General features: G+C 43.7%; 2 protein-coding genes across 2 annotated transcripts; both read left to right on the top strand.

Moving 5' to 3' along the window:
• Nucleotides 1–64,161: 64,161 nt before the first annotated feature.
• Nucleotides 64,162–82,120, top strand: BOD1 (biorientation of chromosomes in cell division 1). Its single transcript, XM_088472725.1, has 4 exons — nt 64,162–64,249; nt 77,446–77,541; nt 80,854–80,904; nt 81,070–82,120. The coding sequence occupies exon 4, from the start codon at nt 81,108–81,110 to the stop codon at nt 81,618–81,620; it is 513 nt and encodes a 170-aa protein (XP_088328851.1). The 5' UTR covers nt 64,162–64,249; nt 77,446–77,541; nt 80,854–80,904; nt 81,070–81,107; the 3' UTR covers nt 81,621–82,120.
• Nucleotides 64,162–132,699, top strand: PTPDC1 (protein tyrosine phosphatase domain containing 1). Its single transcript, XM_088472770.1, has 10 exons — nt 64,162–64,249; nt 94,123–94,212; nt 106,257–106,428; nt 107,727–107,807; nt 115,483–115,601; nt 117,544–117,681; nt 118,658–119,892; nt 126,157–126,342; nt 127,722–127,832; nt 131,716–132,699. The coding sequence occupies exons 2-10, from the start codon at nt 94,131–94,133 to the stop codon at nt 131,800–131,802; spliced, it is 2,211 nt and encodes a 736-aa protein (XP_088328896.1). The 5' UTR covers nt 64,162–64,249; nt 94,123–94,130; the 3' UTR covers nt 131,803–132,699.
• The last annotated feature ends 11,480 nt before the right edge of the window (nt 132,700–144,179 follow it).

Below are 144,179 nucleotides of genomic sequence, written 5' to 3'. Positions count from 1 at the left end.
CTTCCCTCACACTCCAGACTCTCCTCTTCTCCATTACCGTGCTCCTTCCCTCACACTCCAGACTCTCCTCTTCTCCATCACCCTGCTCCTTCCCTAACACTCCAGACTCTCCTCTTCTCTATTACCCTGCTCCTTTCCTCACACTCCAGCCTCTCCTCCTCTCTATTACCCTGCTCCTTCCCTCACACTCCAGCGCTTCTCTTCTCCATTACCCTGCTCCTTCCCTCACACTCCAGACTCTCCTCTTCTCCATCACCCTGCTCCTTTCCTCACACTCCAGCCTCTCTTCTTCTCTATTACCCTGCTCCTTCCCTCACACTCCAGCGCTTCTCTTCTCTATTACCCTGCTCCTTCCCTCACACTCCAGCCTCTCCTCTTCTCCATTACCATGCTCCTTCCCTCACACTCCAGCCTCTCCTCTTCTCCATTACCCTGCTCCTTCCCTCACACTCCAGCCTCTCCTCTTCTCTATTACCCTGCTCCCTCCCTCACACTCCAGACTCTCCTCTTCTCCATTACCCTGCTCCTTCCCTCACAATCCAGGCTCTCCTCTTCTCCATTACCCTGCTGCTTCCCTCACACTCCAGCCTTTCCTCTTCTCCATCACCCTGCTCCTTCCCTCACACTACAGCCTCTCCTCTTCTCTATTACCTTGCTCCTTCCCTCACACTCCAGCCTCTCCTCTTCTCTATTACCCTGCTCCTTCCCTCACACTCCAGCGCTTCTCTTCTCCATTACCCTGCTCCTTCCCTCACACTCCAGACTCTCCTCTTCTCCATCACCCTGCTCCTTTCCTCACACTCCAGCCTCTCTCCTTCTCTATTACCCTGCTCCTTCCCACACACTCCAGTGCTTCTCTTCTCCATTACCCTGCTCCTTCCCTCACACTCCAGCCTCTCCTCTTCTCCATTACCATGCTCCTTCCCTCACACTCCAGACTCTCCTCTTCTCCATTACCCTGCTCCTTCCCTCACACTCCAGCCTCTCCTCTTCTCTATTACCCTGCTCCTTCCCTCACACTCCAGACTCTCCTCTTCTCCATTACCCTGCTCCTTCCCTCACACTCCAGCCTCTCCTCTTCTCCATTACCCTGCTCCTTCCCTCACACTCCAGCCTCTCCTCTTCTCCATCACCCTGCTCCTTCCCTCACACTCCAGCCTCTCCTCTTCTCTATTGCCTTGCTCCTTCCCTCACACTCCAGCCTCCCCTCTTCTCTATTACCCTGCTCCTTCCCTCACACTCCAGACTCTCCTCTTCTCCATCACCCTGCTCCTTCCCTCACACTCCAGACTCTCCTCTTCTCCATTACCCTGCTCCTTCCCTCACACTCCAGACTCTCCTCTTCTCCATTACCCTGCTCCTTCCCTCACACTCCAGACTCTCCTCTTCTCTATTACCCTGCTCCTTTCCTCACACTCCAGCCTCTCCTCCTCTCTATTACCCTGCTCCTTCCCTCACACTCCAGCGCTTCTCTTCTCCATTACCCTGCTCCTTCCCTCACACTCCAGACTCTCCTCTTCTCCATCACCCTGCTCCTTTCCTCACACTCCAGCCTCTCTTCTTCTCTATTACCCTGCTCCTTCCCTCACACTCCAGCGCTTCTCTTCTCCATTACCCTGCTCCTTCCCTCACACTCCAGCCTCTCCTCTTCTCCATTACCCTGCTCCTTCCCGCACACTCCAGCCTCTCCTCTTCTCTATTACCCTGCTCCTTCCCGCACAATGCAGACTCTCCTCTTCTCTATTACCCTGCTCCTTCGCTCACACTGCAGACTCTCCTCTTCTCCATTACCCTGCTCCTTCCCTCACACTCAAGCCTCTCCTCTTCTCCATTACCCTGCTCCTTCCCTCACACTCCAGACTCTCCTCTTCTCCATCACCCTGCACCTTCCCTCACACTCCAGCCTTTCCTCTTCTCTATTACCTTGCTCCTTCCCTCACACTCCAGCCTCTCCTCTTCTCTATTACCCTGCTTCTTCCCTCACACTCCAGACTCTCCTCTTCTCTATCACCCTGCTCCTTTCCTCACACTCCAGCCTCTCCTCTTCTCTATTACCCTGCTCTTTCCCTCACACTCCAGACTCTCCTCTTCTCCATTACCCTGCTCCTTCCCTCACACTCCAGACTCTCCTCTTCTCTATTACCCTGCTTCTTCCCTCACACTCCAGCCTCTTCTTTTCTCTATTACCCTGCTTCTTCCCTCACACTCCAGCCTCTTCTCTTATCTATTACCCTGCTCCTTCCCTCACACTCCAGACTCTCCTCTTCTCCATCACCCTGCTCCTTCCCTCACACTCCATTACCCTGCTCCTTCCCTCACACTCCAGACTCTCCTCTTCTCCATTACCCTGCTCCTTCCCTCACACTCCAGACTCTCCTCTTCTCCATCACCCTGCTCCTTCCCTCACACTCCAGACTCTCCTCTTCTCTATTACCCTGCTCCTTTCCTCACACTCCATCCTCTCCTCCTCTCTATTACCCTGCTCCTTCCCTCACACTCCAGCGCTTCTCTTCTCCATTACCCTGCTCCTTCCCTCACACTCCAGACTCTCCTCTTCTCCATCACCCTGCTCCTTTCCTCACACTCCAGCCTCTCTTCTTCTCTATTACCCTGCTCCTTCCCTCACACTCCAGCGCTTCTCTTCTCCATTACCCTGCTCCTTCCCTCACCCTCCAGCCTCTCCTCTTCTCCATTACCATGCTCCTTCCCTCACACTCCAGCCTCTCCTCTTCTCCATTACCCTGCTCCTTCCCTCACACTCCAGCCTCTCCTCTTCTCTATTACCCTGCTCCTTCCCTCACACTCCAGACTCTCCTCTTCTCCATTACCCTGCTCCTTCCCTCACACTCCAGCCTCTCCTCTTCTCCATTACCCTGCTCCTTCCCTCACACTCCAGCCTCTCCTCTTCTCCATCACCCTGCTCCTTCCCTCACACTCCAGTCTCTCCTCTTCTCTATTACCTTGCTCCTTCCCTCACACTCCAGCCTCCCCTCTTCTCTATTACCCTGCTCCTTCCCTCACACTCCAGACTCTCCTCTTCTCCATCACTCTGCTCCTTTCCTCACACTCCAGCCTCTCCTCTTCTCTATTACACTGCTCCTTCCCTCACACTCCAGACTCTCCTCTTCTCCATTACCCTGCTCCTTCCCTCACACTCCAGACTCTCATCTTCTCCATCACCCTGCTCCTTTCCTCACACTCCAGCCTCTCCTCTTCTCTATTTCCCTGCTTCTTCCCTCACACTCCAGCCTCTCCTCTTCTCTATTACCCTGCTCCTTCCCTCACACTCCAGACTCTCCTCTTCTCCATCACCCTGCTCCTTTCCTCACACTCCTGCCTCTCCTCTTCTCTATTACCCTGCTCCTTCCCTCACACTCCAGCCTCTCCTCTTCTCTATTACCCTGCTCCTTCCCTCACACTCCAGACTCTCCTCTTCTCCATCACCCTGCTCCTTTCCTCACACTCCAGCCTCTCCTCTTCCCCATTACCCTGCTCCTTCCCTCACACTCCAGCCTCTCCTCTTCTCTGTTACCCTGCTCCTTCCCTCACACTCCAGACTCTCCTCTTCTCCATCACCCTGCTCCTTTCCTCACACTCCAGCCTCTCCTCTTCTCCATCACCCTGCTCCTTCCCTCACTCTCCAGACTCTCCTTTTCTCCATTACCCTGCTCCTTCCCTCACATTCCAGCCTCTCCTCTTCTCCATCACCCTGCTCCTTCCCTCACACTCCAGCCTCTCCTCTTCTCCATCACTCTGCTCCTTTCCTCACACTCCAGCCTCTCCTCTTCTCTATTACCCTGCTCCTTCCCTCACACTCCAGCCTCTCCTCTTCTCTATTACCCTGCTCCTTCCCTCACACTCCAGACTCTCCTCTTCTCCATCACCCTGCTCCTTTCCTCACACTCCAGCCTCTCCTCTTCTCTATTACCCTGCTCCTTCCCTCACACTCCAGACTCTCCTCTTCTCCATTACCCTGCTCCTTCCCTCACACTCCAGCCTCTCCTCTTCTCCATCACCCTGCTCCTTCCCTCACACTCCAGCCTCTCCTCTTCCCCATAACGCTGCTCCTTCCCTCACACTCCAGCCTCTCCTCTTCTCTATTACCCTGCTCCTTCCCTCACACTCCAGACTCTCCTCTTCTCCATCACCCTGCTCCTTTCCTCACACTCCAGCCTCTCCTCTTCTCCATCACCCTGCTCCTTCCCTCACACTCCAGACTCTCCTCTTCTCCATTACCCTGCTCCTTCCCTCACACTCCAGCCTCTCCTCTTCTCCATCACCCTGCTCCTTCCCTCACACTCCTGCCTCTCCTCTTCTCCATCACCCTGCTCCTTTCCTCACACTCCAGCCTCTCCTCTTCTCTATTACCCTGCTCCTTCCCTCACACTCCAGCCTCTCCTCTTCTCTATTACCCTGCTCCTTCCCTCACACTCCAGCCTCTCCTCTCCTCCATCACCCTGCTCCTTCCCTCACACTCCAGCCTCTCCTCTTCTCCATTACCCTGCTCCTTCCCTCACACTCCAGTGCTTCTCTTCTCCATTACCCTGCTCCTTCCCTCACACTCCAGCGTTTCTCTTCTCTATTACCCTGCTCCTTCCCTCACACTTCAGCCTCTCCTCATCTCCATCACCCTGCTCCTTCCCTCACACTCCAGACTCTCCTCTTCTCCATTACCCTGCTCCTTCCCTCACACTCCAGCCTCTCCTCTTCTCCATCACCCTGCTCCTTCCCTCACACTCCAGCCTCTCCTCTTCCCCATTACGCTGCTCCTTCCCTCACACTCCAGCCTCTCCTCTTCTCTATTACCCTGCTCCTTCCCTCACACTCCAGACTCTCCTCTTCTCCATCACCCTGCTCCTTTCCTCACACTCCAGCCTCTCCTCTTCTCCATCACCCTGCTCCTTCCCTCACACTCCAGACTCTCCTCTTCTCCATTACCCTGCTCCTTCCCTCACACTCCAGCCTCTCCTCTTCTCCATCACCCTGCTCCTTCCCTCACACTCCAGCCTCTCCTCTTCTCCATCACCCTGCTCCTTTCCTCACACTCCAGCCTCTCCTCTTCTCTATTACCCTGCTCCTTCCCTCACACTCCAGCCTCTCCTCTTCTCTATTACCCTGCTCCTTCCCTCACACTCCAGCCTCTCCTCTCCTCCATCACCCTGCTCCTTCCCTCACACTCCAGCCTCTCCTCTTCTCCATTACCCTGCTCCTTCCCTCACACTCCAGTGCTTCTCTTCTCCATTACACTGCTCCTTCCCTCACACTCCAGCGTTTCTCTTCTCTATTACCCTGCTCCTTCCCTCACACTTCAGCCTCTCCTCGTCTCCATCACCCTGCTCCTTCCCTCACACTCCAGACTCTCCTCTTCTCCATTACCCTGCTCCTTCCCTCACACTCCAGCGCTTCTCTTCTCCATTACCCTGCTCCTTCCCTCACACTCCAGTGCCTCCTCTCCTCTATCACCCTCCTTACTTTACAGTCACAGCGATAAGTAAATATCAGAGAGAGCAGGTCATCAGTGTTGCAGCCACTCCTCCTGACATGCCACCATGCCCGTCCCCTCTACCCCAGCACCATAAGTCGTCAGTGTGTGTAGTACACTGAGCCAATGCAGACTGCCTGTCACTGCTAAAACGAGGATGCAGGCACAGCTCAGTGATTGGCAGTAACCTGAGCATGGCTGCAGTGCGTTCACTGTGTGGGGGCGGGGCACTGGTAAGAGAGGGGTACAACTCAGCGGCAAGTGCCCCATTCTCCCGGTGGCCCAATCAGCTCCTGGTAACAATCCCACAGGAGACAAAACGTGTCTACAGGTAATTTTGGACAGGATATTGATGATATGAAAGACAAAATGCCATATTATGTCCCTATTTAGTTTAATACTATATTAATCTCAGGATAAACCTGCTTATCCAAATTATTTTTAATCACATTTAAATTCATCTGCATTCAAATCACAGTGATCATTGCTGCTGTCAGACCAGCAGCTTACCCACTGACCCCCTTGCCATAGTATCTTGCAGCATACTAAATGTTAGAACATTTAAGATGTCTGATGTTCCAATTTATTTAATAATCACATTGCTTACATGATACATAATACACACATCTTTAATCACACACATGTCACAGCACAGTACATACACTGGATCACAGAAGCAGCAGCAGCTTTCCTCTTTGTTTGTCTGTGTTTATGTATTGCCAAACTTTTCCCCATCAGAACTGCAGCTTCAGCCGGGATGCTGCAAACAGTCACTGGTGGGGGCCACTCGAGGGGGTTGCTCAACAATAATATTTTTGCTTGTAAGTTGCATGAAGCTTTAAGTGTACAGGGAGGAGGAATACCTTCAACACCCCCCTCCACTGGTTTCAGGCTGCCCGATCAGAGGACCTCATTCAGAGTCGGTCGTAAGCGGCCGCTCGGTCGTACCCAGCGATGTTCGCAAAATAGCGCATGCGTAAGTTTCGCAATGCGCGTGCGCAAATAAGCTGTTGCGATCGGAAATTTTTCTCTCCTTCAACTTGGCCAGGTCGTTAGTTCGAGTGACAGGATGAGGCGTTTGTGGGTGGTAACAGGGGAAGGTGCTTGTGAACGGGGGAATGGAGATCCAAATGCAGGCGTGCCTGACTATGCTAACTGCCTTTTATGGGAGTGCATAATTAACTAAGTAGTGTTTTTAGTCTTACGGCTGCATCTTCCCCTTGCTCGTCCAGCTAACGATCCCATCTTAACGACGCAAATTGCGAGCGCTTCATTTGCATATCTGGCCCCTTTTCCCTTACGACAGAGCGGCCGCAATGACCGACTCTGAATGAGGTCCAGAGAGCTAAGCTGTAATCGTAGCAGCAGGCAGTCTGTTTATGAATCAGCCTGCGGGGGGAGGACACAGGAGACACTGACAGGTATTGTGAAAAGCCGCCGAGTGAAGCACAGGGCTCGGCCCAGCGAGAATTATCCCGGTTTCCCAGCGCCCCCATCCATTCTGCCACTCCAGCCCACAGGACAGTACTGGCAGGAGTGGCAGCAGAGATGGCCACTGGCGCCAATATAACTCTAGCAAGTGTGGGCCGCGGCTCCCGTCCAACTCTCCCCCACCGCACTCCTGCCCCAGCCCTGTTAGCGCGAGGTGCATGCGACCTTGTGATGTGATGTCATGACGTCATGTCACCCCCACAGCCACACGAGCAATCGGACGGCCGTCCTTTACAACCGCAGTGCAGCTGTGTCACAGTGACACAGTCTGCCCGTAGTCTGCTTGCTGCTGGCTGTATTGTTTAATTAAGTAAAATATCAGCATAGTCGCATCCACGGCGCCCTTCACTATGAGGCGCCCTATGCGGCTGCGTACCATGCGTAATTATAGAACCGGCCCTGGGTATACCATAGGGCTGGTGCACGTTTTGATGGTGCAACCAATGGCAGCATCTAAAGACGCAACAGGCAGTATTATAGCATCTACAGGTACTCGAAGTGGGCATCTCAGTCCTTGCACATTCATACGCACAGATGTAAGGAACTTTTAGTGGCATTTGTAGAAGATGTGATCAAGAAAAGCCGCAGACACGGATGCAGCTACGCCAGACTCAGGCCTATTATGTTTACTGCAAGAATAAGAATAAACTGGTATAATATTTGGTATGTAAATGTTACTGAGACGCTCATGGACACTGCTTTATATATCCACTTCGCAGATGAAACTCAATTATCTGGAGCGTGTGGTGATGGGAATGAAGAGAGTATAGGTAAGAAAATAGGAATGTTCACAATAGCACAATTCAATATTAGATAGAAAGAAACTGGTTATAACTGGTACACAGGGGCTGGCTGGCAACTTTTAGCCTGGGGGCAAATGCATGCAGGCGGGCCTGGCAGAGGAGTAGCGTGTAGCCAGGGTTCCCGAAGAATGTGCGTGCTACGGCGCCCCACCCTCAAGTGTTCCAGGGAGGAGGCGGGTCCATATGGGATTAATGTAAAGTAAAAATAAAGATTAGGAGCAGCCCCGTCGTGGTGCCCATATGCAGTGCCCCCCTGTGCCCCAGGAGAGGACCCCCTTATGCAGGCCTCCAGTAGTGCCCCCAGTAGTGATCCCCACCTATGCAGTGCTCCTTATACAGTGCCTCCAGTAGTGGTCCCCCCTGTGTAGTGCCCCTTGTGCCCCCAGTAGTAAGCCCCTTATATAGTGCCCCCAGTAGTGGTACCCCCTATGCAGTGCCCCTTATATAGTGCCCCCAGTAGCAGTCCACCCCCAATGCAGAGCCCCCAATAGTGGCAACCCTTATGCAGTGCCCCTTAAATAGTAGCCCTAGTTGTAGTCTCCCCCTATGCAGTACCCCCAGTATTGCCCTTTTTATAGAGTCCCCAGTAGTGGTCTCTCGATGCAGTGCCCCCAGTGGTAGTCCCCTCCCCCCCATGTAGTGCCCATAGTAGTAGTCCCCTCCCCCCTATGCAGTGCCCCTAGTAGCTGTCCCCTCCCCTTGTAGTGCCCCTAGTAGCAGTAGTCTCCCCTTGTAGTGCCCCTAGTAGCAGTAGTTCCCCCTTGTAGTGCCCATAATAGCAGTAGCCTCCCTCTTGTAGTGCCCCAGGTAGTAGTCCCCCCTTGTAGTAGTAGTACCCCCCATGTATTGCCCCCAGTAGTAGTAGTCCCTCCCTTGTATTGCCCCCAGTAGTAGTAGTCCCCCCTTGCAGTGCCTCCAGTAGTAGTCGTCCGCCCCTTGTAGTGCCCCCAGTAGTAGTAGTCCCCCACTTGTATTGCCCCCAGTAGTAGTAGTCCCCCCCTTGTATTGCCCCCAGTAGTAGTAGTCACCACCTTGCAGTGCCTCCAGTAGTGGTTTCCCCCTTGTAGCGCCCCCAGTAGTAGTAGTCCCCCCCCTTGTAGTGCCCCCAGTAGTGGTCTCCCCCTTGTAGTGCCCGCCCCTCCCCCAGTAGACACACGTAATAAAAAAAAATAAACACACTTACCTCAATCCCCGCTCCCGCCGTCGCCATCCACTCCTCCGTCTGTCCTTCCCGGGTCGGGCCGCTCTGCATTAAGGGAGAGACGTCATGACATCATGACGCCTCTCCCATTACCCACTGCGGGAGCCAGAAGATGGAGCGGCTCCTGCAGTGGGCGCAGCAGCAGCTAATGAGAGTCTGACAGGCTCTCATTGGCTGCTGATCAAAACAAACACACAGCTGCCGGTGCCGACGGCTGTGTGTTTGTCACTTGTGTAGCGCTGACCGAACTCTGTCCGGTCAGCGCTACACACGCGGTGCAGTCTGTGTCACAGTGACACAGACTGCCCGCGGCCCGCATGATGCTGCGGCCCATGGCACCCTGCCCCCCCGGCCCAGCCCGCCACTGCTGGTACATAGGACCACCTCTTCATCTGTACGGTTGCCCATCACTGTGAATAAATAAAAGCCTCATGTCCTAATATGTTCTGTCTGCTGCTCCTTAATGGGCTAGAACCCAACACAGCTGCAAAGCACAATAGTGAGAAATAAAGCAGCAGACCTACGTGTAGTATAGACAGAAATTATAATCATGTGTTGTGCATCGTATTCACTGGGCAACTCTCGTGTCCGCCCTACTGGCTTGTCTGCCAGACCACAATACCACTGCTGCATTTGTTGTGTCATGCCTTAAATATATACTTGCCTACCCCCCAGGACCTGCGAGAGGCTCCTGATTTTTCGGGTAACCCACGGCACCCCCGGAAGAGTAGGTACTTCTCCCGCATTCTGACAACTTCCTAGTGAAGTGGGCAGAATGGTGAGAGTATTCCCGGGTCCATGAGAAGGGGGCGGGTCCTAATGACGCGTTTCTGTGAAAATTGCATCATTTGTGCCCGCCCTCTATTTAAATATGCAGCGGCCGTTGCAAAGTACAGCAAGGGGGCGAGGCAAGTAAGCCTAAAAGATGACAATGAAGAATTTCGTTTAGTACTATTAGGGGCATATTTACTAAGAATCGTGTTTGCCTGTGTTTGCATTTCCATGCGTGTTTGCCCTGATTTTCAAACACGGACATTTATTAAAGCCAAACACGGCAAACAAAACACGAATCGATCAGCAAAACATGGCTGCAAATACAAACACTCCTCAATACACCATCGAACTAAATCGCATTTACCAAGAATAGTATTTGTAAACATGATCGTAAATGGAACAAACTCGGACCAAAATAAACATTTCAAATAGAGCCCCTCCTCACCAGTGTGTTTGCATGTGATAAAAGGATGGCAGTGCACTCTTTATAGTATTAACCTTAATCCAGGCTTGCCTACCCTCCCGATTTGGCCGGGAGCCTCCCGATTTTCGGGTGCCGCTCCCAGCCCCCCGGAAAGGCAGGCAAGCCTCCCGGAAGTCTCCGACCCTCCCCACCTCCCCCCTGAAAAAAACAGAAATACCCGCAGTGGGGGGCCCGGTGACGCGATTCGCGCAGAATCGCGTCATCGTGGCCCCGCCCCCTGCTTCACAATGCCGAAAATTACAGCATTGTGAAGAGGGGGCGGAGAAACGATGACACGATCGTGCGGCCCCGGCTCCGCCCCTAGTGTGACACAAAATGGACGCTCCACCCCCAATGGCCGGCCCTGCCCCCCGCTATTAGCCGACAATAAGCTCCCTCCCTGAAGGCTGGAGCTGATTGTCGGCAAGTATGCCTTAATCTTAATCTGTTGCAAAAATATACTTACAAATGTGATGAAAATAAAATAACGTGTGTGTTTGGCCTAAAAACATACAAGCAAGTATTACTTATACCTTTGCCAACAGCATAAACACTCTGGCCCTGATTCAGAGGCGCTCGCTATTTGCGAGCGCTCGCTCTGAATCAGGGCGGGCCGTTTTTTTTTTACCGGCCTCCAGGCCACTCGCTAAGCTGTGGGTGACCACCCACAGCTTTAGCAGGTGGCCTGGTGATGGTCGCGACCATCACGACCATTGGGCTTGCGACGAGACCCTTGTGGTAGGGTCTCGTCCACCGCAAGCCCCAGTGAATTTCCTGCTCTAATAGAAACTAACCTAATATATATTTTTTTTATTTTAGGAACCCCATTTTCATCCTTTGACTAGGTGCACCTCTGGCACATTTTGGTGGTTGGGAGCAGTGTGCGTCTGGGTGGAGTTGGACATCAGGGTGGTGTTTTGTGATGTGCTGCCAGGTGATGTGGTGGAGGAGGCTTCAGGTAAGCAATTCATAATTTCCCTACCTAAACCGGCGATAGTAGCATTTAGGTCACGATTTGCATTTGTTTGGGATACCATCATCCTGACAAAAGTGTCCTGGAACCGATTATTAGATTCCTACATCTGTAGTGTCCTGGAACCGATTATTACATTCCAACATCCATAGGACTGCACCAAGGAGTCTGTTTTACCATTTCTAATTTGTTCTAGGGTGTGTGCGGCTCTGCTAATTTAATTTGTTAATTCTGTTAATGTCATGTTTGACTTTGGGAAATCCCCTAGTGAGGGGGTGAAAGCTGAGGTCCTGAGTTGAGGGAGGAATCGGAGGCGTGGGGCCTGTATGTAAGATCTCCTCATCCACGAATATCGGATGTTGACGAGACCTGACCAAGGGTGCGGAGTCTAACCTGCACCCTTGGTTCACCAGTAACTCCTTGTACACAGGTAGAGGGTTTTAGACGCACTGCTGCACCAAGAGGTAGCACCTGTAACTGCACACAGGCAAGGTGTTTTGATGCACTGCTGCACAAGTAGGATGGTACTCGTATGGCACACAGGCAAGGTGTTCTGACGCACTGTTGCACAAGGAGATGGCACTTGTATAGCACACAGGCAAGGTGTTCGGATGTACTATTGCACAAGGAGATGGCACTTGTGTAGCATATAGGCAAGGTGTTCGGATGCACTTTTGCACAAGGAGATGGCACTCGAGACTCAAGGGTATCACGATACGGGAACCTGGACCCTGACGGCAAGTATACACAAGGAAACGACAATGTTGCACAGGCAACTTCCTGCTGTACGGAGACAGGCTTTATACCCTGAAGTAGCAGATCATTGGTGGACAGCGTCAGCTGACCAACACCATGCTACCATTGGGTAAAGGGAAGTCAGGTGATACAGACTGTCCTGGCTGTGTCCATGATGGCACCGCAGTAACCAAGGCACGGCACAGCTCATGGATGTCCACATGGCTCAGCGCGTTACTCGCCGCCACACCTGACGTCTGACCACCCGAGGAATCAGGGGAAGCCGGCACTGGGGTGAGTAATGGCTGATCCTAGGCTGCAACCTGACAGTCAAGCTGTGATTACAACGGTGGCCTAACTTGGTTATAGTGTTAATTTGCAGAACTTGTGTTGTGAGTAGGGCGATCTGACCATTTTCATAGTTCGCCATAGTTTGCCAAAAAACATTGGCCCTCATTCAGAGCCGCACGTTAACAACAGTACGCTCGTTGCGTTCCGATGTTGACTAACCGCGCATGCGTCGGTGTTACACTGCGCATGTGCGTACGGCAGATTGCGAGTTTTTTTTCTCTCGTTCCTAAAATAGCGTACAGGAAGTGACATGTCAAATGTGATTGACAGAACAGGGCGTTTTTGGGTGTTGACGGGGGTGGAGATGAAAAAACGCAGGCGTGGCGAGGCGTTTTTGGGGCGTACATACATTAGCAGATGCGAACGTCAAATGTGTTCGGACCGTCTCATACGTCACTGGAACATCCGCTTTCCCTTCAAAATGCTCGCACACCTTAGGGTCAGGATTACTCGACCACATTGGCGATGGCCTTCTCCTCCGTCCCTGGACTCAAGGATGGTGCTGCGATTAATCGCGGCTGGTCAGTAAAGTAATTAGTGTTGGATTGAAAACCGGCTTGGTATGTGTTTGGAAAGCAGTTTATTGGGATAGCACAAAAGCGTACGCAGGTGGAAATCAGAGCTGCTAATGTCATGATTACACAATCAATTAGCGTACATTTTTGGTGTTTTATTTTGGCCACAATTTGTTGGTTATGGCCTATTGTAACAATAATGTCATCATGTTTTAATTAGCTCCCCTTTTTTTTGGTTTACTGTGGAATTTGCATCGCTATGTGATTTTTTAAACGTTCTTTAAAGAGGCCTTTTTTTTTTTTTAAGAGGGTCAGTTTTTGCCTTTAGGGCCAGGATTAAATGTAACCCATTTGTACAATAATGTCACAATACAATGTCAGTTTTTTTTTTTAAATTTATTGTTTAAACACAAACAAATTGGCCTAATATTTTGTTGCCTTTTTTTTGTGGCAAAGATATTTGTTAAAAAAAAAAAAAAAGCCATAACTGGTAACATAAACGTAAATACCAAATGTAAAAAAATTTCACAAGAAAGGAGAGGGAAGTTTTGACCAGAAAGGAATATGAGCCAAGCACAGAAGGAGTGTGGGAAAAGTCGCCATTGCTGTCACCGTTTTCTCGCCCGTTTGGCTGGGTGAGGGTGGGCGCCAGACCGGGTCCGGGATGCCATCGGGCTGGCCTGTCCAGAGGCAGATGTTGTGGCCTCTGGACTAGGCACAGGGCTAGGCACATTTGGAGGATTGGCTGATGTTGTGCCAGAGGTGGAGGATCCGGATGTTCCGGCAGGAAGGGAGGTTGGCTCCACCATGTGCTGGCGAACGAGCTGCTCCAGGGCATCGGCGATGCGGATGTTGGCCCTGGTATTTTCCGCCAGGGCCTGAGCAATGGTCACGTTGGCCGCAGCATTTTGCTCCAGGGCCTCAGCCACCCGTATCAGACTGGCGTCCATCCTCTGCAGAATCTCCGTATGGAAATCCGATTTAAAATTGAGTTCTGTGAGGAGGCCCACTGCCTGCGAGGGGGCACGCCCTGGACTGGCTTCTGCAGGGTCCTCAGCCGGATGTACTGGTTCCTCCCCTGCAGAGCCAGCAGAAATTCTGCGGCCAAGGCTCCCCTCTGGAGCAGACTCATCCGCCTCTGTCTCTGTTAGGAAAAATGCGAAAAGACTCACATTAGAATCTACATATTGGCACAATAGCATTTCAGAGTTGGTGACATCACAAGACTTACCTTGGCCAACATGAGGAGCCGCAAAGTCTGGCATGTCCGTATCCATGTTGGACACGCCAAACACCTCCACAGCCTGCACACACCCCTGTGCCAGCTCTTCTAAGTCTGTCAACTCCAATGACACAGGGGTGGGACCCCCACCTGTCCCCCTTGCATGCCTAGCCCTGTCGGCAAGTTTTTGCTTGAGACGATATTTGAAGTCTGCCCATCTGTGGAATGAAATTGGAACCATTATCCTTTTTTTTACAATGGGGTTTGTTTATAGGATGGGAAAGTGTTTACTTACCGCCGTTTGACATCCCGGGCTAGACGGACATAATCACCCACCCTATTGACAGCAACGGCGACCTCCTCCCACATTCTCCACTTCTGGCTTTGGCTCATATTCCTGGCTGCCTGGGGCAGGATGTCAACGCACTTCTGGATCAAAACCTCCATCTCCTTGCTTGTGAAATGTGGCTGCCTTTTTTTTTTGGCAGCTTTGGCGGGTTGACTGGGGCCAGCAGTCTCTTCCATGTCATCCTCCTCACCTATTTGGGTAAATATGCAGATTTAGCCACTTCACAACTTGCACAATATTATGTTTAAAAAGAATCATTGAGACAAAATGCATGAAGGCCTTACCGCCGGATTTTTGGCCATTGTTTCCCTGGTCTGAAGCCATGTCTCTGCTTCCAGAATGAAATCAACCAGAAATTCGATGTGATTTCGTGACGTATTTATACATGCGTCCTTAGTTTGCGGCCGCATCATTGATTGTGCGTCCCTATGATTCATCCTTAATTTGTGCGGGAAAATAAACACTATTTATGGCTTGGTGTGTGTGGAGTCGAGGTTGGGTTGTTGGATTGTTGGCGGTTAAGTTGGTTGGATTTGGTTGTTTGCAGTTGGAGGATTTGGCAGAGTTGTTTTTTTTTTGGTTTTGCTACAGTTGTTTTGGTTTTCCGTTCGCATTTTTTTGCTTTTTTTTCCCCATCCTTTCCTGATTTGGTAAGTTTTGTGCAGTCTAATTTGTGGCCAATTGGTGTCTACTTCTGGTTTTTGGTTAGCTATTTTTTTTTTTACACTAATTTCATCTTTTTTATTTTGTTTTGGCTTTCGGACCCAAAGACCTTTTTGTTGGAAATCTTATATATTCGAGTTGGGTAAGTCCATTTTTTTTCTTGCATTTGCGAACTAATTAACGCATTTTTGACTGTTGGTGTAGTGACTTGCATTTGCGAACTAATTAACGCATTTTTGACTGTTGGTGTAGTGACTTGCATTTGCGAACTAATTAACGCATTTTTGACTGTTGGTGTAGTGACTTGCATTTGCGAACTAATTAACGCATTTTTGACTGTTGGTGTAGTGACTTGCATTTGCGAACTAATTAACGCATTTTTCGAGGCTTATTCATCATGTAAACCAGTTTTGCTTTTCCCTTTTCCATTTTTGGGGTCCATTTGAACCCTATTTGACGTACGGTGTGCAATGTCATTTTCATCGATGGCCAAATGTGTGTTTCGCCTATTTTATGTGTTGGCTTGCAACAATTTGACAAACAAAAAATCACCCTCTAAATTTTTGATGTCTCATTTTTGGCTTTTTTACAGTTTATACGTATCATGACAATACCCCGGCATGTAAGCAGCTATGGATGGTATCAGAAAGCTAAGTTGTTTTATGTTACTTTTGAGGTGGCTCAAAAGCCTTACATTGTAAACTTTGAATTTCAGGTAGATCTGGGGCGAATTGTTCTGGCCCTGCTCCCGGAAGACGACCAACCTCCAACTCGTCCCAGGCGTAGGCATCGTAGGCATGCAAGGCCCCAGATATTTCGAACACGTGTCACCCTTTTTGGAATGCCCGATGATGAGGTTTTAAGACGCTACCGTCTACCTCCCAAAATCATCATAGACACTCTCTCATTAATAGAAAGTGATCTTGAGCGGCAAATTGACAGTCCAACAGCAATACCACCACTGACGCAATTTATGGCGGTGTTACATTTCTGTGCCTCAGGATCGTTTCAAACAACGGTGGGAATAGTGGCGGGCATCTCCCAATCCTCCTTTTCCCGGATCCTGAGGGCAGTGATGGAGACACTTTTCAAGCACCTCCATCATTTTATTAAAATGCCTTTGGATATGGGTGCCCTTAGTGTGGCCAAGGCCAATTTTTACCAAATAGCTGGCTTCCCACACATCATAGGGGTTGTGGATGGTACTCACATACCACTTCAGCCTCCAGCACGGCTGGAGGCAATATTTAGAAACCGTAAACACTATCACTCCCTGAATGTAATGGTGGTATGTGATGCCTCCCTCCAGATCCTGTCCCTGAATGCTAAATTACCAGGAAGTGCTCATGACTCCTTCGTCATCCGGCAATCAGGGATATGGCAGAAATTAACCAACCTACAAGCTGGTGATGCGTGGCTTCTGGGTAAGTGGAGACCTTTAGTACATAACAATGTTAAGCTTGATACACAGTGTTCCTGATGTGGTCTATTTTTTTTCACAGGAGACAGTGGATACCCTTGCATGTCCTGGCTGCTCACTCCTTATTTGGCTCCCACACCAGGGCCACAAAGTGCGTATAATTCCGCACTTACAGCCACCAGGCAAGTGGTGGAGCGCTGTATCGGCCTTTTAAAAGGCCGATTCAGATGCCTCCACCGCTCTGGTGGCGAGCTCATGTATGTGCCGGATATGGTGTCTAAAATTGTGGTCCTGTGTGGGATATTTCACAACATTGCCATAAGGAGTGGTGTCCCAATGCAGCCAGAGGATGCCTTACCTGAGGATGGCCCCCCCGAGGTTGGTCGAAGGTCAGTATGTGGGGGGGCCATACGCGATGATGTGGTGGCCAGATTTTTTAGGTAAGTTTGAACAAAACTACAGTGTTTATACCTAATGTGTTTGTGTTTGTTTGCGAACATCTAATTTTGTTTTTTTTTTCTCACCATCTTCTGTTTGTTCACATAATCTTTGGCACTCCAACGCTCACTACTTCCTGCTACCCTTACCAAACCTGGATCTGGTCCTTTTGGGCATATATTCTGGAACCCATATCGCAACGCCATGTTTGTGGAATCATGTTGGCATGGCCCTTCGTCAACCAGTTCTTGATTTTTTGTTTTTATTTAATTATTTCTTGGTATGTGTTGTATTTGAATTTATCACTGTGTTCTTTTTTTGGGAGTGACCACTTTGTTTTCTCTGTTATGTTGTGAATAAATGTTTGGAGAGTGAAATGGTCTTCCTTTTTTGGGACGTTAACAGCAAGTGTAACCAGGTTAACACAAGTTACATTTGACTAAGGGGTAAACCAGTACTGACGCCAGTTGAGCTAAACTGAAATATGTTTTCAGCTTCCCAACCCACACCAAAAGGAAGCCTGGCCCAACCTTGGGATTTGTAAGATTGGCCTAAGCAGCTTGCGCACCAACTAGGAACCTGTAAAATGTAGAAATATGTAATTGACACTACACCCAAAAAGGGAAATGACATTGTTACTGTTATGTGTTTCTTGTGTCTGTTTGACATACAAAGACAAAACACAATCTAACTTTTAAAAAAGGGAAATCCTTGCAGGAACAGTCTACTTATGTCATGCTAAACTATCTTGGTTTTGGATTTAAAAAATGAGCCACAACGTATATTTGTCTGAATAAATTTATTTTGAAAAGATAACAAAAATAAAAAAACTACTGCCGAAGGAGGCCAGACAGCCGGTCGAGGGCCACCAGAATGCCGATTACATGTTGCCGCATCTGCCCCACACAATCCGCCACCTCTTGCCGACGCCTCTGTTCCTCTGTGGGTGAGAAAAGTGTGTGGGTTAATACAACAATAGGGAATCCACATTAAAAAAAAAAAAACACAACCAAATCACTCCTAAACCGAAAAAAAAAAAAAAGGGGGGGGGCTGGCAAAAATACAAGGCCTAGGTAAAAATTCCCACAGGTATGATATGTGTATGTTGAAATCACCAGGAAGAGGTAAAGGCAAACCTTCAAAATCACCAAAAGTCAAGCCACAAAAACACGAAGAAAGGCACGACACATGATTACATACAAACAGTTTGTGCTTTAAAAAAAAACAAAAAAAAAACATACCGGGAGCCAAAACGGGAGCTCCGGAAATACCTCCATGATCCTCCTCGGAGGATCCGTCATTCCCCAAAGAATGGGGAGGAGTTATGATGGACTCCGGGGAGGGGGTAATTGGAAGAGGGGTGGGTGGAGGAGAGGGGGAAGTGGGACGGAGGGGAAGGAGGCCCGACATTTCCGGGAGAGGGTCTGGGAAGGATGGGGAGGAGTGGGGAATAGGGGAAAGATTTGGGGTGGAGTGTTGGCTGGGGGTTGGGGATAGTGGCCGGGAACGCCGTCTGGACGGACGGTGACGGCGGAGTCTTGGCTGTCCCCCTAAAATATGACAAAGAAATTGCGTTTAGTTTATGGACAAATCCGGGCAACAAAACTAAAAAAAATAAAAAAAACAACAAATAAGCCAAATAGCAGTAGAATGAATAAATCAGAAATAGAGGGAAAACATGCACACGCAGATATGAGTACAAATAATAAATAGGACAGACATGAAAACATGCACACGCAGATATGAGTACAAATAATAAATAGGACAGACAGGAAAACATGCACACGCAGTTTGCCCCACAAACACAAACATTTCAACCACAATACATAACACTTACTTGCCAGGATCTGCATGCGAAAGCATGCCAGCAAGCGGGGCGTTCGCCGTTGCAGGTCGGACCACCTGCGCTCCAGCTGCCCGATGTTGCGGCGTGAGCCGAAGGACCGCAGGCGGGACCGTGCCTCCGCATACGCGGAGCGCTTCTGCCGGTTGGTCATGGGTTGAGGTTGACTGGTGATCCGGCGATCCATGACCTCCGTAAGCACCAGCAGCTCGCGCCTGGTGAATGCGGAGGCTCTCATGATGGCAATGGTGTTTTTCGTAAAAAACATTTTTGATAAAGTGTGTAAAAAATTTCTGATTGGCTAATGTATTTTGGAAATTAACAGGAGCAATTTTATTGGTTAGTGTATGAGTCATGTGTTCGACAGGGCCAGAAATCTCTGGAGAGTTATGATAGGCTTGATGCAGTGACATGCGTAAGCAAATTTAAATAAAGAAATGAACCCAGGGAAATATGCGGGGATCCACAGCAATAGTACAATTGTTTAATTGTGGTTCACATGTTTTTTGAACAATAAAAGCGAATGTTTCATCCGTACGTATTCTGCGGGTAAACACAAACACGGACAAGAGTAAAGTTTCTTGCATTGTGTTGAAAAAAACAAACAATTAAGCTAATTGATACATTGATTGGCATGATACGATTGATGGAGGTAGGCAGAATAAAGGAGCAGGTAATCGACATCTGACAAGGCCACTTCCTGTTTATACTTGTGCGTGCGTTCCTTTCAAGCCATTTCGGGGATGTACGCTCGCTATTTCGTACGCTCGTTAGTTAGAAGAGGGGTCGTCAGAGTTTAGGGAGGAATTTTAGATGCGAACGAAAATACGAGCGAGCCATTGAATTTAAATATTTTTGTACGTACGCCTAACGTACGTGCGCCCGCTTGCGAGTGGGTCTGAATGAGGGCCATTGTTTGGCTGGGATGACTGAGGGCCTGGACTTTATTGTGGTTGTGGTTGTGGTTGAGGAATTTGGATTGTTGAGGGAGATGCAATTAGGTCAGAATGACATACATTTGGTTTCTTTGTGTTGTACAGCTTCAACATCAATGTCAGGTCCCGGTAGGCTGCGCCCCGACACTTACCTCTGTAATGGGCATCATATCCTCAGTGAAGTTCCCAGCACTCTGGTGTCCTCCCACCGGCTGCGCACTGCTCCCGTGTCCTGGCAGGGTCAGTTCCCGGCAGCTTCCCCGTGTCCTGCCTGCCAACTCCGTCTGCTGGACACCGCCATCTTCGACTGAATCAGCTGATTGCCGGGCTGCCACTGGTGCAGCAGGATTCAGTCAGAGGGCTTTGCTCTCCAATTCCTGCGCTGCAGTAAGTATAAAATTACTTTCTGGGACACTGGCTCCTTGCCAGTGCAACATTCTACATATCCTTTGCCCTGTTGTTCCACATTTTAAGCCTCCTCTCTTGGACTCTGAATCTGTACACTCTGATTCTGAATTCTCTCCTGGCTGCTGTTCTGTTGGCCCTGGTGTTCCTTAATTTGCACCTGAGACACCTGCCTATTCCATCTGCCCTGCTTGCAGTTCCAGTGGATCCTTACCAGCATAGCTGGTGCCAGCCCGGTACCCAGACCCTAACCGAACCCAGCCCAGTCCTGAGTGTATTAGCCGGTCTAGTCTGGTATCCAGTGCATAACTGGTCCCAGCCCGGTCCTGAGCATAGCCAGTCCCAGCCCGGCATCCAGTTTCTAAATGATCCCAGCCTGGTCCTGAGTGTATCAGCCGGTCCCAGTCTGGCATCCAGTGCATAATCTGGCTCAATCCAGTCTTAAGCATACTAGCCGTACTGAGCATATCAGAAGGTCCCAGCCCAGCATTCGAGCATAACCGGTCCCAGCCTGGTACCTGGGTTTATAAGCTAGTTCCTGCTGGGCTTCCAGTGCATAACCAGTCCCAGACCGGTCCTAAATATACTAGCCTGTCCCAGCCTGGCATCCAGTGCATAACCGGTCCCAGCCTGGTCCTGAGCATATCAGCCAGTCCAAGCCTAGCATTCAGTGCATAACCGGTCTCAGCCCGGTACCTGAGCTATTAGTCAGTCCCAGCCCAGCATCCAAGCATAACCACTCCCTACCCGGTACTTCAGTGCTCAGTTTCGTATCGGGTACTCCAGCCGGTAAGCTAATTCTATTTCCAGGCCCAGAGTCTGATCACCAATTTCAATTATCAGTTGCATGTGTAGAAGCTACATATGCCCGTCCAGTTTCCTGCACACCAGTCCCACTACTGAACCAGCCCTAAAGTCATCTCTGGGAACACAAGAACCCGTAAACATGACAATCAGATGATGGCAGAAGACTAGCAATTTCCTGATCTCCAGAACCTGTGACAGTCAAGTGAGTAAGTTTTTTGTTTCTTTACTATCAATATCAAAATTTGAATCTTTTTTTTGGAGGCTTGCACTTTTATTAAGTAGTTTAAGCTTCCGTATAGTTGCAAAATAAACCATTCTGGTCCTAGACAACATTAAAACCTGCATTTTTGCCACATAATCTATAGCTATAAATAGTGTTTAAGACATTAATGTCATATATAATAGTGTGCGAGCTTGGTTTTTACAAATTGGCCAGTCACCTATGACCTATACAGGATGGGTACAGGATGCCGCTGCTCGGGATTCCGGAGGTCAGAATCACAACGCCGGCATCCCAACATGGTTAGAATGCTGACACTTGTCAGTCAGTATTCTAACCCTTACCCTCTCCCTACCCTAACTCTACCCATCCCTCCCCAGTGCCTAAACCTAACCTCCCCCTTAGTGCCTAAACCTAACCTCCCCATCCCCACATCCTAAACCTAATCCTCCCCCCCTAGTGCCTAACCCTAACCCCTAAAGCTAACCCCCCAACCCCGCTACTTATCTTTATGATACCGGCGGTCAGGATGCCGGTGCCGGGACTCTGACAAATGTCGGGATTCCGATGCCGACATTCTGAACGCCAGAATCTCAGCTGTCGGGATATTGACCGCAGTTCGACCCATACAAATATACCAATGTATCCTCATGTAATGTATTACTCTGGTAGTGTATTCCCTTCAGTGATTATTAGATTCCACCATCCATATAAAAGTGTTCTGGAACTGATTATTACATTCCAAGATCCGTAGGAATGCGTCATGGAATCTGTTATTACCATCCCTAATTTGTTCTAGGGTGTTTGCAGCTCAGACTCACCAGCAAGACGTGGGGATTGATGTGTACTGGCAACACAGGCATCATGGGTGGCTCTACAGATGCCTCTACAGTCCTTCGACGCTGAGGTGGGGCAGCTGAAGGACACACAAAAGAACCATTCCAACAATTACACAGCAACATTGGATGATTAGATGAAGGTCCAAAACTATTGGACACATAATTTACCAGTCTCCTCCACATTCTCCTCCTCTTGCTGCCTTGTGGCCTGCCTCTTATGAGCTAGGGGTTGTGCTGTAAATATTAAAAGAAATGAAGTCAGCATTGTCAACATGCAAAGCATGTTGTCTTTTTTTAATGGAATAATTTATAAACATAAACTAAATAAGATTTTCAAAGACATTTAAAACACTTTATGGTAAAATATGAGTGTTTGACTCTGGTAACATGGCCAATGGTGCTAACTGATAGTGATTTAGTGTCACGGCCGGATGAGGAGCTGAAAACTGAGCAACCATGCTACCATTGGATTAAGGGTCAGTCAGGTGATGAAGACTATCATGGTTGCGCCCATGACGGCAACCTCAGTAACCAAGTCACAGAGCCGCACATGGGAGTCCAAGTGAACCTAAGACATAATCCTCAGCGCGTCACTTGCCGACGCACCTGGTGTCTGACTGCTCAAGAGGTCAAGGGAAGTCGGCATTGGGGTGAGTAACGGCCGATCCTAGGCCGTTTCCTGACATTTAGTATTTCCATTTAAATAAGCAGCTTAAAAGGCCACCATTAAGACTATATTGGAGAACAGGAAAATACCATCATTTTTATAATGCAAAGTATAATAAAAAATTAGAGATGTGCACCAACCCCTGTGTTTTGGTTATGGATCTGGATTAACTTTCCTGTTTTGGTTTTGGTTATGATTCTGCAAAACCACCCTCACGTGTTTTGGTTTTGGATCTGTATTTTTTTTTTTAAAATGATAAAAACAGCTAAAATCACATAATGTGGACCTGGTTTTGTTCCTACAGCGTTATTAATAGACATGTGCGGGTTCGGTTTTATTCGGTTCTTATCGTCAAATCATCGCAAGTTCGGATTAGTTTGGATTTCGCTTATTGGCTATCCAAAACACGTATAACAGCAGGATAGCCAATATGATGCCGTTTTTGAGATTCAAACATATCCGAGTAAATCCGACTAAAACCAAACTGCACATCTCTAGTTATTAACCTTATTAACATTCATTTCCAGTCAATTTTGACCACCTCACAGCTCACAATATTGTTCACAACATAGGCAGCGGCTGGCTGCCAACTTTTAGCCTGGGGGGCAAATGCATGCAAGCGGCCCTGGCAAGTATAGATGGCACCCTGCCATCCAACCCTCTAAAGCAGTTATGCGGGGCCCCTCCAGCCAAATGTTTCTTTTTGAACCTATTACAGGTCAGAGAGGTTTTCTGCTTTACGTATAAGAGTGAAATCACAGTCCTACTCTGCATTGGCTCACATGCTAGGGGGTGACGTGACGAGGGGGAATGCTCATTATGGGTGAAGACAGGGCTTATATATGAGTTTTTTTCTGTTATTGATGCTTTGTTTCACACACAAAAAAAAAAATCACTGGCCCAGTGATCGCGCTGAGCGACAAAATATGTGGCTTCCAGGGACCCTCCACTTAAAAAAATAAAATAGGGTCCTACCTGACCATTTCTGGGTCCCATCATAATTTATGTTTTAGCGCTCCCAATATACTCCTCAGACCTCCCCATATGCCACCACACATCCCCACATACCCCTAGAATGCCCAGTTGATACCCTCAATAGCATGGTAGTGTCTACTTTCCCTTCACAGAGAGGACCCTGACGTCATCAGCTACTGTCCAACGTCATTCCCTACCATCCAAGTGGGCATAGAGGGGGAATATAACCTTGTGGCGAGCCCAAATCACGGCGAGCTTAGTGAACCCACGAGGGGACAAGTTTCTTCTTCAGGCGGCCTTTATGGGAATTCAACTGCACTTCCGCCCTCACTCACGTCACTTCCAGGTCCCTAGCGTGAAGGGGAAATAAGCTCTACCCATTAGCATCAGTTTTATACCTAGAGGTCAGACTGCAGTACCCATTGACAATAATCGTGACTGCAGTCTGCTGCGGTAGTTAGCATTCTGCAGGAGATTTCTGTGAAATCTTCTGCATTAGACTGTTCTGACATAGCGGTGATGCATAAAATTATGCAGAAACTGTAGTTTCAGCATAATGTTATGAAAAATGACGATCCAATAAATACATTTTAAAAATATACCAAAAATATGCTCAAGGAATTCTCTGCGTCTAGGTGTGCATTCTTCTGTCCTTTTATTCTGTGGGAGCTGGATGAGGGGACAGGTGTAGGAGGTAGGAAGCCGGGCACAGGAGTAGTAGGTGGGGAGCCAGTGACAGGTGTAGGAGGTGGGAAGTCAGGGACCAGAGCAGGTGGTGGTGAGCCGGGAACATGTGTAGTAGGTGGGCGGAGCCGGTGACAGGAGGAATCAGGGAGGGGAGATGGGAGCAGGAGGGGTAGGCAGGGACAGGAGAAGGGGCTGGGTGCCACTGGGTATTAGATGGGAAGGGGAGCCCCATAAAGGAGATGGTAGAGGTGAGCTGGGGATAAAAGAAGTGGGTAGGGACAGGAGAAGGGGCTGAGTGCCACTGGGTATTAGAGGGGAAGGGGAGCCCCATAAAGGAGATGGTATAGGTGAGCTGGGGATAAAAGAAGTGGGTAGGGACAGGAGAAGGGGCTGGGTGCTACTGGGTATTAGAGGGGAAGGGGAGCCCCATAAAGGAGATGGTATAGGTGAACTGGGGATAAAAGAAGTAGGTAGGGACAGGAGAAGGGGCTGGGTGCTACTGGGTATTAAAGGGGAAGGGGAGCCCCATAAAGGAGATAGTATAGGTGAACTGGGGATAAAAGAAGTTGGTAGGGACAGGAGAAGGGGCTGGGTGCCACTGGGTATTAGAGGGAGTGAGGAGGCACATGCTGAGGAGGTGGAGAGTTGCTGGGGACAAGAGGAGTAGGCAGGGACAGGAGAAGGAGCTGGGTTCAGGGTATTAGATGTTAAGGGAAGCCACATACAGGAGGAGGTGGAGGGGGAGCTAGGAACAGGAAGAGTAGGCAGAGACAGGAGAAGGGTCTGGGTGCCACCGGGTATTAAAGGAGGTGGGGAGCCACATACAGGAGGAGGTGGAGGGGAGCTGGGAACAAGAGGAATAGGTGGGGCTGCAGAAGGAGCTGGGTGACACTGGGTATTAGGAATGGAGAGGGAAAAAAAGGACAAGAACTCACCTTCAGAGACTCCTGAAATGCCTTGTCTTTCAAAGACATTTACTAATGTCTTTGAGGTGGGGATTAGAGGCAGAAACCCGGGGACTACTGGAGGCGCTGCGGTACTCACAGCAGGCACCTGTCTGGCTATTCTGTAACAGGCTTTAGGCTATGGCTGCATTGTCCTCAGGCAGAGAGATTGGGGGCGGAGCCATAGCAGAGGGGAAGGTAGGGGTTATTGGTTGATTCGGCTCGGCATGCGGGACTCGGGAGCCAGGCAGTAGAGTCTGGGCTGACAGGGGGCGTTCCCTTTACTTGTAAGGAGCGGGGCTGGATGCCGCAGTGCTGCACGGGCAGCTGTGTCATACTGACTGACACAGTCTTCCCAATGCAACTTTATTGTGCATGTCGCTGGCGCGGACGGCCGGCCCAAAGTGCTGAAAATGGGACCGGCCCGGGGGGCATCTGTCACCCTGCCCCCCCGGCCCAGGCCGCCTCTGAACATTGGTCAAAGGCTGTCTGGCTAAACTAAGCGACAGAGCAACGGCATAAACACACAGCAGTTATTTCTTTTTATAAATGTTTTGCAAATTAGCAATGTATTAACAATAACCAACTGAACCAACTCGCAAGTACTTTCTTTTTTTTTATAACAATTTTTATTGAGGCACTACGAATCAATAAAATGTACACAATTACATTATTGCAGTATTGCTTATGTAAAGTTAACAATTACATACTGTATACAGTATGTTGAATTACACAATCACCATATACATAAACAGATATAACAATAAATGTGGTTGCATAACAATTAACATGGTTTCATATGTTCTGGAGAGAGACGCCAGACAGATCAAAGTTATTCATTTAAGGAGACAGGTGGGTCTTGTACCGCCAATCTATTGAGGTACCAGGTAGTATTCTTAAGACTATGATGAATCTGTAGTAAGTGGGAGACTATCAATGTAGGACTCCCACAATGTTAAAAAGCATTCTCCCTGTTTCTCTTTATGTAAAAGTGTATCTACCCAGTCAATCCTAAATAGAAGATGGAGTTTAGTCAGAAATAAGGACATTTGGGGTGGAGTGCTATCCAACCAGCCTTGTAATATTGTTTTCTTGCCCGCCGCGCTTAAAGACAGTAAAGCTTTTGCCTCTCCAAAGTCATGTGCAAGGCTGGGTAAAAAATTACCAATATTGCCCACTCTGGAGAAAAGGGAACAAAGTTTATAAATGTGGCCTCTGCATACCTACAGACAAGATACCAAACATTTTTAACAATGGGACAAGCCCAAAGACAGTGATAAGTGTCTGCCTCCTCTTGGTGACATCTAGGCAGCGGTGATTATCTGCATTACCCATTTGGAATCGTCTAAGTGTAGATAAGTATGTATTATCATATAGGTTCAGGAAAAGCTCAGTGTACATACTAGCTGGTAAAACTTTTCTAGAAAAAATAAGAGCTTTTTCCGATGTACTCACAGTTAAAGAAGGAAAATGAGCAAGCCACTTAGACATACCTCATGTGATCTTGGAATGATCCAAGATGTCCCTTAAGAAAGTGTAGTGTACTGCTATGGCCTTTGGTGCTGGTTGTATCAGAAGCCTGTCCAATGAATTTTCACAATGCTTTTTTGAAAAATGCCCAAAATAATGAGTTATATAAAAGCGGACCTGCAGGAATTCCAAAGGATATGGACTAAGGACCTCATTTAGACCCGGTCGCTAGCGCTGTGTGCTCGCAAGCGGCCCGATGGTTTGCGTACGTGCATCCGCACGCTTCGTTCTGCGCGTGCGCAAACTACACTGTGCGATCTCAGCCCGCTCGCTCGTCCAGCAAAGACAGCTCAGTGAAATGAGTGACAGGAGAGGCCGTTTGTGGGTGGTAACAGGGGCAGGACACTATTAACAGGGGGTGTGGAGGTGCGAACGCAGTTGTGCCTCGATGTTTCAACGCCATTTTAAAGGCGCGCATAATTAACAGGCAGCGTCATAGTATACGTCACATGCCTGTTTTTTACACTGAAGTCCTCGCAGTGCTTGCAGCAGGGTAAGGCAACCACAAGCGCTGCGTTCGCTACCGATGGTGCTCAATGTAGCAATGTTTTAATACACTTCCTGGAGATGACGTGCGCTAGTGGGCTTCTCAACATATGCTAATGAGTTTCTGCATACACAGAGCGATTGCTCGCATAGCCAAAGTGGGTGTGCTTATGCCTTGGTGACCGATTGCTTCACATGACATCACTTTGAAAAATTTGCATACGCTGGATGCGAGCGATCGCATCTAGCGAGCGGCTCTGAATGAGGTCCTAAGTACTGCATATTTGGAAGATAATTCTTTGTAAGTTGAAGGGCGTTTGTCATCGATAGATACCAATGATCTGATATTATTGATCCCAGCCAGTCTCCATATCGTGAAGGGGTGAGCAGCCACGCAGCCCAAAAAGTTGGGATTCTGAATGAGCGGGAGGTATAGGGTATTATATGGATTAAGGGCCTGATTCAGAGCCGGACGCTCTGACAGAGCGCTCGCTCTGAATCAGGGCCATCCCTCTCTTTTTTTTGAACGGCCTCCTGCCCGCTCGCATAGCTGTGGGTGACCATCCACAGCTATAGCGAGCGGGCAGGAAGATGGTCGCTATGTTCAAGACCATCGTGACCATCGGGCTTGCGACGAGACCCTTGTGGTAGGGTCTCGTTGCCGCAAGCCCTGGAGTGCTTTCGGCTCAAACAGAGCCGAAATCTCTCCCACTGACATCACTTGTGATGTCAGTGGGGCCCCTCCCCAGACGGTAGGGAGTTCCCATGGGAACGCCTCTGTCTAGGCAGCCACGCCCCCGGCACGCCCACCAAAGGGGGCGTGCTATCACTCACCATCGACAGCACGCCCCCTTGGTACGAGACCCGGAGCGATGGCTTGCCCGTCGCTATCTGGGTCTCGCGCATGCACACGACGGAGCCGGCCCCATTATACGCATGCGCACTGGGCCACCATCGACCCGCTTGCGTAGAATACACCAAATGTTCCTAACTGTCCACAAAAGCGGGTTGTTTTTAACAACATCCGTGACTTCCTGGTCATGCTGGTGGAGAAAACACACCAAATCTACATCACCCAGAAAATCCTGTTCCAAAAATGTGTTAGTATATATGGAGGCTTTATGAAGCCAGTCGCGAAGATTTCTCAAAAGGGCAGCGTGATTGTAAATGACAATTTCTGGACACAGGAGCAGGTTTCGACAATTCTGAGAGTTTTGTGATGCTATCACTGCAGCTATTGCCGTTCGTATAGCCTTTACCGCATGACGGCCTCATACAAAACCTAGTTAGTGTTCCGTTAGGATTGAGGGGAGAATATTTTGGAGACGCATAGCCATAATCTTAGATAATAACTTAAAGTCTACATTCAATAAACTAATGGGCCTATAACATGAAAGGAAACTAGGATCTTTGTTTGGTTTAGGGACAACAGTCATATATGCCTCATTGAAAGAGGGGTAAGGAGATTTAGTCTCGTAAATTGCTTTATATAGTTCCAGCAATGAAGGAGCTATGTGAGGCTGCAGAATACGATAGTAATCTCCAGGCAGGCCATCAGGCCCCGGGGATTTACCATGGGGAAGGCGTGAAATCACCATGTTAATTTCTTCTAAGGTGATAGCGCCTGCCAACGCTTCCCTTTGTTCGTCAGTGAGTGGTGGTAAAGCGGCCTCAGTAAATAAAGTCCCCTTGACCATTGGATCAATTGGAGAGGAACTAAATACAGTTTCAAAATATATTTGAAATTGAGCTGCAATTATTTAATTAAAAGCGCCCCAGTAGATTGGTGTTTTAAGTTGACTATTACTTTCAATAGAATACAATCCAACACAGAAAAGAATCGTGTGTAGAATATCATTGCTCAAAAGTAGTAGTAGTTAATAAACAGCACATGCCTATTCTCAGTGCCCAATCTATACCTCCCTCGTGGGGGCCCTGGGCCACTGATGACTGGCACTCTGTGCCCATGTAAAGCCCCGATCAATCAGCCTTTTTGTTGAGCAGCTCCCCAAAATCTCCCCAACCATAAAAACAGCGTTCCGCAACTGCCGGGTACAGTGCGGAACACTTTGGGACACAAAATTATATATTCAGTAGATTACAGTGAGGGACACACAGTGCGGGTCAGATAAAGTGCAGGTTGGATATGGTGCGGGTCGGATAGAGTGCAGGTTAGATACAGTGCTGGTTACAGTGCAGGTTGGATACAGTGCAAGTCAGAGACAGTGCAGGTCGGATACAGTGCGGGTTGAATACACTGTGGTTGGATATAGTGCGGGTTACAGTGCCCCCGGTGGTATCTGTGAGGATGATGAAGATCCGAGCGCTGCAGTCAATACATCGCTCTCTCAGTGCCTGTCGTACCTGGCTTGTGTCAGCGCAGCAGCAGCCTCTCAGTAGATGAGAGTGCCGGGATCCATTTACTGAGAGCCATGAGAGACAGCTGTCTTTGCCAATCAGTGGTCAGCCCATTGATTTCAATGGGACTTTGAAATTGGCGCCCGAATCTAAAACCCGCGAGAATCATGCAGTTTTGCCTTATTTTGGAGTCTGGAATTGGCAAGGAGATCTGAAGGAAAAAATAACAAAAAGAAAACAATAACCGCGCTCTTATATGTTGAAAAACAGCACCGTGTATTAATTAATTAGAAAATATTTAATATATATATAAAAGAGTAGAATAATACATATATTATCTCTTAATGCTTACTTTAAAACATATATACAATGTATAAACCTAAAAAAAAATCAAAAGTACAAGAGATAGCACAATATTAACACGTTAATACATTGTATCAGCTGGTTTTTAAAACCTTTTGAAAGGGTTGACAATAAACCTCTCTTAGTATTTGTTTTTTGTTGTAATTGTAGAAAATAGTGCAATAAAGTCCACTGATCCTTAAGATCTTCTAACCAGTCCGGCTAAATCGATTATTTGATATTTTTAGTGAATTATATTGTAAATGAATCAGTCACCAAACAATATTACTTTGGTGATCTGGAGGATCCCTCTCCGAAAAAATGGCTGTTACAACTACTATAGGTTAACGCCATCTGCAGATGAAGTTAGCTATTGGGACAAAGCTCCGGAATACATTGCATTTGGGAGCTTGGTAAATCCGACTGCATACCAGCACCCATAGACACCTATGGAGGCTGCATTTGCGGTCAGAAATGTGGAGACTGTGACAGATATTGGAGATATCTGCTGTGGTTCTTCCATGGTACATCTGAGGGATACTTCACAATTGTGAGTATGTATGTTTTCGTGGAATATCCCAAAATATTGATTCATAAATAGGTCCCTTTGAGTAAAACTTACTCCCATTGGTGGGGTGTAAATATAAATTTCCATACTGTGTAAACATACAAAAATGTGGCTGTAATTAGAGTTGAACCTTTTTATAAGTATATAACCCCATACACCTGGAAAGGCAGGACCCGAGTAACCAATTCTAAGTTTAAAAGAAAGTGTAACAGTAGCTGGCCCCCTGGAGATGTCAATTAATGAGACACAACCCCAAATACACTTCTTAGGAGGCATGTTTTTAGTAGAGATGAGCGGTTTGGTTCTTGTCCATTACATTCAGATCTGAAAAATTGCATCTTATTGTATATCCGGCTCTCACATGTTTTAGATAGCCAAAAAGACAAATTCAAACTTACAGTAATTTGACAAAAAGAACAGAGTAGAACCGAACCGCTCAACTCGACTTTTTAGCTGTTAATGTCTAGTCTAATGATATGAGCTGATCTTGAAGATTGATGAAACAAGCAACCAAACCAGGGGCTTATTATGCGAGGAGGGGGCCCTTGTTCAGTCTCTATCTGGAAACACCATCCTCTCTACCCAGTGGCCAGCAGAGCACTGAGCGCAGCAGTAGACTCTGGTCACTAGTTTGTGCTAGAGTCTACTGCGCATGTGCAGGTCACTGGGGAAATGGCGCGGCAGCAATTTTCCCAGTGGTTTTCCTACTGCGCAAGCACAAAACTGAGAAAAAATGACCACAGTGGCCATTTTCCAGATTTGTACAGCGATGCTGGTGCCGACACGGCACTCTGGAGAGGTAAGTAGTAAATAAATGGGTGCAGGGTATGAACTACGGGATGAATTTGGATTGTGTTTTCAATACTGTATAGCTTAGTCCCCTAGAAAGCTTTAAAAGAAAAAACAGATACTCGACACTTGGTGCGTGCAGTGTGCAGGCTCCTCAAGCTAAAAATTACTAGATGTATATAAATTTTTGGGGACAAAAATACTTTTAGGGACTGTTTATGGAGCCAAAGATAAAATAATAGGAATGTGTACAGGCTCTTCAAATCCAAAATGACTATTTGTGTATATATATACTGTATATATAAATATATATATATATATACTGAATATAAATATATATATATATATATATATATATTGCACATGCTGAACGCAAACAGTTATATATATGTATGCATACTATAAATACATAGATATATATATATTATAATTTAAGCACTAATCAGGCAGCTTATCTTGACTCATGAAGTTGCAGTATACATGTCAATCCAGTAGATGGCGCACCAAGAAAAGTACTACATATCATAGAGTCGCTGCTCAAGAAACTTGCAACCTTTCAGTGTTACTGTAGGTTAAATAGCAACAGATTTGGGATCTACAAGATAATATTTGTTTGACTAAAGTGAACTTATCCCGGGTACACACTAGATGATATGTTGTCTAATATGGCCTGTAGGCTCCCACACGTCATCAGCGACATTCGCCCATCATTGTTAGCGAGGGCCATGCTGCCGAATGCAGCATGGCCGACGCTGCCGGCATCGACAAGTGCATACCGCCGGGTGCTGTCACTTACGAGGTAGGTACACACTAGACATCATCTAGTGTGTACCGCCCTTTATACTGGACTGTGAGATTGATTGCCCCTTGCATTGGATTGTGTGGTTTACATAAAATAATAGAAATCTGTGGATTCTTATTGTTTACAAAGTCATTTTGTGATCAATGTCTACAATATAAAATATTCATCACATTATTAGATGCCACTACTATCTTTCTAAAATTAGTTCCACTGAGCAATAAGAGACATCCACGTGAATGAAGCTGCGGGCAAACGCTAATATATACTATGTATATATTATATATATATATATATATATATAGTATATAGAAAAAGACAGACCGGCACTCCAACTAGAACACAGTACTTGCCTAGGTGCCCTCCAGGGTCCGCGTTCCAAGCCCAAATGTATATGCAAAATAGGCGGCACTCACGGGTCATGCAATGAAGTAATGATGAAACAAGCTCCAATTCGACGTTTTGATTTATTCAACCTATTCTTGATAAAGGTTGAATAAACCAAAACGTCGAATTGGAGCTTGTTTCCTTATTACTTCATTGCATGACCCGTGAGTGCCATCTATTTTGCATATATATATATATATATATATATATATATATATATATAGTGGTGATAGAGGTGGTCTCTCACTTGAATTGCCTACATTCTGGTGGGATCAGCATGATGGTACCCTTGAATTCCAGACCCCTGTTAATGTGGGAAACTGTTGCTGAATGGCCAATAACTCCCAGTTATTATGGACTCAGGGAGTGAGCTAACCCTGATCTCAGAGACTGTCCTGCCCAGGGCAGTAGAGAAGGTGCCAGGGTTAGTTGAAGTACTCTGCATTCATTGATCTACAGAAAAGTTTTCCAGAGTCCGAGTGAGCCTCACCATAAAGGGGCGCATTTATGAGGTGGTCACCGCGTTTGGTCCTAAGCTCCCCTATCCTAACTTATAGGGACGCAATTTCCCAGGATTTGTTGAGCTCTTAAAAGAACCACAGAGACCGCGCCAATGTAAAGTCTCCAAGACCCTACCTCCGAAAAGGGAGAAGAGTGGAAAAGCATGGCCAGTCCTCTTTGGAGAGGGAACCTCTATGCATTTAATGTCTGAGGAAGAAGTCTGCAACACTTTGCCCAGTTACAACCAGACAAAAATATTGGCAGAGGTGTCATACACAATACAGATGTTGCCATGGATGAGCTGGAAACTGCCACCCTTCAGGTTCCCGGGGACTGCTCTCGTTCGCCTGGTCCTACAGAAGTTCCACTGGCGGACACCTTGGGCCTGATTCAGACCCACTCGCGAGCGGCTGTCCGCTCGCAAGTGGGTCGATGTTATGGACTGAGCATGTGCACGACGGAGGGAGCTCCGTTGTGCGCATGCGCCAGACGCGACGAGCGAAGGAAAGTCCTTCGCTCGTTGTGTCCGATCAAAGGGGGCGTGCTGTCAATGTTGATTGACAGCACGCCCCCTTTGGTGGGCGTGCCGGGGGCGTGCCTCCCTGACGGGGCGTTCCCACGGGAACGCCTCCCGTCAGAAGCCGGCCCACTGACATCACTAGTGATGTCAGTGGGAGTGATTTTGGCTCTGATAGAGCCAAAATCACTCCGGAGCTTGCGGTTGAAAACCTCAACCGCAGGCTCCGGCTTGCAAATTCGATGGTCGCGATGGTCTCGACCATCGCGACCATCACAATGCACGCTTGTATAGCCTGTGGGTGGTGACCCACAGCTATACGAGCGTCCAGGAGGACGCTCCATGAAAATGGAGCCCGGCCCTCATTCAGAGCGTGCGCTCTGCTCAGAGCGTACGGCTCTGAATGAGGGCCCTTGTCAGTAAAATGGAGAAAAGAAGCGAAAGCCTTAGTTTGCAAAAATCAGGATGTATTTTCTTACCTGCCAGGGCGCACTGCTTTAATAGAGCATGAAATAAATACACCTGAAGGAGTGGGCGTAAAGCAACGACCATATCACATTCCTGAGGCATGGTTGCAAGCTATCCGGCAAGAGAGCCCGGTCCCTGTACTTCTCGCTGGACTGCTCGGATGTCGCACTGGCGCTTTGAGGGCTACTTTGTCTGCGGGACAGCGGAAAAGAGCAGAACCCGGTGTCTTCAAGAAAAGAAGTATGGTTGCTCCTCGACCAGAACACACCATGATCAGGGGGTATAACGAAAGACACGCCTGGAAAGGTGGTTCAGATGGCTGAATGGTCTAGGCTGTCGCAAAAGGAAAAGTGCGCTTTCCCAAGCTTGGAATAGCGAAAGGGGGGGATGTGTGGTGAGAGGAGTGGTCTCTCACCTGATTTGCCCACATTCTGGTGGGATCAGCTCCCTCCAAGTGAGAGAAAAACAAGATTGGCACATTCTGCACCTACAATAGAAGTTTGGAATTCCGAGTTTCCTTGGCTCCACAGCTCAAACTGGAAATATAGAATTGCGGGTTTTCCAGGTTGCCCAGAGACAGCAGGAAGTCAACAGCACAGGAAGTGTTTAAAATTCTCACACAGCTGTGCTCCTGATGCTGGCTAAGCTACCCAGGTGATAGGCTGGGGGTGGTGGTTAGCATTAGGGTTCCAGGACCTGGAGGGTCCACAGACATTAGTACAAGGAGTGCTGGGACATTTACTTTTAAGTTGTTTATTTATTTTCTGTTATGTGCCTGTGTGTGTATTCAGGCCTATGCTCACGTATGCTAAAGTTAAAAGTGTTTGCTGTCATTAAAAGACACTGCTTTACCAAGTACCTGCCTGTCTGGAATCCTCATTGCTATACCACATGTTACAATATATAATGTATATCTTCACTCTGTCCCAGTGATGAAGGGGCTAGTGAGATGATAGGGGAAGTTCCTTTTTAAAGCCACTATTAATACCAAAATATTATCATGGAGCACCACACAAACCTAGCTCTGTGGCAGAGGCAGTGCCAGATTAATGTCCACATGGGCCTGGAGCTGAAATTTATGATGGGCCTATTGTATGCCGCTGAAGGGGGTGGGACAAGTGCCGTAGCAGTGTGACTGGTAATGTGGGGCCATGACCAGTGCGGTGTGGTTGTGGTTTACATAGGGGTGTGGCCAGTGCAGCATTCTCCCAGGACGCTCCGGGCAGTGCTGCATTTTCAGGTGCCGGTGGCCTCAGTACCTCTACGCAACGGCATGACGTTACGCACTTAAGAGGCATGGGGCTGGCACAAGGTGCTCCGGAGTTAGCCCTGCTATGCCGCTGACTGTGCATGTGTAGGCCAGCACTCCTGTGCAAAGTATAGTGCTATAGCGTCTGGTGCCCTCCTAATTACCTCTGGCTGTGAAGGGCGGGAACCATGTAGCAGTCGAATGGGCGGCACTCTGGATGACTTGTATAAAACACATTAAAATCCATTTAAGTTAACAACATTTCAGAACTTGTATTCATCCTTTCAGTAATCCTGACGAAAGAATAAATACAAGTTCTGAAGCGTTGATAACTTAAACTGAGTTTTAGTGTGTTTTATAAAAGCCGTCCAGAGTGCCGCCCATTTGACTGCTATATATATATGTGTATGTGGGTGTGTACATACATACACACCCACATACACACCCACATACACGTAAATTGTGTAGGTACAGGGGCTTGAGGCACACTTAAGGGGACTGAAGCAGGTGTGGTGTAGTATGTTGACAGTCATGAAAATGTCGACATTAGGGTTAGGCTACATGGGGGGGTTAGGCACTAGGGGAAGGTTAGAGTTAGGCTACGGGGGGAGGAGGATAGGGTTAGGCACTAGGGGGAGGTTACAGTTAGACTGCGGGGGGAGGAGGTTAGGGAAAGGCATTATAAGGTAAGGGGTAGGCATTAGGGTTAGTGAGGTCATGACCCAATCCAGAAGCCGTGCTGGAGTCACTGCAGCCATTAGGAGCAGGTCAGTGAGTGCTGGGCCAACAGGGATGATATGTCGACATTCCATCACTACCTACATGAATGTTCGACACGGACAACTTCAACATTATGACCATCTTGACATTCTCCTATTAACATGATGAATGTTTACATATCATTCCACATCCGCTTCAGTCCCCTTAAATGTGTCTGAAGCTCCTGTACCATCCCTATTTACCACCATGTGTGTGTATGTATATATACGCACACACGTACGTGCATATATATACACGTGTGTGTATATATATACATATACACACACATACATATATTCACACAAGTACGTACATATATGTATATATATATACATACACATACATATCCACAAACATACATTTACACACATACATATACACACACAAGTACGTACATATATGTATGTATATATATATATATACATACACACGCATATATATACACACAGACACAAGTACGTGCATGTATACACGTGTGTGTCTGTGTATACACATACATATACACAAACATACATTTACACACATACATATACACACACTCAAGTACGTACATATATGTATATATATATATATATATATACACACGCATATATATATACACACATACACACAGACACAAGTACGTGCATATATACACATGTGTGTATATAAACATACATATACACAAACATACATTTACACACATACATACATATATATACACACACAAACAAGTATGTGCATATATATACACATATATACAGTACATGTGTGTGTATGTATATATATATATATATATACATATATACACACACACACACATATACGTGTGGGTGTATATATATATATATATATATATATATATATGTGTAGATACACAAGCTCTTATACCCACCTAATATTATAGATAGATAATAGATAATTAAATACATATATAGAGTAGACAGAGGCCAGACATTACACTGACCTGAGTAAAGCTAATCCTGACATGCTTGGCTGAGCTGCCTTCCCTCTTCAACTAGGCGCTTGACACCGCTTTGGAGTAGGATGGTTCAGGAGGCGGAGCCTCGGTATAATGGAGGTGGAGCTTCGGCGGGGCTTCCGAGGTGGGCGGGGCTTCAGCGGCCCGCGGGGGGGCGGGGCTTTGTCCTGGCCTGTCGATCCTCCAAGAGGAGGGGAACGGGTGGGGACCGGGGAGGTCAGAATGGGCTAAGCTCTATTTATGACAGCCATTAGGTGAGAGAGCTGGCTGAGCTGTTCCTTAGTGTTGACAGGAAAGAAAAAACTTTTTTTTCCTGCCTGCACTGCAGTCGGTGTGGGCCTATTTTCAATGGGAGGCCTGGAGCTGTAGCTCCACCCGCCCCATTGTTAATCCGGCCCTGGGCAGAGGACGTGTGAATATGTAAAAATATGTACTACTAATAATTATTAATAAATATAAAACTTATTTACAGACTGTGTGTGACAAGCACTTTAAATATTGGCAGTAGCAAAGTTCCTGCTAAACAAAATAACACCCAAAAACCCTGTAATTGCAAATATTCATATATAATTGAGTACTATAAGTAATGATGTTATACCAGTATAATGTAAATAAGCTTTAATATTTGTAAAGCACCTACTGAATGTGTTCCTAAAAGGGTGCAACAAAGATCTGGGCTGGTACAATCCGTAATGGATTGATACATGTTTTGACTGAAATTGGTGGGAATTACCATTTGTACCACAAAACTTTCCAGCAACAACATGCAAAGCATATATAAAATAAATATGAAATGAAAGGGGCCTTTTGTAAAAGTTTAATACTGTATTTGTGGAAATCTGTATCCAAAAGCAACAGCAGCTGCAGTACACAAATCCGTAGTAAAATTCTGGCACAGATTACAGAAGCATAAACTCACCTGCCACGTCTGCTGCCCACAGCCCAGGAGAGCCTGGCACCTGCACAAGACAGAAAGAGGTTCAGACGTAGAATAACCAAGTACACAAAATGGGGCTAATATTTATTTTAATACCAGTTACTTATACGGTGCACATATATTCTGCAGCGCTTTACAGAGCATAACTGCCAATTCACATCAGTCCCTGCCTCAGTGGAGCTAACAATCTATATTTCCTACCACATGTACACACACACACTTACATACATGGGTTAATTTTTGTCAGGAGCCAATTAACTTACCAGTTTATTTTTGGATTGTGGGAGGAAATCAGAGTACCTGGAGGGAACCCACACAATCAAAGGGAGAAAATACAAACTACACACAGGGCCGTGATGGGAATAGAACCAATAACCTCAGTGCAGTGAGTAAGTAATGCTAACCATTACACCATCCGTGCTGCCCGTAATATAGAACATTATGACATGGAGAAAGCATATAAAGTTTAAACACACTTCCTCAGCAAGCATATAAATTTATCGGAATCGGTATGTAATTCCGGCTATCGGGATGCTTCCTGTCACAATACCGACAGCAGCATCCCGATGGTTGGTATCCCGACAGGGGTCAGGTAAGTATATTTACCCTCCTCCCTCCCCCCCTAACTCTAACTTCTTGTAGCCTAAACCTAACCCTCCCTACCCCAAAGCCTAACCCTTCCCTTTAGTTCCTGAACCTGTCCTCCTCCTTTGTGCCTAAACCTAACCATCCCCCCTTAGTTCCTAAACCTAACTCCGCCCAGTGGTGCCTGACCCTAACCCTCCCCCCTAGGGGTGCCTAACCCTAACCTCCCCCCCAAAACGCTAACCTTGCTAACTTCCCTAAACCTATCCCTCCCCCCCTCAGCTAATAGGATGTTCGCGTCGGACTTACCTCGTTTGGGCACGTGTCCTCCAGGATTCCGGCATCGGGATTAAGGTAAGCGTTAGTATTTCGCCGGTCTCTTGATTACATCCCACATTTACCGACCTTGTGATTTCCTCCTGTAGACTTGGTCTTACTCCTAGAATGAGCTGAGAAGGTGACATTATTATTTGTCCCACTGAACAACTAACTATATGCTGAGGATTCTGATCACAACCTTTTCCAATTGGCTATTTATGAAAAATTACTGAATGTTAAGTGCCGAATCACTACAGAAATATATATGGTGACTAGTGCCAATGAACAGAGATGTAAAGATCAATAATTGCAGGCAGGAAACAAAAAAGCTTTCAGCCTTGCTCCTGTAATTTATCAGGCATGGAGTGTGTTTCGGCACACTTGGATCCTTACTTGGAGATGTTAGGAGAGTTAAAGTTGTTGAGATATGGAGTGTACAACTGCACAGTCACTGTGATGCTTCTTTAAGGGGGCGTCAATCCACTCCATCCAAGAGTCTGTATATGCATAACACTAAGTACAGCTGAAGAATCACCGGTGTATACTATTACTCTGTTATTACCATCACCAATAGTATACACATATTCAACAGGAGTGACAGTTAATATCCTCAGTATTCAGTATACGGGCGGTATGCATGACGCATCACATTTTGAATGTGATGCATCCTGCCAATTATCGCAACCATAAAGCCATTTACTGATGCCGTATTCTTGAAGAATGTCCACAAAGTACAGCTCTCCTGGTAAGAGTTGACCTTTGTGATATAAGAATTTCTGGATTTAGTACCCGGAAATCCTACATATGTGCCGAGCGACGCGCATGTGTAGGAGGGATTCGATTGGATCCCTCTCTGGGGGAAATGCAAATAGAAGCCCATAGACTTCTATTAGGTAACGGTTGCCCACTGTATCCAAGCTTGGTGCATATACGGTAAGCGGCCAAACGTCTGAAAACATCATTTTCGGAGGTTTGACCACAAAATATGCATTGATGCATCCCGCCCTGTAGCTGAGAGAGTAAAGAATACAACAGTGTACACTGGGTGATATAAAAGTTCTCCTGGTAGTACACATTGGACAATATTGAACATTTACACTGATGTTTGCCTTTTTTAATTGGTGAAACTCAGTGGAATTATGGCCCAAAGAACACATTTTTCTGAATCCTGGTAAGTGCAATAGTACAGTATTTGCACTTATACTGAATTCCCTATTATGCAGTGTACGCCATTGGTATATTTGTTCTTTTTTATGTCTTTAATGACTTAGAAGAGTTTCTACAATTGAAGTCAAGGAGGACCCTATATCAGGATTGTCACACAACACACTCAATATCTTTGCATACCTCCCAACTGTCCCGACTCTGGACGGATCGTCTAGCTTTTCACGCATCAACCCACCATCCCACCCTTGGAGAGCCATGTCCTACATGGGTGAAAAGGTTTAGAGGGAACTCTCTCTCACCACGCATGCATTCAGCATTCAAACAGCAGAGAGAAAGGCTGGGGGCAGCCCAGTAGGGGGGATTGCTGCATGGCCACGTCCCCTAAAATGACAAAGGGCCACACCACCTTTTCATGCACTCGCATTCACCGCAGGCACAATGTTCCTCCTCTCTTATACCAAATGTTAGGATGTAAGTCATTGGCCCCCATTTATTAGTGCAATGCGATCAGGGCATGTCAGTACCGCCCATGATCGCATTGCATATCATGGGCAGTACTGACATGCCCTGATCGCATTGCACTAATAAATGGGGGCCAATGACTTACATCCTAACATTTGGTATAAGAGAGGAGGAATATTGTGCCTGCGGTGAATAACGGCCGGATGTATCATTCGGGACATGCAGGGACACGGGCCCCGAAAGGAGCCCGTCCCTGCGATGTCTCAGGGGAGATGCCGGCCAGTGCCAGGGCTGCTGCGCATGCGCAGTCCCGGTGACTGATGGCCATTGCCGCGGGAGGGTTCCACTGCCTGCAGGAATGGAAGGATCACAGATATCGGAGATACCTGCTTTGGTCCTTCCTTGATACATCCGGGGGAAACTTAATTTCCCTTTTTTTTTTTCAAAACAGATCAATGACTGTGTAATGTGTTTCAAATACTTGTCAATAGTCATCATGTTCTCACGACTCTCCAGATTAATAAAACCACAAAGGGGGGAGCTTATTAAGGAAGTGAGCATATTAAATTAAATGTGTGCAAGGTTACTTGACCATATACTGTTTGCAAGAGGTTTCCCTTTCTTCCCGGTAAAAACTCAAGACTGAAAGTCCTGATGTTATCTTATGTAGACTAAATACAGAAGACTTTGTGCTCCTCAAGTGGGTTCTTCTGTCCTTTTTTGCATAGTAACTGAATTCACAGTATTCCAATGAATAGACGCAAAAATAAATATTATACTTTTGTTAGACGTCATTATTTTTGTAACTGCATATTCCACATTCCAGGGATAAATATCAGAATTGCACTATAAGGGGGATACTCAATCTTTTTTATATTTACTATATGCATACATTACAAATTCAACACAAATAGCAAGCACACATTATAAATATCTTGCCCTAGAAGGCCCTACAGTTAACACTTCCCCACAATGAGGTACCTTCAGTTTTTCAGTAATAGAAACTGGCATGCATCCATAACTTTCTTAATATTTTGAAAATGTTACTTAATACTAGTGATCAATAGTAGTCACTCCCCCATTAATCTTTAATATGCATTATGAAGCCCAACATATGGCTTGATTGCATTATGATCCATGTCAGGAACAATTATATAGATCTTACTGTGCTTTGTATTTTCAGAATACCGATATACACTTAAATGTACACGTGATCTTGGCAGCTCATAGCAAAGGACTTTGGCGTTTACATTTAACATAATCTGTCTCTTGGCAACTCTGTTGGACCATAAATTTGTCTGAGCAGGAAACGTAGGTTTTAATTACCTGCTTATTTAGGCATATGAGAATCAGCAGCTGAATTTACTTCAGTATCTTTGTCGTTAAGCATCTGTGTTCAAACTGCGTATTTAGGAAGGCGATTGGTGAGAATTTATAGGACTGAACAGAAAGTGTGGATTTTATGATTGCTCCATTTATTCCAATATAATCGATCTCAATCCATTTCAGTAGATATAGGTTTGTGTTGTCTTCAACCTCTTTAAAGATTACCATACTGCTATATAGGAATGAGTGAAGGGTGGAGAAGCGAACGGGGACACGGTACTGTTAGGGTCGCTGGGAGGCTGCAGGCAACAACATGGACAGCTTTACTGAGGCCTATATCTAGAAAGTACCCACAATACTATTCAAAGGAAGCTACTGTTAGTCTTCTTATATTGAAACAGTATCTTTACTAGAGATAGTAGCAAAAAAGTATCTTATTATTACTAGAGATGAGCGGGTCCGGTTCCCTGAGAACCGAACCCACCCGAACTTGCAGATCCGAGGCAAGATCCGAGGATCTCAAAGTGAGGCAAAATGTCATCATCCTGCTGTGTCGGATTCTTGCGGGTTTTGGATTGTATAAAAGTCCCTCCCCAACGGTGATCGGCGCCATTTGCTTGCTGAGTCCCGGGCTGTCAGGGCTGTGCTTCATCCAAGAGGGGCTGCTGTGTCCAACCAAGGGCTGTTGTGGGTCTACTGTCTCCATCCAAGGGTTGTTGTGTCCATCAAGGGCAGGGGCTGCTGTGTCCATCCAGGGGTTGTTGTGTCCATCTAGGGCAGGGGCTGCTGTGTCCTTCCAGGGGTTTTTGTGTCCATCCAGGGGCAGGGGCTACTGTGTCCAACCAGGGGTGCTCTGTCCATTCAAGAGTGCTCAGTGTATAAAAAAAAATAAAAGCTAATAAATAATATAATTAATAAAAAAATAATATATTATATTTTTTTTCTGTGCTGTACCCCAGTGTACTAAATTTATTATTTTTGTTTACTGTGACGCTGCCTGTCAGACCGCAGTGTAATATTCATACACATATTGTTTGTGACACTGTAAGTGGTAGCGCAGTGTATAACATATATTGTCACACTGTAAGTGGAAAAAGCAGTGTATTCGTAAAAAATATTGTCACACTGTAAACGGAAAACGCAGTGTATTCGTAAAAAATATTATGACACTGCTAGTGGAAAATGCAGTGTATTCGTAAAAAATATTGTGACACTAAGTGGAAACTCAGTGTATTCGTAAAAAATATTGTTATACTGTTAGTGGAAAACACAGTGTATTCGTAAAAAATATTGTGACACTAAGTGGAAACGCAGTGTATTCGGAAAAAATATTGTCACACTGTAAGTGGAAAATGCAGTGTATTCGTAAAAAATATTGTTATACTGTTAGTGGAAAACACAGTGTATTCGTAAAAAATATTGTGACACTAAGGGGTAAATTTACTAAGAATTGAGTTTGGGTGAGTTTGCAAAATCATGCGAGTTTAGTCTGTTTTTCAAACTCACAAATTTACTAAGACCAAACAGGTGTGAGTTTGGAAGTGAGTTTTCTCTTCTCACTATTAAAACTCATGTGAGTTTGCAGACTCGACTAAACTCACCATCGGCCAAACTAGGAAGTACTTTACATGAAAAAGTTGCAACTCGCAAAGTTACAAAGAATCGAGTTTACAATCTGGGGTGAGTTTGTAGCAAACTCATTGATAAATTGATGTTTCAAATAGACCACCTCCTGAGCTGCGAGTTTGGCAAAAACATACACAGATCATTGTGATTTGTGTATGTTTCTGCCTGAATATCTAATATAAAGTTTATTTTATTTAAAAAAATGACATAGGGTCATAAAATTATGGGGAACAAACTGAGTAGGGTTCCACCGTAATGTAGGAACCACCACCTGGCTGCAGGGCCAGTCCTGGTTTTAATTGTAGGGGGGGGGGGAAATATCATAGGGGTCCCCCTATAATTAAAACCAGCACAGGACAAAACCGACCGGGGTGTGATGCCACAGCCAGGAGACCCATTCGTCGGGGCTCCGCGGCCAAAGCATTACAACCCCAAGCTGGTCAGGCCAAGCCGGGGATATCAAGGGAGGTGGAGGCCCCCCAAGAAGAGGGCCCCCTCTCTCCCGAAACCCCAGGCCCTACGCAATTTTTCCCCCTATACTTAAGACCAGGACTGGCCCTGCAGCCTGGTGCTGGTTCCTAAATTACGATGGAACCCTACTCGTTTTGTTCCCCATAATTTTCGGAACCAGGAATGGCTGGCATGTCTGGGGCTGGTAAGGCTTTTGGGGGAGGGTACCCTACGTAATTTTTTTTTTTTTTTAAATTTAACCCGTTTTTTTACAGGTACAACACATAAGCAGCCTTCACATATTTCACTGATATTTGGCAGAGAGAAAACACTGCAATCTCGGGTGAGTAATCTCATCTAAACTCGCAAATAGGGGAGGAAATTTCTCTCTTCTTCACCATCGGAAAACTCACTGTCAGTTACGCTCACTTCTTAGTAAATTTGTGAGTTGTAAAAGGGAAAACTCACATGAGTTTTGGTGAAGCAAAGTGAGTTGAAAAAAAAAAGATACTCGACCAAACTCGATTCTCAGTAAATTTACCCCTAAGTGGAAAACACAGTGTATTCGTAAAAAATATTGTGACACTAAGTGGAAATGCAGTGTATTCGTAAAACATATTATCACACTGTAAGTGGAAAACGCAGTGTATTCGTAATTCTTATTCAGAAAAAAAATCTTGTTACACTGTGGGGTAAATTTACTAAGAATCGAGTTTGGTCGAGTTTTTTCGTTTTTAAACTCATTTTGCTTCACCAAACTCAGCAGAGTTTTCCCTTTTAAAACTTGCAAATTTACTAAGAAGTGAGTTTAGCTGAAAGTGCGTTTTGCGACGGTGAAGAAAATCGAGTTTTTTCCCCCAAATTGCGTGTTTAGAGGAGAGTTTAGATGAGATTACTTACTCGAGATTGCAGTGTTTTCTCTCTGCAAAACTCACCTGAGCAAGCAGCCTGCACATATCAGTGAAATATGTGAAGGCTGCTTGTGTATTGAACCTGTAATTTTTTTTTAAAATGTTAGATAATAAATATCATAGGCCCCCCCCAAAAAAGCCTAACCAGCCCCGGACTTATCAGCCAGTCCTGGTCCCTAAAATGAGAGGGAACAAAATGAGTAGGTTTCCACCGTAATTTAGGAACCAGCACCAGGCTGCAGGGCTAGTCCTGGTTTTAAATATAGGGGGTAAAAAATTGCGTAGAGTACCCCCTATATTTAAAACCAGCACGGGACCAAACCGACTGGGGTGTAATGCCACAGCCCGGAGACCCCTAAAATTTAAAACTTCTATTTCACAGTGCATTTGCTACAATCTCACATGAGATTGGAAACTTGATTAGTAAATTTGCGAGTTGCAGCTTTTTCAAAGCTTAGTAAATTTACCCCTGTAAGTGGAAACTTCACAATTTTACAATTTAATAACACAAAGTTAGCAATAAAAAAATTAAACTTTTCACTTCTTTCCTTAATCAAGAATAATGATTAGTCTACATGCCGACTACAAGACCACAACAAAGTGCTAAATAACGTGCATAATATATTAAACATAATGACACCACAAACACCTCAGCTGAGATTCATATTAACATATTTTCAAAAGGTTAAAATAGAGGTTACGGTTTTAAAAATGGAATAAAGCAGTTAAAACTGCGTTCTCTGAATATAGTGTCCCGAGTCAGAGGGGCAACTCCATGCAACCGTATTCCAGAGTGCAGCTGCTCCTCCTGTAGCTCAGGTCAGAAGATGTGTAGGGGGTGTGGTGACAGTGGCGGTTCTAGGGGAGGGCTAACAGGGCCACTGAGTCCCCAGGAGAGGCAAAAAAAATATCTCTGGAAAAAAAAAAACAGCGCCGCAGGGAGGCTGCATTTGCCGGGCGCCCGCTGATATTTGTTATCAGCAGGCACCCGGCTCCCTCCCAGCGGCAGCCGAAAGCCAGAGCTCACATCTGAGCTCCGGCAGAGAGCACTGTGGGAAGGACGTCATGACTTCTCTCCCATAGATGTGAGGAGCCGGAGCTCACTCCTGAGCTCTGCTCCCACAGAGAGCACTATGGGAAGGAAGTCATGACGTAATGACGTCTCTCCCATAGATACGTGGTGGAGCCGTGGTAGGACCGGACAGCAGCGAACGCAGGAGCGGGGCTTAAGGTACGTATTGTGTTTATATTTTAATTGGTTTTTTTTTCAGAAGCACCAGCATTGGGGGCATGGCTATAGGGGGCATGGCTACTTATAGCCATGTCCCTACTATTGGGGGCATTACTACTGGGGGCAAGCTATAGGGGGGCATTACTACCGGGGGCATGGCTATAAAGGGCATTACTACTGGGGGCATGGCTATAGGGGGGCATATAAGGGGCATGGCTACAGGGGAGCATTCTACTGGGGTCATGGCTATAAGGGGCATTACTACTGGGGGCATGGCTATAGGGGGGCATGGCTATAAGGGGCATTACTACTAGGGGCACTATAAGGGGGGCACTACTATAGGGGACATTACCAATGGGGGCATTACCACTGTGGGCACTACTAATGAGGGCACTGCAATGGGGGGCACCACTACTGGGGTCATTGTGTAAGGGGCACTACTACTGTGGGCATTGTATTAGGGGAACTACTACTGTGGGCCTCGTGTTTAAGGGGCACTCATTTGGGCATTGTGTAAAAGGGGCACCACTGTGTGTCATAACATGAATAAGGGACTTCTGTGTGACGTAATTTGAATTGGAGATAATGTATTATACAGGGCATTACTGCGTGTGGCATAATGTGTTATACAGGTTATTACTGCGTGTGGCATAATGTGTTATACAGGGCATTACTGCATGTAGCATAATGTGTTATAAAGGGCATTGCTGCGTGTGGCATAATGTGTTATACAGGGAATTACTGCATGCGGCATAATGTGTTATAAAGGGCATTACTGTGTGTGGCATAATGTGTTATAGAGGGCATTACTGCATATGGCATAATGTTATACAGGGCATTACTGCGTGTTGCACAATGTGTTATACAGTGCATTACTGCGTGTGGCACAATGTGTTATACAGGGCATTACTGCATGTGGCATAATGTGTTATAAAGGGCATTACTGTGTAAGACATACTGTGTAAGGTGCATTACTGCACATGGCAATTATTTGCCATGAGGGGAGAGCTTGGGGGAAGCCCAGCACCTTTGCAAGTGCTGGGCACGCCCCAGTGTGATGAATTGGGTTGTTCCAACCCAATCCAAGGACACGCCCCCTTTCCGGAAGCACTCGCGCTTTCAGCACGCGCAGAGGAACTCCATCTATAAATAGTATTTTTATTTTTTGGGGGGGGAGGCGCAACTGGGAACTTTCGCCCTGAGCTCCACAATGTCTAGAACCAGCCCTGTGTGGTGATATGGACTAAAGGAGCTCACATCAACTAAAGTGGACAATGAATCCCCAATCTAACATGAAGCGCAACTGTAATTTATACACAACTCAGGATGGGATGACGATATGGGCTTGGGTGCTGGTATAATCTGGGGTGATGTATACATCATCTTCTTCACACAATATTAATTTGTCCCCACTGGAATCCGCAATTACAGATGTCTCTGTCATTTTTGCATGTAATTGACGGTAAAGGTCTTTCTTGTCGAAACCGGATGGTTGGCTGAGACCTAAATTGTAAAATTAAAATCTGCACAACGCCATTTTATGTTGCCCCTGACGACGCCATCTTGCATCGTCAGCATGAAACCATTGTGTACGATGCTAATATGCTATTATTAGCATCGTGCGACTGCATTGCTACCGCATATTTTTAAAAGTCCTACCATACCCCATACGCACATTAAATCATACATATAATATACAAGATGCACAGCGCACAGTTGCGCTGTTTATTAAAACACTCTGCACATAAAATCCACCACGCATATTAGCGACTACACGCAATATCCTTGCACTTACACATACCAAAACTTATAAAAAGGTTCCCTAAGCATTAAGGTTAATATTAGAGGTTTTATACGTTATCAAGTCTATTGTGAAATACATATATTGGGTATCTAAGGTTTAGTACATGATAAGCAGACCATGTTTGGTGCCATTCTAAACCACTGTTTATTTACAGACTTCCGGTTACATCGGCAAGGAAATCGCAACATGCATCTGCGAATTATGAATCATAGAGAGATAGGCATTGAAATGTATTCTGTAATGTAATGTTTATTAGCCAGTTTAGACTTGTTCTTCAGCGGGAAAACGCACACAAAGAGCTGTTGAGGGCTGAACTATTACAATACAAAGTGGCCTATGAACTGTATCGTAACAGAAGAACCAGGAGGAAGAACCAATGGGATTATGCCAAGTCATTCTATTGTATTGCCTGTCTCTGCAAGGGTACATATACAAGCACTCTAGATCTGGTAGTTAGTCATCTTTCTTTCTGTTTGCGGAGGTTCATAGTTGATGCCGGGAAATCTGGATCCAGAGCGCATGCGTATGTACCGACTGTACCTTGTATTTTGTATAACCTTTGCGCTAATTGTATCAAGGCATGTAACTATATGCTTTTTGTGTGAAAAATAACTTTTGTGCTTTGGAACCACACTCAAAGTCTGGAAAGCGATTATTTCATATACGTACGCAACTCTAAACAGCGACTTTAGGGTATAGAAGTTAGTAGGAATTCATATTCTCATTGAAATTGTAAAATCCACTCCCAGCAGCAGGCATGGTGCTCAAGGATTCTCAAGAAAGACACAACGTAAGACTTAAACCTTGAATCTGAAATCTTGCATTTGCTCTGTTCCGCTTGTCCATCTGTGCTGGTTAAGTGGACAGTGGGTACAAAGGCAGTTTGAAGGCCACTAACTAACTGTACAGGTTGGGAAAAAGTTTCAAGTGGAATCTTTGCAAAGGATTATTTAAAAGTCAATTGTTTTGGAAAGCACTACTAAAAGTCTTCTTGGTTTTGCGATTCCAGCATGGAATCGACTAAGATAGCGTAGAGCAGAGGTTTGAGTAGGGAATTGGTGGGGGTACCCCTTGAGTGGTCTTTTGTTGCTGCAGTGTTAATGGTTAAAAAGTGGGACCGGTGCCAGCCTTGAGGGCTGGAATGCAGTGACTAGTCATGGCCAAGGGTTGAGGATGTGATGCAACCTTGGGGCTGTTTAGGCAGCCTTGAGGGCTGATTAGTTTTTGCTGGTCGTGGCCTGTAGCCAAGGGTGAGATGCAGCCATTTGGTTGTGGAAGCAGCCTTGGGGCTGTTCTGTCTTGGCTAGTTGTAGCCTGAGGGCTAAGGTTGAGATGCAGCCTTTGGGCTGTGGGTGCAGCCTTGAGGGCTGGTCTGTCTTGGCTAGCTGTAGCCTGAGGGCCAAGGTTGGGATGTAGCCTTTGGGCTGATAAGTCTTTGATGTAATGTGAACAAGGCAGGAAGACACCACTAGTGTCGCAGGGTTGACACTAGTGGTGATGCGCTGGATTGTGCACTTAGGACGCCTAGTTGTGACCAGTGCCACCGGAATTACACTGGCAACGGTGCGCTGGATTGCGTACTTGGGACGCTGAGATGCGACCAGTGCCGCCGGGATGACACTGGCGACGGTGCGCTGGATTGCGCACTTGGGACGCGACCAGTGTCACCGGGTTGCCACAAGCCGCCTGATGCTGACCTGCGTCCTGGATGGAGTGCACTCCACACCGCTGAGATGACACACACGGCTACGGCAGAGATGCACACCGTGCTGCCTCGATGACTCAAGCTGATGGTATGCAGACCGTTCTGCCTGGATTAAACAAATGGCAGGGAAATAACTCAACAGACAGGACTCTGGAACTTGACTGACAAACAGTAGCTGGAATACCCAGAAGCACGAGAAACTCTATCACCGGCATGGAGTGAAGGGCTGGCTGGAATTTAACAGAAACAGGGCCCAACCAGAGCAAGCCTCCCTTAATGATAGACCAGTGTGCACCTGGGCTGTGCACAGACAGGAGAATCAGTTAGTGTGCACCTGACACTGCACAGACAGGCAGTAATTAATGCAGTGGCTCAGGCTGGAAACTGCAACCAATATGATCTGCTTAACTAAATATCCTGACACCTGGTCCCCTTCTGGGATGAAAATCCACTCCCAGCAGCAGGCATGGTGCTCAAGGATTTTTCTGGGGCAAGGACTGATGTGAATGAGTAAAATATATTTTGTAAATGCCTCCCCTCCCTCATAAATTTACTTTGGAATCAAAAAATGAAATGAAATTTACTACCAATCAACCCTTCCTGTCTCTGCCTTCAACTACATACATACTCCAACTCCCTCAGGCCTCTTGAATAATAAAAACATTTGTTTCCTTTTGTGCCATGTTTTAAGTTGAACGGCCACATGTGTTTGCTGCCCACTGCTGCTTCTTAGCTTCGTTGGCCAGCTAGCTTGGTGCAAATTTTGGACCTAAACTGGATGAAAACAATATTGTGAGCTGTGAGGTGGTCAAAATTTACTGGAAATTAATGGAAATAAATGTTATTGAGGTTAATAATACTGTAGGAACAAAAACAGGCCCAAATTATGTAATTTTAGCTGTTTTTATATTTTTTTTAGAAATACAGATCCAAAAACAAAACACAAAACACGCAAGAGCGGTTTTGGCAAAACCAATACAGATCCAAAACAAGAGGAGATACAGATCTAATACCAAAAACAAAACACGGGGTCGGCGCACATCTCTAATTATTACAATATGCTAAGTGAGTATCCGGCAGCTATTCATCAGTCTTCATGCATATAGTCACACTGCCCACTGTTTTCCCATCCACAGCCATCATCAATAATATCAGCACTTGCACCTAGGGGTAAATGTACTAACAATCATGTCTAGTCAAGATGGCAATCACGGGTGTGTTTGGGCATTTTTTACTAAAGGCAAACTCGGGTAAGAAATCATGAAACTCTCTGCAAAACACGGGTTAAAACACAAGGGCCAGATGTACTAAGCTCTGAAAAGAGATAAACTGGAGAGTGATAAACTACCAGCCAATCAGCTGCTGTCATTTTTCAAACACAGCCTGTAACATGACAGTTAGGAGCTGAGTGGCTGCTAGTTTATCACTCTCCATTTTACCACTTTTCAGATAAATACACCATAGTTTAAACACGGCAGTACTTTCCATAGACAAGAATACAACATGGGAATTTAGAATCGTGATTATAATCACGGGTGTATTTTAATCAAACTCGGTTAAAAAATACAAGTTTTTAATAGACCCCCTCCTGGGTAGCATGCTTGCAGAAACATACACAGATCAGTGTGATCCGTGTATGTTTCTGCCTCTAATGAATAAAATAAAGTATAAAATGAAGTTAAAAAAAACGGTGTGGGGTTCCCCCCCAAAAGCATAACCAGCCCCGGGCTCCATGAGCCTGTCCTGGTTCTAAAACTACTGGGATCTGTGACCCAGTCCTGGTTTTAAAAATATGGTGAAAAAATTGTGTGAGGTTCCCCATATTTTTAAAACTAGCACCAGGCTCAAACTAGCCAGAGTGTAATGCCACAGCCAGGGAACCGTTTCACCGGTTACCCGGGCCAAAGCATTAACACCCCAAACTAGTCAGCCCAGGCCGGGGATCCCATGGGAGGTGGGGATCCAATAAAGGGGTTTCCCTTCTCCTGAGCACCCAGGGCCTGGGCTACAGCCCGGGGCCCTTCCCTGCACCCCAGGCCGGTGGATGCAGGGGTAATAGTGATAATAATAAATGTATACTGTTGATTTTTACAGTGTTACTACAGGTGCAAGTATGTCTGTCCTTTAGCACTTGTGGAACTACAGGTGACAGCAGGTGGTCGGCACCGGTACTCCCACTGTAAAAAAAATAGTAATTAAAAAGATAGGACACACACACTGTAGAAAGTATAACTTTATTACATTGAAACACACACATTACTGTGGTGACCTTTTTAAGACTAGACAACTTACCAAACGCCTGCAGATTTTTCATTCTGTCAGCCAATAACATCCGAGGACAGGTGAAATAATTATACTCATTGTAATCTGCAATGTGGGAAAGTTATGGGATCATTTTATTATTGTAATATGTATGTGTATGGTTGATGTGGAGCAGAGTTCTCATGTGCCATTGATTACTCGACAAGCATGGCCGAATTGGACAGTTACTGTATATTATCATTCAATCTGCTCGGCCTGTGGCCCTGATTCAGAGACGGACGCTCTGACAGAGCGCTCGCTCTGAATCAGGGCCGTCCCTCTGAATTTAAGAGTGGCCTCCTGGCCGCTCACATAGCTGTGGGTGACCACCCACAGCTATAGCGAGCGGCCAAAATGATGATCGCGATGGTCAAGACCATCGCGACCATTGGGCTAGCGACGAGACCCTTGCGGTAGGGTCTCGTTGCCGCAAGCCCTGGAGTGCTTTTGGCTCTATCAGAGCCAAAAGCACTCCCACTGACATCACTAGTGATGTCAGTGGGGCCGGCCCCAAACGGTAGGCGATCCCATGGGAACGCCTCCGTCTGGGCAGCCATGCCCCCGGCATGCCCACCAAAGGGGGCCTGCTGTCACTCACCATTGACAGCACGCCCCCTTTGGTGCGAGACCCATAACGACGGCTTGGCCGTCGTTATTCGGGTCTCGCGCATGCGCATGACGGAGCCGCCTCCGTCATGCGCACTTTGCCAACATCGACCCACTTGCGAGCGCTCAGTGCTCGCGAGAGGGTCTGAATTAGGCCCTGTTTGAGGTAAGTTTCATTCCCTATCTAAGGGAAACAAAAAGATCTTACTGTTGTTGTTTTTTTTTTTTTCAAATTTGTTAATTTTTTTCAGAGACAAAGGCAGATTGTATAAAGAGGGAAGGGGCTCCATGCCAACAACGGGAAAGTTGCTGCAGCTGCCGGGCATGGGCGGAAGCAGCAGGGACAGTATCCTGGCTGCTAGGCAACCATTGAGATCAGCATGCTCCGCTGTCAACATGACGTAGCTGCTTGGCGTCCCGGTTGCCTAGCAGAGATCCTGCTGATTTCAGATCATTTGCACCAAGGATAGAGCTGGTGATTGGTGGCATTGACCAGTGGATTATAGAGACAACACAAAGAAACACGATGGCTTTGACAAACATACAATTAGGGAGCAGAGTTACTAAGGAACGTTTTTTGCATTCCGCTGATCATCGGCTTTGACCAATAGGTTTAAAATGGCAACAGGAATGCTAATCGGTCAAAGCTACCGATAATCTGTGGCTTTGAAAAAACAACATATAGTAAATCTACCCATAGGACTTTCGTTTGATAAAATATAAATAAAGTTTACATGCTATCAGGACTCCGGGGATGTGCTTACTAAGAGGCAACCTGAGTTGCTAACATATACTAATGCAGCAGGAGGCATCTAGTGTATATAGACACCTCCTGCATGCTTGTGTGATCCGCAGCTGCGTCCAAGCTCTTGCCATTGATCTGAGGACAGAGCCATCGGATCACCTGAAGAGACCATCAGCCAACTTAGTAACCCTCAGGTTACTCAGAATAGCCGTCTCTGTAGCCAAGACCCTGGCCTTGGCAGTCCCCCGTTTCTGGGAGTGCAGGCTGACCCCACCCACTCCCTGGCTTTGGGGAACTGCGAGATATCTCACAGTAGAAGACCAGCTCATGCGCAGTACAGTTTCTGCACATAAGCCGATGTTATAACATCGGAGTAGTACACAAACCATCAGGTTTGTGTACTACTCTGAAGCAAGTCCACAATTAGAAGAGCGCTGTTTCTGTTAGTGCCTCAGGCATCACACGGCTAAATATTCCTCTACTCAGGTTGGCTATGGTATCCTCACAGTAACAATGCTGACGATCAGAATATCGACAGCGGAATCCAGACAGATTTTGGTAAGTATTCTAACCCCAATGCTAACCCACTCCTCCTACAGCATAATCATAACCGTCCCCTAAGCCTGCTGGTTGCTGTCAGCTGACGCTGTCCACCAATGGACTGCTACCTTAGGGTATATAACTGGGCTCTGGACAGCAGGAAGTTGCCTCTATAACGTCGTTACTGCTGGTGTATGCTTGCCGTCACTTTGTTACAGGTTCCTTGCTTCTTCCACTCTCGAGTAATTTCTAGTCTCTCTCCTGTGCTAGCAGTGCATCTGGGTTCTCAGCCCTGTACTCAGTCCAACATCCGAGTACAACTACAGCTGTCCGTCTGAGTTCCCATCCCATGTATTCAGTACAACATCCGAGTACAACTACAGCTTCACTCTCCTGTGCCAGCGGTGCGTCTGGGTCCAGCCCATGTATTCAGTACAACATCCGAGTACAACAACAGTGTCACTCTCCTGTGCCAGTGGTGCATCTGGGTCCTCTGCCCGCATACTCAGTATAACATTCAAATACTGCCTAAGTGCCACTCTCCTGAGGACCTAGACACTAGTGGTGCATCTAGGTCCTCAGTGGGCCTTATCCACTTCCCTTCAGTGTACTACTCCTGGAAGTTTTTCTATGGTGACTATACAGTACCAGAGAGGTACAGAATCCTCGCTAGTGCTTCTCCCAGAAGTACATCCTCCTGGGCCTCATCTGTGTTATCTCCCTCCATTTCCCACTTGTATCGGATACTTGACCAAAGAGCCGCGACCTGCTTGCTGGTTGCAGCTAAACCCATATCCCGCTTGGAGGGGTCACTGGTGAACACCTCTCAGCAAGTTAGACTCCACGCCTTTGGTTAGGTCTCGTCAACATCTGATACTTGTGGATGAGGACATACATCCAGGCCCCTCGCCTCTGATTCCTTCCTCAACCCTGGACCTCAGCTTTCAGTTCCTCAGTAGGAGATCCTCCTGAGTCAAATGTGCCCCATGGAAGCTACAGGATCTGAGAGTGCAGGGGCTCTGCAAGATCTCACCTCTAGTATGGATAATCAGGAGGCAGTGCAACGTCAAGTGGCTCAATACCTCCAAGAGCTCTCTTGGCAACTACTTTCATCCAGTCGACCTTGGCCACACTACTTCCTCCTCCCACCGTGTCTGTTCCTCTAAATCCTCCAGCTCCAGTGACACAGAAGTCTCATGTTCAGTTGGCATTCCCTGAACGCTTTGATGGAAACCCTAGACATTGCCGAGGTTTCATCAATCAATGCGAGATTCAGTTTGAGTGTCTGCCACAGAACTACCCTACGTCTAGGTCATAGGTGGCTTATATTATTTCGCTTCTGACTGGAACTGCCTTGGATTGGGTCTCCCCATTATGGGAACAGCAAATCCTTTAGTGTCCAATTATTAAAATTTTATTTCTTCTTTCAAAATAATTTTTGACGAGCCGGGTCGCACTGTCTCGGCCTCCTCTGATCTCCTTCAAGTCTGAAAAGGGACCCGTACCGTAGCTCAGTACGGGGTCCAATTTCAAACGATTTCTTCTGAGTTAAAATGGAAGTTAGAGGCCCTCAAGGCCGCCTTTTTACATGAACTTTCAGAAAAAATTAAAGATGTTAGCCTCTCGGGATATTCCAGAGTCTTCCTCCGAAGTAATCTCTCTGTGTATAAAGATTGATTTACGCCATAGAGAGCGGTTGGCTAGTAGAGGGCGAGAGGATCGATTTCGGGATCTAACATTACACAGTCCCCTTAGCCCAGCGAGAATCCTCCCGGTAAATTATATGCCAAATCTGCCCCTGCGTACGTAGGTATTCTGACCATCAGGATCTTGACTACATCCCTTCTACTCATATATTATTATATTGCATGGAAAAATACAGATTTTCAATGGTATTATTCAACGTTAAATGTCATTGTCATTGGATATTTGAGCTAACAATAGTAAGAGTTTGTCTCGATTTCTTTAAATGAATGATAAAACATAACAAATATTATGTAGCGTGTTTAGTACTAGTCAAATAATTGCATTAATAAAGCATGGTGTGTATTTTATCAGTAATGTGTTGGGTTTTGTGTTGGTAATGTAACATAACATGAAACATCCCAGAGGATTTACCTCAGGGCCGGCTCTTGGGGTGTTCGACAAGTGCGGTCACACAGGGGCACCAGCCCATAGAGGGTGCACCCCTCCCAACATCCCGATTTCAGCAGGACAGCACTGGCCCGCAATTCCACCCGCGGGCTGAAGTGTCCCGCGGGTGGGCAAATCTGGATGTTGGGCACCGGACCCCGGAGTAGCTGATGCTGCACACATGCGCACGGCATCCATTCAGTGCCGTGAGAGGGCTGGGGGAAGCCCAGCTAGTGACGGAGTGCTGGGCTCTCCCCCAGCCTGACGTTACACGGGAGGCGTGCAATGCGGGCACGCACCCAAATAACGGCACTTAGGGGGCGTGGTCTATGGTAATTAGGCCATGCCCCATTTTAGGTCGTGCAAGGCCAAGCCGCGTGCGACTAGGAGGAGCGAGATACAAAGGTAGGCGCAGGGAGCGGCTACACCTGGAGCCAGCCCTGATTTACCTGCTGCTATGATACACAAGGCATCTTTCCAGGAATAAGCAAGCCATCATGTGACTGACATTTTTCATGTCTGTATCAGTCCGTTGTTGTTACAGTAGGTGAGCAATGACATACTATCGATCAGCTATCTCTGCTCCTAAGGACTGCTTTCATCTAAGTACTGTGAGTCATCTAACTCACTACCTCAAACACCTGCTGACTGCTTAACCTGAACACTGCTTTATAGACTCCCTGCCTGGACATTAAAATGACTTAAGTGAGTACACACAGGGCCGACTCCAAGGAGGAGCCGCACCCTGTGCAAGAATTGGGCAGGGTGTCCGAAACAGAGGTGTGGCCTATTCTTGTTAGGCCACGTCACTATATAAAACATTACTTGGGGGCGTGCCCATATGTCATGCCTATATGTTCAATAATATTTATTAAACATTTTCCAGGAAGGGTACAGAAGAAAAAAGGGGATACAATAAATCACTCCAAAAGACATACAATGTAGTCTCAAGCAAAATTAATCGGATTAAACAATAATATGAGCATAGGCACTGAAACCAATGGAAATACATAGAAAGGAATGTTTCAGTCAAATGTGGTAGATTCATTAAGACTGAACTGTAAGGGATCTGACAAAGATGGATTTTAAACCAATGTAGCTCCTTCTCCATCAGTTACATATTTATGCCAGGCAATCCACTTCATCAGTGGTGAAGATACAGAAGTAGAATACCACAGCTTTAGCAACCGACCAGGTTGATGGTCGCGATGGTCCAGACCATCGCGACCATCGGGGCTTGCGACGAGACCCAAAGGTTGGGTCTCGGCAACCGCAAGCCCAAGGGAGCTTCCTGCTCTGATCGAGCAGGAGGCTCCCCACTGACATCACTGCTGATGTCAGTGCGGCTGCCCACAAAACGGCAGGCGTTCCTTAAGGAACGCCTCCGTTTGTGAAACCACCACCCCCACCACGCCTACAAAACGGGTCGAGCTGTCGATCACCATAGACGGCCGCCCCTTTTGTAGTGAGCTCCGGAGCGAGAGAATTTCTCTCTCTCGCTCCGGGGCTTGCGCACGTACAGTGCGGCCACTACGCGTGCGCAGGGCCTAAACATCGACTCGCTTGCGAGTGCTCAGCGCTTGCGAGCGGGTCTGAATGAGGTCCTCTGTCCCCATCAAAAAATGAAAAAGGACTTTATGAAACACCTTAAGTAAAGTGGGAGGAAGGGGTTGTCTCCAGCATTGAGCCAAAGCAGCTCTTGCCGCACTAAAAATGTGGCCCAACACAAATCGCTGATAAGACGGAATACTTGCGGGAAAAATATGCAATAGGGCCAGAAATGGAGAAAGAGATAAGGAAACACCAAGCACTTTGTTCACCATCGAAAATACCTCCAGCAAAATGTGCAGAGCAGGGCGCAGGACCTGAAAACACAAAACACATGACTCACCTCCTCAGAATTCCGCCAACAAAAGGTGTCAGGAGTCAAGTACAATCTATTCAGTGGCAAACGCAGGATTTCCAGAGGGGGGTTTCCAAATGCTTAATTTTAGAGCAAGTGTGGCCAGTCAATGAAGAGGGCAGAATTAGTACTTAACCAGCTTTAATAAGCGTCATACAAAGTATATTGTGTGTGATAATTCCAGCATATACAGGACCAGAGATCACAGTAAGCCATTAGATGCGCCAGTAGGCCATCCTGCCTGAGCTGAACGTATTTATTTTAGATGTGGTCACCATTCCAGACTATTGGAGAAAGTCCGGGAGCCTGGAGGAGCAGCAGAAGAACCTAGCACTGCCCTGGACATACTGTATATATACATATTGGGCTCTATAGCAGTGCATCTCTAACAGTGCATGTTTTCCAGATCTTCTAATTGGTGCACAGGTTATTTATTACTTGCTGATACATATTAAACGATCCACAGGTGGTGCTAGTCATTTCATTTGTGATACTAAGAAGAACATGCAGCACTAGTAACAATCTATTATATTACTATTTCTATTGTTGTCATGGTGTGGGCTGGGCAGGGGGGCTTCCAGGCAGATGGAACCCCCCCTGTGTTTGCCTATGCTATTCAACAGTTTAATATGCATTTTTGAATGGTTCAAACATAGAGACATGCAGAAAGACATAGGAAGGGTTTTCAATTAGGCTGCGAAAAGTCGGAAACGTCATTTTCGCCTATATCAATTATCCCCGTATTCAATTTCAAAGACTTTTCGCAGGTTAAAAAAAGGGGATAACTTTTCACCATGTTTTACATGGCGAAAAAAAGTGCAGAATAGGGGTTTAGGGGTGCAGGTTTAAAAAAAATATCCTGCACCCCTGGGAATGTCGTTTAAAATAAACTGTGTCAAAAATTTTTTTTTTTACAAAAATAGGGACACCCCAAAAAAATGAATACAAAATTTGGGGGTGAAAAAAAAAGGGGAAAGTGTTTAAAAATAGCCCAATAGGTTCAGGGGTATTCTGTAAGTATGCGGCAGGTGTTTTCTAGAATAGGCTATTAGCGGCAGGTGCATTTTTGCAGAATTTTTAAAAAATGACTTTAGGGACTTTAAAATATGCTAGTACCCATTTTCATGTACCCCAAAATTGATGGGACCACTTATAATAATTGAAAAAAAAAACCTATGTGCCCTTCTGCATCACTTCTTCAATGTCGGGGAAAAAAACACCTGCCGCGGCTATTTAAAAACCCGACTTTCTTCCGCAGGCAAAAACGGGGGCACCCATTGTGATCCCCCATGTCTGCACATCTTTAGGGGGGTCCCGGGCACATTTCCCGAAAATTCCTGTATTTTTTCGTAGGTCCAAATTCGCCGGGTCCTGTTTTCGCTCATTTTAAATTGAATACGGGGATAAAATCACCCAATACTTTATCCCCAGAAAAGCTCCGATGTGGAGCGTAAAGTCCAGCACGGACTTTTCGCTCCCTAATTGAATACGGGCCATAGAGTAGATTATCTCCCTTTATGAAGCAGAAATAAAGTGTCCTAAGTCTAATTCCCAGACAAGTCGGGAAGAAGATTTATCAATGGGACATAATTCTAAAAGAAAATTATACCAAAAAGAGATACACCCTCTACTCCCACCCGATCCAAATGGGATAAAAGGACATTGGGAGGACGTTATAGAGGCCCAGAAGAACGAACCACACTTTGGAACCAATGACGAATCTGGAGATACTGAATTAGTTCCCAGAGGGACTGCCAGTTCAAGCTGCGATTAACAACTTCCAATAGGAAGCCGTAGCTCTGCCTTTCGGGCAGCCTTACCCGGCTTCTAGGGGATGCAGCCAATGCCGGCGCTTTGCGCATGTAGGGTCCCACCTCCTACCAGATCCATTGCGCCGGCGCCAGGACCCACCCGTCCGAGACTACAGTCTCCTCTCTTCCGACCAGCAGCGCAGGCAGCAGCAGCATGGGCAGTGGCAGCCCCCCTCATCCACGAGGGTAGGAGCTGCTGCTGCTACTAAAGGAAGTGTTCTCTCATTTCATTTTTGTTGACCTACGCTTTGGCGTCTATTGCACTCCTGCCTAATCTATGCTTGGAGCCACACTGTGTATGATCCCTTTTCATTTACAGAAAGTGAGCTTTCCGTGTCTACAAATGAATGATGAATAGACTCTAAATAATGCCTGTTAACTGCTGAGGGCCAACAATAACTATGCACTTAATATCAAAGGAGAGCATGATCCAACATAGAATTATCTATTAAACTGTAAATTACACTTTGTTGCAAATGGTGTTGCTAGAGTGGGGGATTTATCCCATTTTATAGGATTATTACAGTGTATGTATTTGACACCAGTCAGTCACTATATGGATGTTAGACTTTGTTTCACACGTTTTGAAAAAACTGACATTTTAGGAGCCCCGGGGACAGTTTCTTGGGATATGGGATCTAAAGTGGTTACACATCAATATAATTATCGGGGATGTAGTCTGCATCCCGGCGTGCAGGATACTGACTGTCTTAATACCGGCGCCGAAATCCCGACAGGTCGGGATCCCAGCACCAGTATCCCGACTGTCGGCATCCCGAAGGTATTGGGGTGCAGGGGGAGGGTAGCGTTAGCTAGCTGGGTTAGGCACTAGGGGGAGGGTTAGGCACCGGGGAGGGAGGGTTAGGATTAGGGTGTGGGGAGGGGGAGGTTAGGTTTAGTCACTAGGGGCGGGGGTTAGGTTTAGGCACCGGGAGGGGGTGTTAGGTTTAGGGTGCAGGGAGGGGGAGGTTAGGTTCAGGCACTAGGGGGGGAGAGTTAGGGTTAGGCACCGGAAGGGTGGGTTAGGGTAGGGGTTAGAAAACTACTCACCATTCCCATGGGTGTCGGGATTCAGACTAGCGGCATCCAGACAGCCGGGATATCATACCCAACCCAATTATCAGGCCGATCTTGCGATTCCCGACCTCTTCTTCAAATATTGTTAAAGAGTGTATGCTCCTACGATCATGTTTTATCGCAAGAAAACATGTTATGTCTGAAGATCTAATCTTATGTTTTTCCTAAAATTCACCAGACGTGATGGCCATATGTCGGACAAATCAGGAAGTGTGTACCAACCGTACTGTCCAATACTTCTGTGATGCTCCTTCAGCAGCGTCGCCTCTGTGGGCATGCATAATTAAGGGATCTATTTACAAACAGTGTTAGGAGTGAAAAGTGATACGAAGGTCATAAGGTGCCAGCCAATCAGCTCCCAGCTGTCATTTTTCAAACACAGCCTGTGAGATGACAGTTGGGAGCTGATTGGCCGGCACCTTATCACTTTTCACTCTGTCTCCTAACACTGCTTAATAAATAGACCCCATAATCTCTAATGTTGTGTTCACCATGCTCTCGTGAAAACCTACCAACGTCAGCACATAGAATAAGTACTGTATTTAAAGAGTATTACCATTTTACTTTATTTACTTGTGCTATATGACATATTTTTCTTCCTTCATGCAAGTGTGCTACTGTTTAATGCATGTACTACAAATACATAATGTTTCACAATAAAGACTGATTTAATTTCAGGTGTGCTATGTGTCAATTTATTGTAGCATGCTCATTACATGTCCAGTATGTACATTGCTGATGTGGGCGTGAACCAAATGTACTATACACAAAGCACTACTGTACAGAAATTACGCTGATACTGTTCTCTTTACCTGTATTTATGTTTATGTGCTGCGCAGTCCAGCTCATTATGTAAATAATGTTTATATTTGGCAGCAGAGTAGCCTGAGATCCATAGAATGTGTACAATCTTTTTAGCAGATGGTCTTGTGAGAACAGGATCGCAGATCACAAGTTAAAGCCTGATTCAGGTTGGATCGCAGCTGCGATTGCACACAGTCTGACTGCGATATGCGACTCCATTGCGATCGCTATGCCGTCGCAGCACTACATAAGGCCGCACACCTTACCTTAGACACATCTGTAATACACTGCAAAAACATCTGTAACATCAAGTACAATCGGAGCCTCACGCACACTTGCACAAGGTCAGACCTTACTTAGAAATTGTTGACCTTCCGATATACAGTGATAGCTCAGGCTGCGTATGCCATCGCAGTGGATAATTTATGCACATCCCTGTAACGGCGTTCAAACGCCCTGGCACACCTGCGTTTCGCCAACCTTCCCCCCGTCACCATCCACAAACTGTACGTCCTGTCAATCACTCTGCGATGGGTCTGTGTAGTCACTGCGATCACAGTGGCTGGTTCTCGAACTGCGGTGCATATGCGCAGAATGCAACAATTGGGCGATAGCGTGCGTAATCACAGTTGCAATCTAACCTGAATCAGGCCCTTAGATTGGAAAAGCGTGTACGCATGAATCTGCATGCTCATGAGGACTCTCAATAGCAAGTTCAATTGTAAGTACCATTGCATATGAACTTTATGATTGCATAGGTGTGTACCCAGCTTTAGTGTGTGAAAACTGGGACAGTACTGATCAAGCAAGGATGGTTGGTCACCGTATGTGGCACTGAGCAAACTGTATGCTTTTATTACACAGTGCACATTATACCAATCCTATTGAGTAAGAATATAGTTATGAGCCCCTTAAACAGTAGATTCTAGAATCGCACACACAATGTATGTATGGGGTACAGTATGCATCAATAACATACTATTATGGTTGTGTATATATGTGTGTAGTCTAGTCATGCAGCAGCAGCAGCAGCAGCAGCAGTCAGTGTGGTTGTGGGGGCGGGGCCATGGCCATGTGACCATGCCGCCTGAACTAAAGTCACGTGACGGTGTGTGCGCTGACGGCGGGGCAGCGTGTATGTCCGGAACTGCTCATCCCCATAACGCAGCCAGAGGGGCGGAGACTACGGGTAGCTCCGCCTCTCCGCACATGGCAAGGCAATCTCCTGCAGGCAGGAAGGAGGAGGAAGAAGCCGCCCGGTGTCGTGCAGGTAACCCGTTACTACCCCATACTATACTCACCCTTATGTGCCCGGCAGCGCTACACTGTCCTCACCCCAATGCACCTCGGCTTCGCTTTCCTCCACTGCAGTCTCAGCAGGTGCCCGTCCGATGTGCTGCAGGCCCCTCTGCCAACAAAGCCCGACAATGTAGACCCAGTGAGAGGGGGCACCATAGCATGCTCGTGTTAGTGGGTGCTAGCCTGCTGCTTATTAGGCACCGACATATACACCTCTACGTCTCTCTTTATGTGTCAGGGGTTCCTAAACACGGTTCTTTAGGCACAATAACAGGCCAGGTTATAAGGATAGCTATACTTGAGCACAGGTGTCCAGCTGCTGGACTTCACACTCTTCCAGCATGCAATATGTCATTTTCACTTTACACACTGATCTATATAATTTAGCACGGTCAGGGTAACTCAGAATTTTATGCTTGTTCTGCTAGAGAATCTCCTAGTGATTCTAAATATTCAGCTGATGACCATGGACTTTTGCTTCATGTGTTTATTGTAGTTTGTATAGTGGTAAACCCATTACACTGCACTGTACAGATATAAAAATGGTATATTTTGCTCTTTGTGGCATCAGCCCCTGACCCAGCAGAGTTTCCCATCTCATTTCTCCACTTAATCTAATCAGAAGCCACTTAACCTGTCAGAATGTATTTTGCCATGTGGGGGGACCACACGAATTTAAGGAGTACAAATTCCACCTAAAATAATCCTGGTGTGACCTGGATTTTTATATAATGCATGAAGGCTGTGTGTGTATCTTTCAAAGACACTGGGTTTTACCTTATTTTCTGCATGGGGGAAAAAAAATATCAAAAAATACTTAGGGGTCTATTTTCTAAGCAGAGTTAGGAGACAGAGTGAAAAGTGATAAGGTGCCAGCCAATCAGCTCCCAACTGTCATCTCACAGGCTGTGTTTGAAAAATGACAGTTGGGAGCGGATTGGCTGGCACCTTATCACTTTTCACTCTGTCTCATAACACTGCTTAGTAAATAGGCCCCTATAGGTGAAACTGTATGTTATACCCCTTCCACACAGAAAAGCAAATTACCGGGTAAAGCACTTTCACCCAGTAATTTGCTGATCAACACGGGTATTTTTTCCTCTGTGAAAAGGACTTTGACCCTGGAGGCAAATTTGACCCGGGTTGACCCTTTCACACTGAAAAACAACCTGTGTTGTTCAGCAAATTACCAGGTAAAAGTGCTTTACCCGGTAATTTGTTTTTCTGTGTGAAAGGGAGGCCAGGCTGGAGTCGGCACTCATATGCTGGGTAAAAGCTGGTATTTTGAACCCATTCTGTGTGAAAAGGGTAATACTCTGCTGTAGCTTTATTCTAAACTCTCAGGGATGAAGTCCTTACAAGGCCTTCCTAGTGTAAATCTGTTTAAGCGTACATTTTTAGGATATAATGAGAATAGATTGTGCTGGTCCCATGGGTTTATCTAAACGGCCTTTTTTTCCCTTTTTCTTGCTGATACAGGCAGCCCTAGAGGCCTCGCTGAGCTGTTGCATTGACTACAAGTAACACTGCTTAGATGAGGAATGTCCCCTGACCTTGTGTTCCTGGTTGCTGGGAGCTGTCCGTGGTGATAGGTAAGACCATATGCTCATTTACTCTTTCTAAAACCTAGGCATGTTCAAAATACCTAAAAATTATTGTGATTTTTTTGCATAATTGTCCTTCGGACTAGGGCATTTTATTTAAATTTTATTAGGAACATTTTGTGTATTTGCAATATTTTAAATATGCATCATGCTACATTGTAATTCATGCAGTATATAATAGTGACTTCATTTTTGCCCACTTTTTTTGGGCTGTATCAGCTGCCATAACAGCATTACACTTTTTTAAATTTTATTTTTTAAATGCCTTTTATTTTACAGTCCATAAAGTTATTGGGTAAATCTGATCTTGTCCACTTTGCAGGACCTATGTCCCGCAATGTGTTTTACGTCAAAAGCAGGTTACTGCATTAAAATTTAGCGGCTTCATTGCTGAAATCTCGGTACTGCCCTCAACAATCAGGCTTTTAAGGTGCATACACGGTACGATTAAAATGCACGATATGAACGATAACTATATTGATCATATTGTTATCGTTCATATCTTGCATTTTTCGGTGCCTCCAACCTACCAATGACCTGCGATGCGTGGGCACGTATAGACGATAACGATATCATCTATCGCCCGTGCATGGATATCGACCAGGTTACTATAGGGACCCATGATCATTGATCGCGGGTCGTTGCCCATCGTTGGTGGTGTGCTGGATGATCGAGATCGTTCAACGATATCGTAATCATTGACAGTCGTCCAGTGTGTATGCACCATGACATTTGCACCCATGTTTTTTCTGTTTGCACTATTTTATTAAGTAATGATTGTAGCTACGCTGTTAGAGGCATATAGATGTAAATGGAAAATCTTCTTTGCATTGACAGTTTCACAATTTGACATTACTGATTAAGGGTCATATTTAATTAGCCGCGACAATTTCGCTGCCGTCGGTGGAATCTGCTTTTCGCATGTTTTGGAGGTGAAAATGTTTTGTGCGCGGCCCCGCTTTTCGCCCTATTAAAATCCAAAGGATGCGAAAATGGGACTTGGCGAAATGCAAACAGGCGAAAAGTGCTGTCACATTTGGGGAAATCAGCCTGACACCCCCCAAAAGATGCACTAACATTGGGGATCAATCTACATGCCCCTGAATAGCCCTGCTGAAGGTATTTGGGGTACTTAAATGCTCTCATTAGTTGCTAATTAGCGTCTTTGCACAAGTGGAGAAGAATAGCATTTAGCAGGTTTTTTTTGGAGAAAATAGTCCCAGCAAATTTGGGGTACATGAAAATGGGTGTAAGCATGGTTAAAGATCGCAAAAGGGAAGTTTTAAAAAACGCACCTGCAATCAAAAAACACCTCCCCCATTCTTGCAGACCCCCAAAAGCTTATTTTGCTAGTTTTTAAGTTTGTACCCCGACTTTGGTATTTTTTGCCCCCTTTTTCAGTCATTTTTTGGGGTGTTAATTTTAATTTTTTTTTTACGCAGTTATGCTTTGGGGGGTTGTCCCAAGGGTGCTGATTGGTTTCCCGACGTTTGTACCCCAAAACCGCAATTCAGCACTTTTTCTCACCATCTATTCATAAGCAAATCTTTTTCGCCCATTGCATTGCGTTTTCCCGTACGCGAAAAGCATTTGGAATTGAATACGGCGATACTTTTCCGCCTGGCAAAACTACTTCATCGGCGAAACTTTTTTGCCGAAAACGGCTGTTCGTGTCTAATTGAATACGGCCCTAAGAGTAAAATTGTCTAGGATTTTTAAATCTGTATATTCTCGGTGGTGGGGCTAGTGTTGCGACTAGGTTGAGTCTCCCATATCCAATATGCTTGGGACCAGAGTTATTTTGGATATTGGAATATTCCGTATTTTGGAATATTTGCATGCCATAATGAGATCTGGGGAGTGGGACCCAAATCTAAACACAGAATCTATTTGTTTTATATAAACCTTATACACACAGCCTGCAGGTAATTTTATACAATATTTAAAATAATTTTGTGCCATTAGAAAGTTTGTGTACATCGAACCTTTAAAAATCAAAGGTTTCTTTTATCATTCATGTAAAAAAAAAATCAGTATTTCGGAATACTTTGATATGGGAGACTCAACCTGTACCTAAATGTAGAACTTGCAGTCAACAGAATGCTTTAGAAATTAAATATAATAATTAAAACAAAAAAAAAAAATCGACAAGTAAAAAATGTTTAATCTGTTCTTAGTTTTTAGATTCTGACTCCTTGTTTTCTTTTTTGATGATTTAATTTTTTATTGGAGGGGTGATAAGTGAAGATCACAGAGGTTTGAATATTGGGTTTGATACTGATGTTTCCTGGGTCAAATTGTCTATTTGTCTTTAATTGAATTTTGTAATGGATGAACAATAGCTGACTTTTTTTTATTTTATATTTAAACAAAGTTTTATGTTTAGTAGTCTTTTATGTTTACATTACATACATACTGTCCATAACTTTATAAATTCTTAAAGCTGCAATACCGTTTCAAGTATTAAAATGGCTACAGAAAGGGTGTCTAAACAAGAGAACGTATCTGGAGCTGTGATTTAGGTGGTCCCCCCCTCCCCCTTCCCCCTTCCTCAGCATAGTACTTCTCTGAGCTGTGGTTGTGAAACAAACTATGATGTCTCTGGAAAAATGGCTGCAGGGAGATGGGAGAGCTGACTGACTTCATATGGTAATACAGCTTTACCACTTCTGCTTACGATGGTAATGAAGGGCACCCATTTGGATTTAGAGTCATTGTATTGAAGACTGCAGTTATCCAGACCTCATAGTTTTTGGCACCTTGTGTGCATTTGGGCCTAGATTTATAGATCTGTAAGGATCTCTATATTGACTCAAAAATATTGAATGTCCACCTTGTGTATTTCTTTTTTTTTTTTCGTGCAGAGTAAACTTTTTTTTATTTTATTTTTGTTATAGTTTGTATCTGAAAACGTGTGTGTGCATTTGTCCTACAACAATGTAACATGCTCTGGATGACGAGTTTGTCCTCTTACCATAACCCCAATTTCAGCTCTTAACATTTGGCGGCTTGATAAACGTCTCCCGAGACCTAGGAGCCAGCCATTTCTTCTAGAGATAAAAAACTGACCTATGCTGCCTTAGAGATGGCTTCCAGGACCAGCCAAATTGCAGAGGAAAGTGACACTTTCGACAGGCCAGTTCAGCTGTAGCTTGGTGCGGGGCTTAGCTTGGTCTCCCAAAATGAGACTTTTATAATTTCTCTTTCGTGAGGCCAAGAACCTTAGTATAATCTGTCAGTGAATCTGGATTTCGACCAATTCTTTGAGTCACCGCCAGGGTGTGTATTGCTAGAGCCTCAATCCTAGGTCAGTTTTGTATTCCTAACATGGATTATTGTTATCTGCCTCGTCACAGGTACCAGTCCTCATTGTATAATCTTGATGATATAATTGCATCTGTTTGTGTTATCTCATTGTCTGATCAGTCTTCAATACAATGACCTAGTACATGGCTGGGGTCGCAGAGATATTATTTAATGGCCATGCCCCCTGCTTTTAAATGATTCAGTCATTAAAAGCAACAGTCTGTTCACTAGTTTTGCTGTAATGCTCATGCTTTTTATTAATAGGATGTAGGACCATTCTGTTCAATTTCTCTGATTCACCAGACAAATGTTTGCCAGGTTTCTGCATTACGCACTAACCTATAAATGAATGTAGCTAATCTGCGGCGGTCTTTTGAGATGTACAACTGAATGGGCTTTGGTGGTTGCTTCACAAAAGCTTTAGTCACGTGGCGTCATTGTTGATTCCTGTATCGCGGATAGCTGATGGGATTAAGTGCTTGTCTTGAAAGCTTTTTCCACCCTTGATCAAACAGAAGGCAGAGCGTGTGACATGTAGTAACAGCTGCAGGTTGCTATCTGGGCTGAAGAGCTGGCTTTTCCTGCCGTCATGTAAGTGGTCTATTTAAAAAAAAAAAAAAAAAAAAAAAAAGATACTTGTTATAAACATATTATACAATCTCCGGCACTGTAGGTCTTTAAATGTTGCAGAACAGGCTGTAGATAATATAAAGGTGTCAATGCAATTAACTGCAAGTCGGCTTTGCGAGAGCATAAGTGGCGGCCATATGCCGCACTTACGATGGCTCTGAAATTGCAGATTTTCGTTTGCAGCTACATACTAAAGTCCCTGAGAATAGGCTGACTGAGAGCCATTGCCGGCGGTTCTGCTGTTGCAACTACACTTCTCTCTGCTCACTAAGCTGGATGCATTGCAAGTGGTTCTACCTGGGGGAAAAGCAAATACTCCTACTTATAAACAGGCTCCAATATCTTTTGGCTGTTTAAATATCCAGCTATAATAGTTTTGGGATGGCCCATCTGGCTCCTAAATCATCAACTTTTTTTTTCCAGCAATGAAAGACAGGACGGTTTGCTGCCTAATTACTATTTATGCATAATTTGTGTTAAATTATTTATAAAGTGCTTATTTGTATACCCTACTATTTTTTTCCCTTTTAAAATGAACAGATGTATTTCTGAAATTGGAAAAGAATGGCATTTCTGTGCTGTAAAATATTTAATTATGGATAATCATATGTTGTAAGAGGCACCACAGGCTTTTCCTCTAGCCATTGTTACATAGCATTGAATGAATGTTTATAAAACACCCCAGAGTGGCGAAATTGCATGTGATCTGTGATATAAGGCATCTATGGCAAATACCCTTATTAAAATCACTGCTGTACAGATATTATACATGCAGAACACTGCATCTATATGGAGAGCAGGCGGTAATTGTGTCCAAGTTTCCCACTGCAAAGTTCCAGCGGGGACGCCATGGCGACAGTGACTGATATAGTGGTTTCGGGCTGCTTAAGCTACGTTCACTTTTTCTCTCTAGGACAGGGGTTCCCAACCACGGTCCTCAAGGCACACTAACAGTCCAGGTTTTAGGGATAGCCATACTTGAGCACAAGTGACTTAATTAGTACCTCAGTTATGTTGATTTAACAATCTGTGTACAATAATGGATATCACTAAAACCAGGACTGTTAGTGTGCCTTGAGGACCGAGGTTGGGAATCACTGCTCTAGGACAACTGCATCCTGCACAGGTAATGAAATATAAACTATTGCGCAGTCTTAAAAATCATGCGCTGCGTGAACTTTTTATATTTCTCTTTAAATTCTCCTGGCTTCGGAAATGTGGCTTCTACATTGCCTTTGGAAATGGATCAAAGTCTGTTCATTAGGCCAGATCTCTTAGCTGACGATAAGAGGATCACAGCAGGAGTTTTATCTGGTAGTGAGCTGCTCACAGATCCGAGTGTTAAACAGTCTCCGTTCAATCATGATCTTTCACGTGACTTTTTGCGATCGTGTTGTATGATGAATAGAAGATAATGTTATAATGCAGGTCTCAAGTCTCTTGTGACTGCCAGAGCCAGCCACTCACACCTCCATTGTCTTTAATTGTCACCGTATATGCCTGAGCTGTAGATACTACCAAAGGGTTAAGTGCACATTTTCTTACAAAGGTGGGTACACACGGTAAGATGTAGGTAACGATCCAATCTCGCTAACGATTTCCCTTGAACTCCTGTACACTCGGGTAAACGACATTGTGCATACACACGGAACGATTGTACAAACTATATAGATGGGTTGTTACCGACTGCAAATCGTTAACGATATATCGTCTGGCAGCAAATATCCTCCTGATGCATCTTCTGTCTCTATGTCGGCTGGTACAAAATGGTGGAGGGGAGTGGCCAGGAAAGTGACGACAAATCGTTCGTCGTGCATACACACGGAACCAATGTGTGCCAAATCGTGAAATATAAATATATTTCTGGAATGAGCATAATAAGACTTGTCAATAATTAATATTTTTACTAATAGTTTTCATATAGTTTTTTTTTTTTTCTTCTTTTCTTATCACAGACAACATAGACAGGGAAATGGAACCGACTAGTCTTATGCAGACTTTATTTTTTCCTCTAATACAGAGATTCCCAAACTCCACCATTACAGTCCACGTTTTTAGGATATCTATGCTTGAGCACAAGTGACTTAATTAATACCTCAGTCAATTTGATGTAACCATCTGGACAAAAGCATGGATATCCTTCATACCTGGACTGTAATTGCACAAAAAAAATCTGGGTTAAAAGTCAACATTTTGTTGAGAAAAGTACTGCGATAACATTTATTTGCAGAAAGGGGGGGCTGTGTAGGGAATGTAGTCAACACGTTGACAGTGACCATATTGACACCACAATGCCGGCACCAATATGCTGAGACGGTTCCACTGCTACGAGAAGCATTTTAATCATGTAGGCATAATAACTCTAAAAATGGCCATAAAGCGCCATATCAAGGCCGTACAGTTAAAATGTTTTAAGAAGCATTAGAGCCTTACAACCGTGTCGACATACTCGTATTGATAGTCATTGTCGACATAGACTATTGACATCATGTATCCATTCCCTTTGTAGAACTTGTTAGTGAAATTTTCCATTACCGATAAAGGGTGAGTAGGTAGAACTGTACCAGAGGTTCACATACTTCGCCATTACAGTCCACATTTTAAGGATATCCATGTTGAGCACATGTGACTTAATACCTCAGTCAATTTGATGTAGCCATCTGGACTCAAGCATGGATATCCTTAAAATCTGGACAGTAATGGTGGAGTATAGGGTTTTTCTCGCCTGAATGTAAATCTACCGCTTAAACATTAAAAAAAAGAATAAAATTATATATGCGTGCGCACGCACGCACATATGTAATAAAACCTGTCATTTTAAGATTTAAATTTACATCTATATATTGCAAATTTTTTCTTATTTGCAAAGTCTTTCCTGTTTACTTTGTTTTTTTTTTTTTTAAATTATTTATTAGATTGACAAATGGTCGATTCAATTGTTTTCATAAGGACGCCCTTTAATAATCGTGCTTGTCACGGCTAAACTTGTCTAAGACCTGTTTAGGGCGCCCAAACAGCAGTTTGGATGCCCAAAACGAGGACTTAACGTATCTTTAGACAATTGGGCGCTCATTAGTCAGAACCGCTGGCAAAAACAATTGAATTTAAAAGGTAAAGATTTCCTCTAAGCAAAACAAGCATCATTTTATATATGTATATTACATTGTATGGTATCTTTTTGTCTCAAAATATCAAAGCATTGTGGAATATAATCCTTAATTACTGGTTGTTAACCGATCACAAGGGAAAAACAGTAAGACTGCAGTGCTTGATATGTATCATCATAATGAGTCAGCATGTGACAGTTTGTGTGGTTACTCTAATTGGCTTGGTAATAAGACAACAAAACAAGTGTGTGTGTGTGTGTTTTATGTATAATAGTTTTCTGCATAGAAATATGTTTTTGTATTTACCTATGTTTGTTTAAAAAAAAGTAATCCGCATTGTAGTTAGGTTATTGTACAGTTAATTGTGACAGATGAGCTCCTAATTTTCCTGTTTGTCAAAACTACATCGATTTGTAATTGCACCCAGCTGTCATCTCCACCCAGCTCTGTTGTTAAGGATTATAATGTCACGCTAAATTATAATGTTATTGAAATCTGTATCAAGCTAACAGGATTTCCGGCATAACTATTTGAAAAGAAGTCCTAAAAAATGGCTCTGGACAAAGTAAAAAAGCAAATTTTGTGAAAACAAAATGTTAGGTTAGTGAGATGAAAATGCTGGTAAACATGCGATACTTTTATTACCATGACTATTAGACACTAGCGTTCTGGTTATGGAAAAACAGCAAGTGCAAATTGATGATGATGATGATGATGATGATGATAATAATAATATTACATTTGGACTTGTGCCCTCCTTTTCAAACTCCTCCACCAACAGTAGTTCTAAAACAGCCTAGGTCGTTTGGCGGGGGACCAATGAGTGGGGTCCATCTACCATATTGAAAATCTGCTCCACCCGGAGCTGCCTGGGCTGCTCCCTACTATCAACAGGAAAACCTGCTGTTTGGCCAGGGCCTCTATAGGTGGAAGAGAGGACCACGCAAAAAAAAAAAACCCAGGCTCACATTGAAAAACTGAGGAAAAGAAAATTGACATTTGTTGTTACTCAAGAAGGTCAGAATAATGAGGCTCCATAAAATTAGAAAAAAAGTTAAAAGTGAAGGCATACATGTTTACTAAATACATTTTTACTGAAGTTAAACCTCCCCAAACATGTTTGTAATCTAAATTAAAAACCTCAATTCAACTGCGAAAAATAAATAAAATACATATTTATTTTAGAAAATGCAACTACTGTCTTGCGTTTTATTTTTTGTTTCTTAAATTTGATGCACCATAGTACTGTGTAAGCTCCTCTTCCAATCGGATTTGGACGAGTTTATAGAATTTCCAAGAGTATCATATCTTATCTTTTATAGTTTTATTCCTACTGTTTTACCAAGAAGACCCCCTCAATGCATAAGTAGAGTATATGAAGCGGCAGCACACTGCGTAAAGCTGGGTACACACGATGTGATCATTTCACAATATATCCTTGGGACGCGGATCGGAATGACATTGTGCTGATCGCATAGTGTGTTCGCCCAATCACACGTGTCCCAGGGTTTTTCATCTCCTTGTTCCATCTGCTATGCTGGAAAGCAGATGAGACGATGGAATGAACAACGCCATGCAGCATGGAATGATATTGTGCTGTCCTCCACTGCAGTGTGTACGGAAGGCCAGATGTAGCGTTCTATTTTGTCATCCTGTCGGCTGGGTACACTGTCGCATAGTGTGTACCCAGCTTAAGGCAGCTGCTGCAACAGGATGTAAAAATTAATTCTTGAGATGCAAATTAATGTAACCATTGCATATATTGTTGGTTTGCAGGAACATTCACTATGGTTACAGTTTTTTGCACTTGTGAGTAATTGGAGAAGGCTCAGAGGCAGATGGAATTATTCAATATGAATGAAGACCAAATGAGTTTTACTATATCAGAACTAGAACAAAGCCATTTTCCCCGCTCTTCTCCAGGCCTGTGTGCTGGAGCCCTTATGGTCTGTGGCTTCACTCCCTTCTGCTCCTCTCATTATGACAATGCCCCGACACATGAAGCCCTGTCCTCCATAGGATAAGCGGACAGGTCAGTGCCTCCAACTGATCAGTACACTTACCCCTCACCTGCTGCTGTGACCTTTCCAATGATCTAATTAGTTACCTGTTCCATCCCCGCCCACTTAAGCAGTTAGGTCAACCTCATGGGAGCAGGAGTTTCACGCTGAATACAGTGTGCTCAGACCTTTGATAAATATACTTTAAGAGTAGATTTGACACCTTATGACATGTTCATGAGTCGCTAACAACTTCTGTACCGCTTGAGAAATGCAGCAGCCACACTGAATCCCTGACACCCATTCCTCCATGTTTGCACTGTACATCTTGAACTGAATTCTGGTAAAATTTACTTTTGCACATATGATCCATGTGAAATACTTAATTTCTCGGCCGGTGCACAAGAATTATAATTAAAGCAAATGCCTTACAAATCCGTCCATGTGTCAGAACTGGTATGTGTGGCTATAAGTAGCCTGAGGCAGCTTTGTAACTTAACAATTGCTTGGAAACAAGGTTATATGTGTTTTACTCCCCTTTGCACATGACTGATTTCTGGAATCTTCTCTTTAGCTTCTCTCATGCTTTGTGTAATGTATATTATACTGTTCAGTGCTGCACAGGTTTTTGGCTACTTACAAGTAAGGTGATGAGAGATCTTTCTAATTATCCAACAAGGTCTGTTCCAAGTCAAAAACTGGGTATACACTTCTAAGATCTATCGTTCGAACGATATATCAGTAGCGATATGTCTGTGAACGACGTTGTTCATATATATATCTGGTCGGCTCTGTAGTATAGCCGATGATATATATTATGCAGAAGTATCTGCATGTATGTATTTGGCGCCTGCCCATACACTGATTGCAGGGATCGCAGACCCTGACATCACAACTGGGCGGGCATCTAAACGCATTGTGATAGTCCATGTAAATGTGAGGGGACAGAAAGAAGGAACGATGGGGAAGGGCAGGGTTGGGTTCAGAGAGACCCCTTGTTTGTGTGTGTATAATATAGTGTGGCAAGATCAGGGTAAGGGTGCCGCCTACTGGAGTAAGCGGTTGCACTTCTCATGCAACTGGCAAGTAGTAGTACACCAATCCGGGTCTTTGGTGCAAGTAATTGCAGCCAGTTTTAGTAACTGCAAAAAAATAAACAAAAACTAAATCCTGGCCTGTATGGCTTGAAGTAAAGAAAAATTATTCACTAATGTCACTCTCGCAATGCAGAAGTCTTGAGCACCGCACTTACATTTAGTAATCGGTGTTTCTCAACAGGCCTCTGACTTGTTCCCCAGGCAGTAAGAGACTGACTACAGAGACTGACACTGTTTACCAGCCTCACAGGTGGCCTGGCAATCAAGGCTACTAATTAGCCTCTGTCTACCAGACAGAAGCTAAAAACTTAAGGCATATACACTGAAGTGCCAAAAGTCATGGGATAGCAGTATGTAATAGTAGGTGGCGTCACCGCAAGGCGACATGAATTATCAGTTCGAACAGGGCACGAGAGTGGGTCTCTAACGGATGGGACATTCCATTTCCGAAGTTGTGCGGACATTCAACATTCCTCGATTTACTATGTCGCTGCTGTGATTTTTCCAATACGGGGAATACCTCCTGGAAGGAAAGCATTACTACCCACCGTGGACAGTGCAGTGGCCAACCGCTGGTGCTTAATGATCGTGACTAGTGGTGTCTGACCAGATTTGTCTGTGGTAACAGATAGACGACAATGGCTCAAATCCACATTCAATGCAGGAGGTACCGGATGCATAACCAGCATGTCAGTGCAGCGTTAGTTAGCTTCCATGGAATATGGGAGCAGAAGACACAACAGTGCCCCTGTTAACACTATGACACTGGAAACAGCAACTCACCTGTGCTTGTGGCATTGCTAGTTGTGCCATGGAGGACTGGCAACATGTGACGTGTTCAGATGAGTCACGGTTCGAGTTGTTTCGGGCTGATGGTAGGGTTTGGGTGTGGCGCAGACCCCATGAGGCCATGAATCCCATTTGTCAACAAGGCACTGTACAGGCTGGTGGATCCATAATGGCATGGGTTGGTTCCACTGGTCCACTTGAACACGTCTTTGACCAGTAACCCCTACTTTGCATTAATTGATGACCATTTGCAGCCCTTCATGTACCCCCACAATAATGGAATACTTCAGTAGGATAATACACTGCATCATCGGTCCCCAGTTGTCTAGAATGGTTTGAGGAGCATTTGAGAGTTCGAATGAATGGTCGAGCATTTATGGGACATGGTGGAGAGGTCCATTCTCACCTAATATCCTGCACCTACAAACATCAGGGAGCTGTGGGAAGCTATCCAGGCAGCATGGGTCAACATCTCTCCAGAAGTCCTCCGTCTACTTGTGGAATCGATGCCACGTCGCGTTGCTGCGCAAGCTAGAGGAGGTCCTACACGATACTAGGCATCTATCCCATGACTTTTGGCACTCCAGTGTAAAATATATATATATATATATATATATATATATATATAATCTCCCCTTGACAACCTTTCCAGTGTTTCTATCTTCGCACACTACTTTTTATTTCTGGAAAAGTTTGTAAGCACTCTCCCAAACTTTTAGCACAATAATGGGAAACACAATTGATTGACTAGGAAAATGGGAAAGCGTTAAGCCCAGGCTCCATTAATTCCATGTGTGTGTTTCTGAGAAGCTCTGCTCCAGTTGCAGGGTTCCAAGTCTAGAAGTCCCGACACTCCACACTCCTTCAGTCTTTAGACCAGAGTGGAGCAGCCAGGATCATGACTGCTCTGTTACGGAACTCTTGACCGGCTTACAGTGTTTAATGACACGGGTTTGGTATAAAAGATTTACATCTGAAAAAGAGACCATGTCTAGATAGACCCCACATGGTAGACAGTCAATAGGTCGACATGAGCAAAAAGTCCCTAACCCTCCCTCCTAGTGCCTAACCCTCCAGTAAGTGCCTAAACCTAAAAAAGTGTTGACTATTTTTTTTTGTGTGGACCATTTCAGTATCAACTTTTTGGTATCTGTCTTTCTTCATCCCTGTCGACATTTGGTCCCTGTTAACCTATTGACTGTCTACCATGTAGTGTCTATATAGACATTGTCTACCTTTTTCATGTAGATCTATTTACTGGAACCCAATGACGCTAAGATACTAAATCTTCCAAAACTGAAAAGTGGAGGTGTCTCCTTTAGCAGGCAATCAAATTTTCATTATATTTTTTTCTACTGCATTCTAAAAATGATACCTGGAAACAATTCCACTCTTACTTTTTAGGAGTTTTTGTACATCTGCTGCTATATACCAAGCACCTGTCTGGCATGTGCTGTCTTTAACCCCAGCAAATAAATCCTTCAAAGTAGTGGTTGTGATATTTCCTACTGAATAATTATGAGATCTTGTGCCAAGTCTCATAGCCCATGATTTGCAGGAGATAGGCGATTCTGGCGAGATAGTCATTAGATGTAAAGCAGTGAGACAAAACTGGTTTAGTTGATACTACAATCTCCTTCTTATACCTAATTAGGTGTAAGGTAATATCCCTGCATCTAGGAGCTGGGATGGAACATTTTAACTAATGCCTTGACCAAATTCTCAGTAGTTAAAGCTACTGAGAATTTCTCTCCGTTACACACTGCTAGGTCCTCCATTCACTCATCAGATTGGACTTTGAATTGCTTAAAGTGCTTTTTCTTGAGTCAATGGAATGGACATTATCCATTATCTGATCGCTTAATATTATGTACGTATGATTTATCATTGTATCTGTTTTTGGCACAGATGGGTACACATATTAGACTTCAATCCAATAATGTCCTGTTTTCATCAGTTGGTAACATTTTGAGTGCATGGGGCGAGTAGCCTGTATGATTGTAAAATATAACTGTAGTGGAAGCATTTGTATTATGCTGAGAGTTTTATTTCTAAGTCTAAAAACTTATTGCAAAATAATTTTGGCTTGGCAAAGGCGGCTTGTGCACAGCATGTAGCTGCAGTCTGCAATATTCTTCACTCGTCTTGTGCAACGCCTGTATAGAAATAGATTTCTACAAACAAGCAACTGACTTCTCTTCACGGAAGCAGCTCCCACACCGCTGGTACAGTCATTTGTCCCCACTCTCTTCCAGATTTCAGCATGTCTTCTGGAGTGCTCAGTTTAGGGGAACACTGAGCCCACCTCACAACTCAAGAACTCCCTGCTGGGTCACACCTTTCATTTACAGGTGGGTAAAAATCCTGTGACATGTAAAATGCTGCTCTTATTTTGAATACCAGAGAGATAATCTGTCCTTGATTTAGGCCGAGGGACTTTTATGGAAGCTGTTCTGCAGCTAAGTGCACGTAGAGAAGGTTGTGTTCCCGTAGCAACCAACTGATCACAAGCATGCTTTCAGTTTCAAAACTGTACTTAAAATGAGTTAGAATCTATTTAGTTGATGTGGTGAACACCTCTGTCTCTATACAACTACTATGAGATGCATAAATGACCCAAGTATTTTGTATGCCCCCCCCCCCTTCCCGACTCACTTCCATCTTGCAGGCATAAGGGTTAGTCGAATGCGTGGGTGGTTTGCCAAGCAGTTGCCTTTTAAAAGATGATTACAATGTATTGCCCACATAAATTAGCAGTACGGCTTTGTATCAAGGCTGTCGCCCATGTTTACAGAATGTTCATGCATAATACCAACATGTTGCCCTTAATGAATGTTATTTACTCTTTACTTCAATCAGAATAAGTTATATTTGCAAATATATTTATTCAATGATGACGTTCATACTGTTTAGACAAAGTCCTCAGTCTATGTCCTAGGTCAAAGGTAGGCAACGTGTATCCAGCCACTATATCTACATATTACAGCAGGCCCTGCCACAGTTCTGCTGTTTAGGGCGTGCTGGAAGTTTTAGTTCAATAGCAGCTGGAGTGCCAAAGGGTGCATTCCCCTGCTCTATGTATACCAGATTTATCTTTATTTTATTGTTCACATATTGAGAATTGCAGCCCCCTGCTTTATTTCCTTTTTGTATTTGAGGCAGATGTACTAAGCTCTAGAAAGTGATTGGTTGGTAGTTTACCACTCTCCAATTTATCACTTTCTAGAGCTTGGTACATCTCCCCTTTTGTATGGAAAATAGTTTGCTCATGGCTCAATTATTGAAAATTTTCATACCAATAGACTTGCAAATCCTTTTTTGGTGAGCTGTCGAAGATCTTGAGGAGCTCACCCTAAGACACAAATGGGACAATCTATTTAATATGTCAGTGACCTAACTGCTACCCCTGCAGGGAGTTTTGTCATCACTGACCTGCTCTGACCTATTGAGACTGGGCCTGGTTGGTGGTGTTCTGCATACTGAGAGAATTTAGATAATTGGCATATATCTACATAAATAATGAAATTGGATATAATTGACAGAGCTCTGCATTTGTTTAGTAAAAATAAAACCTTAATCTGTGAAAATATTAACTTTAGTCTAGAATCTTTCTTTTCAAAGCAGGAGCCATCCTATTTCCTTTCATATGGTAACCACAATTTTTAAATGGTATTAAAAAGTAATTGCAATGTATTAATTGAATATGGGACTTCAAATTTCATTGAATTTAGTGTTTTTAGTCTAAACTAATAATTCAACCTAGTTAGTGGTAGTTTTGGGGGGGGAGAGGGGGAGTTGTGTGCCCTTGGTTATTAGGATGGCTAATAGTATGTGTGTGGTGTGTGTGTTTTTTTTTTTTTTTTTTTTTTTAACTGGTGCTGCACTGAACAAGTTCTGTTTTTTTACAGCATTTTGATGAAAAGGAAGAGGGATGGACAGATTTGCATGATTGAGTGGGATCCCCAATTTCCCCCAACCCCCCCCCCCTCCCCACCCCATATATTTGTCCTGATTATACCAGGGCTGGCAGTGGGAAAATTACTCTGCTACTAGGAGCTGTTTGCCTCGGTGCCAGTTCACATGTGATATAGTTAAATTCACCATTTGGACTGGATGCAGAGACCTCCAGATAATGTTTTTTGGAATGAGACCCATGCAGGTCTCCACTTCTAAAGCACTGTCCTAGGACCATTAACCGTTTTGCCATGCCTTTCTGTAATCGGCCAAGTTCTATGCTTTCATCTAACCATGGTGGCAATTCTCTAGTGTTCTGTAGTTGGCGATTAGCATTCTGTAGATAGAGCTGCTGATGCATTCACTCTCTGTGGAAGCACTGCTGACCTTGGTGACCGACACAGCTGGGAATAGTGTGGGTGGTGGTGGACAGACGGCCTTTTTCATTTTAGTACCGTTCTCTAATGAATGAGCGAAGGGTTCCCAAATGTCAGGGGGGGCATGGCACTATTTTAGGAATGGAAGCTAATTGTATCCTCCTCCTCCTCAGCATAGTTGTAGTACTTTGGCTGTCCTACACATTCCTAGTGCAACACATTTCATGAGTAGCTGAAGGGAAATTTGGGTAAAGGGACATTTTTAAACTTTAAACTCCTTTATTTATTTGTTTTACTGTGTAGTCACACAACCATTTTTAGTCACACTTTGACAGAGGCCAATCTAATCCTTGCTGCTTGTATTTCAAAATGAACTTTGCAAATAACACATCATTTTATGAAAGGAAAAATACAATGTATAAGTTAAGGTGCCTATTCATTAGGCGACCTGAAAGTGTGAACGTCTAGCACTCAGACCTTTAGATTGCCGAGGTGCGTGCACTGCACTGAACATCTTTCAGTGAAGGAGCCCCACCTCCTATCCCTGAACATGCCAAACCTGACGAGTGTCATCAGGTTGACGGGCATGTTCAGTAGACAGTCGGGGACGGAAAGGACCCAGCGTGCACGCGCATCGCTGGTCCTTGCCGGCTATCCATTACCCGACTTTGTGAACAATGCGACCAAAACCTCCTGGTTTTGGTCGGCTTCTTCACAAAGTCGGGTAATGGTTAGGCCCCTTTACCCCGTAATAAAATATAAAACCGCTTTTGTTTAAAGCAGTGTCTCAACCCTCAAGTATCCCCAACAGGTCATGTTTTTAAAATTTGTCATTGGTATATTTACTGATGCAGCAAAATAGATTCTCACATGGGCATGATTAAATAAATTAAAAAAACATGACCTGTTGGTGGTACTGGAGTTGAGAACCACTACTATAAGGTTATTAACAAAGACTGAGTGAATCGTCCAGTGAATTAACGGTTAAGGGAACAGGAGAGGTGCAGAACGAACAAAGCCAGCAAAGAAACACACAGGTTCAGCGAATGAACTACACACTAAGGTTTCAAAGTATAAAATTAGACTCTTGTTATGATTGGCTGAGAAGTTTAAAGCTTATTTTAATACATTAAACATAAAAATAATTTGTTCACTGGTAATGTTTGTGCAGTGGCTGATGCACTGTACGTTTATTTGACATAAAGTTGTTCCAAACTAGGTATCAAATAAGCATACTTTTATCAGCAACTCATTACTGAACATGTTATTATTGAATTATTATTATATAAAGTCCTGTTTTTTTTTTTTTTCTTGTTTTTTTTTCTCTTCTAGGAAACCAATTTGTTTTCCTTAATTTTCACAACGAAGCACTTGCTACTTCAGGTAAGTTGTATTTTTTTTTTTTTTTTTCCTTTTTTATGGGTTTTTACACTGATTTGCAATATCAAATATGTATGTAGATGTTAATGGTTTATGTGGGGAACTAATTATTTCAAGTTTTTATATATTAATTTTTTTTTATTTTTTTTTACTTTTATTTCCTCCTAGGTAAAATAGAAAAAAATCTTACCCGGCTGGACAAAACAATGGCAGAGAGTGGTAGTGGTACAAGTGCCTCAAATTCTGTTGGGGGTGTTACAAATGTCGCCTCTCTTCCCCCTGGCGATGCCCATCTCATTGCTTTGATTGTTGAGCAACTTAAGAGCCGTGGTCTTTTTGACGGATTTCGAAGAGATTGCTTAGCTGACGTCGATACAAAGCCAGCTTACCAAAACCTCAGACAGAAAGTGGACAACTTTGTCTCCACCCACCTAGACAAGCAGGAATGGAATGCTGGAATGAACAAAAACCAGCTCCGCAATGGACTGAGACAAAGCGTCATTCAGTCCGGGATGCTGGAAGCTGGAGTTGATAGAATTATTTCACAGGTTGTGGATCCAAAACTTAATCATATATTCCGGCCACAGATAGAAAAGGCTATCCAAGAGTACTTGGAGGCTCAGACAAAAGAGGAAGTTGTACCTGCTCCACCACTGCGTCCACCTCTTCCTGAGCCCGAAGAGCAAGACCCACCTGTGCCCTCTCAAAGTGCCTCTTAGAACATACTCTGCATAAAAGATTTCAAAAGCTGCATCTGCAATGCAAATAAGCTACATATAGCAGCGTGCACGGTAGCTTACATAAAGGGTAGACCAGAGAACTAGAAGATGATGAGCATAGATCATGGGTGTCCATCTTTGGTAGTGTTAGATATGTAAGCTAGAGTTTGAGGTAATCTGACAAACAGGTAGGACAGGGTTGAGCATTGGATAAATCTGATGCCATATGAACTATTTGTATTTGTGGATTTCTTTTGTATTTTTGCATGTGACAATATTTACTGTATAAAGAGGTGTGGGAATTGTGAAATCAGGCATTCTTAATTCTAATAATTGGTGTACGATAGACTACCTACTATATCAGTTGAATGTATGAGTGTCGCCATTTCAAATCGCCAAAATGTGCTCAGCTTTTATTTTTGAACTTTTTTTTTCTTGATAATTGTTGCTTTCAATTTTGAATAAAGTTTTCTTGTAGCCTAACAAAATAAACAGTTTTTTTTTTTATTTAACTGAAAATGTTTTATGGGTTATTACAGCTTCTCCATACTTTACTTCTACTTGGACTGCTCACCCTTGTGGCATCTTTTTTTTTTTTTCAATCTTCACAGTATTTTGTATCGATGTGAAACATTACCAAATCTATTTTTATTCCATGGTACAAGAAAGTATGAGCTTTTTTTTTCCACATTTTATTGTCTTTTTTTATAATAAGGTAAAAACATTTGGTCATTTTTATGCACGCAGACATGAGACATAATTGCTGTTCTCTGATGTACTTAGAAATTATAGTGCTCCCTCTTATACCAAAGTCTGACTAGGGATTTGGAACACTTTTCCAACCCGGAGCAGACCCGGGAAAGACCCCCTTTTACACCGCGGCGCCATGGTCGGAACCGTTCACACCGGGGCTGGCTCAACCCTGCAAGCCAGCCGGGATGGACCCGGGTTGATCCATTTACACCGTCAAAAATCTCGGGTTGATACCGCTTTCACGTGCATCAACCCAGGATTTTTACGTTGGTGTAAAAGGGTTATTACAGTGAGTCAAGCGCACTGATAAACAAAGGCAAGGTAACTTCTTGCTGCACTTTTGGGAGAGGTAAAGTTTTTATTCAGATAGTGTTGGTGGGCCAATAATTTTGTGCTGTAATTGTGGCCTCCCACACAAGTTTAAAGGTGTGACCATACCTATGTGCTTCCATCAGGTGGTTCCGCCCAGGTAATGCTGAAGCAGTCAGGCCAGAAGCAGAGTCCATTGTGAGATTAGGTGTCCTTGCTGGTGTTTCCACGCAGTTGCAACAGCAACTCTCCCCCGTTGCGGCTAATTGAATTGACCCTTTTGTGTGAAGCTGTTTGCAGGCTCGCTGCCCATTCATAGAGAGGGCTGAAGTAATGAGAGAGTTCTCTGAATGGGGACTAGGGTAGGTTTTATTATTCTCTAGTTATTTATACTGACGTTAAAACATTTAATTTTTTTAAACCAGTACAAGCTGTGTGGTGACGCTTAATTAAGCATTAAAACACTGTACCACTGCCAATTCTACCGGAGTGAAATTCCCTATACATTATAATAAAGTAGTAACAATTAAGTTTTACTATGTATTGATCGGACTCGTCAGTGCACTCTCCCTATCCCCATTATTCACAATCTTGGGTTAAAAATATAATGCAGCCGAATGTATATCATAGATTTCATGCACCTATGTAGCATTTTCTGGTTACCCTACATTAGAGATAATGTAACTGCTTTTGAAACTCGCTATTTTAACCTGACTCATTTCAGTCCAGTTATATCTGTTTAGGTTGTAAAATCCCAGTGGTTGGTAAATGTGGTTTGTATCTTGCTTGAAAATGCGTTACTCAGATTTTCAAATTTTTTAAATATGTGAGATGGAAACATTCTGCCTTAGCATAAGTAATGTGGTACAGCTTCCCATCCCTAGACAGTTTGATGTTGTAGAGGAGGGAGAACTGTACAGCCCATGATAAGTTTAGAAGGGAATAACCGACATAGCGCACACTGCTATTTCAACTTCCATCCTATGAAATGGTCAAATAACACGACTAAGTGTAATTAGTTTTAGGAGTATATTTACTAAAGTGCGGGTTTTTAGAAGTTTAGATGTTGCCTATAGCAGCCAATCCGTTTCTACTTAACAGTTATCTAGAACCTTATAGAAGATAATAATAGCTAGAATCTGGTTGCTATGGGTATAATCTCCACTCCTCAAAACCTACAGTTTAGTAATTATACCCCCTAGACCATGATCGGTGCCGTAGTTTCATGATTTATCAAGTCAACGCACTTGTAGATATGGTTTTTGGAAAAAAAAATTAAATATATATATGTGTGTATGTATATGTTCAATCACAGTTCAAATCTTCACCAAACGGAATATTTATGTAACCGGAAATCGATTTGATGAAAAGTGCTGGCATGCATGTGTGACCTAAAGGGGCTTCTCTATCAGTCCATTCTCTGGTCCAAAAAGAGGGCATTCCCAAGGTCACAGAGAGGTCCATACAAAATGAAGGACATACTGGTATAGAAATATTCCATTTGGTGAACGTTTGAACTGTGATTGAACATTCTATACTAAATTTTTGGCACTCCCTAGGAAAATTATCTACCAAATTTTTTTTATTTGGTCCTGGTCTGACAAAGGATTATACCTGAGGAAGAAGCCTATCAAATATATCATTGAGTATATTGAATTAAGTTTTAATTGATACTGTATTAGCAAATTATAGGTATGTTTGATATATCATCGTAGCCATTTTAGTGAGCATAAAATTGTACAAACCTGATAGCAGGGACTTCTAGTGCAGACACTGTAGAGAACTGCAGCTCTCAGTGGCTGCCTGTTAGACACTGCCACCACCTCACTTCTTCCCCCGCAAGCTCTCAGATCCTGGAGCAAATGCCTTCCCATGTGAGGACACCATGTCCCTGGAATGGCCCCCTCCACCACACACACACTCACAGGACCCCCTTAAATCACTTCTACACTTGTGGTTCCCCCATGATTCCCCTCCCCAAATGAGAAAGAAGCGGGGAGACAGATGAAAACGAGGAGAAAGGGAGGATAGAGACGGGGAACAGGGACAGAGATGGTGGAAAGAAAAAATTAGTTATGCGAAGTGGGGGGTGTAGGGGGAACCGAGATGGGAAGGTAGGGAAGATACCAGTCTGCACTTAGACCCAGCACTCCCCCAACCACAATACTCCTGTGGCCCCAGCCACAACCTACTCCACCTATCCAATGGAGGGAGGGGGGAACAGATCACAAGGTGATGGGGTGGGACAGATGAGAGAGGCAGGGGAGGGGGGTGATAGATGGAGGGGACACACGGATGAAACAGACTGTGCATGAGGCTGATAGAGAAACAAGGGGATTACAGATTGGTGAGAACATTCAGAGGGATGAGATTATATGGAGGCCATACTAGCTAGTGACCTAGCCGATGACTAGTCAAAGATTCAAGTTTAGTATAAAATTAGAACTACCTAAATAGACCTGAGGAAAAATAAAAGTTGTGGAATGAAACAAATTTTTTTAAATCGTTTTTTTTGTAACCTTTTTTTTTCCCCCTTGTGTGATGAGCATGAAATAAGTATCAGTGACTTGTATGTAAGATGAGAGTTCTTACATCACTTAGAGAGTGCAGATGGAAAGTCAATTGTCGTTTTTTCTGCCCATTAATGTGGTTTCTCGAACGTGTATGTCTTCTCCTCTTAGTGTGGCAAATACACCCACCATGTGCCTATGCTTTAGTAGTAATATTGTATTGAGGTCCATGAACTAGGTCCTGTAAGTGATCGGTTTGTACAGTTGACTGTTTAGCTGGTTAGAGCAGCGGATTTCAACCACTGTGCCATGGCACACTAGTGTGCCGCTGGAGACATCTGCCAGTGCACAGCCGTTGCCAATTTTGAGCCCGGGCTGCGCAGATTCAGTGGGTTTACGTGTATGAACTCCTAATTTACTGCGACCAATGGATTACCCCCTTTCAATTATCAATTCTATCCATACTAAAGTGAGTTTCTTGAAGTGGAGATGTTGTCCATAGCAACCAATCAGATTCTAGCTATTATCTTTTAGATAAAATGTTAAGAATAATCTGGTTGGTTGCTATGGGCAACATCTCCACTTCTAAAAACTCTCACTTAAGTAAATATACCTCTAAGTGTCTGCCATACACAGATTATCAGTATGTCATGTGATGGCAGAGGGGGAATGCGTTCAAAGCTTTTCTGCTCACTACATCATGTGACTGTTACCATGGGAGTCACATTACACTGGAAATCTGCAGAAATATGTATGTAATAGCAAGGAAAAAGGAAATTTCTAAGATCCTTCTTATAGCCTATGACAGTAATCTTAAGTGAAAATATATATCTTCATATAGATGTGTCGTATATGTGTGAACTTTTTTTTTTCCTTTTATTATGCTGCTTTATTTTTTGTAATAATCAAGCATTTGTGTATCAGTTTAATAGATATAAGGTTAAACACCATAGTCTCCTAGGGGTATATCTAATGCTTTTGCCTTTTTAAATTACTGCTACTTTAAAACATTGGGCAGTCTTGCACGGAGCTCGCCGATGCCTGCAGTTCGCAGGCTATTACATCATCCTTCTAGTGTGAAAGCTGTATATTGTTACAGTTTATGGCAAATAAACCTCAACTGCTCACTTTTATTCTGCAAGAAAACCTCTGCACAAATTATTTAGGTATACGTTTAGGATGCCGGCGGCTGCAATACGGACCGCCGGCTTCACGACTCCTCAATCCTGGCTAGGGTTAAATGATGACGGGCGTCTAAAATCTGGACTCCTGTCATTATCCCTACGCCGGGAGACCGGCACCCGGCATCCCGATCGAAGGGATGCCAGGCGCTGCGAGCGGACAGCCGCTGGGGGGGGAGGGTTAGGTTTAGGGCTCCCGGGGGTGGACTTAGGGTTAGGCACCCCCCTGGGAGGGTTAGGCTAGGGGAAGGGGGGGTTAGGGTTAGGCACCCCCACGGGGGACTTAGGGTTAGGCAGCGGGGAAGGGGGGGGGGGGTAGGTTAGGTTAGTTATTAGCTGGGGATGATCGGGATTTCCAGCACTGTCGGGCTGCCGCTGCCGGGATCTCCTCCTCTGTCGGCCTGACGCTGCCAGGATTCACATGGCCGGCGGTATTACATACCGATTCCCTTATTTAGATGCTTGTACTGTACTGTAGTATTACTGGGTTGGGTACAGGATCCCGGCGGTCAGCATGCCGACAGTGGCATCCCAACAGTCAGAATCCTGACAGAATTTGGTAAGTATTATAACCCTAACCCACCTTTCCCGCACCCTAAACCTCCGACAGCCTAACCCTAAACCTATCCTTAATACTCCCCGTTGGGATGTCATCAGTCTGGATTCTGGAGCCAGCATTCAGACTGCTGTCAGGATTCTGGTGTCTGGATTCTAACCACTGGCATACTGACCGGTGGGATGCCAACTCCATCCCATTTTAATGACCCACTGACCTAGATAGATACATTCCACAGCATCTACTAAGATAGTGGAGTTGCAGTATAAAATAAGAGGTGGCACTGGAGGACATTAAAATGTATTTCCACTTTTATAGTAAAGATCGTTTAAAAAGTGTTCATACAGTATGTGACTTGCCTACTTTTCCGAAACATCGCGGAGATCCCTGAAGTTAGGGATTACTCCCAAAAAAGCAGACTAGCCTCTATTTTTCTTCTTCCTCCATAGGGGGACACAGGCTTTACACTGGGTATAGGTTGGAGTCTGGGCACCACATGGTTAAACTTGTTGAGCACAGCACATGCTCCACTCCCTCTATACCCCGCCCCCAGCCACAGGCACCTCAGTTTAGTGTTGGTTTCTGCAAACGCAATATTGGGAAGCGGATTTCCTAAGCCGCCAGGACATTCATTCGGGTGAATGGGCCCTACATCCAGACGTCTTTCATCTCTTGGTTCTTCGCTGGGGATTGCTGGATATCGACATGATGGCGTCTGGTCACAATCACCAGGTCCCGAGGTACTACTCTCGTACCAGAGATCTGGGGGCCTTTCTGGTAGATGCTCTGGCGGTTCAGTGGTCCTTTCTGCTCCTGTACATATTTTCTCCAATCTCTCTAATTTTACAGGTCCTCCGAAAGTTGAAGGGCGACAGTGATCCTAATGGCTCCCGATTGGGCGCAGAGGGCGTGGTATGCAGATCTACAGGGCCTCTCTGTCGACGCTCCTCTGCCAATTCCACTGTGGCCAGATTTTCTATCTCAAGGCCCGTGCTTTCATCTAGATCTGGCCTGTCACGCTTTGATGGGGTGGCTTTTGAGACATCCATCTTGAGAGCTAAGGGGTTCTCCATGTCCGTCATTAACACTATGCTCAATGCCTGTAAGCCCTCTTCAGCTATGATTTAGCATTGGGTTTGGAGGAGTTACTTTGACTGGTGTTCTGCTAGGAATCTTAACCCCAGGTCGTTCCGACTCTCTCGAGTCTACTCCTTTTTGCAGGCGGGGCTGGATTTGGGCCTACGGCGTCTTGCTTCATTAAAGGTGCAGGTTTCGTCTCTTTCGGTCCTCTTTCAGAGGCAGATTGTGCTGTTGCCTGATGTTGGGACTTTTTTTGCAGTGTCCTCCACGTACATCCCCTTTTTGTACCGTTTGTGGCTCCTTGGAATTTGTCCCTGGTTCTTAGGGCCCTTCAGTCTTCGCCTTTTGAGCCCTTGGATACTGTAGACATTTGTTGGCTTACCTGGAAGACTGTCTTCCCCCTTGCCATAGCCTCTGCCCAATGGGTGTCGGACTTGACCGCATTGTCTTGTCGCTCCCCGTTTCTAATCTTTAACCAGGAGAGAGCTGTCCTTCGAACATGACTAGGTTAACTTCCTAAGGTTGTTTCTAGGTTCCACATCAATCAGGAGATTCTGGTTCCTTCTTTCCAGGTTCCGGATTCCTCACTGGAGGAGGCATCTTTGGATGTCGTGCGAGTTCTCCGGATTTCGGTGGACCAGACAAAGGACTTGTGTAGGACAGATTCTATCTTTGTCCTCTATGGTTTTCGCAAAAGGGGCTGGCCAGCTACTAAGAAGTCGATGGCCAGATGGATCCTTTGAATATTTGCCGAGCTTATGCAGCAGATATTAAAGCACCGGCCGTGGTGAGGGCTCATTCAACCTGGTCGGTGGGCACATCGCTGGCAGTGCGACGTGGTGCTTCTGTGAAGCAGCTGTGTAAAGCGACCACGTGGTCCTTTGCCAATACGTTTGTAAAGTTCTATTTTTTTTTACACCTTCGCCTCCCCTGATGTGGCTTTTGGGCGAAGAGTTCTCAGCACAGCCCAGGAGCATCCCCTCCCTTAGAGATTAGCTTTGAGGCATCCCAGCATAAAGCCTGTGTCCCCTATGGAGAAAGAAGAAAAAGAGATTTATGTGCTTTACTTTTCTTCCATTCCATAGGGGACACAGGGCACCCACCCTGATGCACCTGACCTGCCGGGGCTTTGCTCTGCTTCCGGTTCTCCTCTTCACATTTCTTGTGTGTATGAACCTGAGTGCGTGCCGGTCTGCCTTCTCCTCCTTCTCGTCCCTGGCTTTAGGCCTGTTAACTAAACTGTGGTGCTTGGGGGTGGGGTATAGGGGGAGGGGGAGTCTGTGCTGTGCTCAACAAGTTTAACAGTGTGGTGCTCAGACTCCAACCTACACCCAGCGTAAAGCCTGTATCCCCTATGGAATCGAAGAAAAGGATTTTACAGATAAGCACACATCTTCTGTTTACTCAATTCACAATAAGGATAACCATTGATGGTATATGGGCGATGGCAAGCCACCGATGCCACACTATTGACAGTGATGCCCTGAGGTCTGCGCATGGTGCACTCAGCCATCAATGGTTTTTTGTCGATATTAAAAAAACCATAGTGTGGAAGAGCCATCGATGGCCATCACTACCTTCTAAAAGAAGTGGGCGGTCCGTGGGCTCGATGATGTAATTTTCAGTGAATCACGTCATCGACACCCTTATCCCCTACTGCATAATGCCGCAAAGCACAGCATTGTACAGTGGAGGGCGAAGGCTCATTGATGTTATCAATGGCTCCAAGCACCTTGCACCTCCCCGCTGGCATCTCCTGGGTAACTAGAGTAAAAAGTTGGCCAGTATCTTTAATTATAACCTATGAGACGTAATGGCATTCAGCTTTCCCAACAACTATAAAAAAAGCTTTAAACATGGATAGTTTTATTGGCCAGAAGAGGGGTACCAGTGGAGGGCTTGCGTTGCTCACACATACCCTTAAGTATACTTGATGGACACATTACAGTGAGGTTGAATAAATAAAACCCATATCCATCTTCGTGATAGGTTGTTTAAATTACTACTAGATATTCGTTAGTACCTACATAAAAGTAGCTTACATGGATATAACACTTATGAAATGGTAGCCCAATAATTTTTTTGGTGAGAATGAAAACCATTGATTTGTTTCCACAGAGAGGGATAAAAACAAAAAAAATATCAGGACGACAAATATTAGAGCAGCACTGTCAATATGGCGTGTGGGAGGCACGTCACGGTACGCGTCATTCTGTGGTATGTATTCAGAGTCGTGGCTTAGGGAATAATGCTGCTTTTATCAGCTAAAAGGACGAGAGACAAAAAGCTGATTGTTTGCAGCCGATTCTAAAGCTTGCCTCAGACCGCTGAATTGAAGCTGCAGCTCTGAACATACAAGAGAGATTCTACTATGTCATAAACTTGCAGCTTCCAAGTACTCAACAAAAAGACAACAACTGGGTGAGACCTTTTAATATGCAGAAATTGGACAACTGTTTCCAGTCATTATTGTCACTACAGTATTATAGAACAGATTAATCTGTCTATTTATTTGGTTGTTCGTCGTCATGAGCTGTCTATAGCACTAATGTGGTGTGCTTTTGTGAGATATTAAATTTTCTAATGCAAGTTATGGAATATAAAAGAGCTACTGATAACATTGAGAAATGTATAATATCATACATTGCTACTTTTAATACATTGTTTTCGGAAGATGGGAAGCATGGTTTGAACAGTAGAAGGAGGTGAGGCTGGATGACACGATTTGTGCCATCAAGGGGGTTGGGCAAATTTTATGATGCCCAGTTGGGACTTGGGCCAAATATAATAGATCATGATTTGTGGGACCCGGCACGATTAAGTCACTAAATTTAAAGCACCAAATAGCTTAAAGGCAAAAGTAATTGCAGCTTTAAACTAATGACTTTCACGCTGGAATGGCGCTGGCTCGTGGGCTGTTACATTTGACCCCAAATGCTTCCAGATGTATTGCCTTCTCTCTTGTGGGTCTGAGAGAGTGGGGTATAGTATGTTATTAATGTACGTTTCAATAGAGCAGGGGTTGGGGAACTTTTTTACCTTTTACCCCAAAATATAGTAGTGCCCCCACTTACCTTAATCCCCGCTCCTGCATCCGCCGCCATCCTGTCCGCCCGGCTGCTCCTCGGAACTATGGGAGAGACGTCATGACGTCTCTCCCATAGTGCGCATGGAGAGAGACGGAAGCTGGAGTTCAGAAGAGAATTCCAGCTAACGCGGCACTGCAGGGAAGGAGCCGGGCGCCCGCTGGTAATAACTTCTCAGTGGGTGTCCGGCTTAGAACCTCCTTGCGGAACAGCCGGGCATGCATATGAATTATTCTATATTATAGAATGATTCATATGCATGCCCGGCTGTCCGTCCATTACCCCAAGGAATTTAATTTTATCCCATGTGCGGTAATTTACCCCTGCAATAGAATATCAGATCAGAAAATGTTAATTTGTGATTATGGGAAAGTTTTTTTTTTTTTCTTAAAGTAATTTTCTAATACAGGTTGAGTCTCCCATAGCCAAAATGCTTGGGACCAGGGGTATTTTGGATATCGGAGTATTCCGTATTTTGGAATATTTGCATACTATAATGAAATATCTTGGGTATAGGACCCAAAACTAAACACAGAATGCATTTATGTTCTATATACACCTTATACACACAGCCTGCAGGTCATTTTATACAATAATTTTAATAATTTTGAGCATCAAAAACAGTTTGTGTATATACATGAAATTCATTTATGTTTCATATATACCTTATACACACAGCCTGAAGGTTATTGTATACTGTATTTTAATGATTTTGTGCTTTAAAAAAAGTTTGTGTACATTGACCCATCAGAAAGCAAAGGTTTCACATTCTCAGTCATACTAAAAATATTCCGTAATTCGGAATATTCCGTATTTCGGAATAATTGGATATGGGAGACTCAACCTGTACAGACAACACCTTATGTTGCACTACACAGCAAATGTAAATAAAATATCAAGTTATGGAAATATACACTACTAATGTAGTTAGTAATGTTTTTTTTATTTAATGCAATGGGCCAAACGTAATTCATAGCGGGTTTTTGAAAGTGCAGAGATTTCAGTGAGTTAACAGATCTAAACGGCAATGGGCCTGCTTTAGAGTTGTACGCAAAATCCGATGATTTACGTACATCTCCGATATTTGGCGATCTGCAGGATCTGACCCCAATTCACATCATGACTAACAAGCTGTGACTGTTTCGGGGCAGGGAAAGGGCGGCGACAGCCATCGTTACAGAAAATGGGGGCCTGTTGGTCCCGTTTTGTGGGTGTGCCAGTGGCAAGGATGCAGCTTCACTGGCCCTGGAAGCATGAGGGTTACACAGATGACCGATGATGTTTATGCAGATGATCTGATGCTGCGTCACAAAAGCATGCATCTACTACAAACGCCCCCTGCAAAACAGCTGTGTACAACTCCAAATCAGGCGGAAGCTGCAGTTTGTTGTTCTATGGGGGGGATGCGAATATAGGAACTGTGCTGTACTGGTACTGTGCAATATGTTTCCATGAATGCAGAAGTAAGTCTGCATTGCTACTCTGCATCACAACATGGCATGTAGTGGTGAAAATAGCACATTTTAGCTGAATTTGCTAATACCCCTATACATATAAAAACAACAATGCTCTTTGATGGGTTCAAGTCTGTGACTTCTGGTTGAACTCTTTTCTAACCTATTTCTAGCTGCAAACTAAGCAATAAAGACATTCCCTAAATTCCCTCGTTTAAAGATTTATTTAAGGTAGTGGTTCCCAAACTTTGTCCTTGAGACACCCCAACAGTCCAGGTTTTAAGGATATCCATGGCTAAGGGGTATATATACTAAAGTGCAGGTTTCTAGAAGTGGAGATGTCGCTCATAACAACCAATCAGATTCTAGCTATTATCTTCTAGAAGGTGCTAGCTAGATAAATGTTAAATAGCATCTGGCTGCTATGGGCAACATCTCCACTTCTAAAAACCTGCACTTTAGTAAATATACCCCTAAGTGTCCCAGGGACACCTAGTTGTTGAGCAGGAAACAACTCTCGTCCTGCAGTGTTCCCAGATTTCTACCATGGATTATAGGTTTGTGGAGCCGGATGACCCAATTACAGAGAGGTAGAAATTTATAACTGGCCGAGGGATGGAGTTGGTTAATTGGTGGCATTGCTTTTGGAGTTGGTGCACTGTATAAGCACAGTTTTCTTTTGTATAGGGAGATTATTAAAATAATATAAAACACACAAAAACATACATTTTACAAAAAAAATAACTTTTTTTTTTTTTAAATTTTTGTTACCATTGTTACTAGTAATATTCAGGGCAATCCCAGAAACCAATGTTGAAATCTATTGGTATATTTCTTCCAAGCATACTGAGAGCAAATACATGTTGATCAATGTATTAATTAAGGTCTTATGGAGGATTATCATGTTTGTTTTTTGTTTTTAAATAGCTTTTCCCCTGTTTTTATTACCATGCAAATTGGAGGGGGGTACAGAATATGCAGCACTTGAACAGTGTTATTATACAAATTACCCCCACACTTTAATAGTTTAGAAAAGACCATTACTAAACTTGTATGAGAAGATATTCAGAGCAGCAATGTCACATGGAGGGTTTACTATTTTATTCAATCTGTCAATAGCAAGTAACTTTTAAGCATGCATTCATATATATATATATTTTTTTAACCTTTCTACTTACAAATTAGTATTTTAAAATCTCTCTGCAGGTCACAAAGTATTCCTGCTAGTGCCAGACACAAGCAGACCCACACTCTTGGCATGTCAGGCAGAGGGGGGAGAAGTAGGAGGTGGACTTTACAGTGCACAGAGCAGGCAGAGCTCAGAGTGGTGTTCCAAATACTCTCTGCTTACAATACAACAACATCATGTGCCTGTACTTGCCATGGCAGTCTACGGAATCACTCTGGAAGGGAAAGGAATAAAGAACAGTGCACATAGGCATACATTTCATGGAATTTAGTGATTTGTTTCAGTCTCCTAGGATACAGAAATGCTCAATACAGTTGGGTTGAATTATGCAAATATTGCTTTTTGTTTACCATTAATGTTTTCATTAATTATTTTTTTCTGCAGTGATTGCAATGGCGTCTGGGGTCCTGGTAGAAAATGATTTGCTGTGCTGTACTTCTACAAGCAAAACGCAGCAAGCCGCAATGAGCTCAGGTAATCTTACCTTTCAAGCAAAGTTTGTGTAGTGACTGTTATAAAATCACTTTATATTGTGAGTTGATCGCTGATTATTAAGCATAAAGTGGTCCCGACACTTATATACAGTTTGGGGGAAATTATTTTGTTGGTTAAACCAATATCAGCCTATCGGGTCACTAGAAGCTAGTGACATACACTTCATCTCATTCCTGCACTGTCTATATGATAGATTCAGTATATAAAGGCATTCTCAGTTCTGTTGTATTTTAAACATGTCAATTGTTGTAGTCAACAAGCTTTGTGAGGGTGTCTGTTTTGTTAGGTTGTGTATTAAGCTGGATAAACACTAGACAATATGTCGTCCCATTTCGCGGATCGGAGCGACATATCAGGTACATCGTCTAGTGTGTACCTAAGATATGCGCGCTCCCGTGGGTCGCTAGCGACATCCCCCACAGAATGCAGCATGACACGTAACTTCCACCTCCATTGGACCTGTCATAGGCAAGTGTGTATGCACTTGCCGCATGCCGGGTCCTGTCACCGGCGATGTCGTGCTGGGTACACATCATGTAGTGTGTACCCAGCTTTAAACACATAAGAAGGTTGTAACTAAGGTCTGCACCGTCTCCAACATGCATGTGCAGTGGGAGATGAGGTGTGCACCTCAATGGCTACCTCTGTTAGGGAGACCAGACAGACCTAGCCTAGGTGGAGGGCCCAGCCCGCCACTGGGAATGAGGTAAGTATATATACACCCTTCCAGTAGTCTTCCAAAGTCAGGTAATAAAAGCTATCCTGGCATTAGTTATGCTTGAAGCACGATTCTATTCCAGTAGCGAACGTGGTTGTTGTACTTTCACTTTCATTCTGCTCATTTTTTAGGACAGACAGGATCAAACTCAATAACGTGATTGGAGGCATTGCTATTTTTTATTACAGTATTAAGCTGGGTACATAGACGATGTGCAAACGACGCGATGGCCATTCCGATTTCCCTTCATCCCCAGAACAAACGATATATACAGGGCCTGATTCAGAGATGTACGCTAACCAGATGGTTAGAACACATCTCGGATGTTTTGGGGTCTGCCCATGTGCAGAAGGGGTGCTGTAATCTCCCCCTCCCCCAAGCCACAGCATGACTGACATGACATGAACGACACATCATCCAATATATATCGTATAGTGAGTACCCAGCTTTATTCAGCCATTTATTAACAAGCAAATGTGCACACAACGCTGCGTTCCATAGGGCCGAATTCAATTAGCCGTGATAACCCATTATCTCTTGTTAAATAGCAAAACAGGTGCTAAAATATAATTCACCCAATTCAATTAGCCGACCGCGTAATGCTCGTTAATTCTCTATTGGTGTTAACGCGTCTTTTTTAACGGTACCTCTTGAGCAGGTGCTAAGTTTTGACAAACTGCTATTTTAAGGTAAAAATGTTGGGACTTGGTTCTGGACCACTGGGACACCCTCCTTAATGAATAATTAGTCAAAAAGTTTTTTTTAATTAGATTCATTTGGCCAATAATGAAATTTTTGGTGAGAAAAACTTCAAAATGCAGAATAATGGGTTTAAAGATGTGGGACAGGTAAATAGGGGTGCTGTATTGATGGGGCAGGTATATGGGATTGCTGTATAGATGGGGCAGGTATATGGGGGTGATGTATAGACTGGGCAGGTATATGGGGGTGATGTAAATATGTGGGATAGGTAAATGGGGGTTCTGTATGGATGGGGCAGGTATATGGGGGTGCTGTATAGATGGGGAAGATATTTTAGGGTGCTGTATAGATGGGGCAGGTATATGGGGTTGATGTAAACATGTGGGGTGCGTAAATGGGTGTGCTGTGTGGATGGGGCAGGTAGTATGGGGGTGCTGTGTGGATGGGGCAGGTAGTATGGGGGTGCTGTGTGGATGGGGCAGGTGTTTTAAACATTGCAGTGACAGGTGTTTTTTTAAAGACTTTTTTGGCCACTATCATACTTCTATATTGTTAGTCAATATTATTTTACCTCTTTTTGGGGTCCAGACTGATTTCCCCATTTTCACCTGTACTTAACACCTGTCATCCCTGAAAGAATATGATGTGTTTGTATTATTTTATGTGAAAACGTGAAAACAGATTTTTAAAAAAAAGAATTAACAGGTGAATGTGCGCAGACCACTTATTAAATTGAATTGCCCGATAAACTTGAGCGCACATACAGGCAATAAGTGTATTTAATGGGCGATATGCTCTTCAAGTTAACACTTGCTAACTTAACGATTTATCACCTCTAATTGAATTCCCCTGATAGTCAGGTACACCAACACTGCTTCCACTCACTGTTTAATGCAATAGTCATCTTGGAGACCAGTATAATAATAATAATTCAGCAGTGGGGAAGCCTGTCAACGGGAACCAGATTCAGAGGTTGCAGATGTTAGTTAGATCCTGTTTGCTTAATTGCCAGATTGCTGAAGTCATCCACTATCATGGACTTTAAAAAGTGTGCAATCAAAAATCAGCGCTCCTTAAATATAACACTGCAGCTCAAATTAATATTTTAAAGTAGTGTGAAGTACTGTATATAATTAAAAAGTTTGAACAATTTATTGGACACACATACAAATATACATGTGTGTTAGAAGTATGACACACATACAAAAAGAATCCAATTGACCCCACATGAGACAGTCTGGAAATAGCAGTTATATCACCACATTAACAGGATAGGACTCGTGATCTGATCCAGGGTGAAGACTTGCTTACCGTTGGTTGGCTGTTCTAATAGGGGTCCACCGACACTGTTGCTCACACGCCTACAACGCGTTTTGAACCCGAGGTTCTTTTTCAGAGCTGGAGTGTTTTATAACCGTTACTTTTAACTAGGGATGTGCAGCCTCTGATAGGTTCGAATTTTCCCGCCAAGTTTGGATTTTTCCCGCCAAAAATCGGGTCTCAGAAAGAGGCAAAATGTCATCTTTCATGGACTTTTGTCCAGGAATGAAGATGTTTGTCCATGAAAGATGGACATCCCTACTTTTAACACTATCACTGACCTGTCATAGATGAATGTGCGGTGGAGTGCCACCATTACCATTTCTGGAAACATTAAAGCAGCCCTGTCATCAGGTCCTATGTTTTGTTTTTTGGTCTGTACTACGTGCTGGTCATCTTTACTAATGAAAATGTAATAGAAAAAAATATGGCACCAAAATATGAGTGTGTCTTGGCAGTAAGATTTCCCATTTTATACATCAGGTTTTTTTTTAAAGACCATATAACCGTTTGCCAAACAAAACATTGCTTGCAACATATTTTAGCTGCAGTAGCAACTACTATTACTCTTTGCACTTAAACTCATTTATTACGTCTTTTTATGCTTAAAAATGTGTATTTGCTGTTGTAATAAAATACAAACAAAATAAAAACATACATGCTGGTAATACAACAAGTGAAGGCTAAGCATATAAATATTTACAAAACTAAGACCTAAATACAAAACTATACTATAGAATATCAAACTATATCCAGATATGATAATTAATTAAAACTACATATAGAAATATATTAAGAAGATCGTCAGTAAAGGCCCCCACACTCGGTGCGATTTTTTAAAATGATTTGGCCGATTGGAACGACAAATCGTTTAAAAAATGCTGTGTTTGGTTACCACGCCGATGGAAGCTTCCTGTCGCTGATCCCGGTCGCTGATCAATTGAACCTGCAGAATGATATCGACCTATCTTTCACGATTTGGCACACATTGTTTTGTGTGTGTGAACGGTGCGATGGACGATATGTTGTCACTTTTCCTGGCCGCGAGGTTGTTTGCTACAAACGATCTATTGTTAACGATCTGCAGTCGTTAACAACTGATCTATATTGTTTGATCATTTGTACAATCGTTCCATGTGTAGACACAATATCGTTTGTCCGGGATTGTTCAGGTGTTCAAGGGAAATCGCAAACGAGATTGGATCGTTTACAAATCGTACCTCCTTAACTCTGCTGAAAAGTGCAGAAAGTTTGTATAAAATCAATTTCTACTTTGGACATGGTTAACACGTGTATGTAAAGTTATTAGTTGTGTAATGTAAGACATAGATTATTGTAGTGTCAATACCTCAGCAATTTGTGGCAGTGAGAATATAACTGCTATTTAAAAGGTCTTTTAACTCCAAACACAAGTGGCTTTATTCAAAGGAGCAACTAATACTTCATATGGTATATGCAATTGTTTAGGGAGTTTTCTATAATACCCCTAGGTCTTAGAGCTAAATATCTGGTTGTGTGCAGTGGCGGAACTTAGGCCCTGGCATCTGGAGACAAGCGCCCCTCCTCCTATACAGGCAGATATCAGGCAGCAGCATGAATGCAAAGACAAACAGGAGCAGACAGTGCAGCATGTATAGTGGCCAGGCACTGCCTCTCAGACCAGGCTCCCTATACTGCCCTCTTCTGCCTCTCAGTGCTCCCACTGGTGCACCTACACACCTGGTGTCCAGAGGCGAATGCTTTATTGCCTCCGGCAGGAGCAGACAGTGCAGCATGTATAATGGCCAGGCACTGCCTCTCAAATGTTACAGTCAGCACGCGGCTCAGAGCAGGCTCCCTAGACTGCCCTCTTCTCCCTCTCAGTGCTCCCACTGGTGCCCCCACACACCTGGTGTCTAGAGGCGAATGCTTCTGTTGCCTCCGGCAGGAGCAGACAGTGCAGCAGAAATAATGGCCAGGCACTGCCTCTCAAATGTTAGTCAGCACACGGCTCAGAGCAGGCTCCCTAGACTGCCCTCTTCTCCCTCTCAGTGCTCCCACTGGTGCCCCCACACACCTAGTGTCTAGAGGCGAATGCTTCTGTTGCCTCCGGCAGGAGCAGACAGTGCAGCATGTATAATGGCCAGGCACTGCCTCTCAAATGTTACAGTCAGCACGCGGCTCAGAGCAGGCTCCCTAGACTGCCCTCTTCTCCCTCTCAGTGCTCCCACTGGTGCCCCCACACACATGGTGTCTAGAGGCAAGTGCTTCTGTTGCCTCCGGAAGGAGCAGACAGTGCAGCATGTATAGTGGCCAAGCACTGCCTCTCAAATGTTAGTCAGGACGCGGCTCAGAGCAGGCTCCCTAGGCTGCCCTCTTCTCACTCTCAGTGCTCCCACTTTTGCCCCCACACACCTGGTGCCCGGAAACGATTGCTTCTGTTGCCTCCAGGAGTTATGCCATTAGCAGTGTGGGTAGTATTTTTGTCTGTGCTCACTCTGCTAATTTTAGTAATGATAGTGATAGAAAATCACCTATCATCATATATTGGTAAATAGACTCCTGAACTTTTACTTTAACTACATAGCAAGAATATGTATGAAATTAAAATGCTATAGGGGCAGAACAAATTATGAATGGTAGAAAAATGCTCTTGTTTGTTGAATTTTACCTTTAATAGCCCTTTAAGTGTAACCGGAGAGGAAAGAATTATATATTCTCTACAGAGCACTGCATAATACGATCATCACTGTTTAAACAACAACAATAATAAATAATAAATAATACATTTCTGTCATTGTTCTCTGCTTTATGTAACAATATCAAAAAGACTCAACCTGACAACTGCTCTGAGTTTGTTTGCAGTGTGTGAACTCTTCTCTCACTCACCTGCTCAGTGCAAAACTCCTCTGAGATTTATCATCATCTAGTAGAGATTAAGACGAAACCTCCAGATACTCTAGATCGACTGGCTCTTCTGAGGGTCTAGACTTATCGAGCTTCTTCGGCATAGGTATATTGCTGCTCTTTGAGCAACGTGAGTGAAACAAGCACTTTGTTTCTATAGAAACCTCTCAGCCTATCGTGAAGTACAGTTAGATGATATAAATCCATCCACACATTTCTCAGTAACTTGTTCAGTCCCCAACACTTGGAGGATAGGTCGGTGCACAGCTGGCTACTAGCAGGAGACCATGCAGGGATCACCCCGGAGGCACTCAGCCGTGAATGCGGTCAGCAACTTTCTCCTCGGCCGTAGACATTCCACCTCTAATGCCGTTATCGGCCACCAGCGAAGGCGCAGCTCAGCCATTGAGGTCCTGTCCTCCTCTACTCACAGAGTCATGGTGGCCGTGTCCTCAGTCAGCACAGGAGATGTGAACTCAACTGTCCTCCGGATGAAGAGTTAAGTTTTTAAAATTATGCTAGTTCTAGTGTTTTCTCTTGAAATTGACAGCAGTAAATAATGTATAGTGCAAATTAAGGATTAAGGTTGATAATGTATTCCTTTATTGGTGCTGTTTTTGATTAATACTTTAGATTGTAGTGTTTTGATTTATTTGATATTTCCAGATATTTGCAGGCTGCAGCCCTGGTAATTGTGGGTTAATACTGGGCTAGAACAAATCTCAGTAGCCAGGTAGACCCGTCTTGAAATTAGCTGCTTGTACCAAACTTTTGGGCAATTTCTTTACCTCTCATGTTCTTCAGATTTGACTTCCTAGGTCCTGACTTGTACAGTATTCTGTGCACCCCAATGTGGTATGTTGCTGTCACTTTGTAGGACACAGTTGGGGTATTTTGTAGATGACAGCACTGTGCAGTTTCTAGTTTATTAATCTCCCATAATTTTCTATTCTGAATAGTAACTGTGGTCTGATATGTTCAGTGTGTTGAAAACAACTAATGCACAGAAAGTATTACATGTGTGGGAAGCTTCTATTTTCTATTAAAGGTCACTTATCTGTGTTTTCCAGGCAGTTAACAAAGCAGGTATTTTTTGAAGCAGCCTGGCCATTACAATGATGTTTGTGGAAGTTTCTAGGCTACACATGTGTGTGTGTGTGTGTGTGTATATATATATATATATATATATATATATATATAAAAAAAAATGTAAGGTCATTGCCGCACCCTACTTTGCGCATGATGTTGCTCATAGGGGGCGGGGCTGGCCAGCACCCGGAAGGGGTGCACAGAACGTCTAGAAGAGGTGCCTCTCTGTAGCAACCAAAGGACACTACGGGTGGCACTAACTCAGTGGACCCCGGTCAGAAATTGAACTGATGACCTCAGTGCTGTGAGGCAGTAATGCTAACCACTGCACACACATCGCTAAAGGTGCACTGTCACACACCGCGCTACAGGTACACAGTCACACACCGCGCTAAAGGTACACGGTCACACACCGCGCTAAAGGTACGCTGTCGCACACCTCCCTAAAGGTACGCTGTCGCACACCTCCCTAAAGGTACGCTGTCGCACACCTCCCTAAAGGTACGCTGTCGCACACCTCCCTAAAGGTACGCTGTCGCACACCTCCCTAAAGGTACGCTGTCGCACACCTCCCTAAAGGTACGCTGTCGCACACCTCCCTAAAGGTACGCTGTCGCACACCTCCCTAAAGGTACGCTGTCGCACACCTCCCTAAAGGTACGCTGTCGCACACCTCCCTAAAGGTACGCTGTCGCACACCTCCCTAAAGGTACGCTGTCGCACACCTCCCTAAAGGTACGCTGTCCCACACCTCCCTAAAGGTACGCTGTCCCACACCTCCCTAAAGGTACGCTGTCCCACACCTCCCTAAAGGTACGCTGTCCCACACCTCCCTAAAGGTACGCTGTCCCACACCTCCCTAAAGGTACGCTGTCCCACACCTCCCTAAAGGTACGCTGTCCCACACCTCCCTAAAGGTACGCTGTCACACACCTCCCACGCTGTCACACACCTCCCTAAAGGTACGCTGTCACACACCTCCCTAAAGGTACGCTGTCACACACCTCCCTAAAGGTACGCTGTCACACACCTCCCTAAAGGTACGCTGTCCCACACCTCCCTAAAGGTACGCTGTCCCACACCTCCCTAAAGGTACGCTGTCACACACCTCCCTAAAGGTACGCTGTCACACACCTCCCTAAAGGTACGCTGTCCCACACCTCCCTAAAGGTACGCTGTCCCACACCTCCCTAAAGGTACGCTGTCCCACACCTCCCTAAAGGTACGCTGTCCCACACCTCCCTAAAGGTACGCTGTCGCACACCTCCCTAAAGGTACGCTGTCGCACACCTCCCTAAAGGTACGCTGTCGCACACCTCCCTAAAGGTACGCTGTCGCACACCTCCCTAAAGGTACGCTGTCGCACACCTCCCTAAAGGTACGCTGTCGCACACCTCCCTAAAGGTACGCTGTCGCACACCTCCCTAAAGGTACGCTGTCGCACACCTCCCTAAAGGTACGCTGTCGCACACCTCCCTAAAGGTACGCTGTCGCACACCTCCCTAAAGGTACGCTGTCGCACACCTCCCTAAAGGTACGCTGTCGCACACCTCCCTAAAGGTACGCTGTCGCACACCTCCCTAAAGGTACGCTGTCGCACACCTCCCTAAAGGTACGCTGTCGCACACCTCCCTAAAGGTACGCTGTCGCACACCTCCCTAAAGGTACGCTGTCGCACACCTCCCTAAAGGTACGCTGTCGCACACCTCCCTAAAGGTACGCTGTCGCACACCTCCCTAAAGGTACGCTGTCGCACACCTCCCTAAAGGTACGCTGTCGCACACCTCCCTAAAGGTACGCTGTCGCACACCTCCCTAAAGGTACGCTGTCGCACACCTCCCTAAAGGTACGCTGTCGCACACCTCCCTAAAGGTACGCTGTCGCACACTTCCCTAAAGGTACGCTGTCACACAGGTACGCTGTCGCACACCTCCCTAAAGGTACGCTGTTGCACACCTCCCTAAAGGTACGCTGTCACACACCACCCTAAAGGCACTTTGAGCACTGCTTCACTATACAAATTTAGATTTAATTATTCAGTGCTACTTCTTTAAACCATGACTTCAAAACACAGGCCAAAAACTGGCGAGTGTTCTGCATAATGATATTACTATACTGTATCTGTTTGTACACAAGGGTGGCATAAAAAAAATAAGCACTGTGCATACATCCTCGGAGGGAGAACTTCTTTTGACGTTTTGTAACTACATCTATCACAAAGCAGACTATGACACCTGCAGGCTACCGGGGGTACTACATGTAGTTTTTCCAAACTTAATTTATCTTTTCTGAGCTTTTGACCATTCTAACCTACTGTATAACAAGAGCTACATAAACTGGTACCATCAGGAACATCATCATAGTTCATTTTAGTTTGCAGTTTAACTAATTACTGATCACTCTAACGATCGTCAGAACCTGCTCAGCTCTACTCTCTACTTGACTGATATATATATTGCCTTGTCTTTAGAATATTTGTACCTACGTTTTGAATATAACTTCCTCACAAAGATAATATAACACAACATTTCAGTTACCCTCTGGACTCCACAGTACAACGATATTATATGATGTGATTGGAACAATTCATCTTTTCAAAGAAGCTTTCTTTCAATCATCAGCAATGTTTTTGAAAAAAATCATTTGCCTAATGTCAAGGCGTCTCTATATTGTTTTTTTTAGCATTCTTCATCCGCTGGTTCTATGTGTACCCCTATTTGGGGGCAGACTCAATTGGCCGCAAGGTTCCATTGGAAGCTAATACAGTGGTAGCTATACAGGCAGGATAAGCTCACTCGTATTGTTCGCACCCCATAGGGGGACGAACAAGGGTTCCCTTGCGCAATTACCTGCAATGTGCTCAGGCACACATCACGCAAGGCTCTGAGGGAGCATTGCACTTAACTGAATCTCCCCCTTGAAGTGGGCAGGGATATAACTACCTGTAGCCAATCCGGTAAGGAGGTGAACCAGCTGATCGGTGACCTGTTTAGTCATGACGGTGTTACTGAGGACATGCCTGCAGTGATAGCAATGTCATGATTTGATGAGGGAATGGAGAGAAGGAAGTCAAAGAACAGGGGTGGGCAATTGTTTCAGTTAAGGGGACACTTGGCAGGTTTCAGTGAACTCTCGAGGGCCGCACTCAGCTGGCCCAACCTAATCGTCAGGATACATGCGCCGTGGGCTGTATTTTGTCCACCATGATCTAGTGCTAGTTCTCACTGTCCAGACAGGCCTTTCCCCCCTCCATGTAAGTAACACTAATCTTATTTCCTTACACACCATTATATTATTATAACGTTTCAAACATGAAAATCACAGTATCCTGATATCCACCCGCCCAGCCCCACACCAATAATTGTTCTGAATCTCATGTTTCCATCAGTCCAGTCCCATCACCCTTACGTCTATAAATCAGTGCACCCCACTTCTCATTCTTACTCCAGTTCCCTTATCTCCTGTACAAACAGCAAACCTCCCACATAACCCGAATCCCTTCCTTCCCCACAGCACACAGACTGTCTCACCCCCCCCCAAGTTTACCTTCACATTGCAGGAAGGTGGTTGATATCCCTCTAGTTAAGGTACTTTTCGTTCATTTAATATGGCTGTTTGAGCATTCCTTACGTTTCCTTGCCCATAGCCACAGCAAAAGTTAATCAAAGTAAATTAAAAGCATAAGGACAAAACCCTAAACATATTCCCATTGGCTTACTTACACATAAGCTGTCTATGTTGGGGGCTACTGGAGCGGAAAGCATATATAATGGGCAATACACTGAGAAATATCTCGCAGTGGGTGGGATGTACTATGCATCGCATTATGGATGCGATACATCCTGCCACTTATCGCATGCATATCGGCGCTAATAATGCCGGCGTGCATGTAGAAATTAATTGCAAAGGACAGCTCTTCCAAAGAGAGCTGTCCTTTCTGTTGCCAGGACTTCCGGGTTTATGACTCAGGTCCTATCCGGGTCATAAACCCAATCTGCACATTTGCGTCCAAGTCCAAAGTCCTTTCTGCGCAGCCTCAGGGGGCACTGGGAGGGATTCGATTGGAGCCCTTTCACAGAAGAATACGGATGACCTATACATAGTAGGGATGTGCAGGCTAGGATAGGTTCGAGTTTGCACGCCGAGTTCGGATTTTTCCCTCCAAAAAACGGGACTCAGAAAGAGGCAAAACGTCATCTTGCATGGACAAACATCATCATTCCTGGACAAAAGTTCAGGAATGATGATGTTTGTCCATGCAAGATGACGTTTTGCCTCTTTCTGAGTCCCATTTCTTGGAGGGAAAAATCCGAACTCGGCGTGCAAACTCGGACCTATCCGAGCCTGCACATCCCTAATACATAGCATTGCCTACTGGGTCCATGCTCCGGAAAGTATCGTATTCTGACATCTGGTACATATGGGAAATGTGACCAAAACTCAAAAAACGGCAGTTCTCGGAGTTTAGAGCGCATTTTAGCTTTAGTACATCCTGCCCTGTGTTTGACAAATGACAGAAGCTGATTGGTTGGTACTTTATCTCTCTCCAAGGTTTGATACATCTCCCCCAGTGTATGCCCAGCATTAGATGGTAAAAGGAGCAGGTTCCCCTTTAGAAGTAAGGAAAGCATACTGGCTAACTGATGCTGGAAGATGTATTACATCAATCTATATGGAGCTAAAGTAATACAACTTTGTTTTTAAATTAGAACACTTTCAATCAGCTCAGACAGTCCACACATTTTTTCCCCTCACACTTCCTTTGTTTAGATTCTAAGCTCTGAGGAGGACAATCTTTGCATATTGTTTCACCTTGTTCTTGCATATGTACACAATTACCAACAGTGTATTTATAAATACTGATCACCTCAATATCCTTTTGCAAAACCACTCATTTGCATTACATGACCGGTAACTTTCTTCTAAGATGACTGGATACAAAACAGGAACTGAATTTACTGTTTGCAGGTACCATACTCCTGCATATAGCAGCATCTTCTCTATCCATATTGTGTAACATGCTCCTATAATAAGATGATGCAAATAGCAAAAAGTGTTCTGTAACCCAATGCAAGGAATCAATCAGATAGTACTTTTGGTCAGTTCTAATGCCAGATACACTAACTTGAACTAACATAATATTTGACTAGTTGCTATGGGTTTTAGTACATATGGTTTTTTGAAACATTTTATTTAAGAGAGCTTTGAGTTAAGCGTGGACAGACGTATTAAATATTTTAGTGTTGCGAGAGCCAAATCCTTCAAACCAATAATTGAAATACAGAATACATTTATCTCTCTGGATTAGGAAGTGGTAGACGTCCAACTTCAAAATATACCAAAGTGGGGGAACGTCTACGTCATGTTATCCCGGGCCACATGCAGTGTTCGATGACATGTGGCGGTCGCGCTTGTAAATATGAAAATCCCACTCGCTGGAGCGATGAGGAACAAGCTATAAAGGGACTTTACTCTTCCTGGTAAGTACATCTGTTATTTGTCATTGCTCATGTTGTGTGGAGTACCGTATATTGGTTTCTTACAAGAAATTCAGATCAGAATTTAAAACAAAATTATCAGCAGTTCAATAAAGGAATATAAATTAAATACAGCATGATGTTTAATTTCTGGACTAGTGTTTGGCTTTCCACCTAAAGAATGGTGGGCTTTCTGCTATAACTATTGTGGTGTGGGTCGACAGAATAAAAAAGCCACAGGGACATATGACATAAATTAAATCACATACCAAAAGTATTTCTATCATCCTAAGTGGATGTTAAACATTTTGACCACCCACATTTAATATTGCAGTGTAAACTCCCTTCCCTTCAGCTAGCTGAATGTCAGGAGGACAATAGCCCTCATTCAGAGGCGGTCGCAAGAAGCAATCGCTCTCTCTGAATGAGGGCGGCTGCTTCTTATTTTTAGTGCGGCCTCCTGGTCGCTAGCTAAGCTGTGGGTTACCACCCACAGCTTTAGCGACCGACCAGGTTGATGGTCACGATGGTCAAGACCATCGCGACCATCGGGGCTTGCGACGAGACCCTAAGGTTGGGTCTCGGCAACCGCAAGCCCCAGGGAGCTTCCTGCTCTGATCGAGCAGGAAGCTCCCCACTGACATCACTGCTGATGTCAGTGCGGCCGCCCACAAAACGGCAGGCGTTCGACGCCTCCGTTTGTGTAGCCACCCCCCCGCCCCGCCTACAAAACGGGGCGAGCTGTCGATCAATATCGACAGCCGCCCCTTTTGTAGTGAGCTCCGGAACGAGAGAGATTGTCTCTCGCTCCGGGTCTTGCGCACATGCAGTGCGGCCGCTGTGCGTGCGCAGGGCCTTAACATCGACCCGTTTGCGAGCGCTCAGCGATTGCGACCGGTTCTGAATGAGTTCCAATATCCTGAGGATGCAGATGAATTTGACATATCGGAGGCTGATCCGCACAGTCTGTTAACCCGGCAAAGTGCCCGATGCTATTCAGTTGCAGACCCGCAATCAACACAGAGGTTGCAGTTAGCACTCCAGAGGTGTGGCCAGAAATGAGCGTTAACTGTAGCCTCCACTTACTGAATCTAAACCTAGTGTCGATAGCACTGATTGGGCTGTAGTCTTCAGCAGTATTTAACAGTGAATAAATATGTTGGTGAAGACTGATTTGGTAGTATGGCACAGAGCTGTTTGGATAGGGATTGAATTGACTGAACACACAAGGAAATTTTAGTAAATATAATCAATAATACAACATAAACAATAGCATTTATATAAATGATTTTCTTTTCCAGGATCACCGACAACATACTTGCAATGGCGAGACCATCGAAAGAAATAATTGAGAAATATAACATTATTGAACAGTTCCAAAGGTAATCTTATAAGCAAATTAATCAGCTGTATACTTTCTTGGTTGGTACAGACATGTTTACACCAACACACCAAATCTTGCTATGTCACGGTCACATTCTAGTTTGAATAATAAGTTTTAATGGACAGCATAAATAGATAAGGGGGAATTCAGTTACCAGCGGTAAATTACCGCGGGCAGTAACGGGGAATGGCAACAGGTTTTAACGCCCAGTGCTATTCAATTAGCCCCCTGCATTTGCCTGATAGCCTTGAAGGCACATGTTAAACAAGTGCGTTATTATGGGTTATCTGGCGTTAACGAACAGAATCCGTGATAAGTTTGAGGACCTGTGCGTTAACTGCCAGTTTTCACCCCCCAATAACTGTACAGTTAACAGGGATTTATTTTCGGGTTTCCGATAAGTGAGGCTAATTGAATACGGGCAAGCGATCAATTAACACCCCTTCAGTTAACGGGGCTGATTGAATCCTGCCCATAGTTTTACTAAGATGTAGGTAAAAATATATAATTGTGCAATATTTGTTTTCTTATAAAGCTCCACTTTTTTGAATCATGTAATTTTTTTTAAGATTTTTGTAATGGTACACAACACAAAAAACAAAATATCAAAAAAATAACAGCTGTCCGTACATAACATTTGAGCAAGCATTAAAGGTGCATACACACGTAACGATTTTTTGAATGATTTAACAATAATGACGAGTTATAACGATGAACGATTATCGTTCATGCACGTTCCCGTTTGTAGTTTATAGTTCATTCTGACTGACCAACTGAACAAATTTCATTAAGGGAAATTACAAAAATCGTTTGTAGTTCAAAAAATCGTTCATTACAAAGTGAACAGATAATCGTTCATAAAATCGTTGGTAACAAAATCGTTGTGTGTGTATGCAGCTTTAGAATTGACATTACAAGAGAAGAAAATAAAATTGGCATATTTACAGTTTAAAATTGGAGTAGGCACATAGGATTAAAGGGTACAAGTACATTATAGAGAATGATGAAATAACTGAGTGTACATGGCACAGTACTACACTTTGGCAAAAGATCGGGGTACCATATATAAGAGGACGAGTCTGTGGATTGGCACCATCTTTCTCACAGTTTGTGGTATCTGGAGAGAGTATTTCTACTCATATAGAGATAGCATTCATGATTGGACACCTCAATGACAAGGGCTCTCCACTTGAAAATATCACAGGCAAAACCACACTCTAGCCTCTGTATCCTTGACAACAGTGTTAAGGCTTAATACACATTTATAAAGAATCTTATTGTGGGTCTCCTCGAGGTCAAGATCAAACAAATAGATCCTAGTGTCTAAGGGGGGAAGGGAAGGGGCAGTCAGCCAAATATCAGCCCAGACACAGTTCCAAAATGCAAGAACTCCAGAGCACTCCTGCAGGAGATGCTAAAACCCAACATTAGGAGAACCACATTTAGAACAGTTGTCATCAGCACGAACACCCTGCTTAGTAAAGAGAGAGGAGTGTGTTACACTGTGTGCAGTATAGGATAGTAATCTTGCTTATAATGCACACAGGGAGTGGTGATACTAGTAGAGGCAAGCATCTGATCCCACTGATCACCGGAAAGGGGGCCTAGGTCAACTGCCCACTTAAGCTTTAATGGACCAAGGGCATTGGGCTAAGAGTGGGCGTTGAGCTCAGCATACAGAAAGGAAACCTTTTCCGAGAACTGAGGCGTCGGAGCAGACGTAATTTGGGAGGGAGACGTTTGGAGGGGAGCAATACCAAATTGACCCATGCACAGCATGTCAGAGTTGCAAATATCTGTAGAAGACTGTATCAGGGAGGCCAAACTCCTCACATAACTGAGCAAAGGATTTATAAATGCCTCCATCATAAATCTGGCTAGAGGTTATCTGATACCCCTGATACCCCTATTTGGTATTCTGGCCCACTTGTTTGTAAGGTTTGTGTTACTTTTGCTATTGCTGTCTATGAAGAGATTGAAATATTTAATTATCAAAGCTATGTTATGTTTTCTCACGCAACACACTGCCATAGTTTGCAACACTTTTACATTTTTTCCATGACTGCCAAAGCATTTATGCATTTTATATGAAATAATGTCTTGGTGGATTTTGAATTACTATTACTACTATTAATTACTGTTACTATAATCATCATTCTGTCATCTTTACTGAATTAGAAATTTTAAAAATTAAATTACTCCTTTTTTAGTAAACTGAACTTTAAATGCCAAGGGAATAAGAACAGATGATAGTAATTGTGCATAACTTACAAAAAATAGGAATTATACTATTCAGTTGACCAGCGCTGGAACTAGGGACATTTCTGGGAAGATATATTTAAACACCAGGACTGTCTCTGGAAATTAGGATCATTTGCGATCAATTGCCTTCCTATCTTATACAGAATAAAATTCATACTTCTCTCACTCACAAAGCCGTCAATTACTCTTAACCCCTACACCGCCACCCTCATCTCCACACATACTGCTCCCTCCCACTCAGCTTTGCCAATAACTGCCTCCTGCCCTCCTCCCTGATCACCTCTTCCCACTCTCCCAATCCTCCGGAATGCCCTTCCATGCTCAATCAGACTGTCACCTAGCCTGGCTTTTATACTTAACCAAAAACTCACCTGTTCACTCAAGCCTACCAACTTTCCTCCTAACTCTCCAGCCTCTCCACCCGACTGCTGTGCTCCCCTCTTACCTCTTAGTATCTGCCCTTTTCCCTTTTAGAATGTAAGCTCTCACGAGCAGGGCCCTCTCTCCTTTTGTTTTCTCTCTGTAATGATGCACTTTATGATTGTAATTATGTACGATACACTACTAGTCAAAAGTTTATTATGTCTTACATTCATCTGAGATATGGGCTCTCCAGATTGGCCCGATATTATTAAGGTGTTAAATGCCTGTGTGTGTGTGTGTGTGTATATATATATATATATATATATATATATATATATATATACATACATATATATATATATATATATATATATATATATATATAAAAATACACTTGGATTACTGTATATATAACTAAATAATTAGGTATGAAAAATAAAACTTTAAAAAAGAAAGCACAAAACTCCAAAAGATACATTCACTTACAATAGGTAAGAGTCAAGAAGAAAATGGCTCATTATGAAACTAAGCTGCAGCATGATTAAGAGAATAAATGGCTCTATTCGATCTTTATACAATGGCCTGCTGTAAATGGCATGAACCAGAGGAAATATGTTGTAAGAAAAATAAAAGCCATATTTATTAAATAATGTTTATTCTATAATAAAAGCCACAAGAAAGGGGAGCTTTTGTTACTAGTTCATCTAACAAATATGGTGTACACATTTTTTCAACCAGGCCTTAATATGAAATGAATGTGCACATAATAATAGATGAAGTGGGTATGACCTAACTGTGCAATCCAGATTTCCCCTGCAGCCTTCTCCCAATAGGGACCCCACTCTGTGTGGTCAGAATTTATTCAGAAAATGGGAGTGGTTTAGGTGTTTTTTGTCGCAGCCGCTACTGTGAATTTATGCTAATGCCGCAGCTGATGCGCTCCTAATGAAACGCCCACAGGCTGCTCTCCAACCCGCTACGATGCATTGAAGTTGCACCATGGAGTTGACATCAGTTGCACCATCGTATATTAGAGCGACCGTATGGTTGTTCAGAATGTCTGATGGTAAATGGCCACCGGTGCAAGTAGAACTGCGTCTTTGGATGCAGTCCCTTACACTGGCACGCCGCCAACACGCCCGCCGATGAAAGCCACCACCTTCAGTCACCGCTCAAGAACGGTTGCTGATAGGTACCTACATTTCACAAAAAGAAATGGAAGGCACTTTTCATACATATCAGAAGAAACAGTGGTAAACCTGATATTTTAGGACCAATTACTGATATATGCCTATATACTAAGAGATAAGTAAAGAGATCCGGTTTTTAGAATTATGATGAACTCTCTTTATCTTAGAGTTTAATACCAAAAAAAACAGGTATTAAGAATTTAAGTCATAGGAACATTTTGCAAATGGTTCCAATATCAGCCCCTTCTCTCTCTCTGACAAACCCAAGATTATTTTTAATAATAGTGGGACATTGAAGTATATGTTATAGCCTCTAGTCATCTTCAACCTGTACAAAAAAATCCTAAGAAAGTTAATTAGGTGTCAAGCTGTCCGGGCTATTTTTATTTTTCTAAAGCATCTTTATATTTTTAATACTTTTTAATTCGCTGGCTGTTCTTTATTGATTTTATAATATTGAGCTATATGTGTTACTCACTTTTCACATCTGAATCTTACCTTAGTTTAATATGTTTTATACGTCCTGTGTATACCCATGCCCAAGGCTTACATGCCTGTTTTTATTGAATGAGAAACTAAATCAGAGGAAATTTTTGCACACAACAGCTAGCATCTGATTTTTCTTTTCTCATTCTTGGAGTGCCGTCTGAAGGGTGAGAGGCTATTTCCGCAAATAAACCTATCAGCAAGTGTTTGGACTGTGTGAAGAAATTCATGTAGAAACAGAAACATACAAACTCCACACAGATAGGTATCTGGTTGGAATTTAATCCATCATGCAAGCACCGTCAGGCATCAATATACATACAGTACATGCATAATTTATTATTATATTATTATTATATTTTAATTTTATGGCACCACGAGGGTTCCACAGTGCCTTACAAATGAGCACACACGAAAACAGTGACTTACAGTACAAAACAATGCAGGACAAGGACATGGTTTATAAACACATCCGTGATCATAACATTTAAATAAGCTACGGGGTGTCAGCGACCAAGGGTTAGGTGCCATTGTAGGGAGTATATGATAGTAAATGTAAGGGAAAGGAGAAACATATGAGGGAAGAGGGACCTGCTTGTGAGAACTTACATTCTAATGGTGAAGGGCAGACAAGACAGGGGTGGCACAAATTGGGTAGACAGTGAGGAAGGAGCATGAAGGAGTGGATTAGTATGAGACTGGATAGCTTTGATGAATAAGTTGGTCTTGAGAGCCCATTTGAAGTTTTGTAGAGAGGTGGAGAGTCTGATAGGGAGAGAATTCCAGAGGTAGGGAGCAGCACAGGCAAAATCTTGGAGGCGGGAGTGGGAGGAAGTAATCAGTTGGCAGGAGAGGCGACATTCATTTGTGGAGCAAAGTAGGTGGGCAGGAGTATGAAGAGAGAAGGGGTCTATTCAGAGAGCCATGGAGAAAGAAGTACCAACCAATCAGCTCCTAACTGTCATGTTACAGGCTGTGTTTGAAAAATGACAGGAGCTGATTGGTTGGTACTTAGCTTTCTCCACTTTACCTCTCTCCGGGTCAGAGAGGATAGGGTGAGGGCTTTGTACAGTGGGTCCACATACATCTAGCCTCCTGGCTCGTTAAACAGCCCTTCTAGCCGTGCCATGCTGTGGCGTGACTCGGTAGGGCAGAGCGTCTTTTCGTGCGTCTTTTACCTTCAAATGCATCTTATTTGCACATTTATAGCACAAGCAGCTTCTGCTGATTAAAGTGATATGCAGCATGCCTATGTTTTCTGTGCGTCTGCGGGTGTATCTGCATGTGAAATGCTACGTTACAGTGTCAGCGGCTGTAACACAGTAACGTATTATTATCCTTTATTTATATAGTGCCACAAAGGTTCCGCAGCGCCTTACACAGTACATAAATGAGCACACAAGAAAAACAGTTAATAGTAATACAAAACAATGCAGGACAAGGTTTATAAACATAGCTGCATAACACAAGCAGCAGGGCCTCCTTAACCAAGTGTTAGGTGCCAATTGGGGAGTTAGGAGTAAATGATACTATAAGTAGGGGGGGGAGAAGCACATGAGGGACAAGGGCCCTGCTCGTGAGAGCTTACATTCTAAAGGGAGGAGCAGACAGACAGGGCGACACAGATGGGGTAGATAGTGAGGAAAAAGCATGGAGCAGTGGGTTAGGATATGTGCTGCAGAATGTGTGTGTTTAAGATGACCTGATGTTATGTCAAAATTAAGTCCTTCATTCATCAATCTCTATGACAGAAAATAGATTTTGTTTATGTGTTATTTACTTGAGAAATGTACAAGATAAATTTGTAGCACTTTCATTTTTGTGTGTGTTACAATTTAGCATCTAAATACGTCCTGCTAAAAATGCAGCTATTATGGGACTGTCCCGCCATCCTAATAGTGAAGATTTTAGTCCCAGCTGCTGGGTGCTATGCCATGCTCCTGTGAGTGTTTAGCATGCAGATACAGCTGCAGTCAAACACAGAATATAGACATGCTGCATATCACTTTAATCAGCAGAAGCTGCTTGTGCTATTTATTCGAATCGTTGTGCGAATTAGACTCATTTTAAGGTAAAAGGTCACAGTGAGCTTCAACGTTGTGTGACGCGACTTGTAGCGCACGGAGAATAGATGTATGTGGGCACATCTGTAAGTGTGAGAAGCTTGTACTTACATACACTCAACCATTTTATCCATACTTCGTGGTCTTTTTCAGTTTAATTTCTACTCTTCAATCTGCCCTTTCTTTTCCTCTGCATTTGACACAAGGACATACAAGCAGCTACACCTATTTCCACCCTTCCACAGAAAAAAACAAGGGACTGAGGCCCTGATTCAGAGCCGGACGCTCTGACAGAGCGCTCGCTCTGAATCAGGGCCGGGCTATTATTTTTTTTTAGAACGGCCTCCTGGCCGCTCGCATAGCTGTGGGTGACCACCCACAGCTATAGCGAGCGGCCAGGAAGATGGTCGCAATGGTCAAGACCATCGCGACCATCGGGCTTGCGACGAGACCCTTGTGGTAGGGTCTCGTTGCTGCAAGCCCCAGAGAGATTTCGGCTCTGACAGAGCCGAAATCTCTCCCATTGACATCGCTCGTGATGTCAGTGGGGCCGCCCCCAAACGGAGGCGTTCATATGGGAACGCCTCCTTCTGGGCAGCCACCCCCCCGGCCTGCCCACCAAAGGGGGCGCGCTGTCACTCAACATTGACAGCACGCCCCCTTTGGTACGAGACCCGGAGCGACGGATTGCCCATCGCTATCCGGGTCTCGCACATGCGCACTGGCCCACCATCAACCTGGTTGCGAGCACACAGCGCCTGCGACCGGGTCAGAATCAGGCCCTGAGGACTTACAAACTTACAAACTTTTGTCTGTTTATTTACTGTCTTGCCACAAAACCACAAGAAGTCTCCATCTTAAGTGGTTATTGGGGAATAATATAAGCTATTCGAGATGTTTTGTGTATTAACCTAGGCCCACATGAAACAAATATAACTTTTTCAGACTTTAAAGAAGTTTTTCTAATAATAATACTACAGTTCTCCTTTAACATCCCCAGGCATATATTATAGTAAAACGGGCAGCTGGCGTCCTTCCAAGGCCTTTTGGGCTCTCTGTCCTCCCTGAAAGCTGAATAAACTATGTTGGGTGACCTAATTTTTTGGACTAGTGTTCGCCTATAAACATACTGTAGTTATAAAAGAAAGCTGTCTTCTCTCCATGAAAGCACATTAAATGTACGCTGTTATAGGAATACATTAAAATAATGCATTATTTCTATTATCTGACTGATTTTCCATGTATAGTGTATGGCATATATTATTTATGTAATGAAAATATATACTCTTGTTTACCTCTATTTCTGAAGCTGCAGAATAAAAACAGTAATTAACCTGCAGCGTCCCGGGGAGCACGCAAGCTGTGGGAACCCTTTAGAGCAAGAAAGTGGGTTCACGTATCTTCCAGAGGCCTTTATGGAAGCTGAAAGTAAGTCACATCCTGCTGTTTGTTCTCATTAATTATGAAAACGCATCAATTTGTGATGCTGGGCACGAGGTCGCAGTCCGTTGTGTAAGATCCGACAATCGCACTACCACGCACTGCTAGATGTAATTGGAAAGTACTGTAGGTGTCACGCTGAGCTGTCACAGATGTTCTAGAACATTTTGAAACAATATTTTTCTTGCTATTGTATTTGCAATTGCATTACTCTCATGTATCATTTATTCGTTTATTGGTAATTAACAAGTATGTACAGTACGTTTAAATTTAAACCACAGATTAGGTTGAGGCTCCATTTAGTGACATCACAAGTTTTTGCTCTATTCAGATATATCAACATGGTGTATATAGGAACAAGGTTTCTTGTGGAGGCAAATTCCGCAGGTCATTTTATTACTTTTAATTACAGAGATATCATTTAACAGTGGCCCAGGTAGTAATTACTTACTGTGGGCAAATGTGGGGCATTTTTTTGGTATTTGAGGTGCCTTTTACAGAGACGACCCATATTTTTGCCTGATTTTTTTTTTACTTTGTTTTTACATAATCATTTTTATTGAAAAGAACAGATTTTACAATAATAAAATGAGCACTAAAAAAAGGATTTGTACATTGTTTTGCTATTTTTATTTTATGTCGAAATTTTGCTTTTTGCAATTTCATGATATACTTTGAAAGTTTTAGACATAAAGGTGATGTTTAATGATCTGTTCTATTATACACTATGTAGACAAAAGTAATTGGACACTGACAGCAAATAGATCAACAAGATTTTATTGTTTATTGGCGTCAGTACTTTGTAGGTCCACCACGTGCAGTGATTACTGCAGACACCCTTCTGTCCACAAGGTCCTGGACAACAGCAGGCGGTATGTTTTGCCATTCCGCTTTAAGTACAGTGACCAACTGTGCCACTGAAGAAGGTAGAGTCGGCCTAGAAATCACCCGACGCTCCAATTCGTCCCACAGGTTCTCAGTGGAGTTAAGATCTGGATCTGGGCAGTTCATCCGGGTTACTGAATTTTCTGTATACCAGTTCAGCGTCACCTTGGAAATATGGGAGGTGGCATTGTCGTCCTGATAAAAACATTTGTTGTGTCCGTAGAACTGCAAGTGCATGTACCTCCCTACCAAGTATTCTTGTCAAAACAGCCACATTAGTGGCCATTTGGAACTCGTGAGCAATGGTATGCATTTCGCTTGCGCGGGGGTGTCCAATCACTTTTGTCTACATAGTGTATGAAAGTCCTAACTATATCCTTATATACACTCTGACCTTTTATAGTCATCAGTTTATCAGGAAGGTTATGTCCGGTATATTCACTCAGAATTATGCCATTGCCTACGTTACAATTTGGGAATAAAATCTTTATTCATGAGAATGGACCCTATCACTTCACTGTGAACCAGCGACATCACCGAGACACTCTGAGCGTTTTGAGGACGGGTTTCTAAGAGCTGTCAATGGTTTCTATGAACTGATTTGCCACAAAATGGCTGCCTTACCATCTCTCTTCTGTCTAATTTACATAGTGGAGCCACTGACACGCAGAAAAAAAATGAAGTGATATTTGATACAAATAGCTAGCATGAAATATGTTATTTCACAGTCGCAACTGAATATGTATAAAGCTGCTTCCTGTTAATATAATTTATTTCCCTGGTGACACCTTTTACACCTTCTGTGCGACAGGATTACTTTTATCAATAGATCCATACAGCTGCTTACAATCATGAAGCCCCTCTGTTCTATGTGGTTTCTTTGTCATAGATGGTGTCATATTCTTAACTGCTAATTAATGTGACAGCAGGCTTCATGCTAAACTGAAATAGATTGTGCAGACTCTGCAAAACGGCCCCAGTGCGCATTGTGTTTGTGACTTCATCTCCACACTGAGGTCACCTGTTTCTATGTTTCCCCTTTTAGTATACTTTTATAATTTTGGATGGAAAGATTATGGCGTAGCTTCTCTGACGACAATTCTCGACATGGTTAAAGTTATGTCTTTTGCCTTACAAGAGGGGAAAGTAGCTGTTCACTGCCATGCAGGGCTCGGGCGGACAGGTAACCTAACAATGTCTTATTTCATAGTCCTCTGGCTGAGAGTTACTAAACAGATTATTGTATTGCTGACCAATCAGATCCGCGACCTACATAGACACACAAGAAACAATCACATTGAAGCAATGGCTCCCGCGACTGAATAGCTAAAACAGTTTCTCTGGGCCTGACTTAGCACGCATATAGCCACATTGCATGCCTGAAAATAGATTCATATCTCCGTCTGTATTCAGGGTCAGCCATATCTAGACGGCCACACTGCACCTGTATGTTCACTTGTGGTAGCAGTCGTCATTATCTGCACACATTTGCACAAGTCCTATCCCTGGAGCAAAAGGTCCGTCTGAAATCAGCCGGATCTCTGTACCTGTTCTCCTATACATATCCTGCAATCCTGTCTCCACACCCACAACACACTTAGGGGGTATATTTACTAAAGTGCTTGTTTTTAGAAGTTTAGATGTTGCCTTTTTCATTCCTTATCTTAAAGCTGCAGTAACCAATGTCATTTATTTTTTTAAACTACAAGAATGCCTAATTCACCGCCTTCATTTTCATGTGATAGGAATGGCATTCTGGAGGGCCGTGGGCAAAGAAAACGGGGGGAGGGTCAAGTCACAATAGCTCTAAATGAAATACTTCCATTCCCAGAGTCATGCTATTTGGTGATGTAGTCATCATGTCGACAATCACAATTTCGACAGTCAAAAGGTTGACACCAAAATGTCGACATGGTTAAAATATCAACCTCTGTTAAATGATGACAATCAAAATGTCAAAAATAGACCTTTTAGGGTTAGACTTAAAATTGGGTGTTGATATTATGCAAGTCGATGTGGTTGTCGAAACATTCTGAACATGTCGACACGGTCAACATTTTGTACCTGTCGGCATTATGGTGTCTTCATAATGACTGTCGACAAAACCTTTACATTATGTGCGTAGATGTAATATTTATGTGTCCTTGTTTATTTTTCAGGTGTTTTAATTGCATGCTACTTAATATATGCCACACGAATGACGGCAGATCAAGCTATTCTGTTTGTTCGAGCGAAGCGTCACAATGCAATCCAGACCCGGGTCCAACTCTTGTGTATCCGAGAATTCACCCAGTTCCTGACCCCATTGCACAATGTCTTCTCCTGCTGCGACCCAAAAGCTCATGCAGTCACTTTATCACAGTACTTGATTCGACAACAGCACTTACTTCACGGATATGAAGCTCGTCATCTTAAATACGTGCCAAAAATTGTCCACTTAGTTTGTAAATTGTTAATAGATTTGGTTGAAAACAGGCAGGTGGCAGAGGAGGAGATGCTGGACATCCCAGATCTCTCTGCTGAAATCGAGAAGACGGTGTCTCAGCTTTCCACTGAGCAGCTTGATAAAGTGTTGGGCAGTCACATTGGAACGGAGGATCAGTTACCCCGTTTAGTCACCACAGCTGCTTGTTACATAGTTCACGACTCAGTATTATCCAGTGAACAGGAGTTCGACCCTTTGTGGAAGAGGAGAAACGTGGAATGTCTGCAGCCTTTGTCCCATCTTAAGAAGCGTTTAAGCTACAGTGACTCTGATCTGAAAAAGGCAGAAATTCTTCTAGAGCAAGGTGAAACGCCATGGACAGAACCCGCACATATGTCGTTCTTAAACAAACTAAATGAGCATATGAGAGTGGCACACTGTTTTGTCTCTGGAAATGATGAAGTTGCTCAGCATGTTCCCACGCCAAATTTAAAGGAGCCTTGTGTGCAAACTGCATTTTCTTTCTGGAGTCAAAGTAGATTTGGTAGCATCGAAGCACCCCGAGACAGTTCTCCACTCTTCCATAGGAGAAAGTTCCCCAGAGAGATACAGCGAAGCCGCACTTTTTCTTTAGGATACAATTCACCATTAAACAGTGGCCAAACATCCTTAGCCGACTCCGATTTCTTAATGCCAAACATCACTTCTCAGGACACTGCCCACTGTTGTCCCACTGGCAACAACAAACTACTGGAGGATGAAAACACCTCTGGTCTTCAGGAAACTGACAGCTCTACTCCAAAAGGGATTTTTTATATTGGATGTAATGAGGCAGCAGACATCGTCCCACATACGGTTCTTCAATCTGAGTTAAACCTCAGTGCTAGGAGATTGCTGGCAGCAAAAGCTCTGGCAGATCTGAATTGTGATGGTGCTGAAGAGATTGCACAAAAAGTCAGCATTTGGCAGGTAAATACGCTTAAAGTGAATGTAATCTCTAATTAAATCAAAAGTAACAAAAGATCCAAACCTTTCCCTTTGATGATCATAACACTGAGGTTTTCAGATTTTTCTCCAATTCCTATCAGTCTAGTAAAAGATTTTACCTCACTGTTGGATCCTACAGAAAAAAGGGATCCAGTCAAGATGCTGGCGGACGGGATGCCGGACGTTAGGATACCGATGCCGGAATGCCGACATCTGTCAGAATGACGATGCCGGCAACTCAAAGGGATCAAGATACCGACGTTGGCATCCCGACCGCCAACATCCCGTAGGTAATTATGCAGGTTAGGCCAGGGATGGGGTTGTTAGTTTTAGGGACCTGCCAGGGTGGGTTAGAGTTAGGTACCGACCGGGGAGGGTTAGGCTGCGGGAGTTAGGATTATGCACCACCGGGGGGAGGTTAGGCACCACCTGGGGAGGATTAGGTTTAGGATGCGGGAAAAGGGGGTTAGATTTAGGCACCACAGGGGAGAGGTTAGGGACCACTGGGGGGAGGTTAGGGTTAGGCACCACTGGGGGGAGGTTAGGGTTAGGAACCACGGGGATGGTTAGGGGGGGAGAAGGGGAGGGTTAGGTTACTTACTAGCCCTTGTCGGGATCTTCACCATCGTGATGCTGCTGTCGTTCTTCTGATAGTCGGCAAGCCGTATGCCGGTATATCATACCGATTCCCAGAAAAGAATAGTAGTCAGTAGAGAATGTATGGAATTCTGGGTTGTCTTTCTCTACTGTTAGGAGCATCAGTGTGCCCAACTTAAATCATTCTGCTATTTTGAGTCGTATTTCCTTTAGGGGGCAATTCAATTCAGAACATGTTGATGTTCCCCACTGCGCATGCGCACGACGGAGGGAGCTCCGTCGTGCGCATGCGCGAGACCCGGCGAGCGACGGGCTTCCCATCGCTCCGGGTCTCGCACCAAAGGGGGCGTGCTGTCGATGTTGATTGACAGCACGCCCCCTTTGGTGGGCGTGCCTGCCAGACGGAGGCGTTCCCATGGGAACGCCTACCGTCTGAAGTCGGCCCCACTGACATCACTAGTGATGTCAGTGGGAGTTATTTTGGCTCTGATAGAGCCAAAATCACTACAGAGCTTGTGGCTGGGAAACCCGACCGCAGGGTTTCCCTCGCAAGTCCGATGGTCAAGACCATCGCGACCATCTTTTGGACGCTCGTATATGCTGTGGGTGGTGACCCACAGCTATACAAGCGTCCAGGAGGACGCTCCATTTTAATGGAGGAGGGCCCTGATTCAGAGCGAGCGCTCTGGTCAGAGCGTCCGGCTCTGAATCAGGCCCAATGTTTGCGATGTTCTGTGGGAATGGTCCTAATGTACGTCGCTATGTTGGACTACCGTTAATAGCGGTGATATGAGCAGCCACCAATTTAGGCCCAACATCACTGCATTTGTTATATGCTCCAAAGTCTTAAAAGAGAACAGATAGCAAAACAATACTATTGTAAAAAGTAACGATGCATTACAGTATACTAAAGGATTGTGTGGATCATGGGCGTAACTACCATAGGTGCAAGGGGTGCAGCTGCTATGGGGCACAGAGAGGGGCCCATCTTCCTTGTCAAAGTTACATATACATTTTTCACCATTGATTGGTACATGGGGCCCTTATAAATGTTGGCTATGGTGCCTTCAAATACCTAGTTATGCCCCTAATGTGGATCTAATAAAAAATAGACATAGTGGACATGTAGTATTTTTTCCAAAGTCCTCAATTACTCAAATCTTTCTGAACGTGTGATTCTGAGCATGATAGTAGCTAGAGGTTATAGAAGTGGATACATTCTTTCCAGATATTCAAATGTATACAAGTTCCTTTCCCCATGGTTGATCAATTATGTATTTTTATGTGCTTCCAACCCGTACTCACTATGTAGCTGAATGCACCACATTAGACCACAGGTGCTTGAAAAGTGTCTTTATTCGTGAGCCATTAAATAGGTTCCAGGTCAGTAGTGGTAATAGAAGAGAAAGGAGTTTATGATGCATTACTGTGTGTATTTAGATAAATCATGTCTTGCTACTAATGTACATTGTTTTAAAAATTATATTATTGAATTACTATGCTAATCAAATTTTATTAAATGTATCATAATTTACTTTCAATATTATTTGAGTGACAAATATTAGTTTACTGTTTCCTAACTACCCCATAGAGATAATTAGAAATCTTTACCAGTGCTGTTGTTACATTTGGGGTTGCAGTCACTTTCAGCAGCAGATATACAGTATATATATATAATATCTCCATATCCGGCACTCCAGATAATGAAAAATCCTGCAGGGGTGCCCTCACAGAAGGGTAAATAGAAAATTGAAGGTGCAGCACTCCCCTCAAAATAAACCACACAGAGACCAATGGAACAGTGGAACGTTTCAGTGCTTTTAGTACTATCCTCAACCATATGGTTGAAGATAGTACTAAAAGTACTGAAACGTTCCACTGATCCATTGGTCTCTGTGTGGTTTATTTTGAGGGGAGTGCTACACCTTCAATTTTATATATATGTATCTAAATTGCAAAAACCGGCACTCACGGGTTGCTGATGCCCGACTTAACTGGCTCAGGTGCCTTCATCCAAGGTGATTCAAACCTTCCAATAAAGTACTCAACATCAAGCAGCACTCTGAGACTTGTAATGAAGGTAAAGCCAATATGTCTTTATTTCTATGGCGTTTCGGGGGAATACCCCGTCTTCAGGACAGACAAAATGAAAGACAACGGACTTAAATACTTACATGTCCAAAAGGTCTCCATTCTCACCTCCGGACCAGCAGCCGCCCATGTCACAAACTCCTCCTTCCGGTAGCGCTACTCCGCGTCATCGGAAGTGACGTGATTACGGATCAGGTGCCGGTCCGGCCCTGTGGAATACTGATCAAATGTTATCAGAAAAAAACTAAATAACTACAGAACAGTGAAAAAACAATGTGATAAAATTATTCAAAAAAAATATAATGAAGTGCAAAAATATAATAAAAAGACGGCTAAATGACAAAAAAATATGTATAATTAATTTAATATAAGGCAATCTTCAGTAAAAATGTGGCCAAACTAATGTTATATTAAAACACTAATGTGAGTGTATAAAAATCATATAGTAAATGCAGAAAAATCAAAACACAGTGAATATATCATGTTCTACCTATACTTCTACAAAAAGAAAAAAAATGGAAAATATCCAGTATAAACGTGTGAAAAAACCCCGAAACGCCGTAGAAATAAAGACATATCGTCTTTACCTTCATTACAAGTCTCAGAGTGCCGCTGGATGTTGAGTAATATATATATATATATATATATATATATATAACCAATTCCCTGTTGCCAATGGATTCACACAGTATCCAAAATAATGGATGCACTCACCAGATTTGAAGTAGAAAAGATATTCCTTTATTACAGCATTGAAAGACGTTTTGATCCTCAAGATGACAAAGATCAATGTGGATACTATATATATATATCTAAATATACATATATATTTTAGAGATGTGCTGGTTCGGATTTACTTGGTTCTTTTCGCCACATTAGCTGGTTCAGATTTATCATATTGGTTATGCGACTCTCACGTGTTTTGGATAGCCAATAAGATAAATCTTAACTTGTGGTAATGTGGCGAAAAGAACCAAGTAAATCCGAACCCGCAAATCTATAATATATATATATATATATATATATATATATGTGTGTGTGTGTGTGTGTGTGTGTGTGTGCGGTCCGTATTTCTGAATTTAGGGATTCCGAGTAGAACCAGGTCAAGGTACGGAACTGATTCACTTTTGTGAGCTGGTTTGAACTGAGTCCGGGTTCGGATCTGTTGCCGGTTTGGAACTCGGATTTAAAAACTGAACTCGGGCTTTGTATTTGGACATTTTAGATGGTTTTATCGATTTTTATTGATTTTTTAATCTATTTTTATCAAAATCCAATACCAAAACATGTGAGGGTGGTTTTTTAAAACCAAAACCTGAAGATAAATCCAGATCCAAAACACGGGGTCCGCAAACATCTCTAATATACATATATATATATGTATACAGTGCCTTGCAAAAGTATTCACACTCCCTGGCTTTTTACATTTTTTGTTACATTACAACCTGTAATTTATTTTATTTCTTTTTTTAATCTGAATTTTATGTGATGGATCTGCACAAAATAGTCTGATTTGGTGAAGTGAAATGAGAAAAATATATATAAAAAATAATCTTTCTAAATAAAATTCTGAAAATTGGCATGTGCATATGTAATCACCCCCTTTGCTATGAAGCCCCTCAAAAGTTCTGCCTACAGAAGTCAAATACTTAGTGAAATGAAGTCCACCTGTGTGAAATCTAATTGTCACATGATCTGTCAGTATAATCACACCTTTTCTGAGGCTGCAACACCACTAAGCAAGAGGCATCACACCATGAAGACCAAGGAGCTCTCCAAACAAGTCAGGGACAAAGTTGTTGAGAAGTATAATTCTGGGTTGGATTATAAAAAAAAATATCCAAATCTTTGATGATCGCCCAGAGTACCATCAAATCCATCATCATCAAATGGCAAGAACATGGTACCACAACAAACCTGCTAAGAGAGGGCCGCCCACCAAAATTCACAGACCGGGCAAGGAGGGCATTAATCAGAGAGGCAGCACAGAGATCAAAGGTAACCCTGAAGGAGCTGCAGAGTTCCACAGCAGAGACTGGTGTATCTGTGCATGTGACCACAATAAGCCGTACACTCCATAGAGCTGGGCTTTATGGAAGAGTGGCTAGAAAAAAGCCATTACTAAGTGATAAAAATAAGAAGATACGATTTGAGTTTGTCAAAAGGAATGTGGGCGACTCCCCAAATGTATATGGAGGTGCTCTGGTCAAATGAGCCTAAAATTTAACTATTCGGCCACCAAGGAAAACGCTATGTCTGGCGCAAACCCAACACATCCCATCACCCCAAGAACACCATCCCCACAGTGAAACATGGTGGTGGTGGCAGCATCATGCTGTGGGGATGTTTTTCAGCAGCAGGGACTGGGGAACTGATTTGAGCCGAGGGAAAGATGGATGGTCCTAAATACAGGGATATTCTTGAGCAAAACCTGTTTCAGTCTGCCTGTGATTTGAGACTGGAACGGAGGTACACCTTCCAGCAGGACAATGACCCGAAGCATACTGCTAAAGCAACAATCCAGTGGTATAAAGGGAAACATTTAAATGTGTTGGAATGGCCTAGTCAAAGCCTTGATCTCAATCCAAATGGGAATCTGTGGTCAGACTTGAAGAATGCTCTTCACAAGCGGAAACCATCCAACATGAAGGAGCTGGAACAGTTTTGCCTTGAGGAATGGGCAAAAATTCCAGGGGCAAAATGTGGCAAGCTCACAGAGACTTATCCAAAGCAACTTGCAGCGGTAATTGCCGCAAAAGGTAGCTCGACAAAGTCCTGACTTTAGGGGGTTGAATAGTTTTGCACGCTGAAGTTTTCTGTTATGTTGTCCTAAATGTTGTTTGATTCACGATATAAAAAAAAAAAAACACAACTGCACAGTTGTAGGCACCTTCACACAATCCATTTTAATTCCAGGTTGTGAGGCAACAAAACATGAAAAATGCAGAGGGTGTGAATACTTTTGCAAGGTACTGTACATAGTGAGGGCATCATTTGTGACGTTTTATACTTGTGCAAAGTGTACTAAGTGGACAAGTGTACAATTACTCCATGGTACCTTGTAACTTATTCAGAGTTAATGAAATTGCAAAATGCAACTGGAGGAAACATTTGAATTGCACAACCTTTTCTGACTTAGTCGCAGATGCGAAACGTTACCAACGCTGCATAGGTAGTAAATGCACCTCTCTTCCCATGGAAGTAACAGGAGCAAATATGCCTTGAATTTGCTATAGTAGGTGCAGCATGACTTTAGCGTTGCTGGTAAAGGAAACCTTGCCAGGTCTGTGATGAAACACGCTAGGTATACCAGTATCAAACGGAATTATCTGTGTATATCCTCAGTACTGGTGTGCCCTTAGACCTCTAGTAGGTTTGGATTTAATTACCTAGACGGCCGGCATACATTCTGGCTGGTGCCAATGGTCCGATTGCCGTAACTTTTTTTCCCGACTGCCGAGATGGTCACTACAACGCTATTTAGATTCCATTATTATCATTACTACTATCAATGCAAAAAAGGATTGATTGTATCTTCCCATACGCCCATTACATTAGAAAGAACTGAACTCTCGAGAAGCGGCGTGGGATCGGATCTGCACAGAGAGAAACCCTTACATCTTGAGCAATTTACTGTGGTCCTGGCTTGAACAGCTAAAAGAACCCGTTATTACAAAAGAGGATATCCATTTGCTAGCAAGTTACAGCTGTGATCTGGAGAACGCCCTCTACCTGCTACAAAAGGCAAGTACAGTGAGCTTTACTTGTGTGCTAGTGTGACTTGCATGTGGTTTTGAACAGGTAGAATAACAGTGAAAGTGAAATTCACCAAGAATCAAATGGGAAAAAAAATAAACTTTTTGTAAAAAGGATTATAAGGGTAATATCACACTTGTTTCTACAGAAAAATTAATTATTGTAAACTTACATTTTACAATTATAGCCTTTATTCTACTTCCTCCTTTGGTGCCAGTTAAATGAGGGAAGGATCCGTCTTTTCCTTTATCCCTACAGTTGTACTAAAATAAGAAAAGAAATTCGGTTGCAGAATTTGTTGTCACATAAAAACTAGACCATCATAGTTTTTTCTCCAGCCTTTTGTGGTAAAGGCTGCATGTCTATTGGATATACAGTTTATAGTGTGGAGCCAGTGAATCTGTAACTCTCCTCACTCTGAGGAGAATTACAGAGAATGCAACCAATCAATTCATTCGGAACTAGTGACATCACTGCTGAAAGAGCCATGAAGTACATAATGTGTTCTGAAATTCGTATGCAGGTTTGCAATGAAAGCCTGCGAGGGTCACTCCCAGTTTGTGGGCTGCCATTTAAGCCTCAGTGGTTTATTTACTAAGCAGTGATAAGGCGGGTATCCACTACAAGATCTGAAAATGACTGCACGATTACAATGTCGAGCAGACGTTCAGTGCAGGGTCATCAGTCATCTCGAAAAAAGCTGAACCTGACGATATCGTCAGGTTCACCAGCATGTTTGAAAGATGATAGTTGTCTAAACGACCAGCGGGCACGCGCATCACTGGTCATTTTAGACGCTTTTTCAAACGATTGTACGATCGAATGATCCTTATCGGTCAACTTAATCATCTAGTGGATACCCACCTTTAGGAGACAGTGACAAGTGATAAGAAAGTGATAAGGTGCCAGCCATTCAGCTCCCAACTGTCATCTCACAGGCTGTGTTTGAAAAATGACAGTTGGGAGCTGATTGGCTGGCACCTTATCACATTCTCATCACTTTTCACTCTGTCTCCTAACACTGCTTAGTACATAGACCCCATAGTACCTTACCGTCTGGAATACAGCTCATGCGGTTTATCACGTTAATGTCTGTTAACGTGTGGAAACGCACACAAGTGTTTGTGACACACAATGCTATCTGTAACTTGGGTGTGAGTTTTATTTCATGAACTGTTTCACCTACATGACATATTGTTGCACTAATATCCATTTATCAATCCTTTTTGTTTGTTATACATAGTATTAGCATTGTCACTGGGTGAATACTAGTATTTTAGTACTTAAAAACTTGACAAAGTCTTTTTGTGAGCATGCTAATTGAAATGTTACTTTACAAGTTCTCATATTTTGGCATTTAATGGTAGGGTCAGCATCAGACCGTCCTGTGCATATTACAGTGTGTGGGTAACCTGCGACTGATCTCCCCTGACGTAGAGGATGCTATTCTGGCACGGATGATTACAGCTTTTACAATGGTAGGTGCTGTAGTGTGTTCATTTATACTCAGACTAGGGGGCAAGAGTCCTTTATATATTCTCATTGTGACATATAAAGAAGCAATAAGTGAAACAATTTATAAACCTCAGAGTTTCCAAATTATGTTTCATTTTCTTTCACTTGAAATAGATACATACTGTACATAGCTGCAAAAAAGTTAAATATAATTATCATTTGGAGAGGACAATAGACAGCAACTATGCTTTAAATGTTTAGAATAATCCATCATTACGATACTCAACAGGCGATAGTAACTTTAGCACAGGGATGGGGAACCTCAGGCCCGGGGACCGTATAAGGCCCTCTCAATCATTTGGTTTGGCCCTCAGAGCTTTTTCCTGCTAGCCTCATCTGGATAGCAGGGTGTCTATAATGGCACCCTGTGGCCAGAATCTATGCAGCAGTGCTGCCTGGAGCGTCCTTAGGACGCTTCATACGGTCACACCGCTGCTCTTACAGCTCCCTGATTGCTGTAATCACTGGCGATTGTGGCCCCGTCCCAGTGTGACATCACACGGAGGGGGCGTGGCCTGCACCACGCCCGCGAATAATGTTAAATATATAAAAAATGGCCCTCGTCAGAAAAAAGGTTCCCCACCCCTGCTTTAGCAGGTTCATGGGAAATGTGTTCCGTCATTCAGCAAGTTCCTATTCAAACTAAATTGTGATCTCCAGATCAGTTTTCTTTCATGATCAATTGGATCAAAGTCATAAGTCATGTGACAAGTGGGCGGGGCCTACTATCTTAGTAGACACATATGAAAGACACATCAGGGCTCATGTAATTTTTAAAGCTGCAATCATTTTAAAGGCAAAACCAGCTTGGTTTTGCCTTTAAAATGATTGCCGCTTTAAAAATATGGGAACACTCGCATGTATTCCCGCAGCGGCACAAGCTCACACCCCATTAAATAAGCCCCAACAGGTGAATGATAAAGGTACTTTTTGCCTTTGTGCCATATTACACGCCATTATTATGGCGGTGATGGATTTTTTCAGGCAAACACTGCGGGACATAAGTTGAACAGTTTTCCCAATTACACCTGGTCTATTATGCTTTAATTCTGCTAATGGAAGGATTAAATCTTTTATCTGTTTGTACTACATTTGTTTGTTGTCATAAAGCAAATTCAATGAAACTCAAGAAATTGAAAGAATTATAATAGATGGTGGTGGTTGAACATGTGGGTCCTCAGGTCCAAAGGGCTTTAAGTAGTTAATACAATTAAAATTGACCCAATATGTAATTGCTCCTGTGTTGTGACTTTACATGCAGAGCACTTATAATTTAGTTTGCCCTCTCTGCTATATAAAGTAGTTAGTCATGTGTCTTACAGCAGTAGAGAACTGCTGGGCCACCATCGACCCGGTTGCGAGCGCTCAGCGCTTGCGACCGGGTCTGAATCAGGCCCTCAGTCAATATAAAAATTTGTAAAGAATTAGTGAATGAGTCAACAAATGTTCTCCAGATATGAAAAGCTGGCAGAGACTCCCTCAGACACTCACCCAAACAGACTGACAGCTGTATTTGCAACTAACGGCGCTTCTGCTAAGCAGTAAAAATAGAGGGGTGAGATTTATTTTAACTGGATTTGGTGTTTAAAGTAATGGAAAACTCTTCCTGTGTCTCATAATCTCTTCAAACTGTCCAAAAAAAATTATAATAGGAACTTATAAAGCATATATGTAAGTTGTATAGAATAAGCCCATACAAAACAATCTGATCATGTCAGTCATGTTACCCGTAAAGGCAATCACTGACTACTTGATGGTAATCAGTGATTGCCTTTAACAGACAATGAATGGTCTCCTGACATCATCACATATAATATTGATGTAACAGTGTTGCTTTGTACATTAAAACAGTATATAGTTTAAGCGAAAACATAATATCGATGTCAGCCACGAACAAATTGCACTTCTAGGCCCGTAAAGTGTGAAATTAAATACTTTACAATGAACTTTAACTATTTTGTTGTGTGATTATTTGCCTTTCAATGTTGTAGTTATTATTTCCATAGGCCAAAAATGTACAAAGTATGAATTATTCTTTTACATTTCATGGTGGAAACGATGAGCACAGTTTGCGAGTATGTCAGGCTGCTGGCTCAGTACACAGACCACACACAGAATGGTCTCAGCAGGAGTAAAATTCTGACATTGCTCTCAGTTACAGCTTATTATACAACTCCAGCCTCGGGCCACAGGCAGATAAACAAAACTGGTGCATTGTTTTTAGAGGGGAACCAATGCAAGTCGGTAAGCACACGCACAGGTACACATAACTGCCAGGAAACAGTTGGGTAAATGAGGGATACAAAAGTATATTATAAGTAGGTGCATACACATACTTCTTGAGTTAATAAGCAATTGACCTCCCATCATGTTTAGGATTGGAAAGGCTTCCCAATATTTTGTCTACTATGGATAGAAGACGAAACATCAGTGACTTTAAAAGAAGTATGTTCGTTGAGGCACTTTTTGTAGGACCTGCATTAGCAAAGACTGCTCAAACTGCTAGTGATAGTGATTGTGATACTGGCTGTGAAGTCTTAAGGAAAGACATTAAATGGGTACAATAAAGACAGGTGGCACTCACCTGATGAATACACGTTGGTCTGACATGTAAAGTTAGAGCTGTGCTCTGAATCAGTGACTTCAGACATCAATTTAGGGGCTAAGCAAACAGTATCCAGATAGAAACTGTTGAGGCTGCACTGCCACCCTCTTACACCCCCCTCCCCCCCACCAGTCAGACACCCCATGTCAAAAAATGGGTGTGGGATGCTGCAGGATCACTCACAAGCTATAATCATGAGGGTATGCTGGGACTTGTAGTTTCACAATAGCTGGAGAGCCACAGGGTGGACAGGCCTGAGCTACATTATTGAAAGGCTGTTTCTGTCTCACCCTTTGGATCTGGTAACCAGCCCAGAACAGTGTATATTACATTATTGTAAATATCAGTGACAGTGGAATGTTTTATAGAAATCCACCTACACATTTACAAAGTATGGAGAGGCTACACTCATTGTTTAGTCTGTTCTAAGAATAAATTTAGATACTTATAGTAAATTTTAAAATGTTTTAGTCTGTGCATATTTATCAATTATGTTTAATTAAACTTTCTATTTGGGACTTGTGCAAACTGTGCTGTAAGTGGAAAACTCAGAGGCAGTTATATTTCTGTTTCATATTGAGATAATAAATAAAGGAAGTCTTTTCACTGGTCACAAATGTATATTGGATTAATATTATGACATCTTTCTATAATTAGTATTACTATTATTAACTTTTATTTATATACAGTAGTGCCAGCAAACAGGGCTTCATATTCACAAACAGACAAATAGATAAGAGGGTGCTTGCAATGGTGCATACACACGGTCAGATTTTTCCTTCAGATCTGAACGATAACGATTTAAAAATCGTTCAGTCGTTCATATCTGAAGGAAAATCTGACATATCTGACATGCCTGAACGATGGACGATGAACGATGCGCGTTCCCGTTTGTCAGATAACGATATCTGACATCTGATGGGTTTGCAGTCAGACTTGGACGATTCCATTCATTTTAATGCAGTCAAAAATCGTTCAATCGTTCAAAACTTTGGTAAAATTGTTCAATTGTTCATCTGACAAATCTGACCGTGTGTATGCTCCAACAGTCTATTGGGACTCTTTACATTGTACTGATATGTTCAGACAAACCAGACAGGGCACCTTGAAGCAGTGAATTATATTAGCGTTTTGAGCATAATATAATGATTAGTCCACCAAGCCTACTAGTCATTCTCACTCCATTGTAAAAAAAATTGTTGTTACTCCTAACTATACTGTAACATCTGCTTGTTTTGTAGGTTAAACAAGATTCAGAGGACAGTCCTATGATTTACAGTACTCTGAAACCAATCTTTCAACATGTCTTAATGGACATCAGGAAATAGACCGAGAAACTGGGGCAGCTCTGAAGTTCACAAGCTTGGCCTTGATATGTTGAAATTTGTGTATACTGTCTCAGCATCGTGTGTGTTTCTTGTGAGGTTTGTGTTTACACATTTGCTGCACAAAGGGCTCAAACTACAGAGAATGTAGAAAACGCTATGTGACTTGATGTTCTATGAGCTATTTTAAAATGAACCTTTCTTTTCTGATAAGCTTTGTTCATTGTGTTTTACATGTCGAGAGGCCAGTTGATTATTGTTAGCTAATAGTTTGAGTTACAGTATATTTATTGTATTTATTACATTATGAATTGGGCATACTGTTACCACTTAGGAGGACCTGCCCAGGGAATGCACTGTGAAACGTTGATTGTCTTTAATATATGAGCCTCTGTCTGCGGCAGAGGTATGACGGTTTTTGAAGAGAACTACTGCACGATACATAGAGCCATATATTTGTAAAGCTTTCTAGATGACTGAGGTGTAATACTTAATTCATATAGGGGGCTCAACTGAAGCAATGTCAGGGAAGGGTGGAACATTTCTTTAAAAAAACAAAACAATTAAAGGGAGTTTTTAAAAAAAATCTATACTCACTCTGGCCTTATATTGTTACCACTTTTTAATGTTTGGATACCAGCTTTTTGCTTATTTACTGTCACTTAACTGATTACACTGATATGTATCATTTCCTTCTATTCCCTTATTGACCTGAACTCCTGGTTCAGTGAATTACTGTAATTTATGGTTACGTTCCAACGCTTTACAATGGTCAATAAGTGATTGGTTTTGGATGCTGTGACGTGAATTAGGACAGCGATTTGGGGGAGGGAATTTTGGACGACAAGCTATTTAACATTAGCTAAGACTATAATTACCTAGCTATTTCAATATTTATGTATTTATATCTAACTAGTCAACATGTTTTTATTTTTGTATGTGCTGTTTGTCAGGCTACTTCTACTGCATTAATTATTGTGAATAAGGTCAAAATTGGGTTTGTTACACCTAGAATAATAGAAGGAAATACTAGTCTCAAACACTAAGCTTACTTTTCAACATTTTATCATTTACCTTCTTTTCTTCATGCACAGGAACATCTCGGCAAAGTGGACACAAGTGCATTGTGTCACGATAGTAAAAGCTACATACACACTTTGCCTAGAGATGGTTTGTTAACTGTAGCATTTCTAGAACTCAAGGCATAGTTTAATATTGTACTACTTGTTTATGTTTGTGTGATGTATTCCTTTTCTGATTCCATTTCTATGTTTCAGATATTGCTTAGAAAGCAAAATTACACTTGCAGTAGCAGGAACACTGTTTCATGCTATAGCCAAAAAAGGGTAATAGTTTAGAGGTTAATTACATTAACGAAGAATATTGCTTAGCTATGGCCAAGTGTTCCGCCCAGTCTGGCAGCCTACTGATGCTTTCTATACACCTGCCGAGAGGGCTTATTGTCATAAAAGCAGTGTGTTCGACCATACACTGGGCGCACACAGAAAGTCACCTTGTGTTGTATTGGTGATTCCAACTGGAAGTTCACCTACAGTATATGCGCGAAAAGGCAGATAAATCTGCTCACTGTGCCGCACCAAAGTTCAACCTCCTACCATTTAACAACCCTTTGTCTTAATTGAACGTTACACATTTTCTTCTAAAATACTGCTTGCTCTAACCCTATTTAAAGCTTAAATTTATCATAGGAGTAATAGAACATTAAGACTTTTATTCCGTAACATTTTCTCGAGTAGAGAGCTTTTTTATTACATTGCTCGGAGTTATCTCTGAGCCAGTGCAAAATGGAAGTACTTTGTGGAGTGAAAAATGCCCCTCTGCACGGCTTTAAATATGTGCCCTATCCACATCTTTCTCACAAGCTATGGGTTTGGCAGAAATGAAGGTGCAAGGCAGCACGAGACCAAAGATGATTTTGTGCTGCGTCTTTGCTTTGCTCCTTGTTATTGATCTTCCTTGGCGTAAAGAGCGAGGAGAGCATCACCAGACTGGGGTACACATTGGGTTATAATGCTGAGATAATATTGTGTGACTTATATTTAACTTACATTTAAAGTTTGGGTGAGGTAATCAATTACCTTCATGCAGATGTGTCCACATACATCTTACTTCCAGCCCTTCTAGTCGTATGATGCCGTGGCGTGACTCGATAGCGCAGAGCGTATTTTCATGCAACGTTTCACCTTCAAATGCATCTTATTCGCAAAGTGATGCAAAGTGGACACACAAGCAGCTTCTGCTGATTAAAATCATATGCGGCATGCCTATATTATGTGTGTGACTGCGGCTCTACCTAATGCCAAATGCTACGTTACAGTGTCACAGCTGCACACAGAATATAGGCACATTTGAATGTAACAAGTTGCACGAAAAGACGCTTGGCGCTCACGTGTTATGTTTAACATGACTTTTAGCGCACGGAGGTATGTTGTTTGTGGACACATCTGTACATACTACTAGTTTTGCCATTCACACATTTCATATGCTGTGTTTTGATTATTGTCTGGGCATTTTGGTCAGTACATTTGTGGGTATGGTCTATCTGTATAATATAGTACTTTACCTGTAGGATGTACATTTATGAAACAAGGACTTAGCTTTGTACCAACTGTTATAAACTCTCACAAATTAGCAATATAACCTGCATATTCAATATGGCCATTTCATCACTCTCTCTCCTTCCATGTGTTGATCAAAGACAAAAAACATCCATTTATTTGCTACTAAACATAGACCTTGATATTACAAATACAATTAGCAGGACATCTAAAATTGCACTCCTTAGTAAGAGGTCCATAATTTGTATGAGAAGTCTGGTCACTGGTATAGAAACAGCACAATTATAGGCAGGCTGCAAAGCACAGAGTTTAGACACGTAGGGTAAAATTTACTAAGCGGCGGTTTTTCTATTCTATTCTAAACCCCGGGGGGTTTGGTGGCGGTCTTGCAGCGGTTTTGGCCTTAGTAAATCTGCAGATAGCAAAACCGCCGCCAAACCGCAGTCAAAACACATTTTAGGATAGAATAGAACAGAGCTGTCATTTAGAGACCGCTGCAAAACCGCCACCAAACCCCTGCGGTTTAGAACAGAATTGAACCCGCCACCAAACCGCCGGGGTTTAGAATAGAATAGAACCCGCCGCTTAGTAAATTTTGCCCGTATTATCCTAAGCAAAGCAACTAATTGTCATAGGTCTGGTAATAGTAAATGGTTTAAGTTTTTGTTGTTCTGATTCAAATCACATGACCAAATGTCAGTGGTCCCCAAGTACTTCATAAGTACCATAGAGACGATGGTGCAATGGACTGACATTGGTTTCCTGTACCCATAGTAACATCATATATTGTCTTTGTACTTTTTTTTTTTTTTAATGAACGCTGGCCCTGTTCCTTATTCACAGAATAGAGGAAGTGCTGCTGCTGAGATTACAAATGTTGTTGATCATTGCGCCTTTGGTCTGACACATTAGAATGTTGTTCAGTCATCTTCTTGCTACCCTGTCTCAGGAGGGACCTTATATACAACTGTCCTTCAACACCCTTGTGCATCATGACTTACAGGGATGTAGACAGTAAATTACAATACTTTAACGTTGACATTTACAAATCACTGTGACTCAAAACAAAAACTAATTCAAAACTTGGATGCAATGTGCCTTTAATGCTTTTTTATTTTAAATGATTTATAAATTAGTATAAGACAAATTACATTTGTAGCAGCAAGATACACAAATGGTCTGGTAACTAACGCAAGAGTAACCCACTCTCCTGCATTCACACCAACTTCCACAGTGATATGGATATGATAATGCCATTCACGGTTACTTGCGTCATTATAGCCCCAAATTGTGACATTTTGCAGTGGGGACAGGGCTGTAATGGCGTGAATTGTCTTTTCATGACCTCCACACCTGCCCCACTTGTATGGACTGAACCAATATTTATTATAATATAGCCTATAAATTCACCGGAAACTAGAAAAGTGTTAGGCTGCCTTCACTCTGATGAAGGCTAATGCTAACTCCAGCCCAAACAGACATGGAAATTCTATGCTTTTTAGATTGCACCTTGGAACACTTGTTAATACGTATATGTTATATTTTCTAAAGGAATTTTTGAAACCCATGAATGAGCAGCCTTTTTACTCCCATGTGCAATCTTCCAAACAGCTCATCAAATCATCTCTAATGCTAATAGCTGTAGGTGATGAAGGACTGAAACTTGAATGTTAAACCCTAGCCTTTCTACAGACTAGGGGGCCTATTTATTAAGCAGTGTTAGGAGACAGAGTGAAAAGTGATAAGGTGCCAGCCAATCAGCTCCTAACTGCCATCTCACAGGCTGTGTTTGAAAAATGTCAGTTGGGAGCTGATTGTTTGGCACCTTATCACTTTCTTATCACTTTTCACTCTGTCTCCTAACACTGCTTAGTAAATAGACCTCTAGATCTTCATTAACCATTGAACAATGTTGAAAATGCAGAGAGTTTCCCTGGCACTAACACACTGACTACATGAGAGGTTCCTCATATTTAAGTAAATGTTCTCTTTAACAGTTTATTATATATCTTTTTAATATCTTGATGATAGTAGTCATCTTATTCAGTGTTATGTCAGTTCCAGTCATCAGGGACACATTTTCCAGGCAGTATCACAGGAGAAATAATTAGCACCGCTTGCTGATTAATATACCTGTGTTCCTGGTAGGAAGTGTGGAAAACAATTTGCAAGTAGCAGGCCCGGAGGACCAAGATGACAATACTGTATAGTCAGCAGATAACTTTTATTGGTTCTACAATGATTTAAATTGTATTTTTCACATACTATAGAGTGAATTAGGGTTTAGCATACCTCCCAATTTGTGGATCGAAAGAGGCAAAGCATGCACAAAATTGAGTGGGAATGTAATGTTTAGTACTGTAAAGACCAACTATCAGGTTTCTGTTAAAAACAATTGATTTTTCCAAGCTGAATGTATGTAACATGACAGTTAGGAGCTGATTGGTTGGTTGTTTATCACTCTCCACTTTATCACTTTCTAGAGCTTAGTACATCTGCCCTATGAGTGTAGTTTTCAACCTCCTTTGGTTCATCTGACAGTAACTGAAAATCATAGTGCAGGTAGCATGGGGTATAAACACCCACCCTCCATGATTATACAGATAACATAAAGCATTTATATTCTGCCCTAGACACATATGCCTAGTCTGACAGTGTTACATGCAGTTCACACTACTCCAGCTATACTAAATTTACTCAGAAATAAAGGAAGGATCTGTGAAGCTCTTTGGCAGAGGTACCTACTGTAGGCTATGCTAGTGTCACCCAGGCATATTAGAACATAATGCTTCTTTAGCTAAATTAAATGTGCTGCACAGCATTTTGAAGAGCTCTTGGTGACTCTTAGCAGTGAACGGGACATGTGGATTCCCTGCGACAAGGAAAGTGCTTCAGCTGCTAAAACCATACTTGCTGACTTTCCCATAATGTCTCTCAGATCAACTATAGAGTCTGACAAAGACCTTAATTCCAGGCTAGTCAGATAAGCTCCTCCCACTGCAGCATGATGATGTCATTTGTATCTTAACGCCATAAAGGACATGGCAATATGACACAAGTTACATTATTAATTCCCGCCATCCCTCAACTTCATGGAGCCAACCTGTGCATCTCGTGGGGACGGGAAGCTCCAAAGTCAGCAAATATGACTAAAACACTCCGAAGCATGGGGATATCTATAAGGGTGCAGGGTGTGCGTCGCACACAGGCCCCTGGGTCTAGGGAAGCACAAACTGCACTCCCTGCACTCATAGACTATACTTACTTGTCCATCGAGAGCCACAGAAATCACTGGGAAAATGGCGTTTGAGCCGATTTCCCAGAGATCTGTGTATGCGTAGTACAGAAATCACCGGGAAACTGGCGCTTGTACAGTGGCGGAGTCTCTTTTGAACTGCCTCTGCCTGAAAGCACTTCCGCTGAGACAGGAAACAATTCATTCACCGTTGTGTATCATTATGGGAACGTCACAATACCACACTTCTCACTGGAAGGCCTTACATTTCTGGCTTCTGAGTGGGACATTCAGTCTAGCAATTGTGGTGGATGACAGGCAGCAGGCTGGCCACAGACCATTCCCATGTCGTCTTATGTTTAAGTGTAACTAAACCTTAAACAAATATATTGAATATTGTCCCCTAGGGTGAACTCTATTCCCTTACCTTTTCTTAGATGTTAGGTTAGCTCTGACTAATTCATAAAATCATTCCTAAACTGCACATGACTGACCTGTATCAATAAATAAATAGCATCTCTGTATGCAAAAGCAGACTTTAAAATAATTAAATAAAATATTTTATTTACTTCCATTAGTCAAACTTGTACTGATTATTTGATTGGTAGCGTCTTCATGTTACTAATTCTGAAAGTGTTTCAGTGCAAGCTCGGTTAAGTACACTTGGCCCTATTTATAAAGGATACAGTACGACCAAGTACTTATTTTTGCTATTGTTATGCATATTTTTTTATATTATCTTTAACTAGATACCTTTGTTAATTAAGACTGTCAGAGGTAAATTATTATTTTTTTGCAGCTACTTGTGCACCAGTTTTCATAAATGTCTCCTTGCAGAACTAATAACAAAACAGTACATTAAAGTATTTTTAGATTTACACTGATTCTATAGTCCCTCGATTTGCAGATTGAAACTCTTCTTTGTTATAGGGGCTGTTAATCTGAGAGAATAAAGAAAACCATGTGAATATATAGATGCTACTGACTGGTTATTTTTTAAGTCATATTTATTAATGTGAAAATAGAAAACACAGCAGACAAATCAACTGAAATATCAACAAAAGCAGTTGCCATTTGTCCCTAAAGGTGCGTACACACTAGCGATCAGGAAAGACAGTACCATTACGACATCGTAATCGTACCATCGTTCCTGATCCCCTGTAGTGTCTGCACTGAACGATCAGTCGTTCAGTGCAGGCACTGTCCATCATTCCTGAACATGCCAATCTGTCGTTATCGGCAGATTGTGCTGCATGTTCAGGCGATGGACCATGTCGGAAACGACCAGCGGGAGTGCGCATCACTGGTCGTTTCTGACATAATAGTGCATGATTTGTGCACGATTACTGAGCGATTGCACGATTACGATGTCGTAATCGTGCAGTCGCTCAGTAATATCGCCCAGTGTGTACGCACCTTAATTCCAGTGCCTGTCCTAGGATTTAAATATTTGTCATCGGTATTTTTCAATACAGAGTATCAGCACCGTGCAAATCTTATTCTGTATACTGAATGCAATTTTCCATTGTTATTGTCTGGACTTTAAGAATTAACATTTATCGATGAAGTATTGAAAATCCAAATGTTCTATTCTAAACTAGCTTTCAAAACATTGTTTGGATTGACTGGATTTGTGGCAGTGGCAGATCCAAGAGGAGGGGCAGTGATGGTAAAGTGGTATAACCCCCCAACCCCACCTAAGGCTGTGGCTGCAAATAATAAAGTGTCTAGCAGAGAGAGGAACCTACCCAGCCATTCTGACTGTTTTTAAACCTATTGGGTGGCTAAGGAATATTCTCTGCCAGCTTCTCAGGAGCAGCGATATAGTGTGACTGGAATAGCCCACTGATTGGTTAATGGCATTGGTCAGAATGCAGGAGCAGGTGGGTCTATGCTAAATCACCCAACTCCCCGGCTCCTCTGGACCTGCCATTGAATTGTGGTACTCCCACATCTGCCTAGATCGTACCGCACCTGCCAATAGTCCCCTATAAAATTTTGGCCAAAATAAACCACACCTATTTTAATAAGAGACCAAGCCACTAGTCACCGAAAATCAGGACAGTCTTGTGAAAATGGGGACTATCTCCTTTTAAATTGAATAGTTAGATAGAAACCGCAAAATACACATCTATGCTCCTAAAAGGACAGGCAAGTCAGTACCTTTGGATGCAGGATATTCATACAAATATGGTAGTCTGAAATTACCTCTGTTACAGGGGGTTGGGTACGTGATCCCGGTGGTTAGAATCCCGGTGGTCAAAATACCGCCCGCAGAATCCTGACGGTGGAAATCCCAATGCATGCAGATAAGTATTTTAACCCTTCCCCTAACCCACCCTACCCGCAGCCTAACCCTAACTTTCCCCTTCAGCAATCTAATTGTGTGTCCTTTCCCCCTTTCAGCCTAACTCTAACCGTTCCCTCCCGCAGCCTAACCCTAATACTCTATGTTGGGTTATCTGTCAGGATTCTTGCACCCGTCAGGATTCTATCTGTCAGCATTGTGTGCGCCGGAATGATGAGTACCTCCCGTTACGGGTCATCTTTTATTTAGTACAGGCTATTCAATACAGGTATCAACAAATTTCCCCTCTCACCTTCGGTAAGTGTTATAGACAGCATAGCATCCTAGGCAGCTCTCTGTCCTCCTCCTACCAAATGCATCTCAGTGTAGAGTACCCACTATCTGCAGATAGGTGGTGGATTATTAACATGCCTTCCCTGGGTGACAGATTTTCTTAGAGGTCATAAGGTGGCTATGCAGCCTGTACTGAACTAAACAGGAATTGTTCTGAAACTTTTACTTGTCAAATGTTTACCTTCTATTTAAGTATGGGGCCAAATGATGTATACGTTTTACTGTGTATATACACTTTGTATACGTGTGTCTTGTGTCATTTTCACAAAAAAGATTTTATTTATCATAGCCATGAAAATTAGGATTTATTGGCTAGCGCTAGGAAGTAAACTATATTTATATTGTTAATAGAATTATTTATAGACAAAGAATAGTCATCGAGAAAATGTTACGTTAAACTATATAAGACTATTTATTTTTGCTGGGTTTGTAAAGGTATGAAATCCAGTTGTACGTGAAGTTTGTCATTTAGTTATCTATTCATCTTTCTATTGATCTTACTTATTTGAAGTTTCAAAAATAAAAGTTTTTACTCCTAAAGTTGTTGTCACTTTATTTTCACATGTCAAAAAGAAAAGCTACGCCCCTATTGGGCTCTTCTGAGAGAATGACTTTGTCATTGGCCATCTAGTTTATTTCTTAATCTTTCTACTGATCTGTTATTTAAAAATGTCATAAATTAAAGCTTTTTACTCCTCTTAGTATTGATGTCAGTTTATTTTTTTACATAAAAAGAAAATATACACCACACAGGGCTGATCTTTATTTAAAGGCTCAATCCAATTGTTTGAGAAGGGTGCGATGTGCATCTCGCGGCCCGCTCCAAGCCCAAATTTGCATACATTTGCTCGGAGCCCTATGGGGCTGCGAGCACTTTTATGCAAATTCATGCTGCCGTAAAGTGCAGCCATTGCCGGTCGTGATAACTCGCACACACAAGATCATTGTGTCTAATTGAATCGTGCCCTGTCAATAGCATCTCTGTAAAGAGTAATTGAGGACAGTTATGTAAGCTGGTTCAAACAATGAGTTGTCGCTCTAGCTACCATCAGATGTTCACATTTTCCTAGTGCAGTTTAGGAGATTAAAATAATATTGACCAATTTATTTATTTTTGGTCTGCATAATTGTAACTGTTAATGAGCGTGACCATCATATGCAGTACCTTTTGAATAATGCATCTCCCAGACATATATCTAAAGGGGCATATACAATTGCGGGCGTGAAAATTAAAAAACCCGTAGCTCAGGTTTTTCCCGCAGTAGCTGAGTTTTGCTATTCAATTAGATGACTGAAAATGGTCTTTTTTCTCGCACCTATAGAGCAAGTCTGATTTTTCAAAAAATCGTTAATTTTAGGAAAAATCTGCGAGACCTGCTCTGGGATCCCGAAGGCACCCCAGCCCCTCTCCCCCCCCCCCCGAGGACTAATTAAGCAATTGGAAGTTTCCAATTAGCTCATTTAGTCCTTAATTACACTTCCGAAGCGCTGTCTTCTGCATCCAGCTTTGGGAGCCAACTCTTCTGCATCAGGACATTAGAATAAGTAATAATAATAATAATTTTATTTATATAGCGCTTTTCTCCCATAGGACTCAGTCGCTTTACAGAAAACATGGCACATTGTACAAGGATTTGGTGTTGCAAAAAATAGAAAACCACACAGAGATAATTAAAAACAACCAAAATTAATTAAAAACAACCAAAACCTAGATAGCACAATAAGTATATTGCAGGGTTGGTGTAGACATTTTGGGAAATAGCTTCCATGGGTTATATATTCCACCCACAAAAGGTACCAAATTAGGCAGCAGTCTTGGGCGCACTACGTAGGATTACCTGGGTGGAATAGGTTATGCCTAGCAGAGATGACACAAAAATAGGTGGTTGCAGCGTCCTGACGCTAGAGTAGGGTCCCACCATAATAGTCAGGTCCATGTATTTTTCATCCCATCCACGAGTGTACCAGGTGAGGCACCCATGTTGGGCACACTACAAAGGTTACACTGTGGGGGATAAGCCATACAAGGACCCAAGGCATATATGCGAAAGTGGACACGGGCAGTATGATATACCCTGTGCAGTCACTGCTTTGCAATGGCGTTAGAACGACTGAGCGCATAATTATAATGCATACCTTCTTCACCCTGCCACTGTGGGTGCCAGCAAACACAACAGTATGCCCTCGATAGTCATAGGCCGCCACCGATGTCATGCCAACCTCCTTATCCACGAACAGGGGCGTTCCCTCAATGGTGACCATCCCCCAGAGAGGCTGATTAAAATCCTGACCACAGAAATGATCATCGATCTGCAGAGGTGAATTAATGCATATCGTGCAAATGTTTGTGTGTGCGTGAACCCCCCCCCCCCCCATAACAGGCGTTGGGAGAACTACGTCTGCCAGCAAGCCCATGAGCCTCACAGCAGCCCCCTCCCCAGTGAAAAGATGGGGGGCAGGCCACTGGGAGCCGCTGAGACCCCCAGACACGTATCTTTCAGCCCCGCAACCACCTTTTTTTTTTTAATTGGATACCGCGGGTCCTGGGAGCACGTATGCTCGTGGTAATCCAAAATTGGGCGCAAGGTTTTTTTACCTCGCACCCAATTGGGTATGCCCTATAGTCTTAACTAAGTTAATGGAGAAGGTGCAGACATGAGACAAAAGGGTACAAGGGGCTCTTTATCTCTGAAAAAAAGTTTCAGTAATGTGAAATGAAATGTTCTTGAGCTTCTGAATTACGGAGGTAACCCTTGTTGGACATCGACTGGATTTGCAACTTTTAAAAGAACCAATATATCTTGGTCCCAATTTGGCATAGGGCATTCTAGGTCATTCCATGTGACTCACGTTACATTTCATGGTTATTTTTAGACGTTTAAATGCACCACACAAATATGAAGCTGAAATTCAACATTTTAAAAAATATTACAATAATATATGGGGTAGGAAGTCATAAATAATGCTTAGAAGTAAAGATGTGCAGGATCGGAGTAGTTATGACTTTCCCGCCAAATTTGGAAAGTCCATGAAAGATAACTTTTTGCCTGAGACCCGATTTTTGGCGGGAAAAAAATTAATTTGGCGGGAAAATTCAAACTAATCCAAGCCTGCACATCTCTACTTAGAAGCAGAAATAAATGTACACTCTTAGTAGTTACATTTTATTAATTTATTATTTATATGCGTGACTCGTGTTACAATAGTACCTATCTTTACAGGTATAAATCTTTTCAGACAGTAAGGGCTATCCTTACCAAGGGAATAATTCCCCCATATCTGATAACAAGGTTTGCACCTCTGTGCATCTTAGTAGGGCATCTGGCTCTGTCTGCAGGGTATTCACTGCAACTAGCACATACCTATGCAGCTGAGCTGGATTTGAATAGAACAGAGGCTTTTCCTTTTCATCTTTATTTCTTATATTACTTTGTGTACTAAACTTGATTGCGTATATACCAGATAAAATCTAGAGTGGTATAAACTGCCTTTACTTATTTAAGTACAGAGACTGCTTACATATTAGCAGTATAACAGATTGATATAATATAAAAATATATATATCACCCATAATTACATTAAAAAATTCCTTTTTAATAATGGTCCTGTTATTGACATAATGGAGTCTTATATACCATTGTGATTACTGTTATGATCTCCGCTATTCTTTCATACCATTACTTTCTGCACTCTCATCAGTTCCATCTCTGGGAGCTGACAGCAGATGCAGGGGAACTTTTTAAACTCATGTATTGGAGTGAGTGACTCTCATTGTTCACCTCTGCCGACGGGCATATGATCAATAGCAGATCACCACTTCTGTGAGATACAGGCGCTTTTCACAAACTAACCTAGTATCACAACAGGATATTGATTTCAACTTCATACTGTGAGAATTTCTCATATTGGTTGGTTGTGAATACTA

The sequence above is a fragment of the Taudactylus pleione genome, unplaced genomic scaffold, assembly GCF_031769625.1.
Source record: "Taudactylus pleione unplaced genomic scaffold, aTauple2 ptg000128l, whole genome shotgun sequence".
NCBI lineage: Eukaryota > Metazoa > Chordata > Amphibia > Anura > Myobatrachidae > Taudactylus > Taudactylus pleione.
This window is presented reverse-complemented; position numbering and strand designations above follow the sequence as displayed.

Excerpts from the sequence above, each read along its gene's own strand:
- BOD1 (XM_088472725.1), top strand. The coding sequence starts at position 81,108 with ATGGCAGAGAGTGGTAGTGGTACAAGTGCCTCAAATTCTGTTGGGGGT.
- PTPDC1 (XM_088472770.1), top strand. The coding sequence starts at position 94,131 with ATGGCGTCTGGGGTCCTGGTAGAAAATGATTTGCTGTGCTGTACTTCT. Across the intron at positions 106,429-107,726 it reads AAGGGACTTTACTCTTCCTG|GATCACCGACAACATACTTG; the intron begins GTAAGTACATCT and ends TTTCTTTTCCAG. Across the intron at positions 115,602-117,543 it reads GGCCTTTATGGAAGCTGAAA|TATACTTTTATAATTTTGGA; the intron begins GTAAGTCACATC and ends TTCCCCTTTTAG.